The 122,254-nt window shown below is 38.8% G+C and overlaps 1 protein-coding gene and 1 long non-coding RNA gene across 4 annotated transcripts; one reads left to right on the forward strand and one right to left on the reverse strand.

The window, feature by feature from the left end:
• Positions 1–9,393: 9,393 nt before the first annotated feature.
• Positions 9,394–10,071, reverse strand: LOC121394878. Its single transcript, XR_005962059.1, has 2 exons — positions 9,918–10,071; positions 9,394–9,587 (listed from the first exon to the last, which is right to left on the reverse strand). It is a non-coding gene; the product is annotated as an uncharacterized LOC121394878 (long non-coding RNA).
• Positions 10,072–30,639: 20,568 nt separating this feature from the next.
• Positions 30,640–114,721, forward strand: myom1.L (myomesin 1 L homeolog). 3 transcript variants are annotated; one of them, XM_018267915.2, is made up of 40 exons: positions 30,704–30,863; positions 34,985–35,144; positions 43,261–43,398; positions 44,593–44,806; positions 48,216–48,373; positions 49,801–49,893; positions 52,705–52,793; positions 52,887–52,943; positions 53,226–53,390; positions 62,039–62,200; positions 67,322–67,463; positions 70,587–70,786; positions 70,998–71,054; positions 72,454–72,578; positions 72,934–73,117; positions 74,579–74,753; positions 75,880–76,001; positions 77,395–77,412; positions 81,565–81,761; positions 83,365–83,491; positions 84,187–84,371; positions 85,118–85,232; positions 87,594–87,750; positions 87,979–88,085; positions 88,719–88,763; positions 89,953–90,089; positions 90,175–90,319; positions 90,623–90,682; positions 91,136–91,203; positions 91,819–91,932; positions 95,100–95,187; positions 97,591–97,629; positions 97,923–98,028; positions 98,166–98,329; positions 100,464–100,500; positions 100,764–100,786; positions 100,889–100,944; positions 102,542–102,757; positions 108,427–108,571; positions 113,748–114,721. In XM_018267915.2, the coding sequence occupies exons 2-40, from the start codon at positions 35,011–35,013 to the stop codon at positions 113,849–113,851; spliced, it is 4,668 nt and encodes a 1,555-aa protein (XP_018123404.1). In that variant the 5' UTR covers positions 30,704–30,863; positions 34,985–35,010; the 3' UTR covers positions 113,852–114,721. The 3 variants fall into 3 exon arrangements, with proteins under 3 accessions (XP_041422325.1, XP_018123404.1, XP_018123405.1); XM_041566391.1 differs by lacking the exon at positions 34,985–35,144 and having other exon boundaries at positions 30,640–30,863; XM_018267916.2 differs by lacking the exon at positions 77,395–77,412.
• Positions 114,722–122,254: the final 7,533 nt, after the last annotated feature.

The raw sequence follows: 122,254 nt of genomic DNA on the forward strand, positions 1-122,254 counted from the left end.
TATGCCCGTTAGTGGCATATCGGGGAAAGATCGGCTCATTTGGCGTCTATGGCCACCTTTACATGGGCTTTATACGCAAAGTTAGACAATCATTCTGGCAGCCAATGACATAACGTTTTCCCACATGGGTACTGAGTATCTGAGATTACATTGAAAATCAAGTGATTCCCTGAAACTGCCCAGACCCATTCTTCATCCCATAGAAGAGAAAGTATACTCCAGCCTGAGCCAGGACCAGAGGCAGCTCCTCAGAGGTCACTCGTACATTCTGGGACGGAACTATGGGCGAGTGGCTCTCTCTGAAGTTAAAGGACCAGTAACACAAAAAAAAAATTGTTTGTACTTAACGAAAAAAAAAAACCCACCAAGACACTTTTAACTTTAAAGTCTTTATTGTGAAATAATGTACTGAATCTCCTCTTCAGAAATGGCGACAGGGCGACGATCCATCGCGCTGCGCTCGTTTTCTCCTCACTGCCTTCTGCAGGAGATAGCCAGGGAGGAGAAATCGAGTGGTGCACGATGGATCGTTGCCCTGTCGCTGTTTCTGAAGGGGAGCGCTAGCGGAGAATCGGTAAGTTATTTCTCAATAAAGACTTTGAGAATTTAAAGTTAAAGGTGTCTTGATTTTTTTTTACATTTTTTTATGTTACTGGTCCTTTAAAGCCTGATAACAAAAGCCTGTCCACCATTGTTTGCGCGTGGTAGGGGGCGGCAACGTGGCTGGCCTGGCCCCGCATTCTTATATTTAATCGGAAGAGGCCACTGAAATGCCACAAACTATTAGCAAGAAAAAAACTACATTTCTTGCCGCAAATAAATACATCTTGGTACTATGCTAATAAGCTACTTGTTACTGCACTTTGGTTTATCTTATACAACATTATCACACAACTGTACCATGTCTGGGACATATACAATTTAAATACATGTGCACATGTGGTGTAACTAGAAGTTAATGGGCCCCACAGCAAACTAATTTTAGGGCCCCATCATATCCAGAGGTTGTCTTGTTTTACCAATTTATGTTGAAATTGCTCTTTATTTGGGCCTCCTGGGGCCCCCTGCAGCCGCAGGATCTGCTTCCTCTATAGTTACACCCCTGGTAACTTGCATGAGTACAAACTTTTTTGTTATAGTTGCACCAAAACACCAGTTGTGTCCTCTATGCTGCACAAGATGCAAAGTAGAGTAGACTACAGAGATTATGAAAGATAGCTACAGGGTTATGGAAGATATCTTATAATACAAGTTGATTCAGGGACTGGTCCGATTGTCATTTTGGAGTCAGGAAGGAATTTTTTCCGCTCTGAGGCAAATTGGGGAGTCTTTAGATGGGGCTTTTTGCCTTCCTCTGGATCAACTAGCAATTAGGCAGGTTAAATATAAGCTTTAGTTTGAACTTGATGGATGTGTGTATTTTTCAATCTAACTTACTGTTACTACAGGTATTGGATCCATTATCTGGAAACCCGTCATCCAGAAAGTTCCAAATTACGGAAAGGCCGTCTCCCATAGACTCCATTTTATCCAAATTCTAATCTTTAAAAATGATTTCCTTTTTCTCTATAATAATAAAACAATAGTTTGTACATGATCCAAATTAATATATATTTAATCCTTATTGGAAGCAGAACCAGACCATTGGGTTTATTTAATTTTTTATTATTTTCTAGTAGATTTAAGGTATGAAGATCCATATTACAGAAAGATCCATTATCTGGAAAGCCCCAGGTCCTGAACATTCTGGATAATAGGTTCTATACCTGTACTATGACTTGAGACGGTGTTACTAGGGCTCCTTAAGGCATTGTATCCACATACAACTAACTTGCACATAATGAATCTCACCCTGACACTGGCTCTGGCACCGCTCACATTGCCCCCACCCAGAAAAGATACAACTCTTGTGCCTACTTGGCCGCAATCAGAATGCTGCCAGATCTTGCTTTTAAAATTGATCAAATTTGCATCAACTTTTAAATTGCTTGCAAGTTGCCAGCACATGCTATTCCGCAGTCATCCACAATTATTCTAAAATTCTGGAAAATAATTAGGGGCGATTGGATGCACTATCATCATCATCATCATCATTTATTTATATAGCGCTGTCAAGATACGCAGTGCTTTACTGCAGTTATAGCAAACAGGGAATAAATGGTGGCTAACAGACAAGGATTACAGAGTACAATGGGGTTTACAGACTAAAAGGTTAGGGTACAATTGAGACATTAGGATTATATAAACACTTTGTCATTTTTGATACAGCAATGATTAATTAAGGTACAACGAATAGGCCTCTTTAAACAGATGGGTCTTTAAGGAGCGCTTGAAAGTTTGGAAGGAAGGAGAAAGTCTGACAGCTTGTGGCAGAGAGTTCCAGAGAAAAGCAGAAGCCCGAGAGAAGTCTTGTAGACGAGAATGGGCAGAAGTGACCAGAGGAGAAGTGAGGCGAAGATCAGAAGCAGAGCGAAGGTTTCGTGAAGGAGTGTATTTGGAGATTAGAGATGAAATATAGGGAGGGGTTTCATTATTAAGGGCCTTGAATGTGAGTGTAAGTAATTTGAATTTGATTCTAGAAGAGATTGGGAGCCAGTGAAGGGACATACAAATGGGAGCAGCTGATGTTGAGCGGCGAGCTAGATGAATGAGTCTAGCGGCCGCGTTTAGAACAGATTGGAGTTGTGAAAGGTGACTTGTTGGAATACCTGTGAGGAGTAAGTTGCAGTAATCAAGGCGGGAGATGATGAGAGACTGAATCAGTGTTTTAGTTGATTCTGAACTGAGATAGGGTCGTATTCGAGCAATGTTGCGCAGTTGAATACGGCAAGATTTTGCAAGTGTTTGAATGTGTGGTGAAAAAGACAGATGAGAGTCTAAGATAACTCCTAGGCAGCGTGCCTGTGTGGTGGAATGAAAGGTGGTGTTGTTTACGGTGAGTGATATCTGAGGGACAGGGGAAGATCTTGGAGGAAATATGATGAGTTCTGTTTTAGAAAGGTTCAGTTTCAGGTGGCGCTGTGACATCCAGGAGGAGACAGCAGAAAGACAGTCTGTGACTTGGGAAAGGACACTATGGCGGCCCTGCCAATAATCAGCCATTCTGGCACGGACACCCTACACTGGATTCTGGCAGCCAATGGCATAACGTTATCTCACCTGGTTACTAAGTACATACCTCCTAACTGCCCCATTTTTTTCTAGCTGTTCCCAATTTTGACAGTTCAAGCCGCAGTCCTGGATTGTTACTGAAATGTCCAGAGTTTCTCTTCGATCTCCTGCTTTGAACAGCCAGAAAAAGATACAAAGAGAGCCCACAATACATGGTGGCTGCATTTAGATACATTTGTAACAATTTAAGATAAGCTAAGATACCATTGTAACTATTTAAGATAAGCAGGTCTCTTGGGAGAAATGAGACTAGCATCTTAAAGGGCAATTCACCTTCATTAGCAAAACTTTAATAACTAGGGTTGCCACCTTTTATAAATAAATTTACCGGCTGCTGGAGGCGGGGCATCAAAGGGGCGGGACGTGACATAAAAAGGGGTGGGACGTGTCATCAAAAGGGGCGGGGCCACGCCACGGACGCTAGAAGAGGCAAAAGAAAAGGTAAGTTGCAGGGGATTGGGGGCAGGCAGAGGGCTCCTTTTGATCGTATTACAAATTTACCAGCAGTTACATTGCCGGTAAATTTGAGATACCGGCCGGGTGGCAACCCTATTAATAACATATAAAACCTGACCATAAAAGCCCCAGAAGCTGCTCTTGGTGCCAGGTGCAGTGGTGATTGGCTCTAATTACTCACGTGACATATAGAGTACCTAGCGATTCTCCCCCCAGCAAGTGCATGCTGGGGAATGTAGTTTTTGTTGTTACCTTACGTAATATGTCTTTGCTGCTGCCAGTCTGCAGATAAGCTAAGGAACTGCCCAAACCCACCCTTTCATCCCACGGAAGAGACTGTCGTTTTTGTTACCTCAAGTAATATGTCTTTTTTTGTCTATGTCTTCTGCAGATTGAATTTGTTGTTTAGTGTGTGCAGGGTGTGCAACTGGGATATCTAACAATATGTCCATCTGCTTATGCTAGGGAAGGTTCATGGGAGTTGTTGTTCAACAGCAGCCTGAGGGATGTGGTTGGGAGCTTACAGTCAAGTTTTTTGAAATTTTTATTGTTGAGGTACAAGTTTGGGGGATTTGGGGGCCCTCTGGCTCTTCTGGGTACTTAGGTGGAAGTGCTACTTGCAACATAATGTTGTTTGTTGTGCTTTCTGTGGAGCTGGAAGTCCAGTGGTGTAACTAACTATACAGCAGACCCCGTGGTCATGGAGGTGCCCTGACGCACCCAAGTTACACCTCTGTGAGTCCCACCTGCAGGCCCTGGAACCTCTTGTATTAGATCCCACAGCATGTGACACTGTGAGAGTTGCTGTAAGTGGCGACTGTAAGTCTAACACACTGGCATTTGAACTGCAGGCTGATCACATACATAAACACATATTTTAAATTTAGGGGCAGTTTTTTAGACACCCGAGCTATTGTGGGAGTTCACAACACATATTTCTGTTCTATTGTACAAATACAATAAAATACACGTTGCATGAGGGGGGCAGTAAGATTTGACTGTAATAAAATGTAGTTCTGAACATGCATCAATACAAACAGGTAGATTTTAAAGGAATCTATTAGCTCATGCATTTAGATATGTTCAAACTTTTATCTGAATTGTGCATCAAAGGCACAAAAATAAAAAGCCTGTGGGTACTAATCAGGGGTGGACCGAGCCAGAAGGGCACCCTAGGCAACCCAGCCAGGCACATCACCCCCTACATTCATGTACCACTTGTGCAACAAACACTCACAGGCAGGCGCAACAAAAACAGTAAAATAAGAGTGGTGGTGCAGTGACACATGGGCTCGGACTAGGGGTAAGCGACAGAAATGGTACATGCCTGGTGACCCCAATTGTTGTACCCCTAGTTCCGCCCCAGTACTAATAAATCCCTCAATAAAAATATTCTACCATTTGTGTCTTCCTCTGGTATTAGACAGTTTAGGTATTTAGGTGAGAGTTCTGTGACAATCTCTTAAACAAGCACTTACAGGTGATAATTGTGGACGGCAATTTCAGGCACTTGGCTCCTGAGCAATTAAAAGGCTCCCAAATCAACCCACGTGGCATTGCCCCCAAAGAATATCACAACATGACAGAAAATATATAATATTAGAATGGCTTTATTCCACCTTTCATTTATGGCATCCAATACAAAAGAGACAATACAAATTCAATGTCCTGTATTATGACTTCCCTATATAATAGGTGCTGTGATTAGACAATGCTTATTAAAGCAGTTGTTTAAAGTGATCTCTTCTACATGAAAGGCGATCCCCTTGTCAAGTTGTTTCTCCAGTCCTGCAAAAAAAGAAGAGAGAATTCCTTCTATGCGCATTTATTATACTATTTTCCAAAGCATTGCACATTTCTAAGAGAATGTATAAGTTAAAACATGAGAACTTGTATAAGTTAAAAGCTCTACTTTCTCTCTGACTCTTCTTTCAGGGCAATCTCTGAAGTCAAACCCTTGTGACTCGGGCATGTTTGCGCACGCACAACCTGAGATGCGCACGGTTGCGCACGCGCGCCTTCGTTTGCGCACGTGCGCCCTTGTTTGCGCACGGTTGCGCAGCTGCGCCTTCGTTTGCGCACAGTTGCGCACGTGCGTCTTCGTTTACGCACAGTTGCGCACACTCGCATACGGATGCCCTCATTTACGCACGTGCGCCCTAGAATGCGTAGGGTTGTGCACGAGCGCCTCATTTGCGCACATAGCGCTTAACAAGGGAGGCGACTCACACTGCTTACATAAATAAAAAACAGGCTGGAAGAGGACAAACACTGCTTTGTATATCAGCCGTAAGTGACGTCCGGTATAAACTTATAAAGACACAAGAACTAAGGCTCAATCTGCGCAGAGTGAATCGGGGCTCAGTGTGTCACAGGGGCCCCCAAACACTGCACCGGTTCAGGGCCCTAAAGGAAAATAAACTGGTATTTTATGGCGGCCCTGCCAGTAATCAGCCATTCTGGCACTGACACCCTGCACTGGATTGTGGCAGCCAATGGCGTTACAGTTTCCCACATGGGTACTGAGTATGTGAGAATACATGGAAAATCTGGTGATTCCCTGAAACTGCCCAGACCCACCTCTTCAGCTCATGGAAGAGACAGGACATTCCCAGTCTGAGCCAGGACCAGAGGCAGCTCCTCAGAGGTCACTCTTACATTCTGGGACGGAACTATGTCATACCTCCCAAAATTTTGGAAATAAAAAGAGGGACAAAAAAAGCTGGCCTGCGTAGAGTGACCATTTTGACCATGCCCATTTGTGTGGCCACACCCCTAATTAACATGTTCATTTTTACAAAATTTATAATGTCATGAAAGTTTGAACATATTTCTGTGATTTTTTTTCAGTTATTACAGTTTTGCTAATGAAGGTGAATTGCCCTGCCCTTTAAGCTGTGAGTCTAACTTCTACCAAGGGACCTGTTGTCTTATCTTGTTACAATTACTTATTTGCTTATCTTGAAATTGTTACAAAGTATCTAATCTGAACCTCCTGGCAGTTCTGGGCTCTCTGCCAAAAGCCAATTATGTTAGAAACTTTGTTTCTTTTTTTGGCTGTTCAGTGCAGAGAAAAATGGGACTTTCCAGTACAAATGAGGGACTGCTGGTTGAACTGTCAAAAGAGGGACTGTCCCTCTAAAAACGGGACAGTTGGGTGGTATGTTATGGGCGAGTGTCTCTCTCTGAAGTTAAAGCCTGATATAACACAGGCCTGTCCACCCTTGTTTGCACGTGGTAGGGGGTGGCACCGTGGCTGGCCTGGCCCCGCATTCTTACATTTAATCGAAAGAGGCCACTGAAATGGCACAAACTCTTAGCAAGAAAAAAACTGTACATTTCCTTCTGCAAATCAATACATTTTGGTACTATGCTAATAAGCTACTTGTTACTGAACTTTGGTTTAACTTATACAACATTATCACACAACTGTACCATGTCTGGGACATATACAATTTAAATACATGTATATCTATATAATACACAAAAGCTATGAATATCCTGTAAATTATATCCTTATAAACGGTGAGTTCTGATGTCATCAGTTATAAACGGTGAGTTCTGATGTCATTTCTGTCACATGACTCACTGAAATTTGTGTATTATAATAAATAAAGTACCCCCAGTTGTAAAATATGAGGATATTAGAAGTTACCTCGGAGTTCCATGACCTGTATAAAAACACTCGGCCTTTGGCCTCGTGTTTTTATATGGTCATGAAACTCCTCGGTAACAAGAGGGGGTACTTTATTCACTATATATTTTTTATTTTTCAGTATATGTTTATTATAGGGAGAGTGTAAAAATGAAAGCATTAGTTCCTTCTGAAAATACTATTGACAATCAAAAGTTACATAACTTGCATAAATACAAACTTTTTTTTATTGTTGCACCAAAACACCAGTTGCGTCCTCTATGCTGCACAAGATGCAAAGTAGAGGTTACGCAGACTGGACTATAGAGATTATGCCAATGATCAGCCATTCTGGTACTGACACCCTGAACTGGACTATGCCAGCCAATGACATAACGTTTTCCCACATGGGTACTAAGGACATACCTCCTAACTGCCCCATTTTTGGTTTCAAAGGACGGTCCCAATTTTGACAGCTCAACCCACAGTCCTGGATTGTTACTGAAATGTCCAGAGTTTCTCTTTGATCTCCTGCTTTGAACAGCCAGAAAAAGATACAAAGAGAGCCCAGAATACATGGTGCCTGCATTTAGATACATTTGTAACAATTTAAGATCAGCAAAGAAACAGTTGTAAATATTTAAGATAAGCAGGTCTCTTGGGAGGAATGAGACTTACAGTTTAAAGGGCAATTTCCAAATGTTGGGAGGTATGAACTGTTTAGAAATAATCCAGTTTAATAATATTGGACTTGAACCATACCTGTTGGGAGGTATGTGAGTGTCAGAGAATACATGGAAAATCCAAAGTGATTCCCTGCAACTGAGCAGCTAAGGAACTGCCCAAACCCACCCTTTCATCCCATGGAAGAGACTGTCGTTTTTGTTGTTACCTCAAGTAATATGTCTTTTTTTGTCTATGTCTTCTGCAGATTGAATTTGTTGTTAAGTGTGTGCAGGGTGTGCAGTTGGGATATCTAAAAATATGTCCATCTGCTTATGCTAGGGAAGGTTCATGGGAGTTGTTGTTCAACAGCAGCCTGAGGGATGTGGTTGGGAGCTTACAGTGAAGGTTTTTAATTTTTATTTGTGAGGTACAAAGTTGGAGGATTTGTGGGCCCTCTAGGTAATTTGGTGGAAGTGATACATGCTACATGTGGAGCTGGAAGTCCAGTGGTGTAACTAACTATACAGCAGACCCCGTGGTCATGGAGGTGCCCTGACGCACCCAAGTTACACCTCTGTGAGTCCCACCTGCAGGCCCTGGAACCTCTTGTATTAGATCCCACAGCATGTGACACTGTGAGAGTTGCTGTAAGTGGCGACTGTAAGTCTAACACACTGGCATTTGAACTGCAGGCTGATCACATAAACACATATTTTACATTTAGGGGCAGTTTTTTAGACACCCGAGCTATTGTGGGAGTTCACAACACATCTTTCTGTTCTATTGTACAAATCCAATAAAATACACATTGCATGAGGGGGGCAGTAAGATTTGACTGTAATAAAACGTAGTTCTGAACATGCATCAATACAAACAGGTAGAATTTAAAGGAATCTATTAGCTCATACATTTAGATATGTTCAAACTTTTATCTGAATTGTGCATCAAAGGCACAAAAACAAAAAGCCTGTGGGTACTAATCAGGGGTGGACCAAGTGGACAGGGCACCCTAGGCAACCCAGCCAGGCACATCACCCCCTACATTCATGTGCCACTTGTGCAACAAACACTCACAGGCAGGCGCGACAAAAACAGTAAAATAAGAGTGGTGGTGCAGTGACACATGGGCTCAGACTAGGGGTAAGCGACAGAAATGGTACATGCCTGGTGACCCCAATTGTTGCACCCTAGGAACGTGCCTCTTCTGTCTACCCCTAGTTCTGACCCCAGTACTAATAAATCCCTCAATAAAAATATTCTACAATTTGTGTCTTCCTCTGTTATAACTTATTAGACAGTTTAGGTATTTAGGTGAGAGTTCTGTGACAATCTCTTGAACAAGCGCTTACAGGTAATAATTATGGAGGGCAATTTCAGGCACTTGGCTCCTGAGCAATTAAATGGCTCCCAAATCAACCCACGTGGCATTGCCCCAAAAAAAATGTCACACCATGACAGAAAATATATAATATTAGAATGGCTTTATTCCACCTTTCATTTATGGCATCCAATACAAAAGAGACAATACAAATTCAATGTCCTGTATTATGACTTCCCTATATAATAGGTGCTGTGATTAGACAATGCTCATTAAAGCAGTTGTTTAAAGTGATCTCTTCTACATGAAAGGCGATCCCCTTGTCAGGTTGTTTCTCCAGTCCTGCAAAAAAAGAAGAGAGAATTCCTTCTATGCGCATTTATTATACTATTTTCCAAAGCATTGCACATTTCTAAGAGAATGTAACACACACTTGTATTAGTTGAAAAGCTCTACTTTTTGCCACACTTCCTATTTTTTTTCTACAAGAGCAATGGAAACATATCTGGGCAAACAGAGACAAGGCTATTTCTGACATAGCGCTAATTAAATATGGCCTCCCTCCTATCAACTTTTCATTTTAATGAATAATTCCAAAACTTTTCGGAAACAAACCAATTAGAGCAACATATCGGCACATCCTCAAGCACACACTTTCTCTCTGACTCTTACTTTCACTCAAAGCGGAATATAGGGGCGAGCGTCTGTCTCTGCCTGCTGACGGTGGCCTGTCTGCGCTTGTTTGCGCCCGCGCGCCATACTTTGTACATTGTGCAAGCTCTCACACGCGCCCTGGTATGCGCACGGTTGCGCACGTGTGCCTTTGTTTGAGCAGGCGCGCCCTCGGTTGCGCACGGTTACGCACGCGCGCCTTCGAGTGCGCACGGTTGCGCACGCGCGCCCTCATGTGCGCATGGTTGCGCACGCGCGCCCTCGTTTGCGCACGTCGCGTTTGACAGGGGCGGCAATGTGCACTACTTACATTTAATCAACAGATTGGAAGAGGACAAACACTGATTTGTATATAAGAGTGACAAGAGATAAACACATATAAAGACACAAGAATTAAGGCTGAATCGGCACAGATTGAATTTGGTCTCAGTGGGGGTCATTTATAAACTTTGTGCAGGGCAGATTGGTTCGCAAAGTGAATATATTTGCTCTGCGCATGGTTATATTTATAAAGCTGAATAAGAGGGTGCAAACAGCACCATTTGCAAAAATGTATTCACACTGCGAATTCGCAAAAAACTGAAAGACGGGCAGAGCAGTGCAATATATTAGCGTTCAGGAAAAAACATCCGTAATACAACCATTTGCGAAAAAAATATGCGCTGCGCAAACTTTATAAATGGCCTCCTCTATGTTACAGGGGCCCAGGCCCGGATTTGCGGCAAGGCCGCATAGGCCCGGGCCTAGGGCGGCAAAGAAATAGGGGCGGCTGCGCTGGGAAGGCGGGCGCTAGGACCGCGCGGCCGCCTGGTCGGACCGCGCGGCCTAGGGGCGCGCAAAAGTTAAATCCGGCGCTGCAGGGGCCCCCAAACACTGCACCTGTTCTGGGCCCTAAAAGAAAATAAACTGGTATCTTATGGCGGTTCTGCCAAATAATGAGCCATTCTGGCACTGACACCCTGCACTGTATTTTGGCAGCCAATGGCATAACGTTTTCCCAAATGGGTACTGAGTACATACCTCCCAACTGCCCTATTTTTTGTGAAACAGTCCTAATTTTGACAGCTCAGCCCGCAGTCCCTGATTGTTAAAGGTATATTAGTCATGGGAAAACATGTTTTTTTAAAAATGCATTGGTTAATTGTGCTGCTCCAGCAGAATTATGCACTGAAATTAATTTTTAAAAAGAACAAACAGATTTTTTTATATTTAATTTTGAAATCTTACATGGGGCTAGACATATTGTCAGTTTCCCAACTGCCCCCAGTCATGTGACTTTTGCTCTGATAAACTTTAGTCACTCTTTATTGCTGTACTGCAAGCTGCCCCCCAGCAGCTCCCTAACACAAGATAACAGCTCCCTGGTAGATCTAAGAACAACACTCAATAGTAAAAGCCAAGTCCCACTGAGACACATTCAGTTACATTAAGTAGGAGAAACAACAGCCTGCCAGAAAGTAGTTCCATCCTAAAGTGCAGGCACAAGTCACATGACTGGGGCAGCTGGGAAACTGACAATATGTCTAGCCCCATGTCAGATTTCAAAATTGAATATAAAAAAAATCTGTTTGCTCTTTTGAGAATTGGATTTCAGTGCAGAATTCTGCTAGAGCAGCACTATTAACTGATGTGTTTTGAAAAAAACATGTTTTCCCATGAAAATATCCCAAGTTTCTCTTTGATCTCCTGCACCAAACAGCCAGAAAAAGACACAAAGCTTCTAAAACTGGAAATGAAATAAGAGGCTTTTGGCAGAAAGCCCAGAATACGTGGTGGCTGAATTTAAATACATTTGTAACAATTTATGATAAGCAAAGATACATTTGTAACCATTTAAGATAAGCAGGTCTCTTGGGAGAAATGGGATTTACAGCTTAAAAGGCAATTCACATTCATTAGGAAAACTGTAACAACACACAAAAGCTGACCCTAAAACCCCCAGAAATCTGTTAAAACTTTCCATAGCCTGCCAAATGTTGTAAAACAGATGTGGTATTTAGGGGGTGGGGTGATAAAATGGGCATGACCTAAACTATTTTTGTCCCTCTTTCTATTTTCCAAATGTTGGGAGGTATGCATTGTTAGCACATGTGATCTAAACCTGGCCTCCAGCTCATGAGGCTTACTAACACTGTGCAGGGACCAGCTACAGGGAGGCAGGGGTTGCTTTTATGAAGAAACTTGTTACCCTTCCAAAGTGCAGGCTCTGGTAGCATGTACTTTTTATCAAGTAGAAAACCCATCATTATTTCTTGTTAATCAAAGTATATTGTATCTATATAACTCCCTGCATCTATTATTCATTTATAAAATCTATATATACATCGCACAATCATATTTTTAGTTCTCCAATTCCAGCGAGGGTCCTGTTGTTTCTGTAACTCCCTGTACCCAATGAAATACTGTTTATGCACACCAAAATAGGATTTAAACAAATAGAAATGTGCAGAAACAATATATCATTGGATGCAGAGAGTTATAGAAAAAAGCTGTAGTTGTGCTACTGGAAAACTACATACAGATATTCAGAGACAGTATTTCATTAGATGCAGGGAGTTGCAGGAAAAAAGCAGAGAAGCTGTTGTGGTACTGGAGAACTATGAATACAACTGGGCAATATTTATAAAGCTGTTAAAATTAAATAATAAATGCAGGGAGTTACATGGGGAAAAATCCCAAAATATGTTGCTCTCTACTATAATAATATGTAGTGAATTATCATTCAGAATTTATAAAACAGCACATTTAGTGTATTAAACTGTCAAAAGCTGCAAGGAAAATAAAGCCATAAATGAACAGCCAGTTATTCATCTTTTTTTTAAATGAAAATGATTTGGGGGAAAAAATCCATCATCCTACAATATTTATGGGCAGGGAGAGCAGGGAAGGAAGTGATAAAGTATGCAGGGAGGAGTGAGATTTAGCATAGCAGGCAGTCATGGGTCGATCTGCAGAGTGAAGGGGACCATACACAATACCTTGCCAAACGAGCAGATCTTCCCCAACATGCTGACTAATGGCAGGGCGATATCTAGTTAATCTGAACATATCGGATTACAATGAAGATGGGTTGTAGGACCACATCAGCCAGCCAATGCGGTCCTCGGTCGCAGGAAAGATCAAACCTGCTTAATCGATGTTGATGATTTTTGCCCTGATATGAATCGAGGGACCCGTCTGAAGCCCTCGCAATATAAATTGCCAAATCAGTCTATCGGACTGCTTAAAGCTGTTTATCCCTGTTTTATTTAAGGTTTAGGGTTAGTTCACACAAGGAGATTCGGGGAGATTTTGTCGTCTATGGGAACACACGCTGAGGCAGTTCAGGAAGTTTGTCGCTCAAAAGACGAGTCGATTAGTCGCTAAGCGACAAAATCTCCCCGAATCTCCTCGTGTGAACTAAGCCTAAAGGGTAAGGCAATTTTTGGTAAGGCACCAAATGTCTCAACGTCTTAAATATATTGTTAATGGGTTAAGTGCAGAGGACTTCTTGTATTTAACTGATTATAAGCAACTTTTCAATTGGTCTTAATTTTTTCTTCTTTATAGCTTTTGAATTATTTATGGTATTTCTAATTTTTATTACTTATCTTTCTCTACTATTCATATTCTAATCTCTCATTGAAATCAATGCATGGTTGATAGGGTAATTTGGACCTTAGCAACCCGATTGCTGAAACTGCAAACTAGAGAGCTGCTTAATAAAAAGCTAAATAACTCAGAAACCACAAAGAATACAAAAAGGAAAACGAATCCCAAATTGTCTCAGAATATCACTCTCTACAGCCTACTAAAAGTTAATGTAAAGGTGAATAACCCCTTTAAGTTCACTGAGAAACATAAAGTGGGGTTTTAATTGCTCTGAGCCAAAGAAATCAGAACATTTTGACAACAAATTTAATGTTAATATTCTTCTGGATAACATAGAAAAATAGAAATGAATATTATATATCACATTCCTGAAATCCCAAGAAGTACTTAATCAACTGCTTTTGCATTATAGTTCTTATTTATCATTGGATTTCCAGCAGAGGGAGCCATTGCTTAGTGAATTTGAATGAGAAGTATTACATTCAGTCCTGAGATAACTAAGACGATACAAAGCCTTCTTATAATATCAATTTTGTTTGCATAGACTGTATGGGTGAGATTATTTAGTTATCGAAGCAACATATAGGCTAAATGACACTCTTAAAGTGGACCTGTCACCCAGACATAAACATCTGTATAATAAAGGTAATTTTCAAATTAAACATGAAATCCAATTTCTTTTTTTATTAAAGCATTCATAGCTGTTGTAAACTCATTTAAAAATCTCAGCTGCCAATCAAATATTGTCTGCCTCTCCTCTATGCCTTAGGCCTAGAGGTGGGGCAAGCAATTACTTTCACTTTCCATTCAGCACTTCCTAGATGTCACTGCTCTCTACACATCCCCCCCCTCTCTTTACAATTTAATTGTGTAGCCAGGACATGGGGATGGACATTGGGTCCCCCATTCTGGTGCACAAACAAGATTCTGAGATGATGCAAGGCTTGTCTTAATAACAGTGTCCACAAAATAGCTCCTGCCTGCTTGCTAAAATGATGAATTCCCAGATGGAATGAAACAAGATTCAGATATTTTTTACAGTGTAATTAAAGTTAATTTTGCTTGACTAACATGATAAAATAGGATTTAAAATCATTTTTTTGGGTGACGGGTCCCCTTTAAGGATAAGCAGAAACATGCAGATAAAATTCCCTGTGCTGTGGATTTATTAAAAAAAAAAAGTCAATGTAACTGTAATGATTAATGTTTTTTCAAAGGTATTGGATCTATTATCTGGAATAATTGGGACCTGGGGTCTGGTGGTGAAGGGATGTGAATCACCATACATTAAATTTGCTTAAAATCATTTATACGTTAACTTAAGCCAATAGGATTGTTTTGTCAATGATTCATGCAGCTTAGTTTCCATCAAGTACATGGTTTTGTTTTATCATTACAGAGAAAAAGGAAATCATTTTAAATTATAAGAATTATTTGCTTAAAATGAATGTTATGGTTGCTCCCCGCATAGACTTTTACTTGAAAAAGTGTCCCTGGCTGTAACCCTGACCTATCCATGCACAGTAGCACAGTGGAGCTCAAGGGGGCCATATTTGTTGTCTTTGGATTTCTTCGCTAAGGGACCAACGACTCTTAACTTTTTAGCGCATTCGCAGTTGGAGCCAGTCCGGTATTAGAGACAACTGCGCATGTACCGAAGAGAAAGAAGAGGATCTAAAGATGGCGTCTATGCGACCTCCTGCACTATTCTGCATGGATAGATCAGTGTTACAGCCAGGGACACTTTTTCAAGTAAAAGACTATGCGTGGAGGAAGCAGAGAGGGGTGGCTAGTGAAGGGTAGTGGATAGGGCTTTTCTCTTTACAGGGGTTCTGTTCTTTAAAGGTTCCTCGAATTTAAAAAAAAAAAGTATTCCCTAATATTATTCATTTAATGCTACAGTGCTGACAATTATTGTTAAAGCTCCATAGCACAAGCTCAATTGACCTTTAAAACATTTTTAACTTTCCCTAGAAACAAGGGGGGGAGATGGTGGTTTACTAAGTAGAGCTGTCAAAATCAAATGTCTCCTACATAGATATCTTGTCAGCTATTTATAGGGGATTATTATTCTGTAGTGGATTGTACAGTAATTGTGAACTGTGCAGTAGGAACAAAGGCCATGGAAACTGCTCTTTCTTGTCTCGACTCAAAACTAACATCAGGAATATTCATTTTTGACAGAAACTTCTGCACAAATTAAAGCTTTCAGCCTCCTTTTTTTTAACTAGATTCCAGGGTCGGATTTACTCATCAGGCACCTCTAGGCCAGTAGCTGCAATTTTCATTCTTCAGGTTTAGAACACTGAAGATTAGTACGTGGGAAATTTTAAAAAACGGTCAAATATCCTGAATTTCCCTAGTGCTTCAGAACTAATGTGGATGCAGCTGGGTGGTAGGCCTCCCATAAAATCCTGCCACCCAAGGCCTTTGTGGCCTTCCCAAAAATATGGGCCTGCTAGATTCATTAGAGCAGCGATAGGACAAAAAACCTGAAAATGAAGTTATGTTTGTGAGTTTGGAGTTGGCTGATTTTCTGGTGTAATAAATAACATTTAAATCTTCTCTAACTCCAATTTTGGGCAACCTCCAGTATGGTTTGTGAATTCCTACTACTGTGGGAATTAGCTAAATGTTAATGTTGATTTCATTTGATTTCAGTGTAACCTTTTAGGTAACTGATTAGTATGACCTCATAGCCAACAGTACACATTGCCAACCCGGTGCCAGATAGTATTAATAGATTTGTCCGTGTTCTGTACCAGAGCACGCTCACTTGCTGTAATATCTTTAGAGTTGCCTTCCCATTGAAAGAGGAACATGGGCCTGGGGTCCAAGGCTACAGATTATATTCACTGGGGCTACCATACAAATTGGCACCCCCGTGATTTTCCCTGTCCTTTAACAGTCATGTTTAGTATTAAGATTACTAGGATTGAGAAATCTGAAAAATACGTTTTCTACTGATTTTCTGGTTGTTTTTTATAGGCTTGCAAATGCAGTTAGCAACATCACAGCTAATCTGGTGTGTGCATGTAAGTTCATGGCTCTTCCATGTCCAGAATGTATCTCATACACAATCTTTAATATCTACTTTAATAACTACAACTCACAGTGTGTTGGGTGAGCTGACTTCCACATCTGCTCACGTGCCAGAGATGACAGTATCTTGGTTATAATAGTACTTGGCTTTAAAATCCATGTGAACAGCCAGAAATGGATCCTGGCATGGCGTTCTCAGAATCACATACTGTAGCTGCTACAAGATCATGATTTATTAAATGCAATCTCCAATAGGAACACTGATGATTTTGATGGTTGCTTACTAGAAAGATGGCAAACACACAATAAAATTTGTTACTGCACCTTTTTTTTTCATTTGTCCATGTGGACAATTCTCATGTAATGTGATGTGGTTGCCAGTGGCATGTAGTTGTTGCATTTCTTACATTCTGGTAGCTCTGTTAAAATGCTAGATAAGGCATATCTAAGTGCTTTGTTATTGTGCTGCTGGACCTTTAGGGTGGTGGCACACGGGTAGATTAGTTGCCCAGTGACACTATGAGCAACTAATCTCCCCAAAAATGCCTTCTTGCCGGCAAGAATACGAATCGCCGGAGGGTTGTCATACAAATCGTTCAGAAATGTGCACATAGTGACATAGATACATAGTTTAATTGGTTGAAAAAAGACAAAGTCCATCAAGTTCAACCCCTCCAAATGAAAACCCAGCATCCATACACACCCCCCTCCATACTTTCACACAAATGATATATACCTATACTAACTATAGAGCTTAGTATCACAATAGCCTTTGATATTCTGTCTGTCCAAAAAATCATCCAAGCCATTCTTAAAGGCATTAACTGAATCAGCCATCACATCAACCGGCAGTGCATTCCACAACCTCACTGTCCTGACTGTGAAGAACCCTCTACGTTGCTTCAAATGAAAGTTCTTTTCTTCTAGTCTAAAGGGGTGGCCTCTGGTACGGTGATCCTCTTTATGGGTAAAAAGGTCCCCTGCTATTTGTCTATAATGTCCTCTAATGTACTTGTAAAGTGTAATCATGTCCCCTCGCAACCACCTTTTTTCCAGAGAAAACAACCCCAACCGTGACAGTCTACCCTCATAATTTAAGTCTTCCATCCCTCTAACCAGTTTAGTTGCACGTCTCTGCACTCTCTCCAGCTCATTTATATCCCTCTTAAGGACTGGAGTCCAAAACTGCACTGCATACTCCAGATGAGGCCTCACCAGGGACCTATACAGAAGCATAATTATGTTTTCATTCCTTGAGTTAATGCCCTTTTTTATGCAAGACAGAACTTTATTTGCTTTAGTAGCCACAGAATGGCACTGCCCAGAATTAGTCAACTTGTTATCTACAAAGACCCCTAGATCCTTCTCATTTAAGGAAACTCCCAACACACTGCCATTTAGAGTATAACTTGCATTTATATTATTTTTGCCAAAGTGCATAACCTTGCATTTATCAACATTGAACCTCATTTTCCAGTTTGCTGCCCAGTTTTCCAGTTTAGACAGATCACTTTGCAAAGTGGCAGCATCCTGCATGGAACTTATAGTTCTGCACAATTTAGTATCATCTGCAAAAATAGAAACAGTACTTTCAATGCCCACCTCCAGGTCATTAATAAACAAGGTGAAAAGCAAGGGACCTAGTACAGAGCACTGCAGTACTCCACTAACAACACTGGTCCAATTAGAAAATGTTCCATTTACCACCACTCTTTGTAGTCTATCTTTTAGCCAATTCTCTATCCAGGTACAAATACTATGTTCCAGGCCAACATTCCTTAATTTAACCAGTAACCTTCTGTGTGGCACTGTATCAAATGTTTTAGCAAAGTCTAAGTAAATCACATCCACTGCCATCCCAGAATCGAGGTCTCTACTTACATTCTCATAAAAAGAAATTAAGTTAGTCTGGCAAGATCTATTACAGATAAAACCACGCTGGCACACACTCATGGTATTATGATTTGCTATAAAGTCCAGTATCTTATCCTTTATTAACTCTTCAAAAAGCTTACCTACCACTGACGTCAGACTAACTGGCCTATAGTTTTGAGGCTGAGAACGGGATCCTTTTTTGAATAGAGGCACCACATTAGCAATTTGCCAGTCTCTCGGCACTATGCCAGACCTCAATGAATCCTGAAAAATTGGACAACAACATGGCAAGAATCCAAATCGCTGGCTGGATGGCATGTGGATCGATTCGGAAATCCAAAGCGATACGTATGCCATCCCACTGGCAATTCGTATTCTTGCCAGCGGGAAGGCATTTGGGGAGATTAGATTAGATCGCCTGCAGTAGAGACCCCCGTCTGCCACCACCTTTAGGTCTACATGTCATAGTCTAGTGTTGCTAGGACTGTACTATTGAGTAGTTTAAGAAAATTAGCTTGCTGGAAAATGGTATGGCATGGGCAGAATGGGACGTGTAGCTGGTTGGACTGGGTAATGACCAAGATTGTCAGAAGTTTTTATTGGATAATGTTTAAGGTTTGTAGGATTTGTTTTTTTCCCAAAAACTTTCAGCTCCTTACTTGTAACAAAAGGGTTTTAGGGACATAAAGCTGATTTAATGGAGACAAGTTATAGCCCTTCAAATACTACATTTTACTAGTTAGGTAACAAATGTAACTATTGTTATTTTGGGTCCATGCCTACATCGCTCTAACTGGGGTTTGTGCAAGAAATATTTATCATGCTGTTGGGACTGCTAAACACATTTTTTGCTCAGTTCATTATATTGTCAACTGCCCTACAGAGTAGTGCTAGGGGAGCCCCCCTGCAGAGATATTAAACCATACAGATCTTTAACTAAGCTTCTTTATAAGTACCATCACCCAGTTTTATCCCACTCTGTCCTGCACCTCCCCATTAGAGCAGCCCCTCACACAATTGGTCAGTTACCTTTAGCAGAATGATGCACAGGAGCCCCTTCCCTCCCCTCAATATTCACCATAGAGATTCAAGAAAAACACAAGACATATTTTTGGGGAAACCTGTTGGTGGGCACAGAATTTATTCATATTAAAGGTAAGGGGATGGGGGGGATGGTGGAAGGGTGGGTGCAAGGGTAGGGGTAAATGAATGGTGCAAGAGTAGGGGTTAGGGCAGTGGATGCAAACCTCGTCAGGGTTAATGGATGATTGCAAGTGTAGGGAAGGTGGGAAGGAGAACAGGAAGGGATTCAAGGAGTAGGGTTGGGATTACATCTTACCCCTGGGAAGAGCTTTTCTGGTGGAACGCTGAAAAGAAATATCTTAGAGATTGTTAAATAATAATAAATTACAGACAAATTATTTATTTTTATGCTTTAAAATTATTTATCAGCTCCTTGGAATGGCACCTTTTATTCTTATATTGATCAGCTGGTGCAAGTCCTAGTGGGAATACCCATTTCCAAAGTAGGATATGTAAGGTAGAGCTACAGCAGCCCTATGAGAGTTACCTTACATCCCTCTTATTGACCTACTAGAGAATCATCAGCACGGGTGCGGATGTTCTTCTTCTTCCTCTTGTTTACTGGTCCTAAAGAGGAAAAATCAGCCAGTGCAATTTGTTTCCAAAGTGTTGAGACTATAAATATAATTACTGGATGAATAATGAACCAGTGCTAAGATTAAAGTCATCTCTAAAGCCCATTTTAGGGAAAATGCTCTACATTAACAACAATCTATGGGAGGAGCAAAACCTGCTAGTCTGGGGGGGTGCCACCCAACTATTTACCCTCTATTTTAACTAAAATAAGGGTTATTGGGCAAAAAATATGCACTTACCACAAAACGTTCAAAATCCATAGACGTGAAGTCATCTCTCTTATATGACAGCCTATTTTATGTCCCAAATTTGCTATCACCCTCCAACTGTCCCCATGGCACGTGCCTCTGCTGCTCACCCCTAGTTCCAGACATGGATAAAGGATGTATTTAGCTACAATTTTGGTACATAAGAGCAAGGCAGATACCCAGGGCCAGCAGGGCAAAACTCTAAGGAGCCTGTTCGTTATGGGAACACAAATTAAGTATTTTATGGTGTGCTACAGGCCCCCCCCCAGATGCTACTTTCGGTAGAAAAAGTGTAAATTTGATGGCAGCCCTGCATAGCTGCTAAATCCTGTGTTTGTGTCTCCCGACCAGATTAAAGTCATCTCCAAAACCCATTTTAGGGGAAAAATCTCCAAATTCACTAAGATCACTTTGAGGCACAGTACCCACTAGTCTTGGGGGTATCACCCTATTATTTCCACTCTTTTTTTTACCTAAAATAAAGGTTATTTGGCAAAAAAATCTCTCGGGGAGAAAGTACCCTTACCTCTCACCACAGTGCCACAGCTTACTATGTACACAGAGCATTGCTTCGTATGTGTGAGGCCTTTTGAGTCAGTACACTCAGCCCAACCCACATAACAGAGAGAAATGCTGAAGCACCAAACATAACCCATTAGTGAGCCAGTACACTGCCATTTGGGTAAATCATTAGACTACAGACTATTGATGCATCATAAATATCTGTAACATCTAGAATAAAGAGATGAGTATTATACATCTGGCCGTTCTGTCCCTAATCGTTGGACAGATTTTCCTCCTTTTCTTGGATGCTGACCATACACCATCAGGAAACTGAGTTTTTTTGCATAAAATGTCCAATAATCAAAGCCAAACATTGGTTATAGATTAGACAGAGCGGCTTCAGTTATTTACAATGGGGCTGTGCCGGCAGCCACTTTATTTTCAGCTGCTGTGAAGATTCAGCATCTCATTTATAAAGTTGCAACTTGAGAAAAGCTTGACAGAGAGAACACGCTAACATGGCCGCCCGGACACCAATAGCTGGCAGCTGCCTCCCTATCAAAACTGAATGTGTAGAGTAAATTCCTTTTACATAGTGGTCAAATGTGCTCTCTCTGCATTTCAACAGCTGAATGCGTTTCCCACTCAGAATATTAATGCCTTTACCAGGGGGTTACAGGAACCAACAACAGAGTGTCTCATCTGCTAGCAAAAGATCAATTAAATGGTGGAGACAGTAGGACAAGATGGAGACAGTGGAGTAATCAGGATGGAGACAGTCAGTAAAGATTGAGACAGAAGAGCAAGATGTAGACAGTAGGACAAGATGGAGACAGCGTGGACAAGATGGGGACAGTAGGAAAAGATGGAGTCAGTAGGACAAGATTGGGAAAGCAGGAAAGGATGGAGACAGTAAGATAAAATGGAGACAGTAGAGTAGGACAAAATGGAGTCAGTCAGGAAAGAGGGAGACAGAAGAACAAAATGGAGGCAGTAGAGATGGTGGTGGTAAAGATGGTGACAGTATAACAAAAATGGATGTAGGCAGTAGGGCAAGATGGAGACAGTAGAGTAGGACAAGATGGAGGCAGCTGGGAAGGATGGAGACATAAGGACAAGATAGAGACAGTAGGACAAGATGGAGACGGTAGGACAAGATGGAGAGTGTAGAGTAAGATGGTGACAGTTGGGAAAGACCTAAACAGTAGGACAAGATAGAGACAGTAGAGTAGGACACAACAGAGACAGTGGGGTAAACATGGAGACAGCCAGGAAAGATGGAGACAGATGGACAAGATGGAGACAGAAGGACAAGATGGAGACAGTAGGGTATTATGGAGCCAGAAGCGAAATGTTGAGACAGTAAGTCAAGAAGGAGCCAGTGAACAAAGCTAGAGACAGTAGGGCATAATAGCAGGCCTTGCAATCTGTGAGTTCTGGCAAATACTAGAGGGGCTGCTGTAAGATGCCATAGACAGTAACTATTTATTGGGCTTGCGGGAGCTGTTTGGGCCTCTGTGTCCTTGAAATTCCAGGGCCTAGTCCAGGACTAGACAGTAGGGCACAATGCTGAAAGTAGAATAAGAAGCAGACAGTAGGGCAAGATGGTGACTACAAGATAAAATGCATAATGTAGGGCAATGTGTGCAGAAGGGCAGTAGAGAAGGGTAGGCAATAATACAGCAGATTTGCTACTGCAAGTGTAGGGCAATTTGTTGACAATTGGGCAAGATGGTAAATAGTGACAGTAACACTGTAAATCAGCATTGCTCAAGCACCAAGCAGGGGATGCACTAGAACACTCTAATAGTAGCTTACAGACAGGAGGAACCCCTAGTTACCTGGACAAGTGAGGTAACTTGATTTTATCAAGTTTTTTCCCGGTCCAATTTATTTGAGTTATTTTAATGATAAATAAGGAAAATAGTGGATGGTCGAGCTATTTTTATTCAATAAATGAGATAAAATCATATTTTAGTAAATAACCCCCATGATGTTTATGAAGTTTAAACATTCACACGAGGAAGCAGTGAGATAGCTTCTGCTCCTTATTTGTCTTTCAGCTGGACACACACTCTGCTATGTGATGTCATTGTACAATCCAATCATCTTAATGGACTTCCAGCAGAAGGACAGAAGTGACAGGGGCCAGATCCAAGTTCCCCATAAGGTAGGAAACTCAGTGTCCTGTCAGAGTAGCATCAGAATGATGAATCAACCATCACTGGTCAAAAGACGTGGTCAATAATGAGACAGCCATTAAAATTAACTATCTGAACATATCTTTTTTCTTATTTTAAGCAACTTTAAGCTATAGTGTGTGTTGCAGAGTGTGCAGAGACTATGGAGCAAATCTAAATTTCACCAACTTGTATGAATGTTTACCCCAAAAGGTAGTGGCAAAGACCTCAACGTATAGAGGAAAGCCCCTGTTGGGTTCCCACCCTTTGATGAAGAATCAGTTTCCTAGAGCACCCCAGTCCAGAGGGCTCCTGTGCAGCTGCACTGCCGGCACAAATGGTTTGCCTGTTCCTGCTTAATGGGGGGTGAATAAGACATTTAACTCATTCATTCTTTTGACATTCTTAAGATGTGTATCCTATGTTTGTGATAAATACATCTCCTTTATGTGCACCTTAAAGGGATACTGTCATGGGAAAACATGTTTTTTTTTTCCAAAACACATCAGTTAAAAGTGTTGCTCCAGCTTTTTCTACACTGAAATATATTTTTCAAAACAACAAACAGCTTTTTTTATATTTAATTTTAAATCTGACATGGGGATAGACATAGGGATAGACATATTGTCAGTTTCCCAGGTGCCCCCCCAGCCATGTGACTTGTGCTCTGATAAACTTCAGTCACACTTTACTGCTGCACTGCAAGTTGGAGTGATATCACTCCCTCCCTCCCCCCCAACAATAGAATAATGAAAAGGTTACCAGATAACAGCTCCCTTGTAGATATAAAACCAGCACTTAATTGTAAAATCCATGTCCCACTGCGACACCTTCAGTTACACTGAATAGGAGAAACAACAATCTGCCTGGGGAGGCAAATGCACCTTCCTTGGATATGATGAATGTTATTAAGTTCTCTCTTTCTTTCTCTCTCTCTCTCTCTCTCTCTCTCTCTCTCTCTCTCTAATATATATGTCTGATGAATACTGCAATGCACAGGATAGGATATATTTTACTAATCCAACCTCTAATAGTGATAAGTCTAAAGCAACTTAACTTGTTGAATAAAACCTTTCACCACTCATCTGTCAGTACAACTAAGTGGTAGGAAATTCCCCAGCGTATTAAGCTCTTAAAGTGGAACTGGCACTAGACTGTAAAAGAAGCTTGATAAATCTTTTATTTAAATAGATTGATTTTTTTCTTGTTTTTTTTAAGATATAAATGATTTATTAGTGTATTTCCTCATCCTAACATTTCCCCTCTAGTCCAAATGAAGCAACGATGCTGTAAAAACTCCACTGTAAGTGGAAGTATTAATACCTCTTTTAAGGTATGAAGATCCAAATTACTGAAAGATCCGTTATCCGGAAAACCCCCAGGTCCCGAGTATTTTGTAAAACAGGTCCCATACCTTTTTGTGAGCCTGCCTAAGGGGGTTATATATCAAAGGTCCAGTTGTGAGTTCATTTGAGGTATAAAAAAACCTTTACAAGGTTTTTATATCTCGAATTAACTCACAACTCGAATGCCTTCTAATTTAAGGAAAAACTTGAATGGAAAAAACTCGAATTCAGGGTGAACAACCCAAAAACTCGAACTAATCCTGTTTTACGCTGGTACAAACACCTTCAAATGGTTTAAGGGACCTCTGCCATTGACTCCTACGTGACCTTGACAGGTTTTAGCTGGAGTATTTTTGGAATTGAGCTATTTCCAGCTTTGGGGTATAGTAAATCCCAAAATGTTTTTTATAAGACCCCAAAAATTTTAGTTTTTTTTAACCTGAAAGTTTTTGACTGAAAACCACCCTCAAAACACAACCTTTTTAAATAATCCCCTTAGGGTAAGGCAAAAACCTCCCATCTGCAACCTCTCCAATTTGTGTTAGAGGGGACATTCCTTCTTCACTCAAACAGGGCAGTGGAGTCAGTGATGCAACGAGGTCTAATTTCAGTAACGTGCATTTCATCACTTTCTAAACAGGGATCCAAAGCTTTCTTAAAACTCAAAAATATCTGCAGATGCAACCACTTCAGGGAGAAAATTCCACCACAGCTCTCACTGTAAAAAACCTTTTTCACATTTTAAGATGAAACCATCTGAAGGGATGTCCTCATGTCTGCTAGAAGGACCTACTTTCGGACCAAGAATCAGAGAGTTTATTTCTATATTTGTACATAGTTATCATATCTCCATTAAGCGTCTGTTTATCCAAAGTAAACAATACCAGTTTGATCTTTCTTCATAAATGAGACTTTGCATACTATTTTGAACTTAGTTGCTCTTCTTTGGACTTAATTTCCTGAGAATACACTCATTGGCACATTTACTAAATCACCTATTTACTAAAGGTCAAGTAACACACTTCATTAGTGAATTACCTTGTGGCTAGAGAACTTTTGCTCCATTTTGCAAGAAAACAATCATAAATCTTCTTATTTATCAAAGTGTAAAAATTTCAATTCACCAAAATCTATTTTTTCCAGGTTCTGACTGGCGATATAATATGCTGAAGCTACATCCTCAACATTATTATGTCAGTGACATCATATCCTGTATTCCAAAAAAGTCATAAGTCAAAACCGCTGGCGTTTTGTCATATTTAAAGTGAGATTATGTTTACAAGTTGTAATCTTATTTATACTTTTTTTTCCTGAGCTCAATAAATGCAAATAAAATACAATTGAGATAAAACAGATCCTGACCCTCAAGTATTAATAAATCAGCCCCTTTGTGTCTTGAAAATGTTACAGTTGCTTTTCCTTTTATTTCCAAGGCTCTGCATAGCAACTCTTTGCTCCAGCTTATATGACTGCAGTTCCTAGCCAAGCATAAAGGAGACCATTTTTTTTAATGTCTGTAATAAACATGTCACATGCACTATGCTTCCCATGCCTAATAGTAAAGGTTCAGTACTCTTCCGCTACAGTCTCTAGTCTGTCAGTTTGTTCAGCCTCACCTTTCTCTGACAGCCAGTCACACGCAAATGCCTCTCCTTAGTCCTTTGCTGACAGCTTTTCCTGATTCTGTCCAAACATTGCCGTGGGGCGTATTTATCAACGAGTGTATGTAGAGTTCACCACAGTTTAGCAGATGTAAACTCCCTAGCTCTCTATTCACTTGTATGGGATTTCGAGGAATAGAGGTGCAAGAGACGGGAATATGAATAACAATACATTTGTAGCCTTACAGAATATTTGTTTTTTAGATGGGGTCAGCAACTCCCATTTGAAACTTGGAAAGAGTCAAAAGAAGAAGGCAAATAATTTAAAAAAATCTAAAAATGAAAAGATTGAGAACAATTGAAAAGTTGCTTAGCATTAGCTATTCTTTAACATACTTGGGGGGAATTGAAAATTCTAATTAGAATTTTCACATTTTTGTTATGGTCAAAACTCTCAAATTCGAATTGTGAATAATCCAAACTCGATTTGAATTTTAATTCGAATTCGAATTTCAAGATTTATCGAACCTTGGCCCTTTAAAAAATTGGAATTCAACTATTCACCACCTAAAACCTGCAGAATTTATGTATAAGTCAATGGGAGAGGTCCAGTCACCAATTTGAAGATGTTACTAGCCTTCTTAACATTCGGGGTTTTTTTTTCTGAGAGTTTAGTTAAATTCTATTCTAATTCGATTTGAGTTTTCAGGTCAGTAATATGAGTTTTAGATTAGATATATATATATTTTTATTACATAACCCCTCAATTGAATTCCGATTATATTCAAATTTATTAGAGTTAAAACAATTCACATGAATACAAAATTCAAGCTTTGATAAATGTGCCTATAAACGTTAACTTAAAGCACCAGTAACATAAAAAAAAATTAAAAAAATTTGTTAGTATACCTATAAATAAAAAAAAACCCAAGACAAATGAAACTTTAAAATCGCAAAGCCTTTATTAGGAAATAACTTACCAAAACTCCACTTCCCAATCTCTTCAGAAAAGGCGACACGGCGACGATCCATCGTGCGGGGCTCAATTTCTCCTCCCTGGCTAGCTCCTATAAGGAAGGCAGGGAGGAGAAATCAAGCGACGCACGATGGATCGCTCACTGAAGAGGAGCGCAAGCGGAGTTTCAGCAAGTTATTTCTTAATAAAGACTTTGCGATTTTAAAGTTTAATTTGTCTTGGTGGGTTTTTTTCAATGTATACTAACAAAAAAAAATTTTTTGCTGTTACTGGTCCTTTAAAGGTCGATGACCCCTTTCATCAATCTTACCTAATTCTTGCATTATCATCAACATCTGCAATATTCCACCTTTTCTGCTATAGTGTATACAAAGCCTCGGAGTCATACATGTCACAGAATTTTAATATATACTTTCTCACAGCAAACCTTGAAGTATGATTTATCAACTCATATGGCATCTGTCAGTGTTGCATTTAACTGATAATACACTATTCGTTTACAGATGATTGTGTTTACAGAGCATTGCTTTTCTGCATGACATGTGAATGGGAGCTGTCATATTGCTTACTGCTGCTGAGATACATATCTATAGACAACAGCTGAATCAGCACTGAACAATATATAAGCACATAATGGTGTTATGGCATGTGCTTTCAAGATATGCAGTCACTGGTTTTAAAGTAAATAAAAGCAATATAATGCCTAAGCACACTGTCTAATGGGAAACAGGGTAAAAATTAGAGCCGGAACTTTCATTTCCAGGTGACAATAAAGATCAGCATTTTTAATTACACAAGCATTGTACTTTTCATTACAGGGGTTGTTCACCTTTAAATTAACTTTGTGTATTTTTTGATTTGTTTTGGTTTTTTTTATTCAGCAACTCCCCAGTTTGCAATTTCAGCAATCTGGTTGCGAGGGTTCAAATAAAGGCGATGGTAGCTACAAAATTCACTTGCATCAATAGGTACAGCAGTGATCAATTCAGAACAAAAGGCAGGAAGGGCTGAGTGCATCAAGGAGCACATTCTGACTGTTTCTTTAATGAAAGTGGTATGAGGCGCAAATCACTGCTGGGAAAAAGTTTAAGTTGCCCACTGCGTTGTGGACTTGCGAAATGAGCCAAAAGTATATGGCATGACATAGCCCCAAAAATAATGCATGACTTTGCATGATTAACACTTTGCTGCTGCAAAATAAGCACCTTGTTTATTTGTCATAAGAGTCCCTAAGGGCAGAGACAGAAGATGCTATTTCGGGAGATAAGTCGCCCAGCGACAATTTGCTTCTTCTTCTGGTGACTAATCTCCCGAGCTGTCTTCCCGCTGGCTAGAATGTAGATTGCCGGCGCGATGGCACTCAGATTGCCCGGAGAAAAAGCGATTTGTCGCTGGGCGACTAATCTCCCGAAATAGCAGCATGTGTTTCTGCCCTAAGTGTTAGCAGACCAAGATCAAACATCCAAAAAATTAATGTCAGGGGCCTACTAAACAATTTGTACTTAATCAGGGTCGGACTGGGCCGGCGGGACACCGGGAAAAAACCTGGTGGGCCCCACGCTCTTGGGAGCCCGACGGCCCAGATCTGCACTCTGCCTTCTTTTTCCTTTTTTGCACCACAGTAAACACAGTGTGCTTGTATGCGCATGTGCACTCGTATGCGAATGTGTGCTCGCTCATACGCATGCGCGCTCACTCGCACCCACATATGCGCATGCACACTCACTCATATGCGCATATGCGCTGGCCAGGCAGTGCTGCAGGGAGGCGGCAGAGGGCGGCCCTGCAGCAGGAGCCCCAATGGGCCCCGGACCCCCAGTCCGACCCTGTACTTAAAGTGCTTAGGTTTACCAAAGCATATGGCATGTAGAGCCCCGAAAATGAAAATAATGCTTGCATTTACATAGATAACACTTGTACTGCTGCAAAATAATACCCTGCATGCATTTTATACGTCACAAGAGCATGTGTCCTGTATGTCCTGTATGTATGTACCCCTGACAAGTGACAACCGTACAGTATATTGTTGGACAGTAAACATTCTGCCAAATCTAAAATAGGTAAAGATGTCTTTCTACTAGCAAACTGCAAATCTTTGATAAAATTATTGTTTGCATGAAATCTATCAAATATCAAATATTCTTAAAAATCATTCAAAACCTTTTATTCTACAGTATTTCATTAGGAATCCCCCAGCGAATTGAATCACTACATTTTATGCTGGTTAGGAAATTTTGAATTCTAACAGGCTGTTTAAAGAAGCAGAAAAAGGAATACAGAATAGAATAAATGGGTTGGTCTTTTCAAAATTTGCCCTTTTAATTCAATGTTTAGAAAATTCTGTGTGTTAAGATGGCCATAGATGTTGAGATTTTTAAAAGATCAGATCCTGATCGTGAGACCACGATCTTCTCAGAACGATCGTATGATCGTACGAATTGACCATCAACTAAAAAGACCAATTTGCCAGGAAAACAAAGGGGAGCTGCCTGCTTGGCCCTGCAAACATAGATAGATTGCACTGGGACCGACAAAAGATTTTTTGACCTGGCCGATTAATTTCCTGACATATGTCGGCCGAAAAATCGTAATATATACGATCGTTCGATTCCCACTAACCGCACGATAATTTCGAATGATTGGTCGGGCTTCCCTAAAATTGGTCGTTCGGCAAGAAGAATCGTTGCGTCTATGGGGACCTTAAGCAGTAAATTGGGCCACTATGAAGGATTAATCAGGAAATATTCCTGAAAAGGGGTTTGTGTATTAGGGGCAGATTTATCAAGGGTCGAAGTGAAAATTCAAAGTAAAAAAAAAATGAATTTCAAGCTAGGGAATAGTCCAAATTTGATTAGAATTTGAAAAAAATGTACTGTCTCTTTAAAACTTCGACTTCAACCATTCACCAATCACCATCTAAAACCTGACGAATTGCTGTTTTAGCCTATGGGGGGACCTCCTAGAACCTATTTGGAGTCAATTGGTGGACTTTGAAAAATCAAAGTTTTATTTTGAAAATACTATGAATCGATTTCGATCGAATATGATCTTACTTTGATACGAACAATCGAATACAGCCTATGCACCCGCAAGAAAAAAAAACTTATATTTTTTTAAATAAATTCTTTTTTTTAACTATTGTGGCCTCTTTAAGAACTGTGTTACACTTTTTTTTTTTACTTTATTGCTTCCTTAACACTTTTTTAAAAAAATTCTTATGGAAGAACAGGCTATAGATATTTGATCTTTGTGTTTGTGCCATATACAGTATTTGAAAGAAATTCACATTTTCACTCTCCAGTTAAAGTGAATTTGCTTATTGATTTCAATATGAAATTTCAAAATTGAATTCAGGCAGGGCCACTATTTGGGGGAGCTATTTGTAACCTAAATGGAAAGCTCCATTGCTCTTTGAGTCCTGAGAGAGGCCACCCTCTTGAAATGGGACACACTCATCTGTATATGGAAGTTTAGCCTGTTAGTTTGCCACTTGTATGAAGTTCTTACTGAAAGGTTGGCATTTCTACCAGCAGCTTCCCGAATGAAACCCTCTTGTTGGTGGATAAATACGTATGATTTAACCAGTTGATTGCTGGAAGGATATGCCCTACACTGAAGCAATATTAGCTCAGGCATGACATTACTGCCTCACTGGAGGCACATGTTGATATGAGGAGATATCAGTCTGTCTCTGTCCCTCTCCCTCCCTGTGCTGCTATATTTATCATGCCTTCTGGCCATAAATGGCTTGGACTGGGGCTCTGACATTCCACTGACACCAAGCATTATTTTTGCACTGGACTCACAAGTCCAGTCCATATTACTGGTGTCTGCAAACTCTTTGCTGGTTTCAACTTTGCTGGATTTTATTTTCTTCCCTACACCATTTCCAGGTCTGTCCCAACTGCATTACCCTACACCCAGGTAAGCGGCACAATGCTCTGTACTCTCAAATCCACTGTGGCCTCTTTCTGTAATGAGAGCGGCTCTGCAGTTAACTCTGCGCATTCCTACAATTACTGGGGCTTTTTATTTGGCAGGGAAAATTAACTTCTCCTCCATTGCTATGGCAGATTGAGTCCTCATCAAAGTAGGCCGACTTGGCCTCTTGTTTAATAAGTGCTTCTTTATTTTCATCTGAATTTATTTCAGTGTCAGGCAAAACTAATGCAACCGTTCTTTTGCTAGAGATGAATTTCTCCATTAATATTTCTGAGCTGAGCACGTTGGTGATTAGACTTTCATCACCCATCATTGGTTACATTATCTAGCAAGGCCATTTGGCAATGTGATGCACTCATTCATTATGTTTATTAATGTTGCTTTTGTAAACATTTGCCAATTCAATAATTTTTTTATTTTTTTATTTCTGCTTTCTATATGTTTTAATAATGTGAATCTGTTAGAGGTAATACCAAGACAGAACTAAAGGTTTTATCTGACGTACATTAGAGTGTTTCCATGTGGTTCCTTTGCTTCTTGCCTGTTACTAATTTTGTTGGGACTGTAAAGCATTTGCCCAGGATAGCACTGACCAGCTGAAAGAGGAGACAGCTGAACTCATCACATATTCGGAAAGGAGAAGATAGAGATGCAGAATTGTGGGTATATGTGAGCTGGACTAAATTTGTATTCTGACTTGTTACACAAATATAAATTGTCACTTTGGATGGCTTTCTAGTTTTTGTTTGCTATTATATGTAGCAAATTAACAGACCAGGCCCTTAAAAATTCTGCTCAGATAACTTCTTATGCTAATTAAATGGTATTATCAAAGAAGTGATTTCACACTATACGATTCCACCACAATGAGAATATTTTGTATCCGACTAATAGGATCAACATGTTTTAATCTGATCTGACCTATTGGCATAAATATGTTGATGGATGCCAAAATATCCACTTGTATACTGGCCTTGTCTTTTGGGCTACGCCTGAATGCTAAATATGTCACTACTGTATAAGTTGAGAATGCGGTTTGGGTGTCTTAAAAAATTAAATACTTTTTTTATTTAGCAACCATTAATTATGTATGCAAAGTATAGTCTTCAGAGCTGAAATAAATTAAAAATACAAGTTCAATGGTCACAAATGGCCAGTACTACAACTAGCAACCTAGTTTCAGCAAAAGACTCCTTTTTCTGTAAATTGGGCAAATCTCCATGACAAGTCTTAGAAAAGTACAGATATGATATAACGAAAAAAAAAAAAATATTGTGTAAACTAAAAGAACAGTTTTGTCTATAAATTCTATTGGATGAATGCATTGTAGGTGATGGAATTATAACACCTGTATATTGCTGTTCTTAGTGGTGGTTTCAGTTATGTGCCAGGTAATTAGGGAGTCTTTATATGGCTCTTACATAAAGGTTTTTTTTTGCCTTTTTACCACTAAACAATAACAAAGATCCCCAAATTGTAGACCGGCCCTAGCCTGGATATAATATTTTTATTTATATTCAGCTTTTTTAGTTGGAAAGTAAATATTTGTATAAAAGATCAGTATGATGACTACAATCCCAAGAATGTAGGAAACAAGTAAAAAGGATTTTTAAGGCTTGTACATAATCATAGACAGACTCTCCCTCAATTTGTAATCTATGACCTCCATTCATCCATTGGTTTCTTCTGCTCTGTCAGTTATGAACAATAAAAAAGGCTTACAGGGCTAGCGCAAAATTTACTTTTGTTCCTGCATTTAGCGTCGGACTGGGCTGCCAGGTTACCAGGAGATAACAGGTTTAGATACCCTTAAATTTGGCCGTCTAGTAACCCACAGCAACCAATCAGATTATTGTTTTTAAATAGCTGACCAGTAAATGCTACCTGCTGATTGGTTGCTATCGATAGACATGTCGCAAACATATGTGCTTTTGTTTCCTTTTACTTCTTGCCCTAGAGCACCAGATTTGGAATGGAAAATGGAAAATAGCTGGGGTTTTTCTAGTAGGGCAAATTAAGGTAATTTTACGAATAATTATCAATTAAGGCCACATTGAACATTGGATCATCATAAAATATGGCTGAACACACTGGATAGAAGTAAACATAATGGCACGTAAAATGCTGTAATCATATTTCGAATTATTATTATTAATAACATGTATTTATAAAGTATTAGCATATTCCTCAGATCTGCACAATAAATGGGTGTATACAATGAACATAGCTATTACCAGGCCCTGCCCAAAAAAGCTTACAATGTAAAAAACTGTAACATTTTGGCATTAGTGTTTCTTAAAATATGAGCAGAATATTTAAGGCTGATGTTTAACACTATCTTACTACCTACAAATATTTTGGGAATGACAGTAGCAGTGCCGCAGCGCAAGTCGGACAGAATCAAAGCAGGATACCCATTTGTTGGGGATTATTCAGTACATTACAGGGTGCTGTCAGTTATGTTTTGCAAAATTCAGGCATGTGACTATTCAAGACTCAAAACAAAATATTTTCATATGGCTGATAAAGATGGCTGATTGTTGAAGATTCAGAAGAATTCAGGGCAATGAAAACAGAATATTGTACATGGAAGTTCATAAACATCTATTAGAGAATCATTTGCCAGATTTGAAAGATTGGTTCACTTTTATATCAGCAGAATTCTTTCAGGACTGTTAATGTGTTTGTTTACATCGTTAGCTTAAATATAAGTGAAACTATTTTTGAAAATAATTCTATGACAACCACGTGTATTTTTTTTGTTTGCCGAGGGATGCAACAAAAAAGCTAGAAAGAATCATCTTTTTCCCCACAATAATCCTAAACCGGAAAACAAAATTATTGGCACCTCTTTGGACGTGTAAGCCATATTTGATTTTGAAAAATGCTCTATAGTATTAAATGAAAAACAGGCAATTCAGTTCTCAGAGACGTGTATGTTCCAGTGTCAATTTTATGTGATGTTATAAAGAAGTTTGGGGCCCATGACATTGTAGCCACGGACCTGGATGCAAAAGAAATTGATCAATGATTGCAAAGATTGAATGGTGGTAAAAGAAGTGTGGCCAGAAAGGGTTCAGCTGACCTTCAGACACGCTATCGGTCACCAACTCAATTAACAGTTAACCACTGTTAGGGAAAAGCTCAAGAAAGTCCTACTGGAGTTCACCTGAACAACCCAAAATCCTTTGAGGAGACTGAAAACATCCTTAGAGTAAACATAGAGGAGGCTCACTGATATTATGTTGTTTGCTGCCCCTGGAAATCAGGCATTTTGGAGCACAACAGTGAGGCCAGTGTCGGGCTCTGTCACAGATCACATCTTCCTGCAACTCAACAACCTGAAGTTCACTGCAAAAAGTGCCAATAACTCAAGAACAAACACTAGACTGTCCTGGTCAGTTACTAGTCCACATCTAAATGCCAAGTTTGGAGATAGAACCTGATAATGGTTCATATTGTCATGATGATGATGATGATGTAGGAAGTTCCTTCATGGCTGCAACATAGGGAGCACTTGATTTCAGTTATTCAAGGTGTACTACCAAATAAGCAGTCAGTGTCAATAATTTTGTCAAAGCCATTTTCCAGATGGTTCTAACAGGATATGTTTCATTCTAAAGGGGCCTTCTGTAATCTTAACGTTGAAACAAGGAATTGTGAAACATGGTTTTGTCAACTTCAGACTTATTTTGCAGCAGATCAATTATTTATTATGAGAGTCATTTGAAAAAAGTGACACATATCAGTATTTGTTTACCACAGCTGAATATCAACAAACATTTTAATTTTTTAATCCATACAGGTTTGTTCCTAAGCCATTGTTTTCTTTTTATTTTCAGTTTGATGCCATTTTAGACAATATGCTAAGTTTACAAGACCAACACTGATATAATTATTATACCACCTTACTCTGTTTAACAGGGCATTTTGATCCATTGTAGGTTACATAATAAGCAGCATCAGCAAGACCAATATCAGCTATTCTGATATACATTTATACAGTCCAGGCAATTTTAATACAATAGAAATTGTACTAATACAGTCCTAACAAATCAATAATGCAAAGAAGATGAATTAAATAAAAATGTTTTTGTGCCCAGTTTAAGAGGTGAACAGAGGTGGCAGGATGTCTTTGCCCTTCTACCAAAAGCACCATCATCACTATGACCGTGGTTACCGCAGCACAGACCTACAGTCAACTCTGAGCCAGTACCAACACAAAGAGAAGTGTCAATCTGCCTCTCACTGCAGCCATCTTGGGTAATCAACACATCTCTTACTCTACTTCCTCATGCCAACTAACGTCTTACAAACTAACTGTGTATTTTCACTACTTCTTCATTAAAAATAACTGCAATAAAATACTGACTCTCTTCTCTATTTGCATCTCTAATTTTAACAAAAATATGGGAGTTCATTTGGAATAAAGTGAGTTTGTACTTGACGTGTACTTGGTTGGTGAAACTACCATTGTAATCTTCTACTTCTTGTGTGGAACTAACCATTAGGAATATCTAAAGTGTCTGCAACAAAATATTTTGTATAGTATATTTGGCTGCGCAGGTTTGGATCTGCCATGAACAGGAAGAACAAGGGCAAAAATAGGTTATGGGCAACCCTGTTTATATGCTCATACGGTTGCAAATGTTAATTACAGTTAAGGAGAGGATTATCAAAATTCTAAAAGTTTAGATTTTAGCCTTGTGAAATGTCAGAAAGCTTTTTTTTTCTTTTTCCATTCTTGGGTATTTGTTGCTTGAATCGTTTAAACATTAATTTGAATTAATCTCAGGAGCTTTGAGCTTCTAAATGGTTTTGTTGGAAAAATACTGGTGAAAAGATGCAAGAAAAAATGTATGTATTTTTTTCTGAACAATTGATAAATGAGCTTCTTCATCTAGTATCACATGGCAGAACAGTTATTCTCAAGGCATGTGTGCAGCATTAGCAGTTCTAAAGTCTTTTAGATTAATGTTAAAAGTATTATATATCTATATGACTATGAAGATTTTTATTCATCCAGGTCATGGTATATCTAGTATAGGTAAATCTAAAGGTAAATCTAAAAACAACTGGACTTAATCAGCAAGTCCAGTTGTTTTTAGATTTACCTATAGTAGATATTATCTATCTATCTATCTATATATATATTTATATATATATATATATATATATATATCTGGAAACAGGCGAGCACACACAGGTCTTAATTGAAAAACAAAAGGTGTTTATTAAACAAAAAACTGACGTTTCGGCTAGCACTCTAGCCTTTCTCACTCTAGCCTTTCTCACTTTGAGAAAGGCTAGAGTGCTAGCCGAAACGTCAGTTTTTTGTTTAATAAACACCTTTTGTTTTTCAATTAAGACCTGTGTGTGCTCGCCTGTTTCCAGATATACATTACTATTTTGCTGTTAGCACCCAGGCAACAAGACTTTTTAAACGAGCTGTGCTGGCTTTTTTTGCTCTTTATATATATATATATATATATATATATATATATATATATATATATATATATATATATATATATATATATATATATATATATATATAAAAAAAAAAATATATATATATATATATATATATATATATATATAAGCAAAAGAAGACCAGCAACACTGAGATCTCTTGTGATATACTCAAATCTGTATTGTGAAATCACATGCATATAATCATATATGCCGGCACTCACGAAAAAACAGGTCACCGATGCCTGGGTGCAGTCCTCGAAGGAGATGAATGGAAGAGATCTGAAGAAGCCCACTCACAGGTAGAAAAACTTTTTATTGTGGCCACAAATTATGTGTATATGTATATGTTTTTGCCCACAATAAAAAGGTTTTCTACTTATCATAAGACCTGTGAGTGTGGCTTCCTCAGATCTCTTCCATAGATATATATATAATATATTTATATAATCATGGGATTCTCTTCCCAGTGACAAAGTTTGGCAGTCACCTCCTGTCTGTACTTGAACCTTTGGCACAGCTTAGAAGTGGAAAAGGTACACAGTTGGATGCTATTGCTGGCTTTGCTTTGGAAATCTCCATGACAGAAAATGCCCAACATTTTATAATATATAAGTGACAAGGACAATAAATACAAAGTTTTATTTCTCTTAAGCAGCCACCCAACATTTAACAGGCCATTTACAATTTTCTGAGGGCAGAAGTGCAAAAAGCACTAGGGACACAAGAGTGGTCAACATAGGACAGCTAGCATTAGGGAATGGCTGCCCTTGAACCTCATGCTGGATAATAAATCTGGCGTAAAGTGCACAGCAGGGCCGGGCAATGGCGGACTGACGCCCAGTGCACAAATTATGCTGCTGTGCGCAAACAAGGATGCAGAAGCGTGTGCAAACAGGCGCAGACAGGCCTGCGTCAGCACACTTTGAAGCCAGAGAGTGGCACCCTGCTTAACCTTTTTCAGTGGCGGTAGGCTGCTTTTGAGGCATGTGCCTCTTCTGCCTACCCCTAGTTACGGCCCTGGTGTACAGTGCAAGATCAGAGGGAACAGGCCAGCCTTGTCTTTATGGACAGGACAGTGCCCCATTGTGGAATTTGTCCTCTACAGCTCACTAACTCGTCCATCTGAACGACACAGAGGTTAGGGGACAGGAGGGGGGATGCCTATGTGCCTCTAGCCACCTGCCCCTCTTGCATGTGCTGCCGAAAACAGACATCACTCTAGTCATGGGTGAAACTGCAGGTCCAGTACTCGAAAACGGAACTCAGAGACCTGCAGCAATTCTGTTTTTTGCACTTGGCACCATGCCCAGGAGAATATAAATTACCCCTTTAGTGTGCTACAGCAATGAACTGCTGCGTTTGCAACTTGGTTGCCACTGGCCTAGTTTTTGTGACCTCCACAGTATACATGGTTGCTGGATTTCAAGTTACAGGTGTCATGTTATGTGACAGTGATCTGTAGAGGCTTAAGGGGGAATGTAATAACAATCACAAGCAATGTTTAAAATGGCATTTTTTGCAAATGTTTAGCGCTGCTCGCAATGTACAAATCATTCGCTGGTAAATGTTACATCGCTAAGGTTAGTGTTAACACCTGCTCTGGAATTTTGTTAAATATTTTGTTGCAAAAGAAGCTTTGCAATTGCAAAAATTTATGACATACAGTATATTGTGAATGTTCACAAAAGCCATTTGGTCGAAAACCTACAATGAAATCGGTGAGTATAGATTAGAAGTCAGCACTCACCCTTAGGCTATATTAGATGCGGGCGCATGTCTAAGGTGGCCACTTCCACCTGTTCTGTAAACAAATTCGATGAATAGACAGCACCACACGTGAGGTATATTCTTAAAAGGCCTTTATTCCAAAAATGAAATCGGTGAGGTCTGTAATCGGTCAAAAAGGACGCAAACATGGTCGTTTGCAATGGTCTTTGCAAACGTTTTTGCGCTAACGAAGTATATTACATTCCCCCCATTCATTTTGTTGCAAAACACCAATCTTTATTTTGCATAATAGGGCACAGAACATTTGATCTGTAATTGCCAAACAGCAGCAAATATAATTCCTTAGATAAGGCATAATTCATAGCCAAGTCTGGAATCACTATGGATATGGGGCACACCAGTCTCTCAAGTGAAGACCAAATTAAACCGTAGTTCCATATCTTAATGCCTTAGTATCTTAATTAATGTTCATATCTTACATTAATGTTTTGTCTGCATGAGCTATGGCAGCAGTTCTAGCTCACTATGACCTCCCTGATCCTAATCTGAGATGATGCCACCTTTCTTTCTAGCATTCTTGATCTTGTGCTGTTTGAATATTTCAGTATAGTAACCTCCAAATCCCTTTTGTGTTGGCCAGTAAATCTTAACAGGTTCCAACTTTCAACACATTTCTCCCTTCCTTAAAATTATTTAATGCAAATCCAGTGAATTGGCAGAATGTTTAAAACTCAAAAAAGAACATCATTTACAAAGACTTGTTCCATGATATGATACATCCCAGTGATTCATTATTCGAATCTACTAGAGCTGCCCCTCAAAAATTTTGAGTAGGCAAAAGGCATCTTAAGTGGCAATACTCCTCAAATCTTTTTCTGTCTTGCTTCCTCTGTGTAATATAATTCTCTCCATTCATCACAACCTTCTTTGACATCATTAATGTCAGGAGGCAGATGCCGCCAGCCCCTCACATGATCAGGTTTGGCAGGCCACCATTTGGAACTATGGAAATGATTGACAAGAGTTCACAATGTCTTATATTTCAGCATATCTTTCTTCACAAAGCTCTGTGCCATCCCTCGTGGCTTCTATGTTGTTCTCCACTTGTTATGGCTGCTGACCTTGCTGATGTTGTTGAAAGAGCAATGGACAAGGAAATCTTGGGTTTTTAAAAGAACAGTAAGGGCTATGGCAAACAGGGTACATTCTAAACATCAACACTGGGCAAATTTGCCCATGGGCAGTTACCTATAGCAACCAATCAGTGAATATCTTTTTAAAGCCAGCTGCAAGTAGAACAATGAATGCAGCAATCTGATTGGTTACCATGGGTTACTGCCCATGGGCAAATTTGCCCAGTGTTGATAAATGACCCCCACTGTGTTATAGGTTTAGAAGGTTCTTCTTACCTTTTAATATGGTCAAATATCTGTAAATGCTACAAAAATCTCAATGCCCATGTTCAGTAGATTATTATGTAAATCCACATTATAAGCTTAACACCACTTTATACTACTGCCTGGTAAAACATTTGACACTTTTCTCTGAAATTGGTGGTGTGGCTTACTGACTGCAGTTGTCAAATCAAATGTCCCATACATGGATACTTGGCAGTAATTAAAGGGGTGCTTCACCTTTAAGATATAGTAGAACCCCCATTTTACATCCCCTGATTTTAAGTTTTCTCTCCTTTTACATGTTGTTTTGTGGTCCCTCCTATATATTATGCATAATACATTTCCCTGATTTTACATTTTCCTGGATTTTACACCATTTTTTTCTGGTCCCCTGAAAAACGTAAAACGGGGGTTCTACTGTAATTTTTAGTATGTTATCGATTGGCCAGTTCTATGCAACTTTTCAATTGGTCTTCATTTTTTATTTTTTTTATAGTTTTTGAATTATTTGCCTTCTTCTTCTGACTCTTTCCATCTTTCAAAAAGGGGTCATTGACCCCGTCTAAAAATCAAACGCTCTGTAAGGCTTCAAATTTATTGTTATTGTTACTTTTTATTGATCCACTTACTATTCAGGCCCTCTCCTATTTATATTCCAGTCTCTTATTCAAATCAATGCATGGTTGCTAGCCCTAAATTAAACCAATTGCAGATTGTTTCAGAATATCACTCTCTACACCATACTAAAAGTTAATTTAAAGGAGAACAACCCCTTTAAAAAGAGTCTTTTGTGCCTGTATTCATGTGAAGGTGTTACAGTGGTCCCTAAAAATAAAAATTAATTGTGCAGTTTCTTTTATAAATACATTTATATGAGAAAATTACATGTGAAAAATATGGATATTGCTCTCTTGCTTTCCAAACTATAGACTTTTCTTTATCTTTGACACCAAGTTTGTAACTAATAGTTTGTATATTTGCTTTTTCGTGCCTGAACCTTCTGACTCCTAATAATATCTTCCCTCATTACAAAATGAATCCCATCTCTATGCTTCTTGTTTATCAGTTTATTCCTTATTATATAATCCAGATCATTCTTTGCTTTGTACATGCATATCTCTTGCCTAATGCAATATTAAGAGTAACAATTGTAGGACTGTATTAACACTTAATCATTAGCTGTGTATATATCAAAGTTGTGCAATTGCCAGTTACAGGGGTTGAATTCTATTCTATTGGATATCTAAAAATATATCATTGCAAGTTTGTGCAAATAAATAATTCTTAATTTTTCACTGATTTGATTTTAGTAATAATAAGTACCCTTTTCATACATTAATGCTGATGGCAAACAACCCCTAGTTAATATTTAGATATTGAAATGTTTTTTTTTGTAGTTGTAAGACTGGGTGTTCGGTATTTTTTAAAGATCTTTTATCTGGAAAACTCCATACCCCAAGAACTCTTATATTAAGATCAATGGAATGACTCTTAACATGCAGTGTAATGTATGTGCAGAAAGAGCAAATGGTCCAGTTCACAAGAAAAACTAATAACTATGGGCCAAATGTATTAATTTTCAAGTTAAAATTTTAAATTGCAACTTGAATTTTAATACATTTGCTCTTAGATGAATGAAGAAGAAAATTTTTGCTCCATATTGCATCAAAGCATCTCATACTTTCCCACTAGCTTTTTCATCCAAAGGCTTTGAGATTAAGTCAATTTCTAAATTCTTCTTAGATCTGCTCAAAATCCTATCACCAACCCAGCACTAAACAAGTTGGTAAAGTCAGGAACAAATATTGAGATTTACTCATTTTAACTGCAATGTGTGGGAGGTTGTGTGAAGTGGTAAATTTGTGTATTTTAATTAATATAAATACTAAAAACATTAGTAAATGACTGACAATCGCGCAGTAATTACCACCAGGTAAAAACATTTTGCCAGATCATTTTTTTACTTTGTGCCTAAAATCTATGTTATGTAGTAAAGGTTTAAATGTTTAAATACTGAAAATGGTGTAGTCACACTTACAATATGAAATATGGGGTTTTCTTTAAGCAGCTTTCTCATGAAGTTGGCGCATGCCATGGTTCATTATGAAAACTCATGTTTATGTTGTAGGGTAATGGCACCCAGTGCTGTGTTGTTGAGGTGCAGGTCAAGAAAAACTCAACCTGCACTTGAGCGTAATCCACAACCGACCCTAACCCTCAAAATGTTTCCATTGTAGGATCCACACCCAATCCACAGCTGCAGATCATTGGTGCATGACCCATAAAGCCATATCTCAAAAAAAAACTGGGGTATTGTAGTACCCCAGTGTGACCCTCAACCACCATCGATGGCCAAAATTCAGCCCTAAGCCGCCCGGCCTGTGGGTTAACCCAGGAGTCCCGTGATTATCGGATCAGCCCGCACTCGTTAAGAGACACATTATTAAGTAAAAGGACAAAGTAAAGTAAAATGACTGGGGGATGCAAAGTTGTTAGGCACTCTCCCCAGAATTAGTCTTTATTCAAAAAAATGCACCAACTTGGGGTACTTTTCTTCTTAGCAGTGTACCAACATCCTCTGTGCCTCCCCAGAGAAAGTTTATGCATAGTAAAGGAATTATTTTCCAATTTCTGTACTGTGAAGGCACCGTGCTGGCGCATTGGCGAGTATGGTGGTGTGACACTGAAAAGAAAGTCACATATGCTGGTACGTTTTTCTAAGAAGTCTGAAGTAAGTAAATTGCTGGGGGTGCTTAACAACATCCCACTGGCCAGTGATTCTAACATTCCTGGGCCTTTAAAGCACCGGAAAAAACATGGATTTAGGGTCCTGACACACAAGGCACTTTATCACCCAGTGGGAAATCTCCTCTCCCGCGGGTGATGAAGTGCCTGACAATACTTGCCCTTTCACCTTTGTCTGAATTTCAGCATGTAAAAAACATTTAAAGCTGCGATCCCTGGTAATTGCCCAAACGTGGAACCCAGGACCCAACACTACAAAAACCATTCATTAGTGCAGTTACCCATAACAACCAACCACAGCCTTCTTTCATTTTATAGCTTGTAGTAGAGTTCTCAGAACGAATTGCTGATTGATTGCTATGAGTATTTGCCCTGGTGCAATTTAGCAGCTATATAACAACATTACAAAGGGTAAATTATAGAAACCCTGTAGGTCTGGCTTCTGCTTTTCTCAAGAACTCTCTCCCTTGAGCTGTCAGACTCTCTCCTTTTTTCCAAACTTTCAAATGCTCCCCAAAGACCCACCTGTTTAGGGAAGCTTATTTAATGCATCTTAATTAATCAGTCATATTATAAATCACAAATTTAATTCTGAAATCCCTGTGTCTCAATTGTACCCTTTAGTTTATAAATACTTGTGAGGTCCTCTGATCCTGTTGTACTCTGTAAACCCTTGTTTGTTATTTACAGTTTGCTCCCTGTTCATTATCTTATGTAAAGCCCTGCATAACTTTTTGTTTTATATATATATCAGCAAATCAAATGACATATTAATTCACAATCTGTGCATTTATTCGCTGCCAGAAAATATTTCTACAGCTTTCTTGTATATGCAGTTTTATCAACAGAAGCGAAAGGCCTCAGAAATACTGAACTGAAGTACATTACTTGCTTAGCTTTAAGTGCTGTTTAGTGCTAAGGGCATTAGTATAAGTGGTTATATTGGACAGTTTTGAAACAATCTTTAAAATAAAATTAAAGGTTTTCACAGATGGTTTTGTTTTTGCTAATATGTCTGTGGATTTTAACTTTAGACTCAGGTCATCTTACACAATGAGAGAAGATAGATCACAAAAGCTAAGTCCCAAGGCAAAGAGATCACAACATGCAATCCCATATCAAGCCAAAGAGAATGAAGACGTTGACTATGTGGTTCCTATATTTAGAGGAAGGTAAGTATGTTTTATATTTAATATTAGCCTGGATATTCAATCTCAGTGACGTTTAGTAATGCCATGCACCCTAGTAACAGTGCCAAGCTGTATATCTGAAGTTGTGTAACAGCAGGATAACATTTTACTGCCATATCTATCAGTCTCTTAGCACAAGAAGCAAGACTCATAGTTGTCATGTGGTTGCTTAAACCCATCTTATTCTTATTTTTCCTCTTTATTAATGCTGTTTTGTTCTTATATTCACAACATTAACCAGTTGCCATTGGCAAGAAACCTTAAAATTAGCTGCTTTGTGGCTGAATGTCATGTCATTTTTTTTATCATGTTCAGATAACCATAGTGGCATTTATCATTCCTGTTAAAGAGGTTGTTCACCTTTAAGTTTTAGTATGATGTAGAGAGTGATATACTGAGACAATTTGCAATTTGTTTTAATTTTTTATTATTTGTGTGTTTTGAGTTATTTAGCTTTTTATTCAGCAGCTCTCTGGGTTGTAATTTCAGCAGTCTGGTTGCTAGGATCTAAATTACCCTAGCAACCATTTAGTATTACATAAGAAAGAGCATGTCTAAGAATGGCTAGGCATCAATATTAGTGAATACAAGGGTAATGTTGACACAGTGGCTTGAATGCCCATTCGCCCAGGAGAATTAAACTGACTCTTCAGGAGTATGAAATTGAAGTCATCATCCAATACTTTTTTGGATTAAATGCCAAAGGAAAATTATTTCTATATAATACACAAAAGCCGTGAATATCTTGTAAATTATATCCTTATAAACGGTGAGTAGTGATGTCATCAGTTATAAACGATGAGTAGTGATGTAATTTCTGTCACATGACTCACTTAAATTTGTGTATTATAATTAATAAAGTACCCCCAGTTGTAAAATATGAGGATATTATAAGTTACCTCGGAGTTCCATGACCTGTATAAAAACACTCGGCCTTCGGCCTCGTGTTTTTATATGGTCATGAAACTCCTCTGTAACTTATAATATCCTTATATTTTACAAGAGGGGGTACTTTATTCACTATATCATATATGTTGTGACAGGGCATTCCACAACTGTAGAGCTTTTCCCTGCTACATCACTGCTATGGCTATACAAAATCAATATATCTCTCAGGAACTTGACATTAGCTAGTGTTTTTTTGTTTATGTGAATATGCCATTTGTTCCTCTCTAGTCAGGAATACGTGAGTGGAATAACCGATACTGAAGGTCAGAGAATTAAGGAGACTGCAGGTTATGTAGCGAGAAGGAATCTGTTTGCCTCTGGTGAAGGAATCAGTGTATCAAGAGCTGCTTCTTCATTATCAGAACATTCCGAACACTACCAGAAAAAGTCAAGAACTGTTGAGATAAGGGAACAGGCTGAGCGACTTGCACTGAAAAAGACGGTAATCTAATATATAAATAGCATTTATATAAATAGCATTCCCTGTTATTAAACAATACTTTTGGTTTAAGTCTTCAGTGAACAGAAATGATTTGATAAATGAATGTGAAACATTTGATGTATTTTTTTTTTTGAAGTTTGAATCCTAGTGCAAAACCATCTTGCTTAAATGAGTCCCAATGACACCCAATGTATGTTGGTCTTCATCATGCATTGGTTTTGGTGTTCTGCCTTTGAGTTCAGCTTTCCAGTTCTCTGTGGCCACCAGGGCTCAGACATGGAGTCAGGAGATGGTGTAGCTGCAATGCCCCCAGATATGGAGTGAGAAGTGGTAAGAAATACCATTAATATCAAGAACAGGCCAGACAGTCAGGGTACTATGTGGTCAGATGACCAATGGGGTCATCTGGCTAAATCTACATTAAATGGGTTGTTCACCTTGAAATTAACTTTTAGTATGGTATAGAGTGTAAGATTCTGAGACAATTTGCAATTGCATTTAATTTTTTTTAATTTTTTTAATATTCTGTGTTTGCAATATGGTTGAAGATGAAGGCAAATAATTCAAAAACTATAAAAAAGTAAACATGAAGGACAATTAGAATTAGCTGCTTAGAATTAGCCATTCTATAACATACTAAAAGTTAACTTAAATGTGAACCACCCCTTTAAAGTAATTTGCATGTCACACAGTGTCAATTCTATGTGTAACTCTACCCTTGCGCTTACCCTGCGTCATTTCGTTATATAGACAACCAGTTCTTAAATAATCCCCAACATCAAAAAGACCACCAGAAAAATCTCTTAGACAACAAACTAACACCCCATAGTTGTGATACTTTCAGAACCAATCATCTCATTAAGCGATAAATATACTGCAATATGTGTATAATAATATGAATATCACGTAAAGCAGGCTTTGCTTTCAGTGTAGTGAAACAAGTTTTTGCGCTATACAGGCCAACGGGGTTAATCACCAGCTAGTAAACTAGAGCATGGGTTACACTTGACTCTATCACTGAAGGTAGGGCCTTTGCAAATTGGAAGAAGTGAAGTTACGGTGTAGTGCAACTACAACTCCCATAGGCTTCTGTGCATAAACCAATAAAGAAATTGGCCCCAGGAGGTTCTTGCAGTCAAACAGAACAAACCTTTATTTGTCAGAGACAAATGATCCACAGGTTTTGTACTTACAAGCCACAGAGGCATCAGCAGATATTTAAGACATGGCTACAACATGTAGCAGAACAGTAGAACTCCCTGAGGCAATAGTGTAACACATGGATACATACACCCTCATGATTTCAGCGCCTGGACCTGGATCCTCACACAGGGGATCAGGGAACTCACTAGACCTAATCCCTATTAGGCTGTGTCCCTATCTACATGCCTGAGAGGAGAGCTACCTCCTTGCTATCCCTCCTAGTTGGAGCCAAGCTGCTCTTACTATCTGTACTCTCTATCTCACTCTCCTAGAGAGTCTGTTACAGATATATCCCTGCCACTCACTAGCCTCATTCACGGGGTCCCTGCTCCCCAACTTTATTCTCTAGAGGTACTGGTCCCTCTAGGGCACATGGCTTCACTGGGCCTCGGTGTACCCAGGCTCCCTGGAAACATCCAGCTGGATCAGCAACCAGAAGCCAAAGAGGAAGATCCACCCTTTCTCACTCAAGTGGTCACAACACCTCTTGGCCAATAACTGGGATATGTAAATTACAACTAGATACATGGGCATCTGCCCAGCAACTACTGTAGGGAGATCAGGAAGTGTAGGGATTTAAAGCCTTAACCATATGGGTCGTTACACTAGTTTTTTTTATAGAAACCTATTTGCAGAAAGAAATGTTAACTGGGAATAAATTAAGAAAAGTCTAGAAACTGGAAAATGTATATAGTCATGGATATTTGTAATATGAGCTGGGGTTGATCAAATTTTCCCCTCTTGAGACAGCACATACAAAGTGGCTGCAGTTCAGACTGGCAAAGTGACTAATTATCCCTAGCCACTAGGCATTTTTATAAAATCCTTTCCCCAGTTTATGCTGGTACAGCTGTAAAGTCAACTGTAGCACACCTCAAATGGGCCTGTATCTATATACCCTAAAGCAGTGATCCCCAACCAGTGGTTCGTGAGCAACATGTTTCTCACCAACCCCTTGGATGTTGCTCCCAGTGGCTTCAAAGCAGGTGCTTATTTTTTGATTCCTGGCTTGGAGGTAAGTCTTGGTTGCATGAAAACCAGATTTATTCCTAAACAGAGCCCCCTGTAGGCTTCCAATACACATATGGGCTACCAAATAGCAATCATATCCCTTATTTGGCACCCACAGGAACTTTCATGCTTGTGTAGCTTTTTTTTTACATTTGAATGTGGCTCACGGATAAAAAATGTTGGGAACCCTTGCCCTAAAGCATGCAAAAAACTTAAGTTTTATACTATATACCCATTTAGGTGTGGAGCACTCCAGTTTGCTACCTATCTGCTTCAGTCTTTGTTGGATGGGAATGTAATACAGGGCCTACATACTCAATAGCTTATAAACAGCTCAAAATGGGGTGTCTGTAGCTGAAGAGCACGCATGTCAGTCAACTGTAGGCACCGCCATTTTCAGTCCCCAAATGTTTGTAGAGGATCTACATTCCCTACACTGGCAACTACAGCCGCTACATCCAGATAACCTGCACTTTGTGCATTCTGTATGTCCTTATTCAGAAATAGAAATCCAATGTGTAGATATGCCGCCCCTCTCACCTTTACTATGACTCTCCTGCACTGGAGGTTCAGATCTCCCTAGACAGTCAGCAATCGTCAGCATAATATGTCAAGAGAGTCACACAAATACCATATTTACTGCAGGTGGGGAGCTTACCCTTCTGCCTAATAAGAGGGGTTAATGCACTTTAACCAATTCTTCCTCTATAACACCATGCAGATATAACACGTATACAAAAATGTACTTACTGCATTTTGGGGTTACTACACGATATTGGTAGTATCCAAGATAATGGTTGTATCCAAGATAATGGTAGTATCCAAGATAATGGTTGTATCCTGACAAAGGGAGGGTTAGCACAGGGGGTCACAATAAAAAGGGGTACGCTCTCCACCTGTTTGTGGGACTCTCTTGAAATTCTTCACTTATTCAGAAATAGAACATGATAATACAGTGACAATAAGGAATATGTGCCACAGTGAAACAGACCTATGATAGAAGCCTAGATATATTTGCCCTATCCAGAATTTAGTCTAATCTAATGTATATGCTCTAATGCTAAAGCTGTCTGTAACCCACATATCATCCTGCACTTTCTCTGTATTTTGTGCTTACGCCAAATAACTAAACTGTTACATTTTATTGTTGAGTCTATTAATGGATCCACTGTCACATTAACATGTATCCTTTCAGTTAGATGACACTGAGGAATTCCACAGAAAGATAAATGAAGATATGCTTTTGCACGCTCCTATATTTATCATCAAGCCCCGTTCCCATACAATCTGGGAGACCCAAAGTGTCAAACTTCACTGCACAGTCAGCGGCTGGCCCGAGCCCCGTGTCACATGGTATGTTCCAAAGGCAAATGGGATGTTTAATTATCATTTCTTTTTCTGAAATTATTGCAAAATTTTTTGGTAATGTTATTGATTTTTTTAGCTCATATTATCTAAATACATCACATTTATTTATTAAATTCAGCAGCATTACAAATCAGTTGAATAAACTGTAGGAAGAAAACACATTGTAACCCCCTTTGTTATTCTGAAGCTAGAATGTCCATTCTACAATTTTCTGAATTTCTTAACTGCTTACAGCTGCCAAAGGCAAGACAACTTTGCAGCTCAGCAATAGCTGGAGGATTGAAATTGCCCCTCTAGTTTCCTTCTGCCAAGAGCAAAGCTTTGTTTAGCAAGTATGCAGTGAAAACATTATAAATAGTCTGCTCACATGCAAAATGTGTTTAAGGAGTGGGCGTATCCTTTTAGGATCAATACCAGCAGACACGAAGAGAGGTATGGTCAAATCCTTGTACTAAAAGGGGTTGTTCACATTTAAATTCACTTTTTTTATGTATGACATAGAGAGTGATATTCAGAGACAATTTGCATTTGGTGTTAATTTTTCATCAGTTGTGGTTTTTGAGTTATTTTGCTTTTTATTCAGCAGCTCTCCAGTTTGCGATTTCAGCAATCTGGTTACTAGGGTGTATATGATCCTAGCAACCATGCATTTGAATAAGAGACTGGAATATGAATAGGAGAAAGTCTGAATAGAAAGACGAGTCATCAAGTAGCAATAACAATACATGTGTAGTGTTACAGAGCATTTGTTTTTTAGATGGGGTCAGTGACCCCCATTTGAAAGCTTAAAAGATTCAGAAGAAAAATTAAATGTTATAAAAAACTGTAAAAAATAAAATAATGGAGTCCAATTGAAAAGTAGCTTAGAAATGGCCATTACTGCAGAGGAACATAAAGCATTCTGAGAGCGATACATCCTACTACTTTCTCATAGGACTCCAGCCAATAAGAAGCCACAATGAAAGTGACCAATGAATTCATCTGGGAACAAACCACATGGACCCCATGAGCCTAATGAACATTTACTGGTTAACTGCCATTGGATTAAACTTGCACCTAATACTATTCTATAAGATAAGCACAAACAAACTCTTTATAAAAAGAAACACATTTTATGAGAAAATAATAGTCATAAAAGTTAACATTAAACTTCTTAAATTATGTTTAACGCTAGGGTGGTCTTAAAGGGGTAGCTCACCTTTACATTAACTATTATTATGATGTAAACAGTGATATTCTTTAATTTTTTGAGCTTTTTGCTTCAGTTTGGAATTTCAGCAGTTATCTGGTTGCTAGGATCCAATGACCTTAGCAACTAGGCATTAGCTTTAATGAGAATCTGGAAGATGAGCAAATATATTCTAATCCCAGTTTAACCACAATAATATTACTCTGATGTTTTCCTCTTCCAGGTACAAAAACAACGTGCCCATAGATGCCAAGGCTCACCCTGAGAAGTACAAAATTGAAGGTGGATATGGAATTCACTCCCTGGAGATATTCAAGTGAGTGAGAGAGACAAGTGACAGATGCAACAAGTAGCAGAATCAGTGTCTGACATTTGCTCATGACAGAAGGGCAGGTGGCAGCTGGAGCTGGGTATTTATGTAAAGTCCTGTACATTGGAAGAAGTAGCAAGCAAGCTAATAATAGACGAAAAGCCTACAACTAGTCAGTATTGGGAAAGTATCTAGGAATAATAGGAGATGACAAGCTTGGCTGGAGCACTCAGTGACATAGAAACAGCTGCAAAGACTACATTCATTTTACTTGATTTACTTTTACGGATTATAGGGGGTCAGATATAACTGAACCCACCTTCAGTAGGGGCTCATTAATAAAAAAAGACAAAACAGATGTCACATGTATATATATATATATATATATATATATATAGGATCCATTTAATTTACAATAGGGTGTATATAATTTTGTATATAAATGAGCATAATAATACTAGATATTAAATTGGCATCATGCTATTCGGTTGTAGTTCAGCAGCAGGCAGCAACATGTTAGATACCCATAATGTAAATTCTTAAAATATCTATTATTATTAGAAAGGGCAATTTAACGTAGTCAAAGACATTGCTAACATTGGGGGCTCTTCTAAGGATGAAGGCCTATTTCAAATGTACTCTCTGTGCTTCTCTAAATGTAGCCTTGTAAATGTATATTGCTGGGTGAAATCGATACTGCTGCTAACCTCTCTACTTCTTACGATCTCCCAGAACTCAGCATTCACATACTATACACATCTATTGCATATATATATATATATAATACAACTGTACTTATATGTGAGTATATCATTTGTGTCACAATAAACATATATGTTTTTTCCATTTCTGATTGAAGAATGATATGATATTATATAATAATGTTAGTCTATACCAAGTGACATGTCCCAGCTGCGCTGTATTGTTATAGCCCTAACTCCTCTATTGTTAGTAAGAGTTTTGTGCTTTACATGTTACTGTGTTTGGTGTTCCACCCCCTTAAGCCACAGCTAAATTCCTCTTCTATTTATAGGCCCTTAATAAATTCCTGGAATATTTGTCACAGTGGGTTTGAAATTAACGCATGGCAGATCCCAAATTAACATCTTACAGCTGGCACTGGGAGGGAAATGCAGAAAATCATTGCTACTGCCATGATCACTACCCTGTCATACAACTGTATCGAGTTAAGCTTTAAATACAGTCCAGACCTGTAACCGTCCAGACCTGTAACCATCAAGCCCTGTAACTGAAAGAATTATATACATTCACTGTAGAAGCTAAGGAACACTATGAAATAAATTCATTGGAATTGCATGAGCTCTCTTGTATTTTTGTAGCATGGTGGATTGGCAGATATGCCTGTACCAATAATGACACCCATTATTTTGGGGGTTATTTATCAAAGGTCGAATTTCAGAGTTATCGTATGTGAGCTTTTCTACACCTCGAAAGACCTCAAATGAACTCACAACTCAAATGCTTTCTAGTTTAAGAAAAAACTCAAATGTAAAAAAGTAGAATCAGTGAGTTTGGGGTTAACAACCCAAAAACTCAAATTTTTGGCGAAAAAAAATCTTGATTTGCTCGAATTGGTGAATCATGAAGGCTATTAACATCTTCAAATGGTTCAAGGGACCTCTGCCATTACTTCTACATGACCTCAACAGGTTTTAAATGGTGTATTTTCATATTCAAGCTATTTCCAGGGTCGGGGTATAATAAATCTCAAAAAGATTTAACGTTTTAAAAAAGAAAAAAATGGTGTTTTTTTTAACCTGAAAAATAGATTTTTGACTCAAAAAATACCCTTGAAAACTCACACATAACTCACACACAACTCACCCTTAATAAATCAGCCCCTAAATGCCACAAATGTACCATGTGACCTAACTCACACTACTATGATTAATAAAATGTGTGCAGGTTTAATTCTGATTCAAGTGTAGCTATGTAGGGGCAAAACTAGTCATAACTGATACAGAACTTCAGCTCCCAACAGACTCTGCAATATAAGTGGGCAGGGATGGTGGGAGTAGCAGTCCAGAATAGTTAAAGGGATTTTGTCATTGGAAAACATGTTTTTTTCAAAACGCATTAGTTAATAGTACTGCTCCAGCAGAATCCTGCAAATTTGTTTTTTAAAAGAGCAAATAGATACTTTCATATTTAATTTTGAAATCTGACATGGGGCTAGACATGTTGTTAGTTTCCTAGTTGCCCTCAGTTACGTGTCTTATGTGCTGATAAACTTCAGTTAGTCTTTACTGCTGTACTGCAAGTTGGAGGGTTATCACCCCACTCTCCCCCCCCCCCCAGCAGCCTAACAACAGAACAGTGGAAAGGTAACAAGATAACAGCTCCCTGACACAAGATAACAGCTCTCGGGTAGATATGAGAACAGCACTCAATAGTAAAATCCAAGTCCCACTGCACCTCTTTCAGTTACATTGAGTAGAAGAAACATTAGCTTATTGGAAAGCAGTTCCATTGTGAAGTGTTGGCTCTTTCTGAAATCACAGGATCAAGCAAAATGACCTGAGATGGCTGCCTACACACCAATATTACAACAAAAAAATATACTTGGTGGTTCAGGAAAAACATTTTATATGGTAGAATAAATTATTGGTAATGTAAACAGAACAGAAATAAAACTACACTGTAAAGATTATGGCAGATTAACTTTAAGATCAACTGTCCCTGGTTCCACTTATGATTTAGAAATGAGCTTTGTTGATTTGGGAAAGAATTAGTTATGATTTGCATGGCACAGTGTTCACACAGTAGTAACAACTGACACCTGACATGTCCCCACAGATGTGATTTTGAAGACACAGCTCAGTATCATGCCTCAGCTATGAATGTGAAAGGAGAAAATTCTGCATATGCCTCCCTCGTGGTAAAGAGTAGGTTTGCAGGACTCATTTTCTCCCATTTCATTGTTAACATTTTGTCCTGGTTCTTGTAATGGATTTATATATAAAATTTGCCCCCAACAGGATACAAAGGAGAACTGGATGCCAGCGCTTTCCCACCCAAGGGTACGCCATTCAGCTGTAAGTGGCACATTTACTCAACCACAGTTTGTGGCACTGCCGTACATGTTCATATGACTTGCCCCTTTATAAGTAAAGGCTAATAAATAATACTAAATTGTATATAACAGCTCCATCATATTACTAAACTGCAGACTTTTGCTTGCTGCATACAGTATGTTACTTACTGTTATACTTTTGAATGTGCTATTTCTTAAAGTTTTTCTAAATTAAAAAAAAATATATAAAAAATTGTTTTTAACAATGTCATTTTTATTTTCTTGCCTATCTGGGCCTTTACAGTTAGCGTCACTCCATACGGCTTCGCTTCCAAATTTGAGATTTATTTTTTTGATTCATTTGGAGTGTCGTTTGGCAAAGAGGGTGAGACGTTGAGCTTGGGATCTAAAGTCATCATTCATCCTAAAATCAAACGCTTCCAACCGGAGATTCAGTGGTACAGGAACGGTAAGAATATAACAGATTTTCTACCATTTGCAGTCTTGTTGTTAAACTCACTCAGGAAGGCCAATGTAGCTAGGGGGGTTTCATTATAGCAGCTGTGATATAAGTTGTATATTCTGACCCTTAATCAAAAACTCTTTTTTACATAATGAAATGTAATCCCAAGCAAATTCCAGTATACGTACATTAAATATTTTCAAAGTCTTTAAAGTTGCTTTAAACTTATAACTGCCAATACCCGCGGGTCCTTCCGCGACCTTCCAAATGCCGACTTCTGACTTCCGGGTTGAGCTTTTATAGACGCGCGCCTCTCACCCTGCCCCTTTTGTGATGTCATCGGTGGGGCGGGTCTATAAAAGGAACCCAGAAGTCAGGCTCGGGCAGGTGCAGATGGTGGGAGGGCAGGAGATGGCCGGGTGCAGGTTGGTAAAAGCCCGACCCGCACATCACGAGAAAGTAGTATTTTGATACCCAGATATTGACTGGAGCAGTCATGCAACCAGTATTGTTAACAGAGACAAGTTATGAACATAATAGTATCTCCTTTAATGTTTGTTGCAAAAAAGAGACTTACATTGGTCAAGAAACAAAAACTAAGATCAAAAGTGAGAAAATTAACATTTACTGAATTAACACTCAGTACAAAGTGGATTCAGGAATACATTTTTACCGCCTTGCAAACTGGAGAGGCCTCACTTTTTTTTTTTAACTTTCTGTGAATCAGCTATCATTTAGGCAGGTTTCAGTTGGACAAAAAATGTAACCTAATGGCTGTATCGTTTTTCAACCTCATCTGCCTATGATACTATATATTTATCTCTTTTGGTTCTCTGGTTCTGACTCTTGAAACACTGCAGCAGAGGTCAGTTCTTCAGGATGAGCTGGCTTCTGATACATTGTTTCACAAGTCGGTACCAGCCGGAAGATAGATTCTGCATTGAAAAGCAATAATATTTATACATAGTTTTAAAACCAATTAAATTTTAAATGAATGTTTATTGAAAGTTGACATTTTCTTAAAAAATAGGTTATGGGTGGATATTTTTTTTTTATCTATCGTCTTCCAAATGACTTCCATAGAAGCCAAAAGTGGTAATAATTTTAGCCACTATGTGTCACTGTTCTTTCACAGTTGGGAAGTATCTTTTTAAAAATCTTGTAGTTCCATATGACACTTGGATTTGCAGGATAACCACCCCTTTAGACTAGAAGAAAAGAACTTTCATTTGAAGCAACGTAGGGGGTTCTTCACAGTCAGGACAGTGAGGTTGTGGAATGCACTGCCGGGTGATGTTGTGATGCTGATTCAGTTAATGCCTTTAAGAATGGCTTGGATGATTTCTTGGACAGACAGAATATCAAAGGCTATTGTAATACTAAACTCTATAGTTAGTATAGATATGGGTATATAGAATTTAATTAACAGTAGGGATGGGTGTGTGTATGGATGCTGGTTTTCATTTGGAAGGGTTGAACTTGATGGACTTTGTCTTTTTTCAACCCAATTTAACTATGTAACTAACTATGTAACTATGTAACTTGATGTTGGGTCATATTTATTCAGTCTAGTATTGAGTAGCAGATGTGTGTGTCGGGGAGGAACAGGGATAAGACCCACTCCACGTGTCTTGAACTTGGCATGGCTACTAAGGGGCACACTTAATAAAAAAAAAGTTGCAAATTTGCACAAATTTATCAAAAATGACAAAAGGGTTAATCATAATGCCATAAAATCACTGGAAAAAGGCAACAGGTAATAAAAGAGTCTCTTGTACATGATCTAAACTAAGATTTAACTAATCCTTATGGGAGGCAGAGTCAGTCTATCGGGTTTATTTATCAAGCTCCGAATTTATCTCAGTATTTCTAAGATAAAAATCCGAGCAACTCCGAATTCCCGAATGGACCTTATTTATCATTCAAAAAAATAGGTTTGGGCAAACTTCAGACCTTTGCCCGAAAAGTCCAAAATTTTCGGACTTTTTTGCAAAAACCGTGATTTTTTTCGTGGTTTTCTAACCTTTTGACCCAAAATCCCCGAAATCATCAGATATCGGATTCGGTACTGACCAGTGCAGACACTGGGACCTGTAACCTGTATGAAAACCTGGGTCCATAGCCCAAAAGCGATTTACCTCCAAACTGTCAAGACCGCCGGGAGCGCGAGGAGTCGCGTCCGCTCCCGGCGGCGAAGAATTCAAGATGGCGGCGCCCAGTCAACCCACGTGGGTTCCGACGCCGGCGACGTGACGTCAGCGCGGCGCGACGGTCGCAGGCGCGCTGACGCTGGGGCAAGGGCGCCAAATTCAAACATAAAAGGACGCCTGAGACGCCAAGATGGCGCCCGAAAATAGGATTCTGTTCCCTGAGAGTTTCCTGGGTTCCCTTGCTGTTTTCCCTACATATATCTGCCTGATTCCTTGTTGTGACCCTTTGCCTGGACCTGGACTTCGCTGATACTCTGCCTGCTATTGACCCCCTGCCTGGACTTTGGACTTTGATTATATTCTGCCTGCCTTGTGACCTGTTGCCTGAACCCGATTACCCTTTCTGCTTAATCCCTGGATACCACGATCCTGATCCCTCCTGAGGGGCTTCCTCCTAGATCCGGACTACTCCCCAGAGGGGGCTCCCGGCTCCCTGACATTATTTTCGGGCCATGGATCCTTCTGAGGAAGCCACACCTCATGTCGGACGAGCGCTCCGCGGACTGGCATCCCGCATGGAGGACTACGAAAACCAGCAGGTTCGCATTGGGCAAGCACTCGATGTCCTGCTAGCTCAAGTGCCTTCTGAGCCTTCCACTGCTCCACCTACTGGAGATCCCCCCATGGCGGCAGCCCCTACGAACGCAAGCTACCCGACAGGTGAGCCTCGCATTCCACCTCCCCCTCGCTTCAGTGGGGACCCACAAGCCTGCAGGGGGTTTGCCACGCAATGCCAAATTCAATTTGAGTTCCAACCCACACAGTTTCCAAGTGAGCGTTCCAAGGTGGGGTATGTGATGTCTCGATTGGAAGGCAAGCCACTAGAGTGGGCAACGTCTCTTTGGGAGAAGAATTCCCCGCTGACTTTTGATGTTAAAGACTTTCTCCAAGCTTTTCGTTTAATCTTTGATGCTCCAGGTCGGGTTACGAACGCCCCTGCCCGTCTCTTGCAGCTCCGGCAGGGAAGCCGCAGTGTCAATGACTATGCTATAGACTTCCGAACACTGATGGCGGAGACTTCCTGGTGTGATGACGCTTACAAGGCTGTATACTACCAAGGCCTATCCATCCGCATCAAAGATGATCTCGTCTCCAGAGAGACTCCTGACACCCTGGAAGGGCTGATCGCTCTATCCATTAAAGTGGACACTCGTCTCAGAGAGCACCAGGTGGAGAGAGAGCGCAGCAGACGATTTTCTCCCTTGTTGGCCCCTCGCTTTCAAAGGCCGATTCTGCAAACACCCGCTGTTCCTGTGACTCATGTGTCGACGTCCCCCTTGGAGGAACCTATGCAAGTAGGAAAGACTCGCCTCTCCGAGCAGGAAAGACTCCGAAGACGTATGGCAGGTCTCTGTTTATACTGTGGTGGGCATTCCCATTTTGCCAACGCCTGTCCTGCCAAAACCAAGAGTTTTGTACCCCGAGGTATGTCTCAGGTTTCTCATGTAGGGGGCATCACTCGAGGTCCTCTGGAGAAGTATCAAGAAAGTTCACGCAGACTTCTTCTTCCTTTGCAGATTCACCTGGCAAGTAGGTCTATCTTCGAAAGGGCCTTCCTCGACTCCGGAGCGGATGGCAATTTCATGGATGCCTTTTTTGCCGAACGCATGAAGATTCCCCTGCTTCCATTATCTTCACCCCTGCGAATTACCGCCATAGATGACAAACCCCTGGAGTTTGAATTCGTCACAAAGTTCACGGCGGAACTATCTGTACAAGTTGGGGCGCTGCATCAAGAAAAACTTTCATTTTTCATCATCCCCTGTCCTTCTACTCCAGTAATATTGGGTCTTCCGTGGTTACGTCTGCATAACCCCACCATAGACTGGTCCACTGGGCAGATCTCTCGTTGGAGTTTATTTTGCCTGCAACATTGCCTTCCGTCAAAACCCCTCGAGAAGGTGAATGTCTCCTCTGCGGAATTAAAGACTTTGCCCTCCACTTACAAGGGATTTTCCGATGTGTTTTGTAAAAAGTCGGCAGAGTTCCTTCCCCCACATCGCTCCTACGATTGTCCGGTTGAACTCCTGCCAGGAGCTATGCCCCCCAGAGGGCGCACCTACCCTCTCTCTCCTGCAGAGACTACCGCTATGAAGGAGTACATCCAAGAAAATCTCCAGCGGGGGTTTATCCGCCCTTCTACCTCTCCTGCAGGGGCTGGGTTCTTCTTTGTGGAGAAGAAGGACGGAGGCCTTCGGCCTTGTATAGACTATCGGGGTCTGAATAAGATCACCGTGAAAAACAGGTACCCCCTGCCCCTGATTGCCGAGCTCTTTGACCAGCTGAAAGGGGCAAAGATTTTCTCCAAGTTGGATCTCCGGGGGGCCTACAACCTCATTCGCATCCGGGAGGGTGACGAATGGAAGACGGCATTCAACACTCGGGATGGGCACTATGAATATCTCGTTATGCCCTTCGGCCTATGCAATGCCCCTGCCGTCTTCCAGGAGTTTGTTAATGATGTGTTCCGAGATCTCCTAGGAAGGTTCGTAGTCGTATACTTGGACGACATCCTGATCTTTTCCAAGGACCTTGAAAGTCATCGCTCCCAGGTGAAGGAGGTACTCACTCGTCTGAGGAAGAACTCTCTCTTCGCCAAGTTGGAGAAGTGTGTCTTCGAGGTATCCAAGATCCCCTTCCTAGGATACATTATCTCTCCAGAGGGATTTGAGATGGACCCCGTGAAGGTGTCGGCCATCCAGGAGTGGCCTCTCCCACTGAGTACCAAGGCAATCCAGAGGTTCATCGGATTTGCTAATTATTATCGACAGTTCATCCGGGGGTTCTCTTCCCGCATTTCACCTATCCTGGCCCTCATCCGGAAAGGGGGTAAACCCAGCCTGTGGCCTCAATCCGCCATAGAAGCCTTTCAGTCCTTGAAAGAGGCCTTCACGTCCGCTCCTGTTCTCCGACATCCCAATCCTGCACTACCCTTCTGCATCGAAGTCGATGCTTCTGAAGTCGGAGCCGGAGCTATCCTGTCTCAGAGACACTCCACTGATGGAAAATTGCACCCCTGTGCGTTTTTCTCCAAGAAGTTCTCATCCGCAGAGCAGAACTATGATGTCGGAAATCGAGAACTCTTAGCAGTCAAGCTTGCCCTTGAAGAATGGCGTCACCTCCTGGAGGGCTCTGAAATTCCTGTCCAGATTTTCACTGATCACAAGAATCTGGAGTTTATACAGTCCCTCAAGAGGCTAAATCCCAGACAAGCCAGGTGGGCCCTTTTCTTTTCCCGTTTTAACTTTGTTTTGACTTATCGCCCAGGTTCCAAGAATCTGAAAGCCGATGCCTTGTCTCGTAGCTTCACTCCGGTGGATCGTGACCCTGAGAGGCAGGAGCCAATCATTCCACCAGTCAAGATCATTGCCTCTTTGTATCCCCAATTTGCCGACCAGATTCTGGCTGGGCAGTCCTCGGCTCCTCAAGATACTCCGATTGGCATGGCCTTCGTCCCTCCAGAACTTCGCCTGGCCATCCTGCAACAAACCCACTGCTCCAGACAAGCTGGACATCCTGGTCCGGCCAAGACCCTTGAACTCTTGAGGCGCCTAGTCTGGTGGCCTGATATCCGCAAGGATGTAAAGGACTTTGTGGCTGCTTGTAATGTCTGTGCCACTTCTAAGCCTAGCCATTCCCGCCCCAGCGGGTTGTTACAGCCTTTGCCGGTTCCCTCTCGTCCGTGGACGCACCTCTCTATGGACTTTATTGTCGAACTTCCTCCCTCCGGTGGGAATACTGTGATCTGGGTTGTCATTGACCGCTTCAGCAAAATGGCCCATTTCATCCCTTTGAAGAAGTTACCCTCTGCGGTGGAATTATCCCAACTCTTTATTAAGTACATCTTCCGCCTGCATGGTTTCCCGGTGGAGATCGTCTCCGACAGAGGCACCCAGTTTACCGCCAAGTTCTGGCGTTCTCTATGTAAAGACTTGGGAATAACACTTAAATTTTCATCTGCCTACCACCCGCAGACGAATGGGGCAGCTGAACGTGTGAACCAAGCCTTAGAACAGTTCCTGAGGAACCACGTGTCTCTTTGCCAGGACGATTGGTCTGACCTCCTCCCGTGGGCAGAGTTTGCTCATAATAATGCATGTCATTCCTCCACAGGAAGGTCTCCATTTATGGTGGTGTATGGACAGCACCCTCAAGCCTTTCCTCAGGACTTCGTGTTGTCGGACGTCCCGGCTGCAGATGATCTGACAGCCCATATGCTTGCTATTTGGGCTGCAACCAAGTCTAATCTGGAGAAGTGTGCTCTAGTCCACAAGACTTTCGCGGATCGCCGTAGAAGGCCCTCTCCTCCCTACAAGGTGGGTGATAATGTCTGGCTCTCTTCCAGGAATATTCGCTTGAAGGTGCCATCTCCCAAGTTGGGTCCGAAGTTCCTGGGTCCGTTCCCCATCTTGGAGATAATTAACCCCGTAGCCATCAGACTTCAACTCCCACCAGAGATGAGAATCCCCAACGTGTTCCACGTCTCCCTGGTGAAGCCCACCGTCTCCAACCGTTTCTCTGGTGTCCAATCTCCTCCTCCTGCTGTCTCTGTGGAGGGTCAACAAGAATTCGAGGTGGAGAGAATCCTTGATTCCAGAATCTCCAGAGGGTCCCTTCAGTACCTCATCCATTGGAAGGGCTTTGGCCCCGAAGAATGCTCTTGGGAGGGACATCGTGATGTGCATGCTCCTCGTTTGGTAAGAGACTTCCACTCCAAGTTTCCCCAGAAACCAAGTCCCGGTGGTCCTGAGGCCCCCCGTGAGGGGGGGGGTACTGTCAAGACCGCCGGGAGCGCGAGGAGTCGCGTCCGCTCCCGGCGGCGAAGAATTCAAGATGGCGGCGCCCAGTCAACCCACGTGGGTTCCGACGCCGGCGACGTGACGTCAGCGCGGCGCGACGGTCGCAGGCGCGCTGACGCTGGGGCAAGGGCGCCAAATTCAAACATAAAAGGACGCCTGAGACGCCAAGATGGCGCCCGAAAATAGGATTCTGTTCCCTGAGAGTTTCCTGGGTTCCCTTGCTGTTTTCCCTACATATATCTGCCTGATTCCTTGTTGTGACCCTTTGCCTGGACCTGGACTTCGCTGATACTCTGCCTGCTATTGACCCCCTGCCTGGACTTTGGACTTTGATTATATTCTGCCTGCCTTGTGACCTGTTGCCTGAACCCGATTACCCTTTCTGCTTAATCCCTGGATACCACGATCCTGATCCCTCCTGAGGGGCTTCCTCCTAGATCCGGACTACTCCCCAGAGGGGGCTCCCGGCTCCCTGACACAAACAAAGCCTTATAATAAATACAGTTTCCTGTGCCCAGATGAATATCCCCTACAATGAAAAATTATGATGCAGGAAAATAAGTATACATGATGGCTAATATTTGTGACTGCTTTACAGAGAGAGAGAACATACAGCCACGTGCCTTTTAAAGGTCAAGTATTATACACCTCTCTATATATAAATATTGTCAGTGTTTCATAAGATCAAGTCTCGGGTTATACAGTAACAATGTATCCAATATAGGAAACAATAGAAAGGGCAAGTTAGGGATGACCTCTGTAAAACAATCCTGAGATGTTGCTATTGTGATGCTGCTGACATTGTGGGACAGGTGTAGAACTGCCTGAAAATTAACATACTGTGTTTTTAATTTGGATCTGACATCTCATTGTGTGTGTGGCTCTCTGCTTTCATTGCCCCTTAGTCATGTCCTTTTATGGCCATTGCATATTTGTGCGCAGAAATCCTGTGATTGATTGAAACAAAATACTTTATATTTATTATGGCTCTTAGGTACTTCTAACCTGACACAATTCATGTAAGATACTGTGTGATCTAAATAGAGAGGTTTTATAAACTCGACTAACCCAGATAGGCTGATCAGTTACACATTAACGGGGTGGTTCAACGTTATGTTAACTTTTAGTATGTTATAGAATGACCAGTTCTAAGCAACTTTTCAATTGGTCTTCATGATTTTTTTATATAGTTTTCTAATCTGAATCTTTCCATCTTTTAAATGGGGGTCACTGACCCCCCTCTAAAAACAAATGTTCTTCTTAGCTACAAATGTATTATTATTGCTATTCATATTCCGGTCTCTTATTCAAATCAATGCATGGTGGCTAGGGTAATTTGGACCCTAGAAACCAGATTGATGAGCTGCTGAATAAATAGCTAATAAACAAATGAAAACCAATGGCAAATTGTCTCAGAATATCACTCTCTACATCATACTAAATATTAACTCAAAGGTGAACAACCCCTTTAAGTAGGGCCACATTGGGCCCTGTAAACTTCAGCAGCAACCGTTGTCTCTATCTGTATAGTCACCTATAGTATCAGTATTTAAAACAGGCATTGGTTTTACAAGCGCACTATTATTTATGTTTTGCATTTTGGTGAAGTTACATCATGTGTATATAATGTGTTTCCAATGTACAGGACTTCTGCTCGAGCCTTCCAAATGGAGAAACATGCACTGGAGTGGAGAACATTCAACCCTGACTCTAACCCACCTGAACAAAGAAGATGAAGGCTTATATACTCTTCGGGCCGTCATGGGCGAATACTATGAACAATACAGTGCTTATGTATTTGTCAGAGGTAAAAAATACCTATTTGTTTTACAAGTAAAATATATGTGAGAATGTATTGATGAAAATGTACTCTGTAAGTACAGTAATATTTGTCTTAATTCACTTTTGCTATATGACTAAAGAATGTCTTTGCTCTACATAGTATATCATGCGTGCAGCATTAAGATCTCAGTGGTGTTACCTTATTGCGTCAGTGGAGGCCAAAAGGTTAATGACAGGAAGTTTGGTCTCTCTGTATATCACATAAGTCTTTGACAGTGAAAGGTGACATGTATCAACCATACCAAGCCTATTGCAGAACACAGAAGTGAGACTTCCTGAGCCACAGGAAAACAGCTTGCGGTGCATTAAATGAGGTTGCATTCAACACTGATCAAGCTTCTAACTCTGAATGCTTTAAAATATTATGAAAAGCGTATATTCAAATTCTTTATAAAGGAGAAATAAGGCCAACAAATAAAAATGGCTAGAAATACTGTATCTTATATATCAAACTTACTGTACTGGCCTAGAGATTCAGCAGTCGTATAGCAGTAATAATCCACCCCTTCAAATTTATGCACGGGAGCTCTCCAACTTCTGATCTTGTTAGGACATCTTTTGAGTGTCAGCGGCACTGCACATGATCAGTTTGTTCTGGGCAGTTATTTAGAAGCTCAGCTTAGGGGCTGCTGCAGAAAAGTAGGTTCATCTGTTGCTGAACCCGATGCTATAGGGCTGATTATCAATTTCTGCAGCAAATTGCACTGGTTGCAATTGGTAGCATGGAATGTGAATCTGAATTAATTACACTTATGATTTATTATCCTATATACACAGTAAATTGCTAGTACTATAGAACTTAGGTAACTGACAGTAGCCAAGAGCATGTGCTATGAATCAGCAGAAAAAAGGGGAAGAAGAAGGGAGTTATTAGGGCATCTTTGGAGGCACAAATCTTCACTTTCTAAAAGGTTGCCTAAGGTAGGCACTAAGGACAAGGCTGAGCTTTGTCTCCTGACACTGCTTTCTGTACAAAGATGATTTTTTTTATCTGCTGCTCCTTGCAGATCTCTAACTTCTTAGGGGGCAGATCTATCAAGGGGGCAGATTTATACAATATCCATAAAAAATTGAATTTCGAGCTATATTTGTTTACTTCGACTAGGAAATAGTCCAAATTCGATTCGAATTTGAAAAAAATTAGAATATCGAAAGATTTAGATCTCCTTTAATTCTTAGTGTAAACTCATTATGGGGTAAGCTTTAGTCACCAGCCCCCAGCGACCAGCCACGAGATGTTCTACCAGGAACGCCATCACGCTTCCAAATTTTTTGCCGATAAGCTATAGTCATGTTCACATTCTACATCCTAAATGCAAGAAACAATCCCCTGTAGCCATGACCTCTACTGATTGTGCAGTAAAACCAATGGAAGGTAAACACTTTTTATAAAGAGGCTTCTTTAGCTCTATGTAAAATGAATAAAAAGGAAATTGCCCTACTGTAATCATCTGATAGACTGGTACCTGTATCTATTTGTATCATCCAGAACGAGATCTTCCGTTTTGTCATGATTTTTCAAAATCTAAAATGTTTTTTTTTTGTAGATGGTGCACAGATAAGTTTCTAATCAAACAATTCTGCTAACTTATTGTGTAGTCAGATTACTTTCCTTGCATTGACAGAACTGGGTTTTGCTTCTTTAGAACAGTTATAATTATATACAAGAATTACACAACTGCTAAGATTACAGTGAAAGAAAAAACATTCATATAATTGATTGAGAATACAGTTTCAAACAATAAACTTGTTTTTCCAGTTCCAAAACCATTGGAACTATTGTACTTAATGTACTGAAACCATGTATTTCAGTTAGCCACTAAATGTGATGTTTATTATTTATATTGATAGAGGTTTTTAGGCCTAAAGCACATAGGGAATTATGATTGGTGGCAAATGAAAAACCACAATGGTCATAACACCCATAACCACCTTTCATCCCTTCCTATAGCAAAGTATAGGAACCATTCTGCCAATAGCAGGTAAAGGCAGTGACAGGGGGACACTACTGAGAAATGTCAAAGGAACTATTCATGACAAGTGGATTGATCTCAGGGGTGTGTCACCTAGGAGCCAATGGCACCTAAAATCAACTTCGTCACAAAAAGGTCCAACCCTGTGTACAACATATCACCAGAGGGTTTGCACAGGTGTGATAACTAATTTATGAAATCTTGGAATCTTGGGTATCTTGGGGCCTTGGGAATCTTGGAGGAGTTTTCCATAATGTAGAGCACTGTGCCATAGAGGCTTTTATAAACACATTTTAAACATTTAAACAATACCAAATCCCAGTGGGACTGTTTAGCCATCAATGTGCATGTGAGTTTTATTATTACAATGAGTCAAAAATGATGAATAGGTTAACTAGGACATTATGGAAAATGGCATATCTGGAATGGGTGTCTGGATCCCAATTAGCTGCCAATGTCTCAGATTCTGACAAGCAGCCTTAGGGCAGAGACAAGCTCAGATTTGGGGATATTAGTCACCCAGCGACAATCTCTTCTTCTTTGGGGCGACTAATCTCCCCGAACTGCCTCCCGTTGGCTAGAATGCAAATCGACGGCAGGATGGCAAGTGGTGCGCTTTGTTTTCCAAAGTCACCCGCAGTTGCCTCACGAGGAAGCTTCCGGGGACTTGATAAAACAAAGCGCTCTGAGTGCCATCCCGGTGTTGATATAGATTCAAGCTGACGGGAGGCAGTTCGGGGACATTAGTCGCCCTAAAGAAGAAGAGATTGTCGCTGGGCGACTAATATCCCCAAATCTCCCCGAATCTGAGCGTGTCTCTGGCCTTAGCATAATACAAACATTATGATGAATGTGATGAGAGCAAATAGATGCACCTTCAAACACAGCATTTAGGAAAACAGGTTTAGCATGGAAACAGGAGACTGCATAAATATATAAGTATTCTTATCCTTATTCTTCCCCTGGATAGAGAAAAAGTTGCTTTTAAATTACCAACACTTTATGAAATGATGTACCTGAAAGTTACAAAAAAAATTGTTATACATATTTGTATCAGATTTCATATTTACAGTAAGTGAGACGATATCATTTCATTTCCAGCTGTGAAAGGAACAGCTGAAACACTGGTAACATCATGGAGACTCCGTGCATAGAATTCTTGGCTCAATTTAAGGCATGCAGAATGGCACCTACGCTAAATTCAGCAGTGCACCCAAAAGAAACCACTCTCTATACAGGCTGATATACACTGGTTCAAATATTAGATTTAAAGCAGGCCATAAACATACTGATAAAATTGTTTCATATAATTTCTGGTAGTTGTGTGTTGGCCGGACTGATGCCAACTGATATCTATGTACCATGAATAATGGCATTCACCATCATTACAATCATGCCCCAATTTACTTGCCTCCTGATCCTGAATTATATCCCAGTTGACTTTAGCAGTTTACACAAGGTCTGAGGCGGTGTAGAATAAAAGTGTAAAATATGGCAAGTGGGTGGTAAATACAACATTTAGCACCGATTTTTAAGCCAAATTAATTTTGAACAGTCTACTACAGGTTCGACAATGAAAGCAAAAAGAATTAGTGGTTACTACTGGCAACTGCACTTGAGCACATATGTTTGAATTTTATAAAACCAGACAGTTTAAACACAGCACACTGAAGAGCTCATCAAAGATCTATTTACTGCAAGTATTTGGTTCTCTATCCTGTTCATTTATAGCTCATGTGAAAGCCAGAAATACCTGCTCTCACTTCTGTAAGAGGAAGTATATCAGTCTAACATGTGTGTCCATTTATATCTTGCACATATGCTTGTTTAGCACTACAACTACGTTGCCATTTTTGTACTGGGGAATCATTTGATTTAAGATATTGGTTAAAAAGACCAATGTCAAGACATGATATGTCTTGGGTTTAAATGTCCAGTAGCAACTTTTCTGACCTACTTTTCTTAATTATATCTCCTCTGTTTCATTCAGTTGCTAAAAGGCAGAGGCTATAGACAATGCATTTAACATATACAAGATTCAAATTGGTAGTTGCCATCAATTAAGTTAATTTGACAGGTTCTGATATAAATAATATCCACTTTGCCAGACAGCTGGAGGGGAGTTACAGATAAGCACTGAAACCTTGTATTTGCAATGAGTATTAATTATTGGATAATGTAGGGGAGATAAGCAAAGGCAGGAGGGTAAGACTAGGGCCAGACAATGATTACATCATGGATTCTCAGCAGGAGGATTCTCTACCGCCCTCCAAGCCTTTTGAACTGCAGGCAGATTTGGCGCAAAATGAAAAATGTAGTGTTTTGGCACCGAAATCCGCCTCGTCTGCCTGCACCCAAGCACAAACAATGCTTCCGGGTGCAGGCAGACCAGGAGCAGAAGTGCAGCAGGCAGCAGATTCTCTGCCTACAGAGATCCTCCATCATCTGGCCCTGGCCTTAGGCTATAGGCAAACAAGCTGAAGACTCCAACTATTGTCAGCATATTTTTGCAGGCTGATAGAAGCAGATCTGCTCCCTGTCCCTGCTCCATTGATTTGAATTCAAACAGCGGAGCTGAGGCTAAGGTCAGCCCGGAGATGCCTCCTATCTCGTATTTGGGCTGACCTCAGCTCTTATGTATGTGAGCGTACACAGGCTGATCAGATTCAAATCAATGGAGCAGGGGCAATGAACTGATCTGCTTCTCTCAACTTGCATAAATAAACAGGCTGAAAACAGCCAGAGCCTTCAGCCTGTGTGCCCATAGCTTAATTCAAAATGCCAGTACAGTTATTACATTTTATTAAAATCAACGAGTGTAGGTTTAACGAAGCTCTCCAACAGGCACTTAATGCTTTGTGGTGGATAGGCCCAGCAGCAATGTAGTAGTAGGTGTAAAAGACTTAGGTTTAGTGACCCATAGCAACCCATTTTTTTATGTGAACCAATGACCACACATTATTTTTAAAGCACTGCGTATCTTGACAGCGCTATATAAATAAATGATGATGATGAAATGATGATGATTATGATCATTTTTCACACTGTGGCAGTCAAAATGTCCACCGTTTTGTGTTACTTTATTGTTTCTTCACTGCTTTGTTCTATTTCAGATGCTGAAGCAGAGGTCGCTGGAGCCCCAGCTGCACCTTTGGATGTGGAGTGTCTTGATGCTAACAAGGACTATGTTATCGTCTCTTGGAAGCAGCCAGCTGTTGATGGTGGCAGTTCCATTGTAGGATATTTTATAGACAGGTGAGATTTTTTAAAAAAAAATGTCATACAGACTTGTTATACCAATAATAGATCTTTATCAAATGTACAAACACAGTCTATGCTGGAATTGGAATTTGTAATGAATGGAATAAATATAAATTACTCAAGCACAGTTGTATCCCAGAAAGATTTCCAAGGACTCTCTGTTCCTGTTGTTAAATTTCACCCAAAATAGACCTTTATTCCCTGCTACCCAGCAGAAAAAAGAATCAGGCTGTGTTCAATTACAGGTATAGGATCCATTATCTGGAAACTTGTTAATTACACCAAGGCCATCTCCAATAGACTCATCATAATCAAATACATTAAAAATGATTACCCTTTCCTCTGTAATAATAAAACAATACCTTGTATTTGATCCTAACTAAGAGATAATTAATCTTTACTAAAGGCAAAACAGTCCTTCTGGGTTTAATTCATATTTAAATGATTTTCAGTAGACTTAAGGTATGGTGATTTTACAGAAATATCTGGAAAACCCCAGATCCCAAGCATTCTGGATAACAGGTCCCATACCTGTGCTAATTACACAGGTTCAGTTGTCCAAAGGTCAGCCCACTAACAGATATTCCCTTAAGAGATACTGTCATGGGAAAAAAAAAATTTTCAAAATGAATCGGTTAATAGTGCTGCTCCAGCAGAATTCTGCACTGAAATCCATTTCTCAAAAGAGCAAACAGATTTTTTTATATTCAATTTTGAAATCTGACATGGGGCTAGACATTTTGTCAATTTCCCAGCTGCCCCTGGTCATGTGACTTGTGCCTGCACTTTAGGAGAGAAATGCTTTCTGGCAGGCTGATGTTTTTCCTTCTCAATGTAACTGAATGTGTCTCAGTGGGACATGGGTTTTTACTATTGAGTGTTGTTCTTAGATCTACGAGGCAGCTGTTATCTTGTGTAAGGAAGCTGTTATCTTGTTACCTTCCCATTGTTCTTTTGTTTGGCTGCTGGGGGGAAAAAGGGAGGGGGGTGATATCACTCCAACTTGCTACAGCAGTAAAGAGTGATCGAAGTTTATCAGAGCACAAGTCACATGACTTGGGGCAGCTGGGAAATTGACAATATGTCTAGCCCCATGTCAGATTTCAAAATTGAATATAAAAAAATCTATTTGCTCTTTTGAGAAATGGATTTCAGTGCAGAATTCTGCTGGTGCAGCACTATTAACTGATTCAAATGAAAACATTTTTTTTCCCATGACAGTATCCCTTTACTATACTTCCATACAATCAGCATCACATTTCCAGTGCACAGCCAATGGGACCAATACTTTGGGGATGGCATCTCTCTCTCTCTCTTTGTACTTATTAAATATTGCATTCCCATCCCTATTTTGGCACCAACAGTTGCAAGCTTCAATTCTTGACTGACTGCATCACTGCAGCTTCATAGGATTAAACGGTGCAGGGCTGTCCATCATATATACTGTATATGAAATAATGCATGGTTCTTTGTAGACTTCCAGTGTAAAAATATATCACACTGACAAACAGCAGCTGTGTGATGGGTTCTGGCAAAGTAGGCAATTTTAAAACACCCAATAGCCCCTTTAGATAGCCTCTATTTAATTTACAGTTTTTATAATATATTATATATATATATATAATATTTTTTGTAGATTGATTTTATGAATTTAGTATAGTTCTAGATAAGTGTTTCCATGACAACTGCCACTGATTCATTTGTTTCTGCTTTCTATCTCTTATTCCCTCTGCCTTCAGTTTCCCATTTAATCCAATTTATACTTTGTCCGTGAAAATGAAGATACAAAGAAGTCCCGTCCTAGTGGCACCCTTTATTATAGTACCTAATTATTATGAGTTTACTGCTGTGTAATTATTTGGTTGTCTACAAAAGATTATATGGTTGCTCCTGGCTGCAATTTGCTGTACCTATTAGTGTCACTGTTTGTAGAGTTGTTCTGCTTTAATTTAACTTGATATTTTAGGGCTTTCGGTTACACAGGCCAACTTAGTAATTATTAAGCCACAAAAGGATGAGCTTGAGATCCCATTTCCTGTCTATTGAAACATTGCTTTTCGGTAACAATATGCCCCAGCTTGCCCTGTGGGTGTCTGGAAGCTTTGTTGGTGTCTTATTTATCCTTCCAGGTGGGTTGGGAGCTCTAGGCCTTTTCTCAGGAGGAGGGGTACCTTTCTGGTCTGATGCTATAGGTCCCTTTAAAGGTTTTGGCAATTACCTCCTGCTGACCGGAGCTAAAGCTGGTGAAGAAAAGGCTAATCCCAACCCACCCAACCCATGTGTGTATTGACAGGAACTGGACTGGAGAGTCCAAGTCCACCAGAGCCCTCACCCCCCTCCAGGTCTCCCTGCCCCAGCCACAACCCGTGTGTGTGTGTGTGTGTGTGTGACAGGCAGATCACATTCCTCTCATTACATACATGGGACAGGTACAGGTGGGATCAGCCAAACACCATAGGCTAATGTTACAAGTGACTATTTCTCTACCAGTGGGAAAACGCAGGATAAGAAAATGGCAGTTTGCCCTAATCTGCAAGAACTTCATCCACCTGTCATTGCTCATACAGGGCTGATTTAAGCAGATAACACACAACTATAGATTTATGTCTGAGCCCTGACATATAGGTGTGCAATTTTTTTTAAAATCGTCATCATGCCAAGGTGGCCATACACAGGCTGATAAAAGGCAATACTTACCTTTAAATAGGACTCCATCAATAGCATGTCTATCCGATATCTGTCTAAATTCAGCCACATATCACAAGGCACAGCTGAAAAGGTTTCCGTAGTCTCTCATTATCGTTTGTTCATCTGGCGACCTTGCTAGTTATAGTGTAAGCTAGTTTGTTAGACCAGCAATTGTGCTCTCTGTCTCAGAGATGTAGCTCTTCCTTGCCCCTGTAGGAACAAAAAAAAAGGTAAGTGTCGGGGGTGAGTGGAGGGCATTGGGGTCATAATCGTCCTCCACAGATATATGTGCTCTCACCTATACTAATACTAATCTACACAGCACTTCTTCTTGTATATGAAATAAGACTAATTATAGTCCCAAGGAAATTCTATCTCCACACAATGCACAATATGTGTAACTATATCTCTTGTTCTGTATTGCCTTAGATGTGAGGTTGGGACCCAGCACTGGACCCAGTGTAACGACACACCTGTCAAGTTTGCCCGTTTCCCAGTCACTGGATTAATAGAGGGACGTTCCTACATATTCCGTGTGAGAGCTGTAAATAAAACGGGAATAGGCAGGCCATCCCGCGTGTCAGAGCCAGTCGCTGCCCTGGATCCAGCTGACAGAGCCAGAATAAAGTGTAAGCCTTGCTTAATAAATGACAAATACTTCTTTATCGATAAGTACCAACGTATTACTCCTGCAGTTCCATAAAGAAAAGATACATATTTTGTGGTAGCAGGATCCTGCATTTTCACTTGTTGCATTGAATTGAAAAGTATATCATTTAAGGAATTTTAGCTGCATTTAAAAAGTTTTCTGCAAAAGTAATTATTTTTGTTTTCTTTCAGCTCGTCCTTCTGCTCCATGGACTGGGCAAATCATTGTCACAGAAGAAGAGCCCACTGGTATATATATGTATAGATGAAATTACTTTATTGTAAATGTTTGTGTAGTATCGCAGAAACTACGGCCTTGTTAAACCATGGGATTTGCATATTTCTTTTCATTATAAAATGACTGTAGTATCACTATTTTGAACATAGGTTTTTTTTTTACCAATAGGGTCAAAACTAGCTTTGGGAAATTGAGGACACCACCATTTTGCAGAAAGGGGTCCAATTCAATAAAATATGTATATTTCACCAGCTCGTGTCAGCTGGTCTGTGGGTGAAAGGGGCAGATCACTATTATTGCCTGTGTTACCAAATTATTTCAGCTAGTGGAGAATATAACATATATGCAAAAGGCTATAGGGCCCATTTGTGCTTAGGTAGAATTTTAGGAGTTGCTAATGGAAAGGTAAGTATCATGCTGGGTAAAGAAAGCAGAGACCCCAAAACTGTGTAAAAATTATTCTTTATAAATCTATTTGTATTTTTATCTTGTTGCTTTTAACATGTTTCCACCTTATGGATCTCAGCTATCAACAACTTTAAAAAAGGGGTTAATTGATATTTCAGAATTCATATACAATATTATATAGCCTTGGTTTCATATACAGTTATGGGACCTGTTATGCAGAATGCTCTGGACCTGAGGTTTTCCAGATAAGGGACCTTTCCGTAATTTGGATCTCCATACCTTAAGTCTAATAATAGGTCATTTAACCCAATAGAATTGATTTGCTTCCAAAAAGGATTAATATATCTTAGTTGGGATCAAGTACAAGGCATTGTTTTATTATTACAGAGAAAAAGGAAATCCTTTTTAAAAAATAAAATGTATTTATTTTAAAATGAAGTCTATGGGAGACGGCATTGCCGTAATTTGAAGCTTTCTGGATAACGGGTTTCCAAATTATGGATCCCATAAAATTTGTTCAACCCATTTACAGACAAAACCATTCTTTTAGATGCCCTTGACGGCCGCCCTGAGTCTAGCAGCAGCCTTGAGCACACCTGAATATTTGTCAGAAGTTCTGTAATTATAACTAAAAGACTAATAACTAAAGATGATATTTATTAATGTGAGGTAGAACAGTTCTACTACTTACACTATGTTACAGTAAATAATATTCAAAAATTTTAGAGGAAATAGTTCTCCTAGTGGACAGGTTGGAATAAAATAGGAATATTTCCTTGATGTGTGAATTGATACAAGAGCAGCCTTGTTTTACACATCAGAAATCAATACAGTATATGCTTCATTCAAAATCCATATCTAATCACCATAATAGAGTGTGTTTATGAAACCAGGGGCAATGTGCAAAGTGGGCATTTTGTGCCATGGGCTTTGCCCTAAAGTGCATTCATACACAACCAATTCTTTATGTCACTAATCCTCCAAGGGGTTCTTGTTTTACAGAGGGAGTTGTTCCTGGCCCCCCAACTGATCTCAGTGTTACTGAAGCCACTAAGAACTATGTGGTGCTTAGCTGGAAGCCACCTGGTCAGCGTGGCCACGAAGGTGTCATGTACTATGTAGAAAAGGTAATATACAATTTTCATTTCAAGCCCTAAGGAGGCAATACGTACTGGGATCTGGAATGATACCCTTAGTTCTCCTTACTTGCACTTGCTGTATACCCCCTGCAATGAATGTGGCTTGTGCTGTATATACTTTTTGCCTATTGTTTTAATCATTTGTTGTTTATTGAGCTAAATTGGGAAAATGGGGAATCTGAATCTACTCTGTGTTTGGTCCTTGCAAGGTAGATACAGTAATTTGATTACAGTATAGAATCCAGACCCTCCACTCAATTTAACTTTCTGCAATTTTTCATAAAGAAGTGTAGAAATATAATTGCCATTTTTGTTCATTGAAGTTTATAACCATTTCCTACAGTGTGTTGCTGGAATGGATAACTGGCAAAGAGTCAATACAGAGATACCAGTTAAGTCCCCACGTTTTGCACTTTTCGATCTGGCAGAAGGAAAATCATACAGTTTCCGTGTTCGTTCCTGTAACTCCGCTGGAGTCGGGGAGGCTTCTGAAGCCACCGAAGCCACTGTTGTAGGTGACAAGCTTGGTGAGTAATGGATGGCTCATCTGTGTAGACTGTGATTTTCTGAGGCAAGTTGGTCTTTTAATTATTAATCTAAAATATTTCATTTATCTTGAGCAGCTCTCAGGTTTGGAAAGGAGAACTAAAGCTTAACCAAAGAATTAGGGCAGAAATGTTATACATTATGTTTCGGGCTTCTGTACCAGCCCAAGGCAACCACAGCCCTTTAGCAGCAAAGATCTGTGTCTCCAAAAATGCCCCAGTAGCTCCCCATCTTCTTTTCTGCTAATTCACTGCACATGCTCTGTGCTGCTGTCACTTACTGAGCTTAGGGACCCACTCACTATATACAGTACACATAGAATAGAAATGTCACAATATACGGCTGATTAGTAATTAATTCAGATCATTGATACATGACCGCTCAGAAACCAGCACAATTAGCATCAGCATTTAACATAATAATAATCAGCCTTGTAGCATCAGTATATATGACCGGAAAAGCTCATTTCTGCTTGATTATTTGCAGCAATCCCTAAGCTTAGCTTCTCAACAGCTGCCAAGATCACACTGAGCATGTGAGTGACGCAGACACTCCAAACAAAATCTAACATGGGAGACTCCTGTTGCAAATTTGAAGGCCTGGATCCTTACTAATATAGAGATGCTGAACCTTTAGGCTGGTTCAATAAGATCAGTATATACAATATGGCATTTCAAGCCATATTAATTTTTAGGGGTTAGTTCTCCTTTAACTGTCAGCAGTGTCCAATTTACCAAAGCAACAGGCACATTTATGATTAATTATAAACATACTCATGTTGCGTGTCACTGACAAATTAGAATTGCAGCATGAGTCAGTGATTTGCAGTGTACTTTTGACAGACAACATGGTTGAGTTGTTACCAGTAGAGAAATATTTTAGGTTGAGAAAGTGCATGAACAAAACTTTTAAATGAACTGAAAGGTAGAAAACATCCACTACATTTAGGTGTGTGTTTATAGCAATGACAGCTCTATGGTAACCAAGTCATAGTCCACCTGTGGACCTCCTGAAGTCTGTCTGTGGGATGCTGATGCTGATGGTTATTAAACCATGCCATAAGGCAACCAAAGACAACTTGTAATAAAATTCAAATCACATAAATACTGTAGGGATAATTCACTAACAGGCATAATTGCACAAGTGCAGTTGCCAAAAGCAACCAATCAGCAAATAGCTTTGAATAGCCTAGTACAAGTTAGAACATGAAAGCAAATATCTGATAGGTGGTATGAGTAACACCTATTGTAGCATGTACACTTGATTCAGAATTACTCAAATTGGAAACAAATCACATTTATGCTTCTTTTTGGGGGTTTAGGAATCCTGTTGGAGAACACAATGCTGGGAGTATACACATTTTAGCTCATTTGCACAGGCAAACAAGTCTATTACTTGCTTCCACTTTCTTACCTGTATGTTCAATTTTTATTTTCTTATAGATATCCCACAACCTCCAAGTAACATTATACCAACAAGAAACACAGACACATCAGTGGTCGTCACATGGACTGAGTCGAAGGATACCAGAGAATTGGTTGGGTATTACATTGAAGCCAGCATTGAAGGGTCCGGGCACTGGGAACCATGCAACAACAACCCTGTAAAAGGCAAAAGGTAAAGTAATCACATTTGATGTTGCTTAAAGGACCAGTAACATAAAAAAAATTAATTTCTACATGACAAAAAAAAAACACCAAGACACATTTAACTTTAAATTCGCAAAGTCTTTATTAAGAAACAACTTACAACAGGGCGACGATCCATCGTGCGGCACTCAATTTCTACTCCCTGGCTATCTCCTCTACAAGGCAGAAAGGAGAAATCAAGCGCCGCACGAGGGATCTTCGCCTTCAGTAAGTTATTTAAATGTGTCTTGGTGTTTTTTTTAGGTAGAAACAATTTTTTTTTTTAAAATTAGTTGTAAGATTAAAATAATTATAAATAATAATATTATAATAATAAGGTAGTATAATAATGTTGCAACTATGAAAAAGCAGCTGGGGGGGGGTCACCGACTCTTTAACTGTTCTAAATTGATACCTTTAGTTGATACGTTTGTTATCTTTGGAGGCAGTTTTTAAAATTGATACAATAGTTGCTAATACTCCAGAGATACTACTGAGAAATGTATCAACCAAATGTTGCAAAATTGTAACAGTTCAGATGCTCCTGGATTACAGACAGGAACATTACATTTTTAAACTTCAAATTTGGGAAAATGGCAAAAGATAAAAGATGGAAAGTAATTGGAAAGTAATTGGAAAACACTGGCTCAGCCACTCCAGACCATATTGGCAACTTTTTATACTGTCCACAAAATAACCCACATGTAGAGTGCGATATTCTGAGACAATTTGCAATTGGATTTTATTTTTATTATTGTGGTTTTTCAGTTATTTAGCAGCTCTCTAATTTGGATTTTTAGCACTGGTTGCTAGAGTCCAAATTACCCTGGCAACCAAGAGATTGGAATATGAATAGGAGAGGGCCTGAATAGAAAGATGATAAATAAAAAGTAGCAATAACAATACATTTGTAGACTTACACAGCATGTGTTTTAGATGGGGTCAGTGACCCCCATTTCAAAGCTGTGGAAAGAGTCAGCAGAAGAAAGCAAATAATTTCAAAAAAATTAATAACGAAGACCAATTGCTTAGAATTGGCGGTTCTATAACATATTAAAAGTTAAAGGTGAAACGCCCCCTTTAATGTTGATTATTATTTCTTTGTGACAATGAAGATTCATTTGCCATGGGCTTCTGACTGGTGAGAAGTATGTATTCCGGGTCAGAGCCGTCAATGCGGCAGGACTCAGTGACTACTCATCTGACTCTGAGGCCATAGAAGTCAAAGCTGCTATAGGTAAGTCTTTTAATGCTATGTTTTTCAGCCTGGAAACATAATATGTGAAATATATGTGATCCTTATCATGAACATTCTAGTTTTAGATGTTAGTTGGCTGTAACATTTGTATTTCCTTTTAGTTATGATTTATTTCCACAATCCATGCAAATGCCTCATCAATCCTTGATATTAATATTCTGTATGTTCTCACCTTCTACCAACACCAATGACTTAGTTATCCACTCACTTCATACCAGATATGGCAATGGAAGTCCGGAAATTATGGTTGTGCAGACGGTATTACTGTCATCACCAAAGCTTACATTTACTGCTGTTTATAATGAAACTGTAGTATGCCGTTTACTAATAAAGCAATGGATGCATGATTCCTTGGAATGCTTGTGTATGGGTCATGAGTATTGGCATTATTCTTGCATGACCAGGAGAATAAAAGAAACTGTACACAATGTCATAGTGAGCATGTTGGATGATATAATTGTATACTAAGCAAATATTCATACAGTGAAGAAATCATTTGCATGGTGATTGTTCAGTATACAGATATTTAGGAATGTGTTGGCTAGCTCTCTGTAATATGATGAGTTTACTGTTAGGGTCAGGGCCCAGCGACTAATCTCCCCGAACTGCCTCCCTCTAGCTAGAATGTAAATTGCTGCCAGGATGGCACTCGGAGCGCTTTGTTTTCCGAAGTCCCCCGAAGTTTCCTCGTGAAGCAACTTCGGGCAACTTTGAAAAACGAAGCGCTCCGAGTGCCATCCTGCCGGCGATTTACATCCTAGCTGGCGGGAGGCGAGATTAGTCGCCAGAAGAAGAGATTTGTCGCTGGGTGACTAATCTCCCCAAATCTGAGTGTGTGCCCTGACCCTTACACCTTTCTGTTATGATATCTCAGCATGTTTAAAAAAAATTGTGGTGGGTGGTATGTTATTATATCTACTTGCTTTGTTGTTTTCTTGGCACTGAGTGATAGAGGGTCCTGAGTGGATTACTAAGGGGCAGATTTATCAAGGAATGAATTTTGGGTTTATGGGAGTTTCTAAACATGAAAAAAAACAAGAAAAAAAAAACAACCAAATGAAATGTATTTTAAAAAATTGCATTTTTTCAATTCGGGTGAATAGGATAGACCTGCAATTCGGGATGGTTTTAGATGGCAAATAGTCAAATTCGAATTCTTAAAGGGAAAGTACATAAACTCGAATCGAATTTGGACTATTCCCTAGTCGATTTACACTAAAATAAACTCGGAAATTTTAATTTTTAAATCTGAATTTTCAATTTGAACCTTGATAGATCTGCCCCTATGTCAACCATGACCCTTTTACCACTTACTGTCTCCTGAATTAACAATATGATTTCCAATATCTTTGTTATCTTCTGAACGTTATAGGGGGAGGATTGCCTCATGGTGCGTGTCCTGAACTGAGTGGTATTGCTGATGGACTAACAGACTACCCTGCATGCCGGGAAGTCAAGCATGAGTCCACGCAGCATTTGCTTGCCACAGATATTTTGACCGATAGCAATGCTAAAACCCCAAATATCTCACCCAGTAAATGTGTTACACCTGGACATACTGGAGTAAGTAAAATAAGTACAAGTAACGAGACCGTGGCTCCTTCCCATTTGCCACAGAAAGAGGAACAAGGACAGAAATGTAAGTAGAACTTCAGTGGCGCCATCTTCAGTCATGATCACTTCCTCTGCTGATGAAAACCACATGCTTATCTGACCATCCTGTCTCCATCTAATTCTCATTTCACCATACAAGTGTCATTGCTTGCAGTATACTTCCTGCAGAGTATATATATATATATATATATAATATATATATATATAGATATATATATATATATATATATATATCTATATATATATAGATATATATATATATATAGATATATATAGATATATATATATATATTGTTTCTAGCAAAGTATAAACTAAAGAACAAGAAGAACAATTTGAAGCCCATTCTTAGTACACTAAAGGCAGACTAAACATGGGAAGAATTCAATGGAAACTCACTCCCCTGTGCTTAATGTCACAAATGATGGCACCAATGGATGTATAATATATATTTGCACATGAATACTAAACATACATACTAGAAACAGATTTGGAGTTCAAGAGTCTCTTCATACCTTATCATATTCTTCCATCTTTCAATGAAATTAATTTAGCAAACGAAGCATATGGAAATGGTCAGATTTTATATCATACTGGGCAAGGTTTATATAAAACTACATTTTACTATGGGACCTGTTATCCAGAATGCTTGGGACCTGGAGTTTTCCCAATAAGGGGTCTTTTGTAATTTGGATCTACTAAAAAGTAATTTAAACATTAAACCCGATAGGATTGTTTTGCCACCAATAAGGGTTAAAGGGGTGGTTCACCTTTGAAGTAACTTTTGGTATGCTATAGAATGTCCAATTCCTTGTAACAGTTGTTGCAGTTGGTCGTCATTATTTCTATTTTATACTTTTTGAGTTATTTGCCATTTCTTCTGACTCTTTCCATCTTTCAAATGGAGGTCGCTGACCCTTTCGAAAAAAACAAATGCTCTGTAAGAGCAGAGACAGACGAGAAGATTCGGGGAGATTAGTTGCCCAGCAACTTCAGAAAATGAAGTGCTCCAAGTGCCATCCCGCCAGCAATTTAGATTCTAGCTGGCGGGGAGGCAGTTTGGGGAGATTAGTCACACGAAGAAGAGGCGATTTGTCGCTGGGTGACTAATCTAACATAGTAACATAGTAAGTAAGGTTGAAAAAGACACATGTCCATCGAGTTCAACCTTTTTTTTCTTTTTATTAACTACCTATCTGCCAGTTGATCCAGAGGAAGGCAAAAAACCCATCTGAAGCCTCTCCAATTTGCCTCAGAGGGGGAAGAATTCCTTCCTGAATCCAAAATGGCAATCGGACTAGTCCCTGGATCAACTTGGACTATGAGCTATTTCCCATAACCCTGTATTCTCCCTGAATCGTATCGTCTGTCTCTGCCCTAAGGCTACAAATGTATTGTTACTGCTACTTTATTACTCATCTTTATATTCAAACCCTCTCCTATTCATATCCCAGTCTCCAATTCAAATCAATGCATGGTTGCTAGGGTAATTTGGACCCTAGCAACCAGACTGCTGAAGCTGCAAACTGGAGAGCTGCTGAATAAAAAGTGAAATAACTCAAAAACCACAAATAATAAAAAATGAAAACCATTTGCAAATTGTCTCAGAATATCACTCTCTACATCATACTAAAAGTGATCTCAAAGGTGAACAACCCCTTTAATTATATCTTAGTTGGGTACAAGTTACAAATATAATTTCAGATACGGATATTCCATTTTGGATACTGTAAATGTCAGACTACATATGACCCCTAATTCAATTTATACAAAAGGCCATATGGCACTTCTCAGCCTCTTATTCAGACACTGTAAATATGAGACTATGTAAGACACTTAAATCTATTTATACAAAAGATCATATGGCCCCTCTCAGTCACGTTACTGTGTCACAGTCTCCCCTCAGCTCCAATATTGTTATATTTCCCTCAGTAGCCGTCTATATGTGTTGCACAGAACTCTGAATGTAACACAATATAACGTAATACATCTCTCTGCATCTTGTGTGGGAGTTGCATGTCTGGTTTGATACTGTTTCATTTACCTTCTTCTACTGACTTGCCTTGTGTTTTGTGCATGAGGGTTTGGTACCAGCAATGTATTTGGAGCATGTTTATGTAAAAGTAAGCTGGATTTTCTTTTATCACAAGATGTTTTCATTAGGGATACACCAACTCCTGGCATTGAGTTGAATTCTATCATACTTGAGCAAATGTAAAAGTCACGCAACAAGCACTGGGCACCTGCAAGCTAAAGTTTTTTTTGAGTTATGTTTTGTTATATTCAATTATTCCTCCCTTTGGGGAAGATTCGTTATTTGGTGGTTGTAGCCCAAATATGTATGACACATTTCTTTCAGTTTGCTCCTGCTGGTAATATTTTTGATCACTCAGTATTTACGTAGACCACTTTTAGGAAATAATTAATGGGGGACAAGTGGTGCTGCAAGAAAATAAGCCATGAGATGCTTCCCCAGTAAGATAGTGTAATAAGAGCATCATCTGCACAGTAGGAGCTACAAACCTACCTATCATTAAACTCTCAGTATGGCCTTTGTAAATCTCTTTCCCACCCACCATGCACCCATGCATGTATTATTCCTTAAAACATCAGGGAAATGTGCTTAGGGGCTGATTTATCAAAGGTCAAATGTTAGAGGTTTTTTCACCTCAAATAAACTCGAATGACCTCGAAACTCGAATGGTATCACTTGAACGTCTAAAATTCAAACGAATGTTACCGACCCAAAAACTCGAAGCGTATTCAAAGCAATTCGAATTGAGTTCCAATGTCAGGAAGGCTATTAACTTATTCAAATAGGTCACTGCCATTGACTTCTACATGAACTCGGCAGGTTTTAGGTGACCGCCTATCGAATTCAAGTTACTTCTAGAGTAGGGGGATGATAAATCTCGGATTCTAATTCTGAATTCGATTTGGTGGTTTTAAACTCAAAATTGTGAGTTTTGACCAAAAAAAAAAACAACTAGAAAATTCAAATTCGAATTTACCATTTGAACCTTAGTAAATCTGCCCCTTAATGTGGCGTTCTCTGCTGTTATGTCTCATGGGCTCCCTTGAGCATAATTCATTTTTTTCAGCAGGCCATAAATACTGCTGTCCAAGGCAAGAACCTCTTGCCCCCTCTCCAATGTGCCCCCTGCCCAGGAACTTGGCTAAAGCCAGTGTGAATTCAGGGCAGCAGAATCTAAGTGATGTGCTGCCCATTTAAATGTTCATTTAAGTATCAAGTAACAGACCAATATCTATGGACTTTTGCTAATAAATATATATTTATATTAAATATGCCGGGTATATATATGTAACTCCACAAACGATGCTGACAAAGGTTCCTGTTTCGTCGGTACTTGGTAAGTTACTGAAAATGCGATCACCCAAACAAAGGGGGCTTATTTATTAACATACTGGGCATTGCTGAACCAGAACTAAATTGTCCCTTATCATTATCATGCTGTTCAGCAGTATTTAATGAATAAACCCCTGTCAGGTTCCATTTCGAGTAGGTAAGTTCTGTTTCTTTTTTCCATGCAATTAAACCATGGGTGCAATGATAACGTCCATGTACATTCGAAAATGTGCCTCCATATGATGCACATTTGTGGGCTTGATTTTTGCCCATATTTTGGGCAATGCTAAAATCCATAGTTCCCATAAAAAGGCAAATATCATTGCACCTTAATGAAGCTCCACTGGTCTTAGACGTGGTTGACCTTTTGTCACTTTACAACATAACTTATTCACTTTGTAAGACATTTGATTGCAGCACAGTTTCTACAGCTTCATGACTACCGCATTATATAACAGTAATGTGTTTGAGGTGCACTGGGATTGGTTCTTCTGTGTTGTCCACAACCACATACATTGTGCAAGACATTTTATCTCTAACTCTTATATCATATGTTAAAACAGCAACTCCATCTTCACCCTATGACATCACCGTCCTGGAAAGTGTTCGCGACTCTATGGTATTAGGATGGAAAGAACCCAAAATTACAGGAGGCCTGGATATCAAAGGCTATTATGTGAACTTCTGTGAAGTCATTAATGGTGTTCCTGGACAATGGCAAGAGGCCAATATTAAAGCCATTAGTGAAAGAGCATACAGAGTAAGAGCTTTGTGTCATTTCTTCCTGTTTATTTATATGTTGGCCAATGACCAATAATATAAAGGTTGTGTATGTCTACAATATGTATACATTTATATATATAAATATATATATCTACAGGTATGGAACCTGTTATCCAGAATGCTCGGGACCTGGGGTTTTCCAGATAACAGATCTTTCCGTAATTTGGGTCTTCATGCCTTAAGTCTATTAGAAATTCATTTAAGCATTAAATAAACCCAATAGGCTGGTTTTGCTTCCAATAAGGATTAATTATATCTTAGTTGGGATCAAGTACAAGCTACTGTTTTATTATTACAGAGAAAAAGGAAATCATTTTTAAAAATTTGGATTATTTGGATAAAATGGAGTCTGTAATGCGGAGCATTCTGGATATCGGGTTTCCGGATAAGGGATCCTATACCTGTATATATAGAGAGAGAGACAGAGAGAGAGAGAGAGAGAGAGAGAGAGAGAGAGAGAGAGAGAGAGAGAGAGAGAGAGAAAGAGAAAGAGAGAGAGAGAGAGAGAGAGAGAGAGAGAGAGAGAGAGAGAGAGAGGAGAGAGAGAGAAGAGAGAGAAAGAGAGAAAGAGAGAGAAAAGAGAGAAAGAGAGAGAAGAGAGAGAAAGAGAGAAAGAGAGAAAGAGAGAAAAGAGAGAAGAGAGAGAGAGAGAGAGAGAGAGAGAGAGAGAGAGAGAGAGAGTACAATATCATTTAATTCTATACATAACCTTAAAAAGATTAAAAATGGTAATTAATTTATATTTTATATTCTATTTCTTAGAATAATATTTTATTTAACAGTGACAGTTTTTGACAGTTTTTGGGTCAAATTCCCACATATTTCTTGATAGGCATTGTATATATTTTAAATGTGACTCTTACAGTATTAAGTATTTTTAAGGACAGAGGTTAAATGAGTTAAAGGCGTAGGAGGATGGCATTGGCAGAAGGCAACATGGACTTATATCTAACGGAGAATATAAATCATACAATAACCCTAAATTTCTTTCAAATGTATTATATTGATTAATGCATATAAAGCAGAGTATGTCAGGGGCTTAGATGTAACCAGGGTCGATCCTGGCCCCTGCCAGCCCCCCTCCCCTTTGCACCGGAGGGGGTCAAGGAAGATCCATGATAGATTGATTTGAATAAGAGATTGTAATATGAATAGGAAAGGGAACAGTCCTGAATAGAAAAATGTGTAGTAAAAAGTAGCAATGACAATAAAATTGTAGCCTTACAGAATATTTGTCTTTAAGATAGGGTCAGTGACCCCCATTTGAAAGCTGGAAAGAGTCAGAAGATGAAGAAAAATAATTGAAAAGCAATTAAAAAATAAAGGTCTTTTGAAAAGTTGCTTAGAATTAGCCATTCCATAACATACTAAAAATTAACTTAATGGTGAACCACCCTTTTACGGATGGACAGTGCATTATGTTTCTGTATGACAGCTAGGTACTGACTATTCTTCACAATATTGAAAGCCATCGAATAGGATATTTTTATCCCTTTCTAGAAGTGGAATTCATGATCACATTAGCCATTACATTTCTGGAGGAGGAGAATATGTCATGTTTTATTGTCTCTTAAATACAGATTCTGAATCTGAAAGAAAATATTGTGTACCAGTATCAAGTGGTGGCTTGTAACCTGGCTGGGGTTGGAACACCCTCACAGCCAAGCAAACCATTCAAATGTGAGGAATGGACCATTGCTGTGCCAGGTAAATGCTGATTACATTTATAATTATAGTAACAATAAATAACCACGCTACAACTGTTCAGGATAAGTTTCAGTCAGTTCCCGTGTTCCATTTTGATGATGCCGGTGATGTCACCAATATGATGATGATGTCAAAAGACAACAGACTTTGCCATTGTTATACAAGTATGGGACCGGTTATCCAGAATGTTCAGGACCTGTGACAAGGGGTCTTTCCATATTTTGGATCTCCATAATTTAAATTGACTAAAAAAAACATTTAAACAATTATTAAACCTAATAGGATTATTATTCCTCCAATAAGGATTAGTTGGGATCCAGTACAATGTACTGTTTAATTATTACAGAGTAAAAGGAAATAATTTTTTAAAATTTTAATTATTTGATTAAAATGGGGTCTGTGGGAGACGGCCTTCCTGTAGTTCGGGAACTTTCTAGATAACGGGTTTCCGGATAAGTGATAATAACTAAAATAGTTTTTTTTCCCTTTATAATAATTGTTTCACATCAAATTATTATCCTGTTAATTGTATATTGCAATATATATTTTATTTTATTCACATCAGTCTCTGTCCCAGTTTACTTACGTAATCTAAGTTACCCTTTAGGGCATCGAAACATGGGCCATTTTGTCTAGTTAAGTTGAACAATAACACACTCTTTATGCTACATTCAAACTGTTTTTCTCTGCGTTAGGACCTCCTCATCAACTGACACTGAGAGAGGTCAGGAGCACCTCCATGGTTCTTCTTTGGCAGCCCCCTGTCTATACCGGTCGAAATCCCGTTACAGGTTATTATATTGATATTAAGGAGGCAGATGCAGGAGATGAACATTGGAGAGGTGTCAATGAAAAATCAACCGCTAACAAATACATTAAGGTACAGCAACTAGTTAACATTGCATTGTAGGTTCAATGATCACTATGGGGTTATTTAAGTCCGAATGGTAAAAACGCAAAAAATTAAAATAAGTCAATGGGAGAGGCACCTATCTCAAATTTAAGTTATCAGGGTCTTCAGGGTTTTTGCCAGAAAATCCAACCTTTTCATTGTTTTGGGCCAAAAACTTGAAAAAAATTGAGCGATTCAGGAAAAAAGCCTGAAAATTTTGAGCAGTTGGGAAAAAGCCAAAAAAATATGAGCGATTCAGGTTTTCGCTCGGTTGTAATGAGTATTTCCCCAATCCAATTAAATTGGGAGTTTTTTTATTAATAAAAAATTTTTACATGGGCGTTTGGTCATGGTTTTTTTTAATAAATTATGAGATACATTTGGATTTTAGTAAATAACCCCCTAAATGTTGTGCATATTGGATTCATTGCTTTCAGAGAAATCGCAAGCTGCCATATCGGCCAAGAGTTTCAATTTTTCAAAAACTGCTGCAGTCAGTTTTAAGGGATCAATATACTTTGTATATATAACGTAGACAAGCTGTGTTCTACTACTACTAGGAGGGAAGTTTTTCCCTATATTATTATGCGTGTTGCTATGATCATTTTGAAGAACCAGCACATTCTGCTGTAATCATAAAAAATAGACATATCGAAAATAGAAATAAAATGTTAAATGTTGTGTCATAGTTTAGAATTTTCTCACATTTACCTTCCACTTTGTTTTACTTCCAGATTGCAAACCTACAGGAAGGGGTCCGCTATGTCCTGAGAGTGAGGGCTGTAAACCAGGCAGGAGTTGGCAAATCATCTGATCTAACAGATCCTGTTCTGGCACAGACCAAACCAGGTAGATACTCACATTCATATTACAGAATATGTAAAGTATAGTCTCTAAACTGACTTTAGGATCTATGCAATCAATCTTAAATTATTGCTTTTGAATGTTCTGATGTATAGACCTTGGATTTCAAAATAGCATATTACTGATTTATTCATACCTCAAATTCTGACCGCTGGCAGCAGTCCTGCCTTATTCCACTATATTTCAGTATAGTACTTACTCATTTACACCATTCATTTCAGCTCTATGTGGGGTATCACAACCAACAGCAACACAGACATGAAAAATTCTAGTTTTTTTTTTACTATAAAATCAGAATTTTTAGTGGAAAAAAAACATGCATTTTTTCTAGATTTATTAAATGCCAAAGATGGAAAAAGTTTGAATACAAAAATCCGGCATTTCGGACCTACCGAGGTTGTATATAAGTCAATGGGAGAGGTCCCTATCCTATTTGGAAGTTTCTGTGGTCTGCTCTGGAATTAGCCTGAAAATTTGACTATTTTGGACTTTTCAGGCAAAAATCCGAAAAATTCTGGCAATTAGAAAAAAAAGTCCGGAAAAAGCGTACAATTTGGATTATCGCCTGATTTTTCCGCATTTGTCCCTGATCCGATAAAACCGTAATTTTTTTAAAATAATAAATAAGGTCCAATCATGGATTATAGTTTGGTCAGACTTTTTTCATTAAAATTAATTGCTTTTTTTACCGTGAGCAAATATGTTAAACTGGATGCGCAAACACAAAGGATTCAACCCCTAAAAAGTTGCAATAAAAACAGACTTATATGCGCTTCCTATTTAGATAGAATAAATCGCACCAACTTTGAGTAACCCTTTAGCGCTCCAAACCAACTTTAACTTCAAAGAGAAAGAGACGCGCACCAATGTGCATTAACGTGACTCCAGCACAGAATCCCTGCTTAGATTGTACTTACACAATCTCTTGGATCGGATCGCAGGTTAGAATGTTTCCGTACTTCAGTTTGTTGGTAATCTCCCCAGCGTGCAAGATCTCCGCTGTTTTTGCGATCTCGCTTATGGTTCAGATAGTTGCCTCGTGTCCCACAGCTGCAGCGTACTCCAATTCATTTCCTGGGTTATCCGTATTGGGAAACTTCAGGATCGGTCAGCACAATGAAGGCACTGTAGGCTGGGAAATCATGCGGGCAACACGGGAAAACTCAAAAAATTGGATAGTTTTATTATTTAAAAAAAAGTAGTATACACTTACACTACAAGTTAGAATAATCGGCCCAACGCGTTTCGTGAAGAAATTCCCTTCATCAGAGGCTAAAGTTCACATCACTGAATTACTTCCTTTATAATTTGCCTAATTGGCACAGTGGATTCACTTAATTGATTCATTAATCATTTAACAACTAAAGTTCTAAAATTTATAATATTATAAATAAATTGGATTTAGATAATAAGAATAATTTAAAACAGTGGGAATATATAAATTACTAAAAAACATTCAAATTGTCATTAAATAAAAATATGCAGGAATTCATTATACTTAATCATTCAAGTATGTATCTATTTCTTATAAATTAAATGAAACAGTTTACATTAAAATAGTCAGATAAATTCAGATAAATAAGGCCCCCATGCCTAGCAACCTTATTCAACAGTAATTTCAATTACCACAAAAGTCTACCAGAAATAGAATAAGTGACAATTACTGCCACTTTAGGACTTTAGCCACTTATGATCACTGTTATGATTAGCTAAAAGCCTCCGGAAGCCCCTCAGTTTCTTTTCCCTGAGGAAGTTCACCATGGAGTAATCAAAACGTTGGATTTTACTTGAATAATTCCTTTTAATTGCATATAAGTCTGAGTGTGACACAACGTTTTTTTACCTGCACCCAGACAAGCTGTTGGATTTGTTATGTGAGTGTTGTTGAAAAAATGTAAGGAATGAGTATTGTAGTATGGCTGATGGATATTTAGAGACACAGGTCCACCAGGATACCAGGAAAACATGCAGTGGGTTCATTCACTTGGCTTTATTTGCCTATATCATGGATAGCCCATTTCTATATCAGAAATGGAGAGAAGGATAGAGAAGAGAACAGGAGAATACAGTGGTTTACTAAGGAGAGAAGGAAATATAGTTTAGAGAATAGACCTCATGGTCTTAAGTTTTCTTTTGGGTCACTGAAATCTCACTCCAAAACTGATTTAAAGGACTAAATGTGCCACATTGCAAGCTGTAGATAAACTCCAATGATCACTCTGCTCTTCAAAACTTGACTGCAAAAGTAATAGGGAAATGAGGAAATAATTGAATTTCTTAATCTTTATCCTTGGAAGACAATCCTTCATTGTACCAACAGTGTGTGTATTCTGGCTGTTTTTCCAGGTACCAAAGAAGTCGAGGTGGTTGTTGATGACGATGGTATCATTTCTTTGAACTTTGAATGTGATCAGTTAACTCCAGACTCAAGGTTCATATGGTCCAAGAATTATGAGCCAATTGATGATTCATCAAGGGTATCCATTGAGACCAAAGGTGGCAGGTGAGGATTATTTTAGTTCTGTTATTATTATGAAACCTATAGGAACAACTGCCTTCTCATATTCTCTTCTCTGCTGTTTTTTCATGGAAACTATATATATATATATATATATATATATATATATATATATATATATATATATATTATATATATATATATATATATATATATATATATATATATATATAAATGTGTTGACACTTTATTAATAAATTCTCATTCCTACAGGACAAAGGTCTCATTCAATGATCCCTCAGAAGAGGACCTGGGAATTTACTCATGTGTTGTTACAGACACTGATGGTGTTTCATCCAGCTACACATTGGATGCAGAGGGTAACACAACACATTTGCTTTTTTCAACAAGCTATCAAACTAAAAACATCTAGAGATCCCCAAGTTTCCTCATCTCTTTAACATCCTTTTTCTATGGATCAGCTCCCTTTACATTGTGTGCCCAGAATGCCACAATGTACACATACACTATTAGAACTATAAATTCCTATTCCAACTCTTCCTGGTAAGTGCAGACTAAGGAAAGGTTCTTATCTTGACTTGCAGTCTTGCTTATCTTTAGGTAGCTGTACAGAGGTTGAACCGTATGGCTGTGACTGATCTTTCTGGGTCACGTCCATTCACATGTTCTATTGTTTCTTACCTTCAGGTATTCACCCCAATTACTGGAACAGCAGGAAATGAGGAGGAGCGGCAGCTCCTCTTTACTTCCTATCAGCCAACAGCAACTTTCCATTATCAAGGCAGATAATCCTTGATTATTATTCTACAGCAGTGATGTACAATAAATGGATAATGGGATTACTGTCCAAACAGCCTGAAATACCACACTTGCACCAATGGTGCAACAATGGTTAAAAATTAACTAAACTGACTGACCAAATATGGACATGTATGGCCAGCTTATGTTTAATTATATATAGCTATGTGTAATTTTTTCTTATTTTACTCTAGAGTTGAAACGCCTCCTGCAACTCAGCCATGACAACAAATACCCAGGTATTTTTAGTTTTACATCTAAAAAACTGTTTTTACATGAACCTTTGCCTAGGCAGACATGGGATCTGGCTCTGACTTACTGGAAGCTGCTGCAGCAGAACACTGAACTGAATTGATTGTAAATTAGCAAGGATGGTAGATAACTGCTGATGTGCTACTTACAGGGTTAAAGCTGCTATCTGTCAGAAATTAGTCATGCTACCTGCCTCGCTTTGGAACTGTTTGTGTACCTCCAGGTGTCATAGAGGCACCCATATATAATAAACAGACATAAAGGCCTTTGGCACCTGGGATGTTCCGACCACAGCGACCATCTGGTGAAAACTGGCAGTCACAACACCCTTGTATACCTGTCAGGTATCCTGAGTGGTTCTCCCTAGCCTATGTGTCTGAATGATGTGCATGTTATGGGATGGGATGCCAGCTCTGATGAATACAGTGCTGCCAAATGTTGTATCCATGGGTCAAACTTAGGTCTTTGCATTCTAAATGGCCCTACCGTATAAAGGACAGTGTATATGCTGAAATGGCGTGAACATGGGAATTATAGATCTGTCCAGCATTAACCTAAAGAATGTAACTGTAATTATGACACTGATGCTTTTTTAGGAGCTGAAAGGTATAAATAGTACACTTGGTGCTTGGTGGTACTGCAGTCACTCCTAATGGCTTAAATACAAATTCAGAGAACAAAGTGTTTGTTCATGTATGTGCTGCTTTGATCCTCTATAACCGTTTTAGCCTATTGGAATGTTAAATTCCAAAGTAGCATTAGATTTCTCAGCAGCTTTAGTGGCAAGCATAATAAACTATGTAAATCGACTAGAAGGCTTCGCTTCTACTGTCTTGACATAGTGTTAATGTAGTACATATTTCCACAAGGGCTTTTTAAGTTGTGCCTATATCTTTGTGATCTTTTTTGAAGGGGATACCATGTAGTAAAATTTATACATAAGCTGACCAGTGCTTCTTTTGTACAAAGTTTTAGTCTGTATCTCTTACAGAAGCAAACATTGGATACTCAGCAAGAATTAGTGTGTACCTAGAAACCTATATGTGAGACAGGTAAAATTGTTGTACGTGATTATCCATAACCAGATCATTTAAGGTTTATAAAAAGATAGGCTACATGCTTAAATTGTGTTCTTGTTATCTGGACTATGAGGATTTGTTTTATTTCCCTTTTTAGTTATTCCCCTTAAATCAGAATTAGCCGTTGAGATTTTGGAGAAAGGAGAAGTTCGCTTTTGGATGCAAGCTGAAAAACTTTCTACTAATGCCAACGTCAACCATGTGTTTAATGACAAGGAAATTAAGGATGGTGATGTAAGTTATGATTAAGTTAATTGGTTTTACTTATCGTACATACTTCTTCAGTTGCGGATAACTAAATGTCTTGTTGTTCTTAAAGAAATACAAGATGAGTATGGACCGTAACACTGGTATTGTACAAATGGTCATGGAGAAGCTTGAAGATGAAGATGAAGGCACATTTACCTTCCAGCTACAAGATGGAAAAGCAACCAATCAGTCCAGCTTGGTTTTGATTGGTGATGGTGAGAGAATGCTCTTGCACTTTGCTCTAATGTTATTGATGTGGTGACTTCATCTAGACACTGGAAAACGTTTTGGATTTAGATTCAGCAACTTAAATCTTGAATTAAATTGGAATTCCATTATATATTAACTATAGCACACACTGGGATATTTAATATTTCAGGTCCCAAAGTCATGACCTCTCCTGTAAAAAAAGCATGATTTCTTGTAAAAATAAACCATGGGCTACTGTCTACTACTTTGCTACTTGGCATTATGAGGGGCTGTGTAATTCTTCTCATGATCCTTTTTAATTTCCACAGTGTTTGACAAGTTACAGAAAGAAGCAAGATTTCAGAGACAAGAATGGTTTAGGAAACAAGGTACAGTGTTCATAAATACTTTACTTTCATATAAAGAGAGTCTATCTATCTATCTATCTATCTATCTATCTATCTATCTATCTATCTATCTATCTATCTATCTATCTATCTATCTCTCTATCTATCTCTCTATCTCTCTCTCTCTCTCTCTCTCTCTCTCTCTCTCTATCTATCTATCTATCTATCATCTATCTATCTATCTATCTATCTATCTATCTATCATCTATCTATCTATCTATCTATCTATCTATCTTCAATGGTCAACTTCAATGTGTATTATGTTTAAAATACTTATTTTCACTTTAAATCACCAATTTAAGTACATCATTACCCATATCTTCATGATTCCTTTTTTACGCAACACACTTAATAATCCGTTAATATATCAATTGAAATAAATATTGGAAGGAATAACTTACTGATTCTAAATGCTGTTTTTTATTTACTAAAAAGGTCCTCATTTTGTTGAGTATCTTGGATGGGAAGTTACCCCTGAGTGCAATGTGTTGCTAAAAAGCAAGGTAAGAAATGCATTGATGTGAATAAGAGACTGGAATATGAATGGGAGAGGCCTAAATAGAAAAATGAGTAATAAAAAGTAGGATCAACAACACACGTGTTGCCTTACAGAGAATTTGGTTTGACCCCATTTTGAAAGCTGAAAAGAGTCAGAAGAAAAAGGCAAATAATTCAAAAACTATAAAAAAGATAAAAAAAATAAGGCCAGTTGGAAATTTGCTTAGAATTAGCCAGTCACTAATATTGCAATCCTTTCTCACTAAAACTACATGAAATAAAAACACTCTACACCGTATGGTATGTAGGATAATTTTGAAGCCGTTTAAATAATCCCTATGTGTCCTGTGGATATCAGTGAATCTTAGCAAATGTGACAGGCCCAATTATGCCTCATAGGAGCTCTTTACAGTTTAAGAACAGTTTATCTTTTTTTTATTATTATTTTACAGGCCAATGGGGTAGAGTAAAATGCCACTTCTTCCCATTAAAGGTCTGTTCATGTATATAGGAGTCATTGCCATTTGGTTCCCCTGTGACACCTTAAGATTTTTAACCTCAATAATATCATAAAGTTATGGTAATACATTATTGTCTATTTATATTTTTTGTTCTCATAGGTGGCTAACATTAAGAATGAGACAAGTATTTCTTGGTACAAAGATGAAAGGGAGATAATGGAAGATGAGAAACATGAATTTAAAGATGGTGTTTGTACTTTGCTCATTACTGAGGTAAGTCACTGTAAATGTAAAACACCTGCACAATTGCTCTGTCTTATGGCTAACTGTAAATTCATTTAAAAGTGTAAAAGCATTCCTTCAAATTCTGCGGTTTGTGATTATAAACTGCCAGGATTTCAATTAATACTAAGAATTTTTCTTATTGTAAACGGGCCCTTTTAGGCCCTGGTACTTTCTGAACAAAAAATGTTATTCCAATTACAAATATGGCCTATTATTACAACAAATATTTTCTAATTATCTGAATCACAATTTCAGACAAATGTTCAACAGATGAAATACAATATAATGAACAATGTACCCCTATTGTGGAATATAAGGATAGTATAAGTCATCATAGAGTTCCATGAGCATATAAAAGCACAAGATATGGGGGTTTGTGTGTATATACACTGTAGCATTATATCTATATGGGGATATGCTCAGAAGTGTTCCTTTTCTCTAAACTGTTTCCTCTAAACTGGTGGAAAGGTTATATTCCTACGGCATCTATGACAACAACTTGGCCACTAATGTTGCTTTGTAAACATCCAGTATCTACGGTGAAAGAACTGAGTAATTGTCACTTTTGTACAACAAATTCTTCAGTTGGAATAGGTTTTGACTATTTCCCAGAATCTTGCTGGATTAATTAGATATTCTTTGTTCCGTGGTTTTTAATCTGATCACAAATACCTTTTAAACTAGTTTTACTGGAAGGTGGGCAGGAATGTTTCAATGGAGGATACAACACACAGGGATTCAGTTGGAGAAGGACACTCACTCGGTTGCTTTGTTTGCTGATTCCATCTGTTATTTAAGCCTGTGTTTTGTTTGTCTTGATAATGAGTAACTGCTCTTTTCAGAGGCTTTTCAGGATACTTACTGGAGTCCTTGGTCATGTGTAAATGTCCTTGATTGGAGATATCCCCTTATAAAACTGTAGCCACACTGTCCATGTATAATACACTGTAAAGCAGTGATCCACAACCAGTTTCTCACCAACCCCTTGGATGTTGCTCCCAGCGGCCACTAAGCAGATGCTTAATTTTGAATTCCTGGCTTGGAGGCAAGTTTTGGTTGCATAAAAAGCAAATGTACTGCCAAACAGAGTCCACAGTCACATAGGGGCTACTAAATAGCCAGTCACAGCCCTTATTTGGCACCCCAGGAACATTTCTTATGCTTGTGTTCCTCCCAACTCTTTTTACATTTGAATGTGTCTCATGGGTAAAAAAGTTTGGAGACCCCTGATGGAAAGCATATAATATCCCATCAGAGCATATACTTTTTTCCTTCAGCCACTTTTCTGCCAAGCCTTTTAAACATTATGGGGGTTATTTATCAAGCTCCGAATATCCGAACCTCGAATAATTCATAGTTTTCGGAGAAAAAGTCCGATGGTCTGAAACCCAGCATCTAAAAGCTCTCGAGGTCCTGTATAAGTCAATGGGGAAGGTACCAGTGTCTGTACTGAAGTCCATACCGATATCTGATGAGTTTGTGGTTTCTTGCAAAAAACTCTGAAAATTTCGAAAAATCTTGGAAATCAGGGAAAGCTCCGAAGTTTGCCCAACTCTATTTTTTCGGGCTTTTTTCTTCATAAATAAGGTCCATTCAGGCAATCAGAGTTGCTCTGATTTCTAATTAAGAAATACTGAGATTATTTTGAACCTTGATAAATAACCCCTGTATCTATATACAGACTATTTTTGAAAATTGAGAAATTTAAGTCGCATATACAGTAGATGTTTTTAGTGTCTCATTACAATATTACTCTATCGATAAGAGAATTATTGCTGATCCCTTGATTACATTTATGATAACAATTGTTAGAAATATGATCCCACCTAATTGGAAAATGAAAAATCTGATTAATAGTGAGGATTGGATCAGAGAAGTAGATGAATTAAGATGTATAGAGGCAATCATAGCACAAAAGAAAGGTAGAGTAACAAATATGGAAACGTTGGTCTGATTTTCTTAGTAAAGTGAGGTATTAATCTTGGTGGTTGTGAAAAAACACTAATGGGCAGATTTATCAAAATGTGAGTTTAGATTTAAAAAAAAAATAAACTCACCATGTTCTATTAATTCCTATGGGATTTTTAAAGTTTAATTTATCAATGGGTAAAAGTTAGAACTCACCATTTGATAAATATGGTTTTAGAAATCCCTTAGGAATGAATAACATGTGGATGAGTTTTTATCTATAAAGCGCTAAATTCACATTTTGATACATCTGCCCCTAACATTAATAAAGGTATTGAGAATTGTGAAAAGACAATATAGGGGCACATTTACTTAGGGTCGAATATCGAGGCTTAATTAACCCTCGATATTCGACTGTCGAAGTTAAATCTTTCGAATCATTCGATTTGAAGTTTTTTATTTATTTTTTTTAGTTTGAATAATTCGATTCAAAGTCGTAGTCAAAGGTCGAAGTAGCCAAAAAAACGTTTGAAATTCAAAGTATTTTTTCTTCTATTCCTTCACTCGAGCTAAGTAAATGTGCCCCATAATGTCTGTAAGAGTTTAAGTAGAGCAATAAGTTTGGACAAGAAGGGATGGACTGATTTATGGAATTAAATATGAAATATAGTTCTGGCTTAAGCATACTTTTGTTGACAATTGGATATTATTTAATTATTTGCTATTTCTTTTTTTCATACTTTTTTTGGTTTTGTAAATGTATATAATATGTTTTATGCTGTACTGTTTCTTTTTCTGGAAATAAATAAAATAAAGGATTATTATTATTAAAAAAAGAAGCCTGTTAAACACATTAGGGATCATTTATAAAGCAGAATGCAGTGTGTAAGGTGCAAAAAAGACCACAATTGTCATTTTATTTGACACTTGCAAACTGCGTCCTGGATAATTTGCCATAAGCCCCTTTGATCGAGCGCTGCTTAAGAGTTCCAGTAGGTGCAATGTTGATGGCACAACAATGCTTTTGGCACATTATGACGTCCTTTTCTCTGCCATCAGACACAGATCAAATCAAAAAAGCGGAAAATATTCAACAGACTATTCTGTTATTGGATTACAGTCTTTTCTGTCCAAAATGTTTAAAAAATGTATTTAGCCTATAACATGAATTATATCTAATATTTATTAAACTGTATAACTGGAATTATACCGTATCTGTATTTCAAATGTGTTTTTTTCCCCCATAGTTTACTAAAAAAGATGCTGGTGTTTATGAACTTATACTGAAGGACGACAGAGGAAAAGACAAGAGTGTGCTTAAGCTTATGGATTCAGGTTAGATGCAAATTGTCTTCATGGTATTGTCCCTTTAGCTCTCTGCATCTGTTCTTTTATATACTGTAGACTTTAAAGGGATACTGTCATGGATTTTTTTTCAAAATCAATCAGTTAATACTGCTGCTCCAGCAGAATTCTGCACTGAAATCCATTTCTCAAAAGAGCAATTAGATTTTTTTATATTAAATTTTGAAATCTGACATGGGGCTAGACATATTGTCAATTTCCCAGCTGCCCCTGGTCATGTGACATGTGCTCTGATAAACTTCAATCACTCTTTACTGCTGTACTGCAAGTTGGAGTGATATCACCCCTCCCTTTTTCCCCAGCAGCCAAACAAAAGAACAATGGGAAGGTAACCAGATAGCAGCTCCCTAACACAAGATAACAGCTGCCTGGTAGATCTAAGAACAACACTCAATAGTAAAAACCCGTGTCTCACTGAGACACATTCAGTTACATTGAGAAGGAAAAACAGAAGCCAGCCAGAAAGCATTTCTCTCCTAAAGTGCAGGCACAAGTCACATGACCAGGGGCAGCTGGGAAATTGACATAATGTCTAGCCCCATGTCAGATTTCAAATTTGAATATAAAAAAATCTGTTTGCTCTTTTGAAAGATGGATTTCAGTGCAGAATTCTGCTGGAGTAGCACTATTAACTGATGCGTTTTGAAAAAAACATGTTTTCCAATGACAGTATCCCTTTAAGTTGCCCTTCTACCAAATTCATGCCATTTAAGTGTATGTCCTCACTCTCTACAACTGCTTCACAGCCCACATTTAGGGGCAGATTTACTAAGGTAAAAACCTGGAAATTCGACCCTCGAATTGAAATGCTTCGAATATCTAAGTCGAAGGATTTTTAGCGTATTCAAGCGATCGATCGAATAGAAATCATACGATCTAACGATTCGACCAATTTTTATCGATCGATCAAAGGATTTCTATTCGATCGAAAAAACTTATAAAAGTGCTGTGGAAGGTCCCCATAGGCTAACATTGCACTTCGGTAGCTTTAATTTGGCGAAGTATAAAGTCAAAGTTTTTTTTAAAGAGACAGTACTTCGATTATCAAATGGTCGAATAGTCGAACGATTTTTACTTTGAATCGTTCGAATCGAAGTCGAAGGTCGTAGTAGCCTATACGATGGTCAAGGTACGCAAAAAAATACTTCGAAATTTGAACTTTTTTAAATTCGAAAATTCACTCGAGTTTAGTAAATCTGCCCCTTAAAATCATTTATAATTTCTTTGTTGTATATGCTTTCCTCTGTGGCTTTTAGGTTTAAGTCCAAGAAGAAAGTTTGCTGAGGAGTCTTACGTACCTCACATATGACATCAACTCTCCTACAACAATTGCTCGCAGTTGCATTCAGATGTGAACTGGGTGCATTTTAGAATTTTTTTTAACTCCATGGGGCCGATTTACTAAGGGTCGAATATCGAGGGTTAATTAACCCTCGATATTCGACTAGGAATTAAAATCCTTCGAATATCGAAGTCGAAGGATTTAGTGCAGATAGTTAGATCGAAGGATAATTCCTTCGATCGAACGATAAAATCCTTTGAATCGAATGATTCGAAGGATTTTAATCCAACGATCGAAGGAATATCCTTCGATCAAAAAAAGTTAGCCAAGCCTATGTGGACCTTCCCCATAGGGGGACCTTCCCCATAGGCTAACATTGACTTTGGTAGCTTTTAGATGGTGAACTAGGGAGTCGAAGTTTTTTTTTAAAGAGACAGTACTTCGACTATCGAATGGTCGTATAGTCGAATGATTTTTACTTCGAATCCTTCGATTCGAAGTCGTAGTCGAAGGTCGAAGTAGCCCATTCTATGGTCGAAGTAGCCCAAAAAAACCTTCGAAATTCGAAGATTTTTACGTTCGAATCCTTCACTCGAAGTTAGTGAATCAGCCCCTAATTATTACATAGTGGCTGGTTTCATGTATGAAGGAAAATACAACTATTTACTGAAATAGGAAACATGCACAATTACAGACTACAGAAGTCTGAAACACAGATTTGCTAACCAGGGGCGTAACTATAGAGGAAGCAGACCCTGCGGCTGCAGGGGGGCCCAGGAGGTATAGGGGCCCCATGAGGCCCTAATTCATATACAATTTCAATAAATATTGGAGAAACAAGTCAACCTCTAAACATTTTGGGGGCCTGAAAAATAATTTGCTGTGGGGCCCAGTAATATCTAGTTACGCCACTGTTGCTAACAATAAAACATCCCACTTCAAATGTTGGCTGATGATGGAATATAACAGATATTTCGCTTACTAGCAAGGACAGAATTCAAGAGCTTAATTACAACTGCTAGATTTATCAACAGAATTCCTCTCTAACTTTAAGGATATTAGAAGTAACAATGCATTTCCTTTTTCTGTAGCATTTGATGAGCTCATGTCAGCAGTGTGCAAGTCGATTGGTAAGTATTAATAAATCAAGTGAAAAACATTTTACACTCTGGTCTCTGTGTATTTACCTGAGTTGCCAGACAGTTGCATGGATTAGAAATGAATAGCCACTTTCTTTAAATCCATAATGCTTATCTGTAGCTTTTTAATATACCTATACTGTATATTTTGTAACATGTTAAGGGGGCATGACATTTTCTACAGCTTGGGAGAGCCCCCTTTGCCATTGCTATGCCATTTACCTTCTTTTGTCCAGGTAGCGAGGAAGTTTTAAATGATTAAATAATTCTTATTCCTCCCTCAGCCGAGTCTGCCTCTCAACTCAAAATCCAGAGCAATGAAGAAGGCATCAGATTATATATTTTTGTAAATTACTTTGTAGAAGATCTGAAAGTAAGCTGGGATCACAAGTAAGCTACATTTATTATTACATTATCTTCCATATTGTTTGGGCACAGTGGTATCCATGCACCTGTTGGTTTACGTAAAGGATAACATTATTTACCCTGCTATTTAATTATAAAAACATTTCAAAACTGTTTTTCAGCGATGCCAAGATCAAATACACAGACAGAGTTAAGACTGGTGTCACTGGAGATATGATCTGGCTTCAGATAAATGAGCCTACACCAAATGACAAAGGCAAATATGTCCTAGAAATGTTTGATGGAAAAACAACACACGCAAGGGACGTTGATCTTTCTGGACAAGGTAAAGAAAACACTGAAATGCTTTCAAGTCATACCAACTTTCTTCATAATTATGTTAGAAGAAATAACATCTACATTGAGTCTAAACACAAAAATGCCTTATTAATGTTACACATTCCTTTGTATACCTTTCAGACATAGGGAGTTATTGAAAATATGTCATTTTGATAACCTAAATAGAACTAGGAGACCTAATTTTCAATCCAACAAAATTACATGTGTGGGACCTGTTATCCAGAATGCTTGGGACCTGGGCTTTTCCAGATAATGGATCTTAAGTCTACTAGAAAATCATGTCAACATTAAATAACCCCAATAGACTGGTTTTGCTTCCCGCAAGAATTAATTATATCTTAGTTTGGATCAAGTTCATGGTACTGTTTAATTACAGAGAAAATGGAAACCATTTTTAAAAGTATGGATTATTTGGATAAAATGGAGTCTATGGGAGACAGCCTTTCTGTAATTTGGGGCTTTCTGGATAACAGGCTTTCGGTTAGGTATTTTAATCCTATAGGGAATGGAAAGCAACTAGAGTTATTTGGAAAGAAGAACATTTTTATTAGGATAGGAAAAATATACTTTAAAAAAAATGGTGGAGGCCTATTTATTCATTTTCAAGGGGAAAAAAAAGACAGGTCCAAAAAAATGCGACAAAACGTGTGCCACTTTTCTCATGCTAGCTTATTTAAGAAAAAAATTCATTCATGCTTCATTCATTTTCAGTGGCTAAAAATCTCAAGTGGGAAAATATTAAATAACTAAAACTTTTATAGCACTGACTCCTATTAAACCTTGCGAGCTTTTACTTGCTGGCCTGAGCCAATGCATGTCTCTTCCCTTTTTCTTGCACCATTATGTTACTGTTTATCAACCACCACGTGTACTTCTTGTAACTGTCAGAGCACACCACTGGCATCTAATTCATTATTTAACAGTGACAGGCCATGAATATTAAATTCCAGCAAAAGGGAGAAAAATCAAGGCATTTCTAGAAAACATAACTGCAGGGAGAACAAACAAACTTCATGCAGGAATGACTTAAAGGAAAACTATACCCCTCAAACTATGTAGGTCTCTATAAAAATATATTATATAAAACAGCTCATATGTAAAACCCTGCTCCATGTTAATAAACCATTTTCATAATAATATACTTTTCTAGTAGTATGTGCCATTGGATAATCATAAATAGAAAATTGGCATTTTAAAAAATAAGGGCCGCCCCCTGGGATCATACGATTCACTGTGCACACAAACAAACCAAACAAACCATACATGTTAGGTTACATGAGCCAATTAACAGAGTTGTGTCTTTTGCTTCCACACTTCTTCCTGTTACAGTTAGAGTTGAAGTATTTCTGGTCAGGTGATCTCTGAGGCAGCACACAGTCCATCATGAAATGGTGGCTCTAGGGAAGAGATGTAAAAGGGCAATATTTACTTAAATATATATACCAGTTTGGTAAGATTCTTTAATATTCCACATAATATGATATAAACTATCTGTTGCTTAAGTGTTCATTTTGGGGGTATAGATTTCCTTTAATTATACACAGGTCATAGTGCTACAGTGCCACCATGATACACATTTGTAAAGGTCAAGGCGTAGGGTGGCAAGATTTTATAAGCAGCATGCCTCCCAGCCGCAATCAAAGGAGCTCTGGGGATACGTACTCCTGTATGCATCATCCCCAGTGCTCCGACGCATGTGGACGCTTCCCGCGCAGGGATGGGGGTGGTAGGAGCGCAGGTGCCGGGTACTAGGACCCAGTGGCCTAGGGGCTACTAAGCCCAATATTCGGGCCTGCATTTGAAACACTATTGCAAACACTAGAGAAACAAGATTAGAGGGAACCAGTGTGAAGCTTACAGCTGTACACGGTAGACCTTCAACAAAGGGAGTAAGTACCAGAAACATCAAAGCAGGCTGGCACAAACCGAACCCCGTGTAGTTAAAAAGCAGGAGCCAAATAAAATGTGATATTTTACTCTTTCAATAACTGGCTACTGCTTTTGAACTACATGTGATTGGTGCCAGCCTGCTTTGATATTACAAACACTACTGAAACTGATATATATATATTATTTTTACTGGCATGTCCATTTACTCCATTTTTCTCTTTCATTCACAGCTTTCGATGAGGCATTTGCTGAATTCCAGAGACTTAAGTAAGTTTTCCCATGCAAAAATTAATATTTATGGATCAGGGGCAGCTTAGAAAACCCTTAATATTTATTAAAACAAAGCATATCAAACTTAAGTGAATGCCCACCTTGTGCTTTGGGCAGTAAACAGTATTGGTTGGGATATGATTTGAAACCATTTTTACAGGTCTGCCAACTGTTGTGGATTATTAGAGATAAATCAAAGTAGAAAAAAATGAGATATTTAATTTGCAATGTTCATTTGTCATATTTCTTCTATTTAACAGACAAGCTGCAATAGCAGAAAAAAGTGAGTAGCTTTTATTTGCGTGTTGGTGAGAATGCACTGTGACATTCTTAAAATGCCATCAATGTACCAGACATCATTACTGACATATGATATTGTTTTTAGATCGTGCCAGGGTAACAGGAGGTTTGCCAGATGTTGTCACTATCCAGGAAGGAAAGGTAATTTAGATTTTCCCATTCAATCCAAATTAAAGTGTGCCAAAAATTCTATAAACCACTGCCCTTTGGTTTTTTTTTTTTACTACATTTCAGTTCTCTAGTCTACAAATCTAGTCTAGCTACTGCAAATATGTACATGTATGTGTATGTTTGTCGCTTTGATGTTTTTCACTAAACCTTCCATTATTGAAAGTGGTCAGTAGACATATCCAAGCAATATACAGACAATGGGGATATTTAATTTTTAGTTAAACCCTATTCAGTAGCCACATGGTAAGTATACTTTTACACTACTGTGTAAAAGGTAGGTATTATACTTCATTAATTTCCCCTGGATAACACACTGCCTAAAATGATGGAATATGCACTTGCAACCAGTTAGAACCATGAATCTGCAGCTCACCAGTCCAGGTTTGGATTAACATATGAAAGAACAAATCTGTACCTTCAGGCCCTACATATAAAGTCAAACAATTAGAGGCTGATTTATCAGCATTCTCATTTTAGTGTTTTTAGAGGTTTTTGAATCCACAAATAAACTAATTTTCTCCAAAACCTCAAATGCCACGTCATTTATTACATGATGATGCGAATACAAAAAGCATGAATGAAAAAACAACACTGAACGATGTGCTAAAAAATACAAAAACCTCAAAATTTTATTTTTTTGGTCAATTATTAGCAAATAATAAAATAATAGTCCAAATGGCTAAAAAAAAGTTCCCATGGACTTCTATAGGGCCTCGACTGCTTTTACTTGCTGAAGTTTTGTATAAAAGTTTTCATGGTTTTTACACTCAAATTTATAACATTTTAGAGCAGTAATCCCCAAACAGTAGCTTGTAAGCAACATGTTGCTCTCCAAATCCTTGGATGTTGCTCCCAGTAGTCTCAAAGCAGGAATTTATTTTTGAATTCAAGGCAAGTTTTGGTTGCATAAAAACCAGTTGTACTGCCAAAAAGAGCCTCAATGTAGGTTGACAATCCACAAAGGGGTTACCAAATGGCCAATCACAGCACTTATTTGGCACCCCAAGAACATTTTTTATGCTAGTGTTGCTCCTCCAACTCCTTTTTCTTCTGAATGTTGCTCACGGATGAAAAAGGTTGGGGATCCCTGTTTTAGAGAAATGAAAAAAAAAAAAATTTTGATTTTGTGAAAAAAATATAAATTGTAATGTTAGTAAATAGGCTCCATAGAGTAAGATCATATGTATGCTGCTGAGTTGAGTGGCATAGTCAATGCCTCCATTTACTCTATAGTCAGTGTAGTAAATGGAGTCATAAGTAACTAGCAGCTATTCTGTGCTTTGCATTGTGCTTTTTGTTTCTTGTTTTAAAACAAGAATACATTGTATCTACTTGCACTGTTAGGTATTTGTAGCTAGTGTATACAATAAACTAGATATGGAGCTCAGAGCCATAAGAGAAAAATTGGTTCCATAGGCAAATGATCATGACCTAGTTGTATACTGTCGATATTAAATGCAGTGACATGTTGATTTAACATCCAAACACCCTTCTCCCAAAGACCCTTAATTCAGCCCCTTGTCCTTAAAATACAATATTTATTCTATTATTTTCTATTATCTTCCAGGCACTTAACCTTACTTGCAATATCTGGGGAGATCCAGTACCTGAGGTCACTTGGCTTAAGAGTGAAAGGGAGCTTATTGGAGATGATCACTGCATCCTGAAATTCGAGGCTGGGAAGTACGCCACCTTTACCATTACCTGTGTCTCCACTAGTGACTCCGGGAAATACGCCATCCGGGCAAAGAACAAATATGGCACTGAGACAAACGATTTCACTGTAAGTGTGTATATGCCCGAGGGGGCAGTGGCAGAGGAGGAAGCTCCAACTGATGTTAAGAAAAAATGAATCGGGAAGGAATGAGAAATTATGGAGGTTGGGATGATGTAAAGTGCTATAACTGAGTGCTTAAGGGACTGACTTCACTCCTTTAACCTACCTCACTTCTAGGCTGCATTTAGACTTTAAATGAGGCCACCTACCTATCTGGTGCTGCTTCCATACACTCCCATATGTACAGTTTTGCCAGATGATAATGACTGCATCAATGACTATTTAAAGGATTTGGAGAAAGTGCTTCAAGTTTAAATGTTATAAAGCTTGCAAATTCATAGCCGCTGTGTAGTCCTCAGTTTGTTGTTAAACTGCATCCTCCAATGGCAGAAGGGAGGGAACTGTAGTTTAATAACAGCTGGAGGACTACAGGGTTCCTGATCAGATTCAAGTTCCATTTTTAAATTTCCATCATTTATCAAATTTGATTTTTATGAACTAAAATTAAATTAAATAGTTTTTTTTTAAAGATAGCAAATTATGAAACGACAATCTACCCTATATAATGTGACACCTGTTTTAATATATTTGTAAATCTATATTTTAATGTGAGGAGTAAAATAATAACAGATGAAACGTTAACACTGGGCCCATTAACTATCAGACAAAGACTGGTATATGCTAGCTGCTGATTGGTTACTAAGGGCTTACTTGAGCAAGCCTTGCACCTGTTATTAAATAAGACCTTACATTTCATTCATCCCCATTTCTGTGAAGCTCAGTTGGTACGTGCCCAGTCTGGGTAACTGTGATAATGTTCCTTGCAGTATTGTATATTAATAATACTTGAATGCTTAGCAGTGGCACAAGAGGATGAGGTAGGTGAAAGGACAGGTTGAAGCTAGGAAGAAATGAGTTTGCTTAGCAGAATAAACCTGAGAAAGCCTTTCATCAGTTAGAATTTATGAAGGTTGATGAAACTGTACTGAAAATTTTAAATGCTTTGTAAAAACATACTGTAATATCACCATCCTGCTGTATGTCTTTCACTAGTGTTCATTTATGTCACATGTAGAAAACCCAAACACTTCTGTACTTGTCTTGTCACTGTTCACTAATAAACAAAAGCACATATTTTCCTCTCTACCTCCACCCTCGATTCACGGTCTCATTCTTTTGATCACGCATTTCACTCCTCACGCTGCACTTTAACTATAGGGGGTTCTCCTTTGCATTCACCTCAGTCAATTAATTTGTCATTTTTCTATACAATGTATCTGTACCTTGTATAGAGTAATATGGTGGGCTTAACATAATTTAATTTTAACTTGTCTGTATGGCTATATATGTATATATTATATATACAGGCAGTCCCTGAGTTACGTATGAGATAGGGCAGAGGTGTCCAAACTTTTTGCAGTGAGGGCCAGATTTGGTGAGGTGAAAATGTGTGAGGGCCGACCATTCAGCCTGACAATCTTAGAACCATTAGCATAATTTAACTCATTTAAACAAGGAATCGCTTAGCCGTAGCAATAAAATTTGGGCACATGATCTGAAGGTGTTAGCAGTAGACACGTACTGGCACGTAGTTATGCACCGCTCTCACATACTTCTTTAGTTTACTGTACTGTACCAGTACTTCTATTGACACCTTCAGCCCTAAAGAAGTATGTGAGAGCGGCGCGTCTCTACGTGCCAGTACGTGTCTATTGCTAACACCTTCAGCACACAGGCAGCAGTATAGATAAAGTGGCAGATCATTTCACTAATTTGCCCAAATATTACTGCTACGGCTATGCACATTATTATTAATTTCATGATGGAGGCTCAGGGCCGGTGTAAATTTGAAAACGGGCCACAATTGGCCATGGGGCCTGACTTTGGACATGCCTGAGATAGGGTCTGTAGGTTGGTTCTTAAAGGGGAACTCTGGCTTCCAAACCAAAATTTGATAAAGAGTCCCACATAAGACATATTCCCCTAATATACCCATCACAGTTACTTGTATCTTCAAAAAGTATGAATAAATGCAATTTTCTATGCTGAAATCCAGCTGTTTAACAGTTCTTCTCTTTCTGTATCATTTGAACTCTTGGCAGGGAAGGAGGGACTAAAACACTGATGTTACAAATGGTACTGCTCCACAGTTTACAGACAGCATGCAGGAACTACATAACCCACAATGCATTGCACTGTGATGTTCCATTCCTTATTGAAATCACGTGTGCAAGGAATTGTGGGGTTTGGAGGATGCAGGCTGAGGACAGGTGGCTGCTGATACAAAGTAAAGGTGGCCATAGAGGCACAGATAATATTGTACAAACATTTTTTTCGTACAATATGGTGGGAAAAGTTGGCTCGTTGTTCGGGATGGATGGAAAATTTTGATCGGGTGCCTTTGAAGGGACTCAAACTTCGGCCATTGTTAGTGTTGAATCATCAGATACAGGTAGAATTCTATTGTATCTACTGTATATCTGATGATTCAGCTCTACACATGTATTGAAACAAACAATCTTTCTTGGAAAGATCCTTTCCTAGAAAGATCGTAATTGTTACATCTATGGCCACCTTTACGGTAGTCAGCCAGCTCAGCAAAGTAGTTAGAAAGATCAGCAGGAGAGCAGGGGGCTAGGTTTAGAGAAGTGTTTCAAACCATTAAAAATCACCAAAAGTCTGCATATTTTTTAATTGCTGTATATTCCAAAGTTGCTTGAAATTATGTTTACTTTTCAAAAAGCTCAAGTTATGTTTGTGTGGAGTTCCCCTTTAAGTTGAATTTGTATTTAAGCTAAAACATATATATTTACTTATTAAATGCAACAAGACAAATTTTTGTCTTCAGATAGTATTTACTGTATTTTTAGCTTTCTTTGCTCTGCAGTAGACAGAGGGGATTGGGGCAGGTGGTTTATTAAAGCTAGATGCTAATAAAGGCCAAGAAAACCATAGTACTAGCCTCTGTATGTAAGTATGAGTTGTTTGTAAGTCTGGTGTATGTAACTCGAGGACTCCCTGTATATACAGTATATATATATATATATATCAGTAAGGATGCTATACAGTTTAATCTTTATAACTGTGTACTCCATAACTGCATTAGTTAACCTTATTCATGACTATGATCCTTCACTTCACATTGCTGTTCTTCCTTACTTTTACAGTATATTTTGCTTTCAAACTCCTTGACAATTGATAGTGTAATGATGTGGGTCTTTTGATGTGAGTCTTCAAATGAATCTCCATATAAGTGGTTGGGTACGATGTAGGACTGTGATCGCAATTAGGTCACCTAACCCATAAACACATCGGTTTCATGGCTACTGTACCCGAAGTATTACACCTCCGAAGGCCCTTGTTTTCACCCATGTACATCCAGTTACAAAGATATGGTTCTACTGTGAATGGACCTGATGATATCCATCACTATCTTCTCTCTATCAGGAGTTAATTGACCATACATGCCCAGATTTGGTTGGACAATGGAGTGTCACTATCTGACAATGTATGCCTAGTCAAGGGCAATTCAGACTCATAATCATAGGTTCATGGTGGATTGAAGATCATCGGACCCGAGGGGAGTCTTAACTTGTTTTGTCTCTATGAAGCAGGTCTTCATCTTTAGACTAGAGGTTTGTGCAACGTCAGGCCTATTTGCCCTGTTTAGCTCCAAAACTAACAAACTCCACACATTTTTTCTTATTTAAAAGTTACGTTTTAAGTTAAGTGCTGTTCTTTATTTTTTTTTCACTAGTGGCTAAAAGGTAGATCGGGATCTACCAGTAGACCTTTAGCTGTTGATCAGTAGATCTCAAGACACTGTCAACAAACAGCTTGTCTAAATCACCCTCTTGTTTTATGCTTTTCATTCAGATATTTATTATGTTAAGGTTACATAAGAAATAGTTGTTTGTTAAAGATAACAATATAAATTCTCATAAATCAATATAATATTTAAGTTATATTTTCCATGGAACGGAATGCTAATGCTTTTATGGATGTAGATCATAATGGGACAACATCGCTAAAAATAGACCTCGCATTAGTAAAGTATGGGCACTCCTGGGCTAGAAGCTAGAAAAAATAGTTTTTGTAAAATGTAATTCTGCAGCAAGCCGGAACAATCAGGAGATCATCAGTTGGTTGCATGATGAAGGTTAATTGAAGGTAAGTATATAGTTCTGTGTCTGCTTTTTGTTCACAATTGATGCAACTATATTTTTAAATCTTAATATGCAGATTTGGCACAGCATTCATACTGGTCTTTTGTGGAAGATTCAGTATTTGGCTGAATCCAAATATCCCTAGTATAAATTCCATGACAACACTCCCTAGTATAAATTCTTGTGTATAGGGATACACAACCCTGTGTATAGGGATGATGCCCCTCAGTTATAGGTTTTCCATTTTGACTGACCAATTGTGATCAGAAGTGGAACTTTTAAATGTATGATACAATGCCCTTTTTCCAGCACTTTTTCACACATCCCTTGGGAGGGAGCAAATATTAGTCTAGTGAGAAGATTTTGGTTTGCACTGGAATTCTCCCAACACATTTCTGTATCTCTTTCCTTATATGCCAACAGCATAACCCTGGCAAACCTGGAGTGACAGCACCCTCCCACAGGTACAAAATCCAATATCCAGGATTTTACACTGTTCTTAGAAAACAATTCATCATTACCAGTTAGCAAACATAGGAAACAATGGAAATCTAATATTATGAGTTAAATTTGTTCATAATGGAAAAGAACATCTCTGAAAGCGAAATGCATAAAAGTGCCTAATAAGACAGTTCAAAATTCCTACAAAAAGGGAAGTTTGGCATTGCCCACCTGATGTCATTGGTATGTTTGTGTATGTTTTGTTTCCACGGTGCAGAATGGCTATAAAAAAGCAGGTTGTAGAGAAATATAAATATATTATATATATACATAGTATAGCATCATTGCATGTTTTAATATATCAACTCATTCTTACCTGCATTTTTAAATTTTCCATCAACAATGATCTATGTTGCAGGTGAAAATATAGTCCATGATCTAATAAAAGAATGATTTTTTCTAAAGGCAAGACTCCATTCAGTTTCATGTTTTGCTGAAGGATTGCCGATTTAATGATGACATTTTGGGTACATGGTGCCTCTGAATCCCCTAGATTAATGCATTCCAGGGTAAAGGACCAGTAACAACAGCAAATTAAAGCATCCTAAAGAATTTACATTTAATCCTTCCTTAGTCCTTATTTTCAGCAGTTTGCAGCATTTCTAGCATGCCGGGGCCTATTTAGATTCTTAGTCCAGATATGGACTCTATCCGATCAAGAGTACACAAGGAGCCACACATTGGTATACTTGAAATTATCACCAAAATGTGTGTAGTACACTAAAGCCCTAAGGAGTATTAGCAGCCCTGTATTTTGAAAGCAATCCATACATTTCAAATGCTTTACTTTTATTGATAAGAAATATTTTGAAGTCACCTTGTCACAGCACAACATAACCAGGATTACCCAAGTGTTTTCTAATCCAATAATCACACCAACTAACAGTAGAACAGAGATATCATGACATATGTAACTGTTTATACAGTATCCTAGTCCAGATTATTATACAGATTTTATGTCTGGTTGTGGCAGTGCAACATAACAAGGCTTTTGGTTCGCTATTCTAGCTGATAGTGACACATATGATGGGGGAGCTTGGAATGGCTATGTATGTTGCTGATGCAGCAGGGCATGTCATGGAAACAATTACTCCAGGAAAAAAGAAGAAAGAACCAAAATCAAAATTCCGCACCAAAGAAGAATCCAAGCAAGGTATTGTAAACTGTTAAAGCTCTCTATTTACCATTACAGTAGTTTGCTTGTATCATCTTCCTCTTACAATGTATGTGTATTTTGTTTTTCTACAGTTCTTTGTTGAAGGGTATGATGGTGTGTTAGAAATAAAGGACACATGTTCATACTTACACCATTTATCCCTACTCGCTCTCTCGTTTTCATTGTGTAAATATACAGTACTGCAAATGGAACACAACCTCAATTAGCAATGGGAATGCTTTGCTAGTGTTCAGAATCTAATTAAATGGCCTTAAGTATAAAGTAAGATAGATTACTGAGCATGCAGAACATTCCTAATGTGTATATTTGCATATATCAGTGGAGGCTGCCAGTGAATAAACTGCTTTTACAGAGGTTATAAATAGATGACCCCATTCTGTATATTTATAGAGAATGAATCTTAATAAACTAAAGTCTGATATTCAATCAGTGCAAATTTTAGCTTTATTGTTATAGTTGTCAAGTATTTCTAAAGTAACAACATATAACACACACCACTGTACAGTACAATTGGGTTCTATAAAAGTAAAGATACAAATTAAACATTTTAATAAATCTCCCCTTCTTCCGTTTAAAACCGAAAACATATGGAATCCACAGCCTGTATGGCTAATTATCAATTCATTTAATGTGCAGCCATGCATCTAAATGAATTGCTTATTAGCCATGCAGGCTGTGGATTCCATATGTGTTTGGTTTTAAAGGGATGAGGTGGCAACCCTATTTTTCTATAGATTTTAAGATTTTTTCATTCAAGATCCTGCCCTTGCATCCTATAGAGGTGGTTTTGCTATCATAAACAGATGTATAAACTAAGAAAAACATTTTGATTAAAAATGTTTGTGTACTTATTTAACAGAAACACAAACATCATTAACCAGTAATAGATAGACATAGTGACTGCAGTCTGCCGTTTAATTGGGTGAATCTTATTAAAATTTTCAAGGGATGAGCTGTCAGGTCTGCTATCCATTAATTTTGATGCAATCTGCATTCAGGACAGGTCTCACTGCAGTAAGGTCACTAGATTTCAGTTAACTTGTGTGCAGTCAGTGCAGACGAGCAACGTGCATTCATTAAAAGTGTTCCTAATTTTCAAAGTAACATAATAATATATTAAGTTTGGCAAAACACACAGCTGAAAACTGGTAGGAACATACAATAATTATATTTTAATTGTGCACACCAGAAGTGATTTACAGCATCTAGTAGAATTAAGTCAAATTTTTCAGGATTTATTATAACCCGAGGATGGAAAAAGTCAGAATCTGAAAGTCCAGCATCTCAGACCTGCTGAGGTTGTATATTAGTCAATGGAAGAAGTCCTGAAGATATCCCGATCTGCGCTAGCTTTCATGCAAAAATCTGAAGGTTTCGTTGTTTTCAGGCAAAAACCCGGAAACAACTCTTATTTTTCGGTGGGAAAATCCCAAATACGATTTCAGATTTTCGTACAAGTTTTTTCCCTCTCTGGAATTTTTCAGGAAAATGTATTGATAAATAAGGGAAAATAACCCGTGCAGATTTGGTCGGAGTATATTTTAGGAAATAATTCGATAAATTTGGATTTTAATTAATAACAACCTAAATGTCCAGTTGCCTTTGACTTAATTCTACTAGATACTGTATATATCATGACCTGGATAAATGAGAATCTTAGACATACCAGAACTGATTCATTTCACACTCTGAAAATGTCAGCTGAAACTTGCACCCAATTCACTGTAAAAATGCACATGCAATTGTGTTTGTTTTGACACATTAGACACAATTATGTTAGGATTGCGGTAAAATTCTAGCACTTGGAGGAAAAACTGTATTGGGATAAAGAACACTGTGATTTGTGTCCAAAAATATCCTTCAAACTTTTGGTGGTATGTTGCTAACTTCTGCAGTTCTATCAGTTGTGTCAAATATCATGTAAGGTGGGATGGTGTGGTATATGTGTACTAGCTTGTTAAAATCACTGTCCCTCCTCAGTGCAGCTCTATTCATAGATGGAGCAGAAGGGAGTTGCTGCGTTTGTGGAAGGGAAGGTGAAAGCAGTAGATGGGCCAGGGAGCAACATGCTAGGAAGGGATCTGTGGGTACCCCAGCCTTGTGCACAGAGTAGAAATCCAGCCAAGCACACAGTATGCACCACCAATCATTGCATTTACCATCTAAGTTGCATCCACAGCAATTTATTCCCGGTGCTGCAGCGCAACAGTAGAACTGAACATTTCATAGTTGGAATGGTGTCACTTCATGTGCCAATAATAGCATTAGCTTACAATTTACTTGGTGAGTAAGTTGCATCCATTCACCCATGTGTCTAGGGGGATCCTGAAATTATCACCATTATAAATGGGGTTGCATAGCGCTTGCATGCATCTGAGTGAGTGAAACCTCAGGAGTGTGCTGCATTCCTTCCTGTGTTCCTCTAAAGTGGAATGCAGGAGAAATCTACTGTAAGGGAAAGCAGGGCCCAAAACACACATGAGTAAGAGCCATAAAGTGGAAGAATCTCCTTTTCCTACACAAGATATTTGTGGTAATTTATGCCTACAATTGCAACTGCAAAGTACTGATTTGTATGCAAATTTGGGCATTTGCATACATATCCCTAGCAACTTGCCTCAACTTGAGCACCAATGAAATCCTACAGTCCACGTTGATCAACCGTATAGATGCTAGGGAACTACTGTTAAGTAGGGCACTAGGGCTTTTACATACAGCTTTTTTTTTTGGTGCATATAAAAATGCATGCTGAGTGTGTAAAAACAAATTTATTGTATCTTTATATGTTTTTAAATGAGAAGGAAAGATGCTTTACTTGGGGGTGCCAAAAGTTAGGCAACCCCAATCGATTGTATTTACTTACCTCACACCTCGGGCCAGTGCTCCTATCAGCATAAAACTGCACCGACCGAGGGCTCTTCCAGTGAGCACCATGGAAGTATCGGCTTCCGGCCTCTTCACGTGGTTGCACCTGCACAGTAGCGCCAATAGCTGAACTTTAAAGGAGAATTCAACCTGTGGGGAAAAAAACCCGTACCCCCCACCCCAGGTAGACCCCCTTCCCTCCTCCCCCCCAGGCTAACTACCCCCCCCCCCCCGGGGAAATGCCACATACTCCATACTTACCCCTCCCCGCAGATTCCTCCAGTGGAATTGCACGCATCCATCTTCCGCGTCCTCTGTAAGCTGACTGAGAGATCGGCAATTTCCGTGTAATTCCGCGCATGCGCAGTTGTCACATACAGGCAAATTGCTCCAACTGCACATGCGCAGAAATACCGATCTCTCAGTCAGCTTACAGAGGACGCGGAAGATGGATGCGTGCAATTCTGCTCTAAGAATCTGTGGCGAGGGGTAAGTATGGAGTATGTGGCATTTCCCCGGGGGGGGGGTAGTTAGCCTGGGGGGGAGGAGGGAAGGGGGTCTACCTGGGGTGGGGGGTACGGGTTTTTTTCCCCACAGGTTGAATTCTCCTTTAAAGTTCAGCTATTGGCGCTACTGTGCAGACGCGGAAGATGGATGCGTGCAATTCTGCTCTAAGAATCTGTGGCGAGGGGTAAGTATGGAGTAAGGGGCATTTCCCCATGGGGCTAGTTAGTCTGGGGGGAGGAGAGAGGGGGATCTAGCTGGGGTGGGGGGGTACAGGTTGAATTCTCCTTTAATGAAGAAGTTAGCTATTTCATTCTACTGCACATGAGTCTGGAAATTTGATCACTCCGTGGTGCTTGCTGGAAGAACTCCGGGACCGGTGCAGTTTTCTCCTGAAAGAGCACCGGCCCGAGTGTGAGGGAAGTATATATAATCACTTGGGGTGCCTTACTTTTGGCACCCCCAATTAAATATGCCTTTTTCAAATTTAAAAAAGGTGGAGAGAAACATTAGCAGGCAAAAAGTTTCTGGGGGTGCCAAATAAGTGATGTGATTGGTTATTGTTCGTCCCTGTGTGGACTGTCAGTCTACTAAAGGTTTTTTTTGGCAATACAACCAATTTTTATTCAACTAAAACTTGCCTCAAAGCCAAAAATTAAAAAAAAAAAGCACCTACTTTAAATCCACTAGGAGCAACACAAACCACTGGTTAGGGATCACTGTCTATTCTATTGTTTTATGAACACGTCAAGTGCAAAAAATGCAACATTTTTCACAAAGAAAACAAAGAAACTTGACTGCAATTAAACACATTCCTGAAAGACTATGGGGGCCGATTCACTAAGCTCGAGTGAAGGATTCGAATGAAAAAAATTCGAATTTCGAAGTATTTTTTTGGTACTTCGACCATTGAATTGGTTAAATTCGTTCGAATACGAACGAAATCGAACGAATCGAACGAAAAATCGTTCGACTATTCGACCATTCGATAGTCGAAGTACTTTCCCTTTAAAAAAAACTTCGACCCCCTACTTCGGCAGGTAAAACCTACCGAAGTCAATGTTAGCCTATGGGGAAGGTCCCCATAGGTTTGCTAACCTTTTTTTGATCGAAGGATTTTCCTTCGATCGTTGGATTAAAATCCTTCGAATCGTTCGATTCGAAGGATTTAATCGTTAATCGTTAATCGTTCGAACGAACGTTTAGCGCTAAATCCTTCGACTTCGATATTCGAAGTCGAAGGATTTCAATTCGAGGGTCGAATTTCGAAGTATTTTTTACTTCGAAATTCGACCCTTAGTGAATCTGCCCCTATGTGTACAAACAGCCAGAATATAAAGGAATCAAACAGCTGATGCCTTATGTGTGCTCAAAACTATATCAAACACATTTCAAAATGCACAAAAAGACTCTGTAAGTGTCATTTAGAACTGCAAGTGCCATGTGCATGTTTTTCTCCCCATATAATAAGTAGATTTATCAAAGAGTGAAGTTAAAGATCACCACAGTCCTCTAGAGTGAAATTCTGCCACTCTCCATTCATTTCTATGGGATGTTTAAAAGAGTATTTATCAATGGGTGAAAGTGAAAGTTCATCCTTTGATAAATATGCCTTTCAAAATCCCATAAAAATGAATGTAGAGTGGTGGAATTTCACTCTACTAGACTGCGGGTTATCTAACTTCACCCTTTGAAAAATATACCCCAATGATTCAAAAGTAAATGAAGCTGCCACGCAACATTAATTTGCTGCAATTAAAGTAACCTATGTTTTTGACAACAGATTTGGTGAAACCACATGTTGAAGAGATTGTTGCAACGGAGGAGACACCAGGGCCAGATGAGAAACCTATTGTAGAAAAAGGAGACAATGGCAAACAAGAATGACCGAAACTCGCACAGCAAGAAAAATGTGTATAATAATAATAATGAAAAAACGTTCAGCGTTGTATCATTGACTGCATTCATGCTGGAGATTTTACTGCACCTGAGTGATTATATAACTTGTTGGAAGCAGACTAACTTTTCCCTGCTATTCAGCTTTTTGGAGTGCTTTGCTGTATCAAACTATTGGCACAATTACATTGCTTTGCCCTTAAGTGAAAAGATGTTAATCAGTCCTGTTGCTGCAGTTACTGCCAGCTGTCTGATCTTTCCATAGGAAATAATACATCATGAATGAAACAATGCTAGCAGCTTCGGTGTTGCTGCTTAGGGGTTATTTACGGCTTGCAGGGCAGGGGCAAAGTGCAAGAAATGGGCACAATCCACCATTTTTTTTGCACTGTGTTCCTTGTCCTGCAGGTAGCAGATTAACTACAGGTCTCTGTGATCTGTTTTGCAGTGCAGGGATTTACAGTACCTTTGCCTCATAAATGCAGCACTGTATTTGGCAGCACTGTATTCATTGGAGCGGGTGGGGAAGGCACATAGGCACTCCCTAGTTTTCCATTCTATAACTTGCATGTCATTCAGACACGCAAGTTAGGGAGTGTCACCCTCAGACAGAATGCTCTCCGAATGATGTGACTTTGCACAGCCTTCTACTCTTGCACTTCTGTGGTCTAAGTAAATCACCCATTTTGTCTCTTACACTTACCTGCACTCCACGTGTGGATCACAGACACAGGCATTTTTTCACAGAATGAACGCTGTTCAGTTGCTTGAGAAAATTGATTTAATTGAATTGAGACTGGAATATGAATAGGAGAGGCCAGAGTAGAAAGATGAGTAATAAAAAGTAGCAATAACAATAAATGTGTAGCCTTACAGAGCATTTGTGTCTAGATGGGATCAGTGACCCCCCTTTGACAGCTGAAAAGTCAGAAGAAGAAGGTAAATAATTAAAAAACTGCCCCTTCAACAATTTAGTACCAGACTTGTAGCAAGACTTTGAACTTTTAACCCCAAAGTTTCATCCAGGTCTAGTAACCTGTAGCAACCAAATCTCAAGTTGCAGACCAGAAAATGCTACCCATTCATTGGATACTATCCCTCATATGTAATAAAATGCACTAAGTTTGCCCTGCAGCAGTAACCCGTAGCAACCAATACGATATTTACTTTTAAACAGGAGACCAGTAGTAAATGCTACCTGTTGATTGGTTGTTTCTATGTTACTGCATGTGGGCAAACATAGTGCTTTTATTGCATAACACCATATGGATTTTCAAAAAAAAAAAAAAAATAGCACTTGTTACCTTACAGCCATTGTGTTTGTATGTGGCTTTTTAGTTGATACACAAATATATTAAAGGGATACTGTCATGGGAAAAAAATTTTTTTTCAAAATGAATCAGTTAATAGTGCTGCTCCAGCAGAATTCTGCACTGAAATCCATTTCTCAAAAGAGCAAACAGGTTTTTTTATATTCAATTTTGAACTCTGACATGGGGCTAGACATATTAACTGATGCGTTTTGAAAAAAAAACATGTTTTCTGATGACAGTATCCCTTTAAAGGGATACTGTCATGGGAAAAATTTTTTATTTCAAAATGAATCTGTTAATAGTGCTGCTCCAGCAGAATTCTGCACTGAAATCCATTTCTCAAAAGAGCAAACAGATTTATTTATATTCAATTTTGAAATCTGACATGGGGCTAGACATTTTGTCAATTTCCCAGCTGCCCCTGGTCATGTGACCTGTGCCTGCACTTTAGGAGAGAAATGATTTCTGGCAGGCTGCTGTTTTTCCTTCTCAATGTAACTGAATGTGTCTCAGTGGGACATGGTTTTTACTATTGAGTGTTGTTCTTAGATCTACCAGGCAGCTGTTATCTTGTGTTAGGGAGCTGCTATCTGGTTACCTTCCCATTGTTCTTTTGTTTGGCAGCTGGGGGGAAAAGGGAGGGGGTGATATCACTCCAACGTGCAGTACAGCAGTAAAGAGTGAATGAAGTTTATCAGAGCACAAGTCACATGACTTGGGGCAGCTGGGAAATATACAATATGTCTAGCCCCATGTCAGATTTCAAAATTGAATATAAAAAAAATCTGTTTGCTCTTTTGAGAAATGGATTTCAGTGCAGAATTCTGCTGGAGCAGCACTATTAACTGATTCATTTTGAAAATTATTTTTTTTCCCATGACAGTATCCCTTTAAGGAGGCTTATACTGATTTAAGAATAGTGTAGCCACCTAAAAGTAATCTTCTTTTCCCATTTCATATTTTACTTTTAAATTCTGTTCACGTATACTGTAATTACATTGCATTTCTTATTCAATCTGAGCAATAAAGCACATGTGAATGTTTTCTTCATTAAACCTCCATCAAAGTTATTAACAGGCAAAAGTCATGGCTTTGCACTTGCCTGATATGGCTAACGGGAATAATGCTGAGAAGCTGGGGATCACATCCCATGGACAGCTAAAGAAAGAGCTATACATGAATATTTTTTGGCCAAAACTAAAAATATGCCAATTATGACCCATTGATCACCTGGATCTTCTAAGGCAGCCATCAACAGCTAATTGCTCTCCACATAATGCAATTCATACAATTAAATAATAATAATATTGAAATTAGTATTTATGGAATGTATATCTGAACAACTGGAATAGAACACAAAAGTATACAGACTGCTTCTAAAAGACCATCCATGTTCCGTATTGGTAAATGTAAAACAAATGACATGAGGTGAGGAAACATACAGTAGCTTGAATCATATTACACAGGAGTCATTATATAAATCACAACAGGTCAATGAGATTATACAGGTGACAAAGCAAAATGTGTTTTTTATCATATGGCTGGAAATAATAATTTCCTTATTATTTTTGTTCAACCCAGAACAATCCAAACTAATCATACTGTGAATATGTCCCACTGATCTTTTTTTGCTAATAAGACATATTTCTACATTGTCTGGACAATTTATTTAAACATGCAGGGAAACACAGTGGGAGGAGTTAAATTATTGGGCCCAGTAAAGGGAAGCATTTTTGGGGGAGCTTTGCTAAAGTACAAAGAGGGTCAGGGAATACAACGTTCTGGACTTCAATACAAAGTATATAATATAAAATGTTTTAGTTAACAGAAAAAATATTTTTCAAAGTAAATGGCACACAGGGGACATTTTATAGTATAAAATATTTTAGTTAATAAAAAAAGTTTTTCACAGGGAATGGCACACAGGGGGCATTCAGACATTAATGGGCTTATTTATCAATATTATCTAATTTGTGAGGTTTTTCTACTTTGAATAAACTCACAATTAAAAAAAACCTTGAATGTCTGCTTATTAAAAAATCCAACTATAAAAACCTTGATTGAATCAAATTTGTGAGTTTACAAGCTCAAAAAAAACTCGAAAATCTTGCCAAAATTTTACATTCAAGTTTTTTGTGCTTAATAAATACCAGACATTTGAGTTTTTGTGCAAAAAATTAGAACTATAGCAAAGATTCAAATTTGAACATTGATAAATTACCCCCTAAATGTAGGCTAGTAGCTTGTATATCAATTCAAATGAGTTATATGAATGAAATGCCTTGAATGAATTTCTACATTAAAAAATGTGCATATAATGCATGCCACGCTACGAAATATGTTGGTGCTATGTAAATACGATAATAATGCCAACAAACTAGAAAATATCGACATTCAGCAAGACGAAATATGGGGATTGGACCCAGATAGACAGAATAACAATATTTTGGCACTAGCCACCTTCAGATTTGCCCTTTTTCTTCCTTTTCAAACCACAATATTGTCTCAGATTGTCACTCTCTGCATTACACGAGAAGTAACTGATAGATGAACAACCCCTTTATTGCATACAGGCTTGATTTAGGACAACAGGTTGCTTTTGGTTGATGATGACTATGCTCACCATACAGATATCCATGGCTGCAGCTGCTGAGGACATTATGTCCATAGCATCTGAAATAGGGAAGGCGCATTCAACGCGTAGCTGGATCATAAATGCAGGGTAATCTCGCACACAGGATGCCAGTTAAAAGTCCATATTTATTGAATATACTTTAAAAACATTGAGTATTGCGAAAAGTGGATGAGCTGGGCAGGGGAGTGCATGGCTCTACGCGTTTCTTGACTGCATGGGTCACTTCATCAGAAGCCATCCTTATTAATGGTAACATCAGTGTGAAATCACTCACCATTCAAACCAAATCTCAGCTCTGAGCTGCTGATTTGTATTGCCAAATTTGGGGGCTCATTTCAAGGACTGAATTGTGACCAGTTTAAAGTAATAAAATAAAGACTGTGTAGTTAATGTGTCCCTCCTAGTGAATGGATCTGTGCTGGTTATGAATATATAACAAAATGGAAATATTCCATTTGCCTTGTGGATTGTGGTTGCCCTGTAATGTATCCTTAATGTTTTACACATTTGGATAATTATGTTCCTTTGGGGCCAACATTGACAAAGCACAAGGCTGTACTGATGAGGGTCAACCAATAAGATCTTTGTCCTGGCTATGTTTCCCAATAAACTTGTGTATATTGTGCCTCCAAAACTTGTCTGAAAACTAAGGGGGGGGGGGCAGTAGCCTGGAAAAAACATAGTGATTTTGGTTAGTTGGGGGATTCCAAAGAATTTGTCACACCCCAGTGTTTTTGCTTGCTTTCTCCTTTAGGGCAGAGACATACGCTGCTATTTCGGAGATTAATTGCCCAGTGACAAATTACTTCTTCTTCGGGCGACTAATCTCCCCAAACTGTCTTCCCACCGGCTAGACTGTAAATTGCTGGCAGGATGGCACTCGGAACGCTTCGGATTTCCGAAGTCGCCAAAGTTTTCTCGTGAGGCTGGCGGGAAGACAGTTTGGGGAGATTAGTCGCCCAAAGAAGAAGTGATTTGTCGATGGGCGACTAATCTCCCTAAATAGCAGCGTGTATCTATGCCCTTAACCTATATTTGGAAAGTTGCTTTGAATTATATTATTATATTTCTTTTTGTGGTTTGTTATTTTTTTCATTTTGGGGTTTACAAGCTCTTTAATATTAAAAAGGAATAGGTTCCTGTATGTCATTATCACTTTAAATTATGAGCAATAAGCAAGTTATTAGCCTTCTCACAATTAATCACAACACAATCAATGTGTCATTCCATCATGTCATCAACATACTTCCTTGCTACTACTAAATATTTGCATATGAGTAGTTGAAAACAACAACACATTCCCTGAAGCGCGCTTACATGTAATTAGTGCATTTAACAAGACATTTCCGTGAGCCAGAATAAGCTCTGGAAGCATGCTGCTGGCACAATAACTTACTGCTCTTATTTATTTGTATGGTGACAAGTGAGATATATGATGTAAAAATGATCAATGCAGAAATACAAGCCGGTTGGGTTGATTCTGTATCCTGTAACTATCAGTCATTTCTAGCTACTGGGGAGATTGATACAAAAATAATGCTTACCTTGCCAGGTCATATAAATGTATGTTAAACGTAGGCATTTACATAATAATGTTATAAAAATGTACTATAGTGTGTGTGTGGTGTTTGTGGTTTGTGTGTGTGTGAATTTGATTGAGACCTTAGATTATTAGCTAATTTACATTGTCAGGGCTGGATTTACACTGGATGGTGCATGTGCTGTAAAGGGAAGGAGATTTCATAGAGATGGTATGATACATTAACTAAGGAGGAAAGCACACAGTCTGACACATCACTGCACCCCCTTTTCCTCCAGCTTCCAATTATAGTATATTAACTGCTAGAATAGTGTACTGTCAACAGGGACCTGTAATGAATGACAGCAGTATGGCTGGAGGTAATCCCATGGCTCCTTGTGAGGAAGGAGATGCAGATCTGGCTTTGTGCTCAGGCCACATTTGCAAGGAAATCTGCAATGTTATAGCCTACAACATATATAATTGGCAAATTGGTTCTGGAAGTATCCGGACCTCCACTAGTATATAGACCAACACACATTTTTATGTAAATGCAAAAAAAAAACATTTTGTAGGAGATAATGTACCCACTATTGGAAATATTAGAGGAGTTCCATGACCATAAGAAAAGTACATCACTATAGGTCAAGTGCTTTTATAGGTTTTTAACTTCATATTTTACAACCAGGAGTAGTTTTATACTAAACATGTTTCAGTGAGTCATGTGACAAAAATCACTGAGCACTGGCAGTAACTTATGATAGCACTTTTTAGTTTGGGACCGGTTATCCAGAATACTTGGGACCTGGGGTTTTCTGGATAAGGGATCTTTCCATAATTTGGATCTCCATAGCTTAAGTCTACAAAAAAATTATTTAAACATTTACTACACATAGGATTGTTTTCCCTCCAATAAGGTTTAATTATATATTAGTTAAGATCAAAGTGCAAAGTATTTATTATTAAAGAGAAAAATTATTTTTAAAAATGTGAATTATTTGTTTAAAATGGAGTCTACGCCTTTGTGCAGGTCCAGACTGAGAATTAAAATAGGCCCTGGCATTTCAGGTACACAGAGGCACAAACAGCCCCCATCAGCCCACCAAATACTGACTTTCTATGGGACTTTATAGCAGCCCCTCTGGCATTTGCCAGAACCCACATATTGCCAGTCCGGGCCTGCCTTTGTGTAATTCCGAAGCTTCAGTGGAGTAACTACCAGGGGTGAGATCAAACCAGTATGGGGCATTATCAAAATATACAAGTTTCAGTGAGTCATACGACATAAGTGATACCTATAATCACCCTTTATAACTGATATTACTAAGCTCTGTTTATAAGGATATGTTTTATTATTTCTATACTGCCAAAATATTCTGTGGTGATATACAGAGATTATACATTATAAATCCACATGGAGCTAATAATCTAAGGGTTTAACCACCACACACGCACACTCCGGATAGTGCCCATACTGGAATCAAACCTAGGACTGGAGCACTACAAGGCAGCAGTGGTGACCATCGCGCCTCTGTTTTAAAGGATATTCATGTCTGTCTTCTATAAAATTATTAGCAACTACTTTTGACATCTTAGTAATTTATGAATGAAAGGTACTGTTACCTCACTTGTTTTTCTGTTCATTAGCAAAGCTCATTTTATAAATGAATAAGCCTTTGACCATCCTTAATATTACCTCTTCCATCTTCTACTGCTCCTTTGAGGGAAGGTTTCACAATTTATTAAAGGATAGACTTTCTTCAGTTATGTAACCAGGTACTTTGACTCCTGGGGCACTAATATGCAGATCTTTCACCACAGAAGGTAAAAAGAACATCTCAAGTGCAAAGGAGGTGTTTTGCAATTCAGTTTGCACGATTAAGGAATATGAAAGGAAACATGGGGATGGATTTTAGAATGAGGGCCTGTGGGACTGCTATGTGGCTTACTAACCCATAGCGAGAAGCAATTACAGATCACCTGTAACCAGTGGCGTAAATACTGGGAAAGTAGAGCTCATGACTGTGATGGAGGCTAGGAAGACACAAGGACATTATATCAATTTACTTTCCTCTCTCCTGCCTGTGCCCACACCTCCCAAAGTATGTGCACAGCCCAGGTGAAGCCAGAGGATTGTGAAAGTGGCCCAAAAAGGCTTTTTTGATGGAGGCCTGGACAATTTACTCTCCCACCATATCAAACATAGGATTGCTTTACATGATTTAAATTGCCCCTATAGTGTTTCCATTATCATCTCACACTCCAACAATACAACAACCCAAACCAATGTATGGGTAACAAAGATAGAATGCAAAGGACACCTGCATTTTTTTAAGGTGGCGCCAACCATGGAGCCCTACATTCGTAATAGTTCATACATTTCACAGTAGAGCACAGCCTACTTTTTAAATTTAACTCTTTATTTATCGCAATTTATTATTACAAACAAATATGACAAAAGTCATATTGTGAAGTGGCAAGTCTCAAAAAACAGAAAAAACAACTTAAGGAAATGAAAAACAAAAGAGAAATGACATAATACTGTAACAATGCAAAGGCAAACCTAAATCACAGTCTTATTATGGGCATTTCCACTGTTATGGTTTATTGGAAAAAAAATTCTCCCATGGTGATCAAATGGCAACATGAAGGTCAATTTTATCGTCAAGAAAGGCTAAAAGGTAATTCATAGATTGGAGAAATGTAAGTCTATAAATGACTAAAGTGACAGAAAGGGAGAGGGCTAGCCAATGTAAAGCAATGACCCAGCGAGTAGCTGCCAGAATCTGGGAAATAATTTGCATGGCTGAAGTGTGAGTTTAGAATAAGGTAGGGATAATAATGCTGATTCAGTAGTAGGCTCAATGGTTACCCCTATAATCTGGAAAGCCATTTTATAAACTTCAGTTCAGAGGGCTGAAACGATA

This window comes from Xenopus laevis, chromosome 6L (genome assembly GCF_017654675.1).
Source record: "Xenopus laevis strain J_2021 chromosome 6L, Xenopus_laevis_v10.1, whole genome shotgun sequence".
Taxonomy (NCBI): Eukaryota; Metazoa; Chordata; class Amphibia; order Anura; family Pipidae; genus Xenopus; species Xenopus laevis.

Bases quoted from the DNA above. Each gene is read 5' to 3' on its own strand.
- myom1.L (XM_018267915.2), top strand. From the start codon at position 35,011: ATGTCTTTGCCCTTCTACCAAAAGCACCATCATCACTATGACCGTGGT. The intron at 35,145-43,260 runs GTAATCAACACA...TTTTAACTTTAG, and splicing joins TCTCACTGCAGCCATCTTGG to ACTCAGGTCATCTTACACAA. The intron at 72,579-72,933 runs GTAATATACAAT...CATTTCCTACAG, and splicing joins TCATGTACTATGTAGAAAAG to TGTGTTGCTGGAATGGATAA.